The 144,179-nt window shown below is 42.5% G+C and overlaps 2 protein-coding genes across 2 annotated transcripts; both read right to left on the reverse strand.

Moving 5' to 3' along the window:
• Positions 1 to 35,609: 35,609 nt before the first annotated feature.
• Positions 35,610 to 37,147, reverse strand: LOC111977908 (homeobox protein vent1-like). Its single transcript, XM_024147632.2, has 3 exons — positions 36,850 to 37,147; positions 36,491 to 36,723; positions 35,610 to 36,361 (listed from the first exon to the last, which is right to left on the reverse strand). Exons 1-3 carry the CDS (start codon positions 37,145 to 37,147, stop codon positions 36,077 to 36,079), a joined length of 816 nt encoding a protein of 271 aa, XP_024003400.2. The 3' UTR covers positions 35,610 to 36,076.
• Positions 37,148 to 39,135: 1,988 nt separating this feature from the next.
• On the reverse strand, positions 39,136 to 116,997 carry LOC111977909 (kinase non-catalytic C-lobe domain-containing protein 1). The gene is made up of 31 exons (XM_070448418.1): positions 116,530 to 116,997; positions 112,275 to 112,473; positions 102,558 to 102,616; positions 100,757 to 100,903; positions 100,081 to 100,198; positions 99,193 to 99,968; positions 97,373 to 97,487; positions 97,035 to 97,106; positions 96,761 to 96,822; positions 96,502 to 96,660; positions 96,180 to 96,182; positions 95,959 to 96,033; positions 93,369 to 93,463; positions 93,052 to 93,249; positions 92,133 to 92,872; positions 91,699 to 91,837; positions 89,755 to 90,026; positions 83,208 to 83,560; positions 73,319 to 73,412; positions 73,122 to 73,219; positions 71,935 to 72,134; positions 71,454 to 71,570; positions 69,314 to 69,461; positions 68,908 to 69,078; positions 68,084 to 68,299; positions 62,201 to 62,283; positions 61,818 to 61,971; positions 58,305 to 58,427; positions 47,809 to 47,868; positions 45,612 to 45,769; positions 39,136 to 42,889 (listed from the first exon to the last, which is right to left on the reverse strand). The coding sequence occupies exons 1-31, from the start codon at positions 116,632 to 116,634 to the stop codon at positions 42,658 to 42,660; spliced, it is 5,541 nt and encodes a 1,846-aa protein (XP_070304519.1). The 5' UTR covers positions 116,635 to 116,997; the 3' UTR covers positions 39,136 to 42,657.
• Between the last annotated feature and the right edge of the window lie 27,182 nt (positions 116,998 to 144,179).

A 144,179-nucleotide genomic window follows, 5' to 3' on the forward strand; every position in this document is an offset into this window, starting at 1 on the left:
CCTGGCCACATCTGCAGTCCTCATGCCTCCTTGCAGCATGCCTAAGGCACGTTCACGCAGATGAGCAGGGACCCTGGGCATCTTTCTTTTGGTGTTTTTCAGTCAGTAGAAAGGCCTCTTTAGTGTCCTAAGTTTTCATAACTGTGACCTTAATTGCCTACCGTCTGTAAGCTGTTAGTGTCTTATTAACGACTGTTCCACATTCATTAATTGTTTATGGGTCATTGAACAAGCATGGCAAACAGTGTTTAAACCCTTTACAGTAAAGATCTGTGACGTTATTTGGATTTTACGAATTATCTTTGAAACAGGGTCCTGAAAAACAGACGGTTCTTTTTTTGCTGAGTTTATTTTCCTCATATTACACAGATCCACAAAGAATTCGAAAAAAACCTCATATTTTTATAAACTCCCATATCTATTGTGTGAAATACCACAGTGTGCTATCGCAGCAGCAATATTTGTGACCTGCTGCCACAAGAAAAGGGCAACCAGTGAAGCACTGTCTTTATTTGACCTAAACACTAAACTAACACTAAACACAAAGTGATCTATCCAAAACGGAGATGTAATGATAAACCACTTCTCCAATCTTTTTGGCCCTATAACAAAGAATAAACAGCAAACACATATGCATGATCAAATACAATTCTTATAATTAAATATTAAAAACTACCAGAACCCACTGGATTCTCCAATTACATTGAATGAACTACAGGACAAAATACTAACCTTCCAACCCAAGAAGGCCTGTGGTGTTGATGGTATCCTAAATGAAATGATAAAATATCCAGACCATAAATTCCAATAGGCTATACTTAAACTCTTTAACATCGTCCTTAGCTCTGGCATTTCCCAATATTTGTAATCGAGGACTTTTTTCACCCCAATAACTACCGTGGGATATGGGTCAACGGCAACCTCGGGAAGATCGTCTGCATTATCATTAAAAGCAGACTCGTACATTTCCTCAGTGAAAACAATGTACTGAGCAAATGTCAATTGGGCTTTGTACCAAATTACCGTGCGACAGACCACGTACTGTATTCACCCTGCACACCCTAATTGACAAACAAACAAACAAAAGCAAAGTCTTCTCATGCTTTGTTGATTTAAAAAAAAAGCTTTGGACTCAATTTGGCATGAGGGTCTGCTGTACTTATTGATCGAAAGTGGTGTTGGGGGGGGGGGGGGAAACATACAACATAAAATCCATGTACACAAACAAGTGTGCGGTTAAAATTGGCAAAAAAACACATTTCTTTCCACTTGGCTGTGGTGTGAGACAGGAACAGAGTTTAAGCCCCACCCTCTTCAACATATACAGTACCAGTCAAAGAAAAACCCTGGAATGAGTAGGTGTGTCCAAACTTTCGACAGGTACAGTATATCAACGACTTGTCAAAGGCACTAGAACGGTCTACAGCACCCAGCCTCACCCTACTAGAATCTGAAGTCAAATGTCTACTGTTTGCTGATGATCTGGTGCTTCTGTCCCCAGCCAAAGAGGGCCTACAGCAGCACCTAGATCTTCTGCACAGATTCTGTCAGACCTGGGCCCTGATTAGTAAATCTCAGTTAGACAAAAAATAATGGTGTTTCAAAAAAGGTCCAGTTGCCAGGACCACAAATACAAATTTAATCTAGACACTGTTGCCCTAGAACACACAACAAATTATACATAAACATCAGCACCACAGGTTCCACAAAGCTGAACGATCTGAGAGACAAGCTAAGAAGGGCCTTATATGCCATAGAAAGGAACATAACATTCAACATACCAATTAGGATCTGGCTAAAAATACTTGAATCTGTTATAGAACCCAAGGCCCTAAATGGTTGTGAGGTCTGGGGTTCGCTCACCAACCAGGAATACACAAAATGGGACAAACCCCAAATTGAGACTCTGCACGCCGATCTCTGCAAATATATCCTCTGTGTACAACGAAAAACACCAAATAATGCATGCAGAGCAGAATTAGGCGATACCCGCTAATTATCCAAATCCAGAAAAGAGACGTTAATTTCTACAACCACCTAAAAGGAAGCGAGTCCCAAACCTTCCATAACAAAGCCATCACCTACAGAGAGATGAACTTGGAGAAGACTCCCCTAAGCAAGCTCGTCCTGGTGCTCTGTTCACAAACACAAAGAGACCCCACAGAGCCCCAGGACAGCAACACAATTAGACCCAACCAAATCATGAGAAAACCAAAAGATAATTACTTGACACATTGGAAGGAATTAACAAAAAAACTAAGCATACTAGAATGCTATTTGGCCCTAAACACTATGACTGACCGAAAATTAAGGAAAGCTTTGACTATGTACAGACTCCGTGAGCATAGCCTTGCTATTGAGAAAGGCTGCTGTAGGCAGACCTGGCTCTAAAGAGAAGACAGACTCCTACCAAATGTATGACCATATTAGACAAAATATTTCCCTCAGATTACACAGACCCACAAAGAATTCAGGAAAACAATTCCAATTTTGACAAACTCCCATATCATTTGGGTGAAATATCAGTGTGCAATCACAGCAGCAAGATTTGTGACCTGTTGCCACAAGAAAAGGGCAAACAGTGAAGAACAAACACCATTGTAAATACAACCCATATTCATGTTTATTTATTTTCCCTTTTCCGCGTTAACAAGAGAGAGCGAGAATACGATACCCGCTAATTATCAAAATRTAGAAAAGAGAGCTCAGACAGAAAAACAACTCACTGCCTGACTTTACTGTTTATTGCTGAGCTGTGGTTAAGCAGGCTGTTCCCCTTCTTTATGAGCTGAGAGGAGAAGAGGAGAGCATTTTGTTTATCACACCACTGATCCAGGGCCCTATCCCATCTGACAGCCAGGGAGTTCGAAGTTAGCCTCTGTTTTACTCTCCTCTGATTTAATAGATACGCTTGGCAGGCTGCTGACTTCTCAACCTGATCCAGCCACACACACACACGTATGTGCACGTCTGCATGTGCACATGCATGCACGCTCACAAAAACACGCACATGCATGCACACACAGAGAAATAGTATTTATCTGTGGTCCTATTTTAGGATGTGCTGGTTGAAGACTGCATTTTTTCCCAACCAAGATCTTGCAATTCAACCTTTTAGGTAAAGGAACTGATGGAATAAGTAAGATATGGCAGCTGTCCTTACCAGCACCTCATGCTATTACTGTGTGTGTGTGTGCACGTGTGTGTGATAAGGGTACCTCTGTTTGATGTGTCTCTGTGACAGCGCCAGTAACACCTGGCCTCCCCAGCAGGAGGCCTTGTATGTAATAATGAGAGGATGTTTCAGAGAGAGGGAGCCTCCAACAGAGGGTGTTAATTCCACCAAGCCTTTCACCAACACTGTGAATGCCTCCCACCTACACTGTGAATGCCTCCCACCTACAGTACACTGTGAATATGATATACGAGATCAACTAAACAGACAGACACACATTTGTTGGTTTTCGTGAACAAAGCCAGAAGTCATTCCAGTTGCAGGTTTTGGTAGACATATGTGACCATATACAAATGTAAGCAAGGTTTGAAATCATTATGTTTTAGTCGGATATTAAATCGTTTTGGTCTTCTTGTGATGAATTTGCAGTCAACTAATTATTTGTAATTATGTTTCGCCCCCCTGACAATCCGCTGAAGACAAAATCAGCACCCGGCTCAATTTACTAGATTATCCCTGTAGTAGAGCAATAACACACACATCCCTGAAACTGTAGCCTGTGGATCAAACTTGGTAATTTGACTGCTCATTAATAACAACATTGGAAAGGGAGAAAGCATCTGAAATCAAAGTAATGTTTTTTGACAGGTTTTCAGATGCCTTACAGGTGGTGGACACAGGGAAGGACTAAACATGCATCCTTTGTCCTGGTTTTGTCCACAATCTAATTGTGCCCAAATATTTAGACAGGTGTAGACAATTAAATTCAGATCTTTTTCCGTCAATAGTTTTTTTTACCAATCAGATCAGCTCTTTTGCCAATGATTGGGCAAAAAAKCTGAATTGGGCTGCCTGTGTAAATGCAGCCATTGTGTCTGGATATCTMACGTGTAGATGGATTTGGACAGTGAAACCATTTTATCCCGTCCTACAAAATCATTGACAGGTAGCACTACTGACTTATGACATCAATATGTGTCTTAGAATCAATAAATATTATTTTGAAAGAATATCTGTCAAATCATTTGCAAAATCAGAATGTGGACAAGATCAAGACACAGTACACATGTTAGTGCCAGGTATAAACGAGGCTATTGGGAAAGACGAAAAGAGAACATCACACTGAGGCCYACCTCGAGAGGTTGCTCTGTGCAGGGTCATCCTGACCTATGCTTTGACTAGCCTTGATTGGTTATGTAAGTTCACAAGTTGTTGCCAGTTGTGTATTTTCAAGGATATGGGACTGCGTTTCTCAATCCAAAAGCAGATTTGATGGGCAATGTCAAGACTGTGCAGCTCCGAAGAAAGCGGAGGGAACGATGATATGAGCTGAACTGCAAGAGTGATCTCTTTTATTTTGTGAAACAGCCCTGATAATGTTATGTACCCACACGCATAGACACCGACATACACACACACACACACACGTGGGAATGGTGTCACCACCCATCCGGGCCTGCCTACCTCTAAGCACCACCAGTATCAGAGTCCCAGGATGCCCTGTTCCCTGGAGACCACCCACCCGCACCACCTTATCTCTGCCACCTCCAGGTTCCCACCAATGGAAGCATTTTCATTTCTACAGTCCTCGCCATATGTATTTGGACAATGAAGTTAACATTACAATTTGACTCTATACTCCAGCATTTTGAGAGAGAGAGAGAGAGGTCAAAACAGCCAGCGACCTTCACATCTCCCCTCTTCAACCCCAGCACACGAGGGAAGAGAGAGGGATACATGCAGAGAGAGAAATATTTCCAACAACCACTTGATTGTTCTGTTGATGTCTTCATTCACATATCTTTAGTGCACTGAACACATCTGAAACGGAATACATTTAAATAATGTACTATTAAAATGACGTTGCATAGGGAGAGGGAAATGAGCGATCAAAGGAGAGGGGTGTTTGCAATATAATGTCACTTAGTCAAAGGCTTACAGGCAGAAAGAGCAAGCTAGACTGTAGGATTTGTGAACACTTCATATTTCATTAATCAGTGTTTTATCTTTAATTGTAGCGTTACAGTGCTATTAGGCAAAGATCAAACCATTTCATCTAGTTGAACAGGAACGGAACACAGGCAGCACAGGTGTCATGGTGAATCTGATGTAATAGGAAACCTTCACAAACTATCTATGGTTCAGTTACATAGCCAATGTAGCATGTTGAACCATGAGAGGTCTACCAGCGGTGGCACTGTTTCAGGTATTGGCCTTTATAAGGGAAGTGGACATAGCCTCCTGTGGTGCCATGTGCCAGAATTGTTTGTTGAATGAATGTGTCTTCTTGAAGGTAGGCTTACAATTTTCCACAGATGAATTTATATTATAGAGAGGGTAAAGGAAATGCATTTAATTTGTCCTTTCCTAGGTGTTATTAAGACATATCTTGGACTGGTGTAACTGTAAAAAAAAAAAAAATGTATTTTGTAACTATCAAATAGTTCTTTCAAAACATTTGCGAGCTTGAATGGTGTCAATGGTCAAATGTCTTTGATGTTTGTTTTGTTTTGTTGTCATGTCATTTATTTTAGAAGTAAAATGCCATCCACTGTTTTGCCATCCACTGAAACATAAAGTTGTCATTTTAAAAAGATGAACTAATCAAATATAATCAGCTTACTATTGCTCATCAGTTACATCCCAAATAAAAGCTTTTTGTGTTGTTGTATTTTTGTGTTCTCATTCATTTGGTAGGCCTGTGTTGGGAACCTTATGGWTTAGCATTAGCATCAAGGCTGTATCACATCCGGCTGTGATTGGGAGTTCCATAGGGCGGCGCACAATTGGCCCAGCGTCGTCCAGGTTTGGCCGGGGTAGACCGTCATTATAAATAGGAATTTGTTTTTAACTGACTTGCCTAGTTAAATAAAAATGTATAAGCATTTTGGAGCTTCCCTTTGCTCTTGTGTAAACCAAGGGATGGTGTAGAACGGCTACCATCTATCATTTTACACCAAGTACTTCACTCCACTCATGGCAAGGTTGTTCCCATCTCTCACACTATAGCATAGGAGGCTCTTGTTCAATCGCAAAAAGGCATGTTGGAATTTATCTCCTCAAAAATACGTCTACTGTGTGAAGCAAAGACTGTCATGTAATTTAAAAAATATTCTTTCTCACTGCACAGGAAGGACGATGCTATTTCTTCCAGAAATCTGGTTACAGGTTTTGATTGAATAATACATTAGATAAGAGACTAAAACCTCACATGTACTTCATGGTCAACATGTGACTTTTATACAGCAATCACCGCTATCAATCACATAATAAAGATGTTGACTATTCATATTGTCTCCACATGTATATTTCTTGCTGTAAAACGTCAGAAGTATTCCATGCGGTACAGTACAATTGAGATGTTATTCAATTCATACAGAATAATTCGGTGTGCTCCTGTTTCCATCTGAGAGTCTTTTGTTTTGGATGGGGACCGACAGATGTGCCACAGGGGTGCCAAGGCACTCCTCAGCATTGTTGAACAGTAGGAGGAGATAGACAGTGTACCGAGCATTGTGCTCCAGGTGACACCTGGGGACACACTGCCTTTTGAAGAAATAATTTGCCCGGGAGGGAGGAGGCTAAATTTAAATGTCTGACTGGTGACTGACAAGTGTTGTCTGTCTGAACCACCTTTGGGCAGGAAGTATGAGAAAGGCAAGCCGCCGAGCTGCTTTCACAAATCACAACATCCTCCACCAAATTGAACACAGTTGGACCGGTAGGCTACAGACAGGGAATTGGTTTAGTCTGGTAGTGGTGGTGAGGACCAAGGTCAAGTGAATGAGCCAGAAACCAAACTTGACCATGACCTATCTATATGAAGGCCTGCAAATATTTTGCCCTCAGGCAAGGCCTTTGGTTAAATTAATATTGCATGTAATGTGTCTTACAGCCTTGGGTAACAATGTTTTGTTAACTAAGGAAAGAGAGGACCGGAGGAGGAGAAGTAAAAGAGGAATAGGGGTATTGTGGGCGAGAAGTAGTAACAATAACTCAGCCAGGGAGAAAGATAGTCTTGTCTGCAATGTTAGCAAGGGGAGTATACAGTATCACAGTGTTGCTGATATCATGAACACAGCCAGGGGTTAGACATTGTCTTATTTCGACATCAACATGAAGTGAACTAATGTGGCTCAGTTGGTAAGAGCATGGCCTAGCAAGGTTGCCGGTTCAATTCCCACAGGGATCACAAAACAAAATAAAAATGTACTTTCCTGGGAAGTAGCTTTGGATAAAAGCTTCTGCTTGCAGCATAAATTCAATGAACTACAATGAGGCCAACGGAGGAGGGACATGAAAAAGGACAAGTATTTATAAGAAAGCAGCTACATTAACATATTAAGTCAGTGACCCATTCATCAGACTCTATAATGAGTTTAAGAACGGTTCACTCGAAAGGCCGAGCTATGAGAACACTGTACTATAACCCATTACCACCCCTAATTTACTTAATTCCATGAGGTCATGAGTTTCAGCTTAATCACTGAAGCTTAGGCTAAAGTTAGAGGTTGACAAGTTCTCCTATTGATCTTTCACCTAAGTACAATTTCTCTCTCTCTGAACAAGACTTCAAGAATAACAATGTTTTACCAGGTTTGACTCAGGCACCCTCGGCTCTGTCCACTCAACTTTTCCCTCTAAGCATTACTGCAGGTGGCTCCTTTGCTGTTAGGAATTAAAGGAGAAATAGTTCACATTGGAATTGGAAAAGGTAAACGGTGTAAAAACCCAATGCAACCAAGAAAACATGTGTCAAAGTGTCAGCCATAAACCAAATTATTTGTAAAGCCCAAAGTCAACATAAGTTGAAGAAATGGCAGATATATTGTCTGTGCTCCAGTCAAAAGACGTGTACCAGGCAGAAAAACACTTTTCTAATCATCGTTCATTTGAGCACAGCYAACACTTCGAAAGGGCTATACAAATGCAGAGAAACTTGTTTACGCTGTGTAGCAAGTAAGGTAATGTCTCCAACCTAATGATCTCAAACTGTTACTTCCTTCAAAATATGCCTCTGAATTGCCGCAAATAGTTAATGATACATGGCAGGTCTATTTCGATGAACAAGTAGCTTTTGTTGCACGCTTCTGAGATGGGAGACAGTTTCTATTACAATATTTTACAATCGCTAGGACCCATTTCTCAATACTTAGGTCACTTTTTCAAAACTCTTCACACTGTTCTCCTAACCAACTTTCAGCCTGGCACAGCAGTTAATTTCACATCCAAAATGCACTAAAACTACCAAAACACTTCATACATGTCTCAAATCAACACATTCTTCCATAACACTGGCAAAGGTTGTCACCCAARAGGCACACTTTGTCACTCATAAAACAATGACCTAAAAAACACTAACAACCAGGTAGCATTACACAATGTTTTCTTTTGTCAAATTTCTTTACAAATCAAGAATGGCACCTCTCTACTGTTTAGAATTCACTGTACTATATGTTACAGGAATGAATCAGACATGATGCAATATGCTTCAATATGTTTTATGTCATTTTTTGGCATTGAGTGATTCCAAAATACAAGAATTTGTATATACACCATCTACCGATACAGATACAGTAGCAATGCTAGTCAACCCTGTCTTCTGCTTTTGGCCACAAGTTCTCATCCACATCACATGCCATCTTGGGCAACACACCTAGGAAATAATKTTTTGGCATGCCTGGTCCTTCCCTGGCAATCTTCTGCAGATATGTCCAGGCATCCAGCATTCACTGCATCCAGGAGGGACATTTGATCATGTGGATGGTGGTCATACACTTTCCACCTCCATGAGGATATGTGACACCATTCTGGGATGGGCTGCATACCGCCCTGTGACTGTACGGAAGTGGTGAAATACCACATTGTCCCATAAAATTACAAATGTTGGCCGATTTCGCCTCAGAGCAACCCTTTCCTCACCTGGCACAACCCTTCCATAGAGGTCATCCAGGAATGAAATGAGACYCTCYGTGTTGWATGGCCCAATTAGCAGTTTGTGTAACAGCAATCCATCAGAGGATATTGCTGCACACATTGTGATGTTGGCACCCTTCTGGCCCGGGACATCCACTGTGGCTCTTTTCCCAATCACATTCATTCCTCGCCACCATTTTGAAACCAGCCTCATCCACAAAGATGAATATGTGGGGTGTTTGCCTGGCTTCAATCTCCATGACTCTCTAAAATAAAATCCACAAGGCAACATAAGAGTTAGGCTATTATAGTAGTTTACATTATACCTAAAAACATGCCATTGTGTGRCTCTGRRCTGTTTGGTTTTGTTCAAAACCAGTTCTGTATTTTATAGTCATCTTACCTGGACATATTGGTTCCTGAGTTGCTTGACTCGTAAAGAGTTCCTGTCAAATGGGACAGTGTACAACTGCTTCATCCTGACCTGATGTTGTTTCAGGACTCTAGAAATAGTTGTTATGCTTACATTGTGAATATTTCCAAATGTAATGTTGTCTGTCATCACTCTGTCCCGAATCTCTGAGTTTTATGCCACTGTTTCTGATGACCATATCAACGATTGCAGTTRCCTGCACAGCAGTGAAAATCCTACCTCTCCCGCCTYTGGGAGGTAACCGTTGGGTCCTAAGCCGAAATGCAAAAACAATTACACACAAGTGGGTTTGGTGGCTTTGGTCAATTTACTGCTGTAATGTGCAGTTCAGTCAGATGCCCTTGCAAAATGCACATCTTACCTGTTGTTTTGCTGGAAATGTCTCACAATAGATGCCACTGTTGAGCGTTACAGATTTGGATTGCACTCTCAGACCAGCCTCTCTCTCATTGATAGAACATGATTTATTACATGATCAATTATAGTAGCCCTAATCTCACCTGAGACTACAGCTCTTGATCTTCCTCCCAGTCTTCTTCCACCACGGATACGTACTCCTCTCCCTCTCTCAGSCACTCTTCTTCCTCTGTCAGCCACTTCTCTATCTCTGGCTGGGTCCATMTTTACATTACAGTACAGCATTATTCCTAAYATGTCCCCTTTTGTATAGATGGTAATGAAATTGAAAGACTAACACCTGGGTAGGTGTTCAGCTACAATGGGAATCAGCCGTGGTTGGTCMAATTGTTTTYAWYGTATTTCATTTTTTAGATTTGGAATATATTTCAAAACYGGTTTACTGTAGAAATGTAGCAGATTGTTYTCTTATTCAATTTTGTGTTATGTTAGGTTTTAAACTTAAGTCTAACAGTTTTGAAAAGAGTATGTAAACATGTGCAAATTGGCATGTTGGTACATAGAGTTTTGGTGGTGGTTGTGTCTGAGTGAGAGAAGAATTCATGAAATRTGAAAGATGTAGTCATTGAATGCATTTTGTGCAAAGCAATGAAAAGGTATCCACAGTTTAGCCCAGATAGACTGCTGTGGTGCTCGCTGTGTGAAGAATTTTGAAAAAGTGACCTAAGTATKGAGAAATGGGTCCTAGCGATTCWWWWWWWAAAAATGTAACGCTGCAATTTTTCCAGAGAATTTAACACTCTGCATAAGAGCAATGCTGTTATCCAGGGCTTGAAACTGCTGCCCCCCAGTGGTGATCGTGGAAAGCTGTGTCAAAGGTTGAACATTGTGGATAGTGGAGATTGAGTTCAGCCCAGTGGTTTTCACAACATGGTATATGTGTCTCATCAAGGGTCTTATTAAGAGCCTGAGTACACTGACACATTCATATCTGAAAAAGGTATTCAGTTACAATGTAGGTGTATTATTCTATATGGGGATATTTTCCCAGCTTGTCATGATACACACAAATGTCCACCGTGAAATCGAATAAATCTACACATCACTACAATAGGCCTTAATATATTGACTCCAAGTCATGGTATGCCCATAACTGTTTAAACCCTGTTCTTAGTCTGACAGAGTTAATTCTAAAGAGTTCCCCACACTGCGATTCAGAAGCTAAGCTTGCACATACTTTACTGGACTGGTTAGGCAAGGGTATGGTCATTTAAGGATATAGTCATGTATGACAGGACTTCCTTTACTAACTCCTATGATACATGACCACCTCCCTTAGTGCAAAATCAGAAGAGGAGTGTGGTTTCACACACTTTCATTTCTAGCTGGTAAGAGGGTTTGTACTGGCCTCTGGCCTTGACGTGCCAGAACATCCCACTTTTGCAGTGTGTGTGCGTGAGAAGCCTCAGCGCGCGTGCAATGCATGTGTGTCTGTGTGTGCTTGAGTGTACATTTGTCTGTGTGTGTCTGTGTATGCTTGTGTGTACTAAGTTGGTGCGTGAACACACACTCGCGTGTGTGAATGTCTGACTTCAGCACACCCTGAGAGTCCTTGTCTGAAGACCTTGAGGAGGCTAAAGCATGGGGCCCCTCCTGGGAGAGGGAGAGAAAGAGACCCTGAACTGATAAGAAACTTGTCAGCGGTAGGAACTAGGTGTTCTAACTTTTTCCCTCTTTCCTCGCTGTGCTGCTGACATCTGAGAAGAAGATAGCAGCTTATTATGTAGCAAGTTCACCCTACGCAACAGTGGTGAGCAAAGACAGCCAATCAACCTTAGCCCGAGACACTGAGGCTTTGTCATGCTTGTTGCTTGTTACTTTATAATGTTTGTTTTTTTTGTTTTTTTAAAGAGGGTTGCGCTGGCCCCTGCAAGTGCATGTTATGCCATGGCCTGAAACCAAGGATGTGGGCTGGGTGCTGACAGAGAACAAAAAACAGCTACTCTATCTTTCTCAAACATCTTCAAGGTCTCTGGGGAGGAATAAATGCCCCTGAGGAGGTGTTTGCTTTAGGGAGACAGCTCTGGAGCTGTACAGGGTAAGTCCGCTTTTTTTTATAGGATCTTCACCTGATACATTTTATAGAACTAAAACCTCAAACAGGCTCACGCAGAATGTAAAGTCTCTTTAACGTTTTTCACATTTGCTGTCCAGCAAATTATTTTTTAAGTAAGAATTTGTCAATTGCCGTTATCGTCTTATCCAAATGATTGAAGTCCTGAAAATATTGTTTTGCGTATTCTAAAGTACTTGTGCAAAATCTGCTGTACATGATAAAATAGGAATTGCTTGTTTTTATGTTTTTCTTTAAATACCTTTGTGTAAGGTTTAATATTCAAAGTGTTCATTCTGTGAGGTTGTCTGTGRCTCTCCCGTCCAGGTCCACACAGCAGTGGATTCGAGAGGGGTATCTGGACTCGCTGTTCCTTTTTCCTATGCATATACCGCTTTGAGATCTAGCTTTAAAGAGGCATAGGGCATGGGAAAATGGGGCTGCAGAGGTATTTCACCGACCAAACTACCCCTGGTTGTTCAACTACCACAGCCCTGAGTTCTCCCTGTTTCCCCATTTTGGACCTGATCTAGAGGACTCCAGAATAAAAAAGACCGCAACAGGACCACACCCTGAAGTCAGTGGAGAGACCATACCTCGTAAGGAGAGACTGTTTTTTTTACAATGTCCTGAAACATTCTGTTGTCATRGGATGGCTCCTTTATTTATGATGATAATGCTGTGGTACATTTCGTAGCTGACCAAGCTGTTGCTGTATTGCTGATTTTTTTTACATTGGTTCATGTTTTGCAATGTTTGTTGTCCACCTAGTGGGTGGAATTGTCTGCCTGTTGTTGTTCAGTAACAAAGTGAGTAAAAATATTTTTTTTAAACATTCATGATCTTCAAATGTTTGTCTTATTTTCTATTATAGGACAAATGTATCCCTTAAACTGAATGACCATGAATAGTTAGTGATAATAAAATCTTTAAAATCTTTACATTGTAGTTATTCTAGGACTTAAAAATAAATACCACCATACGACCTTGTATTTAAAGCATGCAGGAATTACGATGTAAGGTTTTTAACAGAACATTTTACCAAACAACATTTCAAAGAATGGCAACCCTTTTAAGGTCAAGGGCTTTGCAAAAGATGGTTTAGATCCCAGTAAAGTCCTCCATTAGCTTAGCTATGGAAAAGTTACACTTGAATAATTAGACAGTCATTTTTCCTCAATCCTATGAGATTTTAGGAGGCATATCCACATAAAGAGGTCATGGTAAAGAGAAACGTTTGAAATCGTGTGGTTCTGATCTTATCAGTCACATTTCCCACAAAACAGGAACTTCAGTGATTTGCCAAAATGATGTGAAGTTCTAAGAACTATGCGAGGTTCTAAGAACTATGCGAGGTTCTAAGAATCTTGCCTTTTGATGACACTAGTTGATTGTACTTGAAGAATGTCTCCTGTATCAGAGCATCTATAGCCTAGGATAAGATGGAAGAGTGAATGATGGGAAAAGGACAAAAGTGCACATTATGCAGCAAACAGCCATTGGGCCTATTATCCCCCTCCACCCGCCCCCCCCCCCCACCCCTCTCAGTCCTGTCAGCTCCACTCTGTCTGCAGCCAACTGCAGCCACAGAGCTCTTAGCAGGGCAGTTAGCACATCCTCACCTGATTGCCACTCACATGCCGTTCACTGAATAAAAATGTACAGTAATCCCTATTTCCCGTCCACATGTATGAAGGCGTGCATCAGGCATGTTTGAATAACAACTGGGGGACTTTACTGGGATCTAAACCATTTCTTTGCAAAGCCCTTGACCTTAAAAAGGCTTGCCATTCCTCAAAATCTTAAATAATGTTAAAAACCTTAAGGTCATTTCTGCATGCTTTAAGTACAAGGTGGTATGGTGGTATTTTACCTGCAATGTATCGTCTGATTACTCCCTAACTATGGATCACTGAAACAGTTGTTATTCAAACATGCCCAATGTATGCCTTCATACATGTGGATGGGAAGTACGGACTACCATATATTTTATACAGTGTATGGCTGTGCGCTAATCTGTCAATTAGTTATGTAAAATTGTGGTCATGTCCCTGCTTGGGAGGGTGGAGGGCAGTTTGTAGTGTCTGTAATTTACTTCACTATATTGTAACGTGTGCAGGGTTGGGGAGTAACGGATTACGTGTAAGGGATTATTTATGCTGCAATAGTTTGTGTCGGGGGGCTAGAGTCATTCTGTTATATCTGGAGTATTTCTCCAGTCTTATCCGGTGTCCTGTGTGGAATTTAAGTATGCTCCCTCTAATTTTCTCTTTCTCTCTTTCTCATTCGCATTCTCTCTCTCTCTTTCTCTCGGAGGACCTGGGCCCTAGGACCATGCCTCAGGACTACCTGGCCTGATGACTCCTTGCTGTCCCCAGTCCACCTGGTCATGCTGCTGCTGCTCCAGTTTCAACTGATCTGCCTGCGACTGTGGAACCCTGACCTGTTCACTGGATGTGCTACCTTGTCCCGGACCTGCTGTTTTAGACTCTCTCTCTCTCTCTACCGCACCTGCTGTCTGTAAACTCTGAATGATCGGCTATGAAAAGCCAACTGACATTTACTCCTGAGGTGCTGACCTGTTGCACCCCCTACAACCACTGTGATTATTATTATTTGACCCTGCTGGTCATCTATGAACGTTTGAACATCTTGGCCATGTTCTGTTATAATCTCTACCCGGCACAGCCAGAAGAGGACTGGCCACCCCTCATAGCCTGGTTCCTCTCTAGGTTTCTTCCTAGGTTCTAGCCTTTCTASGGAGTTTTTCCTAGCCAATGTGCTTCTACATCTGCATTGCTTGCTGTTTTAGGTTGGGTTTCTGTACAGCACTTTGTGACATTGGCTGATGTAAAAAGGGCTTTATGAATAAATTTGATTGATAGAAAAAAACGGTAACTGTATCCATTAAATTACCATCATAATGTTYTAATCAGATTACAGATACTTTAGAAAAACTTGATTATTTCGAGGATTACTTTTAAATTCAGAAAGGATGTTTGGGGGAAAACATCTTTGACACTTCTCTGTCTTCTCAGTGACATTCAAATCAGCATTGAAAAAAAGCCAGAAGTTTACATTAGTTCCACCTGAGCGAGTCTTACCACAAGTCAGAGACCACTATGATGACACACCAAATGTGTTTGATGGATCACGGGAAAAGAGCAGGAATAGGCTTTTATAGGGTACAGTCCAAGCTATGTCTTCCAATGGTGCGACTGCTGTCGGCCTTCAAATATTATCCACCTTGAATTAACGCTGGGAGGTAAGGATGACAGCAGTGGTGTGGTCTACAGCGATACGGCTTTAACTWATTATTAATGTCTACATAGCGCATTGATGTGAATCACACTGCTGCTCTCTCATMTAGCTATTTGCGCTTTAAGGATTGTGGTTGTTGTGGATGGCTATTCACAACTCATAATGTGTATTTGAACCCAATGATGGTTGAATTCAAGTAGTTTAAGCTGCCTATCAATCATTGTTTTTGAAACCAGTGGACAGCCAGTGAAAAATGCGCTCTTGCAACAGCTGCATAGTGCGGATCCCAGCATATGGAATAAAAGTGGAGATTTTATTGCTCAATCTAATTAATGCTGATAAAAAAAATAATCCATAGGCCTAATGGACAGATGCTCAAACTCGCACACTTTTGATAGACTTAAAAGGGGCAATCTGCAATTATAAGTCCATTATTGGATTTATACATTATATATTTAGAGTTTAAGTCGGAGGTTTACATACACCTTAGCTGAATACATTTAAACAAAGTTTTTCACAATTCCTGACATTTAATCCTAGTAAAAATTCCCTGTTTAWGGTCAGTTAGGATCCCCACTTTATTTTAAGAATGTGAAATGTCAGAATAACAGTAGAGAGTGTGATTTATTTCAGCTTTTATTTCTTTCATCACATTCCCAGTGGGTCAGAAGTTTACATACACTCAATTCGTATTTGGTAGCATTGCCTTTAAATTGTTTAACGTGGGTCAAATGTTTCGGGTAGCATTCCACAAGCTTCCCACAATAAGTTGGGTGAATTTTGGCCCATTCCTCCTGACAGAGCTGGTGTAACTGAGTCAGGTTTTATAGGCCTCCTTGCTCGCACACGCTTTTTCAGTAATACCCACACATTTTCTATAGGATTGAGGTTAGGGCTTTGTGATGCCACTCCAATACCTTGACTTTGTTGTCCTTAACCCATTTTGCCACAACTTTGTAAGTATGCTTGGGGTCATTGTCCATTTGGAAGACCTATTTGAGACCAAGCTTTAACTTCCTGACTGATGTCTTGAGATATTGCTTCAATATATCCACATGGTTTTCCTACCTCATGATGCCATCTATTTTGTGAAGTGCACCAGTCCCAACCGCAGCAAAGCACACCCACAACATGATGCTGCCACCCCCGTGCTTCACGGTTGGGATGGTGTTCTTTGGCTTGCAAGCCTCCCCCTTTTTCCTCCAAACATAACGATGGTCATTATGGCCAAACAGTTCTATTTTTGTTTCATCAGACCAGAGGACATTTCTCCAAAAAGTATGATCTTTGTCCCCATGTGCAGTTGCAAACCGTAGGCTGGCCTTTCAGGTTATGTTGATATAGGACTCGTTTTACTGTGGATATAGATACTTTTGTACCTGTTTCCTCCAGCATCTTCACAGGGTCATTTGCTGTTGTTGTGGGATTGATTTGCACTTTCCGCAACAAAGTCCATTCATKTCTAGGAGACAGAATGCATCTCCTTCCTGAACGGTATGACGACTGCGTGGTCCCGTGGTGTTTATACTTGCATACTATTGTTTGTACAAATGAACATGGTACCTTCAGGCGTTTGGAAATTGCTCCCAATGATGAACCAGAACTGTGGAGCTGATTTCTTTTGATTTTCCCATGATGTCAACCAAAGAGGCACTGAGTTTGAAGGTAGGCCTTGAAATACATCCACAGGTAAACCTCCAATTGACTCAAAAGATGTCAATTAGCCTATCAGAAGTTTCTAAAGCCATGACATAATTTTCTCGAATTTTCCAAGCTGTTTAAAGGCACAGTCAACTTAGTGTATGTAAACTTCTGACCCACTGGAATTGTGATACAGTGAATCATAAGTGAAATAATCTGTCTGTAAACAATTGTTGGAAAGATTACTTGTGTCATGTACAAAGTAAATGTCCTAACCGACTCGCCAAGTTTGTGAACAAGAAATGTGTGGAGTGGTTGAAAAACAAGTTTTAATGACTCCAACCTAAGTGTATGTAAACTTCTGACTTCAACTATATATATATATATATATATATATATATATATCCATTTATTCTTGAAGAATATAACTTATAAATGCCTCATGAGCTTAGTTCAACTGTCACACTCCATGAGAACCCCAAAAATACGTTTGTTTTTCTTCAACGTTTGTAAACGTTGTAAATGTAAAGAACACTGTATAGCCTCATAACATGATTAAAACAATAATTTTGATATCATGGATGGTCAGTCCTTGCATCCATAGCTATTTTTTTATTTTACCTTTCTTTAACTAAACAAGTCAGTTAAGAACAAATTCTTATTTTCTATGACGGCCTAGGAACAGTGGGTTAACTGCCTTGTTCAGGGGCAGAACGGCAGATTTGAACCTTGTCAGCTCGGGGATTCGATCTTGCAACCTTTCGGTTTCTTGTTCAACGCTCTAACCACTWGGCTACCTGCCGCTCTGACCACTCTATTAATCTGAGAGTGGTTACATTTTGGGGCGGGAGGTAGCATAGTGGTTAGTGTGTTGGGGCAATAACCGAAAAATTGCTGGATCGAATCCCTAATTTCCATGTCCTATTCTTGAAGATCAAGGGGTACATTGATTTATCCTGCAATAGATGTTGGTCAATTGGTAACATACATTTTTGTCTTCTAATGCCTCTTAAGGGTGAAGTAATCTAAAAGTAACTGAATAATCAGATTACGTTACTGAGTTTGGGTAATCCGAAAGTTATATTACTGATTACAATTTTGGACAGGTAACTAGTAACTGTAACGAATTACATTTAGAAAGTAACCTACCCAACCCTGCGTGTGTGCGTAACACAATTTTATCAAAACTAACAATACAAATACAGTCACTTTTATTTTAACATAAAGGCCTACGCTTTACATTTAGCCTATACAATACTATCATATTTTATGGCTGAGAATGAATGTCAATCAAAGTTACTTTCAGTAGCTAGCCAGTTTTCCTTGAGTGCCGCAACACCACTCTCATCTGCAGATCACAATTGCCATTTTAGTCATGTACAAAAATAGTTACTCTCAGTCTACAGACAAGAGGGGAAAGGAACAAAAGATTGACTCATTGGTTGTTATCTGTGCCAATCCAAACGAATGCAAGAAGCTGAACTATAGAAAACTGTTTATGAGATTTTTTTGCAGAGCCCAATACCAGACTTGTCTTTAATGGCCCAATATCCAACAGCAATAGGTGTCAGTATCCCTCAGATCCATCCATCAATGGTTTATGCAAAAAAAGATCATTTAGGCCTATTGTTTGGAAACATGAAACTCAACATGTCTTTGTTCAACTGAGTGCACAGTCAGGGACTCAATACCAGAGCTGTGATTTTGCAGGACTGCCCACTTGTCCATACCATTATATGTAGGCTACAATATGTACAGTGCATTCGGAAAGTATTCTACCCCTTCCTTTTTTCCACATTTCGCTACATTACAGCCTTATTCTAAAATATATATATTTTTAAATCGTCATCAATCTACACAATCTACACATCGTCATCAATCCCATAACGTCAAAGCGAAAACAGATTTTTAGAAATGTTTGCACATTTATTAAAAATTAATTTTCAGAAATATATTATTTACATAAACTTTGTTGTGAGACTCGAAATTGAGCTCAGGTGCATCCCATTTCCATTGATCATCCTTAAGATGTTTCTACAACTTGATTGGAGTCCACCTGTGGTAAATTAAATTGATGGGACATGATTTTGAAAGGCACACACCTGTCTAATGTCTGCAGCATTGAAGGTCTCCAAGAGCGCTGTGGCCTCCATCATTCTTAAATGGAAGAAGTTTGGAACCACCAAGACTCTTCCTAGATTTAGCAATCAGGGGAGAAGGCCTTGGTCAGGCAGGTGACCAAGAACCCAGTGGTCACTCTGACAGAGCACCAGAGTTCATCTGGGGAGATGGGAGAACCTTCCAGAAGGACAACCATCTATGCAGCACTCCACCAATCAGACCTTTATGGTAGAGTGGCCAGACGGAAGCCACTGCTAGTAAAAGGCACATAACAGCTCGCTTGGAGTTTGCCAAAGGGCACCTAAATGACTCTCAGACCATGAGAAACAAGATTCTTTGGTCTGATGAAACCAAGATTGAACTCCTTGGCCTGAATGCCAACCGTCACGTCTGAAGGAAACCTGGCACCATCCCTACAGTGAGGCATGGTGGTGGCAGCATAATGCTGTGGGGATGTTTTTCAGCGCCAGGTACTGGGAGACTAGTAAGCATCGAGTGAACGATGAACGGAGCAAAGTGAGATAGATCCTTGCTGAAAACCTGCTACAGAACGCTCTGGACCTCAGACCGGGGCAAAAGTTCACCTCCCAACAGGACAACGACCCTAACCACACAGCCAAGACAATGCATGAGTGGCTTCAGGACAAGTATCATTGTCCTTGAGTGGCCCAGCCATAGTCGGACTTGAATCCAATCGAACATCTCTGGAGAGACCTGAAAATAGCTGTGCAGCTACGCTCCCCATCCAACCTGACAAAGCTTGAGTGGATCTGCAGAGAATAATGGGAGAAACTCCCCAAATACAGGTGTGCCAAGCTTGTAGCGTCATACCCAATAAAACTCGAAGCTGTAATCGCTGCCAAAGGTGCTTCAAAGTACTGAGTAAAGGGTATGAATACTTATACTCTACGGGATTGGTGTACCTAACCCGGGACAGTTCTTGCTCAATATGTGATAATGAGACTAGAATGACATTGTAAACAACAGCCAACTTTCCGGGAAATAAACATGTATTTCATAGGCAAAAAGCATAAATCCTTGTTAATCTAACTGCAGTGTCTAATTTACAATAGCTATTACAGCCAAAAAAATATCAAGCTATTGTATGAGGATGGTGCACAACAACAAATCACTTTTATCATGGCAACTGGTTTGATACATTCACCTCTGAAGGTAAATAATCTACTTACATTCAGTAATCTTGCTCTGAGGGTATCAAGGCACAAGGCGAGACCCAAATGCAGACACAGGAGGCAGATGGTTGGAGTCTTACAATGTTTATTAATCCAAAGGGGTAGGCAAGAGAATGGTCATGAACAGGCAAAAAAGGTCAAAACCAGATAAGAGTCCAGGAGATACAGAGTGGCAGACAGGCTCGTGGTCAAGGCGGGCAGAATGGTCAGGCAACGGGTACAAAGTCCAGAAACAGGCAAGGGTCAAAACCGGGAGGACWAGAAAAAGGAGAATGCAAAAATTAGGAGAAAGGGAAAAACGCTGGTTGACGGAAACATACAAGACGAACTGGCACAGAGAGACAGGAAACACAGGGATAAAAAACACTGGGGAAAATAAGTGACACCTGGAGGTGGTGGAGACAATCACAAGGACAGSTGAAACAGATCAGGTCATGACAGATGGCCCCAGAGATAAAATGTAGTGTAGTTTTGTTTGAAAAAATCCATTTGTATATTCAAATGTAGGAACTGGGTTCTACAGTTTGACCCCACTGCTGTCTCTGGCTCCACACCCATCCCGCACGGCCATCTAGATGTGTGAAGGTTAGTGTCTTTTCTGTGGGGAAGCTAAATGAAGCTATCTCTTCAAGACAGCCCAGATGTATGCAAGATGGCATTGGAGAACAAGGTTGACATTTTGCGTATTCCTAACCAATTGTGTTTTTTTTMGTGCATTTCTTTGCGTTGTTTGTAACTTTTTAAAACTTATTTTGAACATAATGTTGCTGCTACCGTCTCTTATGACTATAAATCACTTCTGGACATCAGAACTGTGATTACTCACCACGGACAGGAAGAATCCTTTTTTTCCTTTAACAAGTCCGACGAGCCCGACTTGAATGATTTACTGCTCTCTCGGGAACAGGACCAGATCCCCGTCATTTGCGTGAAGAGAAGGCAGAGAAAAAGGGGCCAGAAGGCGGGCTGCCTTCTGAGAATTCGTAGGCGATCGAATAAACCCCCACTTCCTTCCATTCTGCTAGCAAACGTGCAATCTTTGGAAAATAAAATCGATGACCTACACAGAAGATTAAACTACCAACGGGACAATCAACTGTATTATATTATGCTTCACAGAGTCATGGCTGAACGACGACACTATCAACATACAGCTGGCTGGTTATACGCTGTATCGGCAGGATAGAACAGCGGCATCTGGTAAGACACGGGGCGGGGAACTATGTATTTTTGTAATTAACAGCTGGTGCACAATATCTAAGGAAGTCTCAAGGTTTTGCTCGACCTGAGGTAGAATATCTCATGATAAGCTGTAGACCACACTATCTACCTAGAGAGTTTTCATCTGTATATTTCGTAGCTGTCTACATACCACCACAGACTGATGCTGGCACTAAGACCACACTGAATGAYCTGTATTATGCTATAAGCAAACAAGAAAACGCTCACGCAGAGGCAGCGCTTCTAGTAATCGGGGAATTAAATGCATGGAAACTTAGATCTGTTTTACCAAATTTCTATCAACATGTTAAATGTCAAATAAAATAAAATGTTATTGGTCACATACACGTGGTTAGCAGAAGTTAATGCGAGTGTAGCGAAATGCTTGTGCTTCTAAGACTGTGTGATCACGCTCTCCGCAGCCCATGTGAGTAAGACTGTCACGCTGGTATAAAGGATTTTGGAGACAGGCGCAGGAATACACAATAGGAGTTTTTAATACACCCAAAACAAAAATTTCTCCTGTTTAACATATAGATCATGCTCCAACAGTATTCTCAGCACAGACCTGACTAACGAGACATGCTTGATGCGGTCAGCAGAATATACCAAAATGTTGTCTATATAGATCACTACGCCCAGTCCCAGCATGTCCRGAAACACTTCGTTGATGAAGGCCTCGAAGACTGAKAGAGCATTAGACAGACCAAAGGGCATTATGAGATACTCGTAATGACCCGTGGTCGTGGAAAAAGCAGTCTTCCATTCATCACCTGTACGAATGTGCACCAGATTGTAGGCGCTCCTCAAGTCCAGCTTCGTGAAGTACTGCGCCCGTGCATTTCTTCGATGAGGGGTAAAGGATAGCTGAAGTTGACGATGGCCTTGTTCAGTGTTCGATAATCAATGCAGGGGCGCAGTCCCCCATCTTTCTTCTTGACAAAAAATAAGCTTGAGGAGGCTGGTGATAGTTCTCCATGGCTCGGTCTCKGKATAGGAGAGGGMATAMACATGTCCTCTCGGGAGGGCTGCGTCAGACAACAGGTCAATGGCACAGTCCCAGGAGCAATGGGGAGGCATTCGTGTAGTCTGGGTCTTTGAGAAAACCCGGTGCAGATCCTGGTACTCCTCCGGTAAATCCACTTGAGGAGCACAGTCTGGACTTTCCACCATAGTGGTGTTGACAGACTCTGCGAGACACCTCCCCTGACACTCCTGCGACCAACCCAGCAGTCTCCTCTCGGAGCAGGAAATAACCGGGTTATGCAAACTCAACCAGGGGAGACCTAAAACAATGGGGTGCGTGGGGGTGTTTATAATCAAGAAAGTGATCTGTTCTGAAGGATAGTCATGGGTCAGCAAAGAAACAGGAACAGTAATGTGATGTACGAGCCCTGTCCCTATTGGATGATTATCCAGGGCTCGAACTGGAATGGGTGACTGTAGGGGAACCAAAGGAATGCATAATGCAGTGGCCAGTGCGCTATCTAAGAGATTCCCGGTAGCTCCGGAATCAATCAGAGCTAACGGGAGTGAAGGGCTAGGGTACTCAGGGAATTTAACAGGAAAACACACTGGTCAATTTGACAGACAAGGAGAGGAAACCTTACCTTCTACCTGGGTTGGTGCAGGAAAATTCCCTGGCTTGTCACCTCCTCGCCTCCTAGTGGATAGAGAGCAGGTCGGGGAGAAATGACCCCTTTTCTCCACAATAGAAGCATTAGCCCAGATTCCTTCTTCTCCTATGCTCTGTCTCGGGCAAATGTGCCAAGCCCTTCTCCATCAGCTATGGCCACGGAGCAGGGGTAGCCATGGGTTCTGAATTCCACACAGGTCTTCTTCGGGACCGCAGGAGGTTGTCCAACCGGATCGCCATGCTGATGAGCTGGTCAAATGAGAGGTTGTCATTATGGCAGGCTAACTCCAGCTGTACCTCCTCCCTCAGTCCGTTGCGGATAACGGTAACCAGAGCCAACTCGTTCCATCCGGTGGAGGCCGCGATGGTCCGGAACTCCAGGGTGAACACCGAGGCGGTCCTAGATCCCTGGCGTAGTCGGAGTAGACGCTCACCCTCCTCTCGGATCTCCACATTAGTACCGGGGAGATCCGTGACAAAGACCTTTAAACAGGTCAACATTCACAAGGCCGCAGGGCCAGACGGATTACTAGGAAGTGTACTGCGAGCATGCGCTGACCAACTGGCAAGTGTCTTCACTGAAATGTTCAACCTCTCCCTGTCCMTGTCTGTAATACCAACAAGTTTTAAGCAGACCACCATAGTCCCTGTGCCCAAGAACTCTAAGGTAACTTGCCTAAATGACCGCCGTCCCGTAGCACTCACGTCTGTAGCCATGAAGTGCTTTGAAAGGCTGGCCATGGATCACATCAACACCATTATCCCAGAAACCCTAGACCCACTCCCATTTGCATACCGCCCTAACACTTCCCTTTCCCGTATGGACAAAAGGAACACCTATGAACACGAGAATGCTATTCATTGACTACAGCTCAGCGTTCAACATCATAGGGTCCTCAAAGCTCATCAATATGCTAAGGACCTTGGGACTAAACACCTCCCTCTGCAACTGGATCCTGGACTGGACGGGCCGCCCCCAGGTGGTAAGGGTAGGTTACAACACATCCYCCACGCCAGTCCTCAACACAGGGGCCCCTCAGGGGTGCGTGCTCAGTCCCCTCTTGTACTCCCTGTTCACTCATTACTGCATGGCCAGGCACGACTCCAACACCATCATTAAGTTTGCCGATGACACAGCAGTTGTAGGCCTGATCACCGACAATGATGAGACAGCCTATAGGGAGGAGGTCAGAGACCTGGACGTGTGGTGCCAGGACAACAACCTCTCTCTCAACGTGATCAAGACAAAGGGGATGATTGTGGACTACAGGAAAAAGAGGACCGAGCACGCCCCCATTATCATCGATTGTAGTGGAGCAGGTTGAGAGCTTCAAGTTCCTTGGTGTCCACAGCACCAACAAACTAACATGGTCCAAGACAGTCACCATGAAGAGTCATGAAGAGGGCACGACAAAACCTCTTCCCCCTCAGGAGACTGAAAAAATATGGCATGGGTCCTCAGATCCTCAAAAGGTTCTARAGCTGCACCATCGAGAGCATCCTGACTGGTTGCATCACTGCCTGGTATGGCAACTGCTCGGCACTACAGAGGGTGGTGCGTACGGCCCAGTACATGACTAAGGCCAAGCTTCCTGCCATCTAGGACCTCTATACCAGGCGATGTCAGAGGAAGGCCCTAAAAATTGTCAAAGACTCTAGCCACCCTAGTCATAGACTGTTCTCTCTGGTACCGCACGGCAAGCGGTACCGGAGCGCCAAATCTATATCCAAGAGGCTTCAAAACAGCTTCTACACCAAAGCCATCAGACTCCTGTACATCTAATCAAACAGCCACCCAGACTATTTGCATTGCCCCCCCCCCCCCCCCTTTACACCGCTGCTACTCTCTGTTGTAATCATCTATGCACAGTCACTTTAATAACTCTACCTACATGTACATATTACCTCAACAAACTGGTGCCCCCGCACATTGACTCTGTACCGGTACCCCCCTGTATATAGTCTTGCTATTGTTATTTAACTGCTGCTCTTTAAAAACGTGTTACTTTTATTTCTTATTCAGATTTTTTAAAATGTTTATCTGCATTGTTGGTTAGGGGCTCGTAAGTAAGCATTTCACTGTAAGTTGACCTGTTGTGTTTGCGAATGTGACTAATAAAATMTTATTTGATCCATCATGTATGATATTCCTGGGAGTGTGTAAACTTCCTTTTTTTATTACCATAGCATTGTTGTATGTTCTCTATAGTTATGTACTTGAAAATGTATAAATTGACCAATTTGGCACATTTGGGCAAACTCCTGGCAGACTTGATACAAAATATTGTGTAGTGATGTTATTCTTCCCTGGATCAGTCTGAAACTTTGCACACACACATTAACTGCCATCTTGTGGACAACATCTAAATTACACCTATAATCCTATCTCAATGTATGACCTTTCTCTTGCATTTCAAAGATGATGGAACCCCCCCAAAAATTGAAACCGCATGTTTTTTTGTTTGTATTATCTTTTACCAGATCTAATGTGTTATATTCTCCTACATTTTAGGCGGAAATTGTAAATGTAAATTTGTCGTTGAGGTATTGTGTGTAGATTGATGAGGGGGGAAACAATTTAATTAATTTTAGAATAAGGCTGTAACCTAACAAAATGTGGAAAATGTCAAGGGGTCTGAGTCCTTTCCAAAACCAATGTAAAGTMTTCAGGCCCCTTGACTTTTTCCACATTGTAAATAAGGTATTTCTGTTTTTTGTTTTTAATACATTTGTAAAAATTTCTAGCCTGTTTTCGCGTTGTCATTATGTGGTTTTGTGTGTACATTTGCTGAGGAAATGGTTTTATTTAATCCATTTTAGAATAAGGCTGTAAAAAGACAAGGGGTCTGAACACCTTCCGAATGGACTGTACCTAGGCATGCCTTAAACATAGCCCCTGMCCCTGATTCCTATCTGGGTAGGCCCTGATTCCTATCTGGTCATGTTTGGCATCAGATGCACTGCGCGCCTTGAGTGTAGTGTAAGATTTTTGGGTGTTTTAAAACAACTCCACTCAGAACTGGTTGAGATACATTAAGCATCATCCGATAAGAGGTCACTTAATGAGACCTGTTTCAACATGCATTTTCCCATTGGTAAATGGTTTGGACAATCAAATAACTCCAGAATTGTTTATGACTGAATGACACAATCAGCCACCTATTTAGCTGGTATCAACTAATGACATTGGGGTGAGGCAATATAGGCCTATACCTCTTACAGACTTTAGGGCGTTGTTCCCTGGCGCCTCTCGAGTAAGTGCGAATCTTCCGATTGTGAGACAATAGAGCTCAATGATCTTGTGACCTCCTCTTTGATGTCTCTTTCAGCCTCTCTGAAMATGCAGTCAAGGTTCGGAGCCACAACACCCGACGCCGTTGGGAAATATTTGCCTACATCATTAGGCAAACAGACGCATCCAAATGCCGTTACATGCTGCTCTAGACAGACGGAATGAACTATACCGCCTACTGCCATATATCAAACGTTGAAGACCACCCTTAATGTCGGCATTAGATTATGTAACAAATTGCTATTTTCTTGAGCAGTGAAATTGCAATTATTTWGTGTTTTTGTTTGTGTTCCTAAAATACATCACATAATTTGTTACGAAAACAATACATCAAAAAAGATATCCATCAATATAATCCGTTATTGATAGGTCCTCTCTTACCATTGAGGATAATTATGCTCGTGATGTGTCTGTAAAGAGATGGGTTGAAGAAAGAAACCACTTACACCCGCCACCCCCTTCATTCTTCCCTTTGACGAGGCACCTCATGCCAGCTGGACATTATATTTGCTAAACCTATAGATGCCAGGGGCGATACAAAATCAGCATATAATATGTAACTGCCATAAGTAAAGTTTGCTGAAATTATACGGTTTGTTGCTTGACCTTATTCATGGCGGTAATGACAGCTTTTTTTTTTAACACTAATGCATTGTGTTCTTTCATACACGACCAATCCAGGATGCAGGCAAGCTTCTTTTTTTTCGTTTAAGGAAATCATTGAAAAGTATCTGCTTGGTAAAAATACAATTAGGCTATTTCAAGGACTGAACCGATGCTAATGTGGAAWAGTACATGCATAATGGCGAAAACAAGCAAAAAACAGCAAGCTAGTAAAAATGCGCATTTTTATTTGTGAAAAACGACATTTCCAAATGTTTACATATATTGATAATTATATTATATTATTATAACTTAGTTCTTTGCAATTAATAACAATGCCTAAAATCCTCTCAAAAAGGACAAGGATTCTAGATACGAATTCCCCCAATGGGAATCAACCAGATGTGACTCAAATAATGAAACAGAAGTTCAATAATAAAACAGAAGTTCAATTATAAGAATCATTCTTTAGGATTGCAGTCCAATCAGTAGTAAAAGGGCGCCAGCATCATGGGGTGGATTGGTTGCATGGGAACTCGCTCAATGTGATGCGGGTACAGCACTTGTGTGCTCTGGGCGAGGGTTGGGAGCTGTCCACCAAGCGCAATGTGCTGTAATGACGGAGCGGCTGCGTTGACCAGTGGTGGAAGCAGAGATGCTGGAGGAGCGAAGAATTCTGGGCCCATGTCTGGACTTCACGCTTCAGCTTCATCCTTCTGTTTTGAAACCATGMCTTCACCTGAAAGGAAGGCATACCAATATGAATCATTGGTGAATGCTAACTTTGTAATGTTGTTCTTGATCATATCATACATCCAAGTCTTYAAGACATTACATAGTTTTTCATGCTATAGCTTCTGTCTTTACCTGAGTTTCAGAGAGATTCAGTTTATCAGCATTCTTTCTCCTCTGAGTTGCACCGAGGTACTTGTGTTTGTTTTAATCTAGCCTGCAGATCTGATCAGAGGTGAACTTGGTTCTCATCCTGTGGTGTAGTGCAGACTCGCCCTCACTATCYTCCCCCACCTCGCTCTCAGAACCTGTCGTGGAGCCACAGCTATCTGGAATGTTTTTTTAAAAAACATTGTCAATAAACCAAAAATCACAAGTGCCTAATGGAACACARTCCAACATGAAATGCTCAAATGGATTGTTTTGACAAACACTTACTGTTTGGAGATGATGGAGTGTTGTCTTTAGTCGGCTCTTTAGCAAGTTCTTCCATGTTGACATGAAGTATCACTTCAGTAGGTACTTGCGGCTCAACTGAAACCTCTTATTAGGTTGATGGAGGCCGAGGAACAACTACACAAGGCATGCGAGACCTTGTTATGCCATGTCTGCCATATTGTGTGCCTTCTTCGACGTCCACTCGTTCCGTTGAAGTGTTGTAAAAACTGTGAGATAGCCATTCTACTGAGAATTTCGCCATGGTGTGCGGCGTGCGCTCCAGTTAGCTCGCAGGTGGTCTGTTGTAGGCCTCTAGACTCGGGACTTCGCTCTATATAGGAGACACCCCACTGTATTTGCACATGTAAAGGGCTCTCAACGGAACGATACAAACTTAGTCGGTGTAATTGAAATGTATAGATGTTGCAGTTGTGGTTTTTCACATGTTCAATAGCCTCGTTGATATGTCCCGGCGCCACCATTAAGAGTATGAAATCATTATAGGCCTATACGAGATTAGAGTAGACTGGGGTGAATAAAGCTATATATGATTATAATKCATTGTTTCATTTGGAAAAGTAAATAAAATATGTCAATATCATTTTTTGCGATTTATTGATAGGCTACATTCATCTTATTTTTATAGGGAAGGTATGCCCATGCAATGCAAATATCACCTAAAAATGCATTGATTCATGTGACATACCCTTATGCTGGCATTAGGCCTTTTTTCTATACGTTAAATTCTCTGTTGAGACTGATATTCTATGGGACCAGGCTACTGTAACTATAATTTGTGAGACCATTGTTCCAGATGTAGACAGAAGCGCCCAGCGGTATGCTCGCCAACGTGAAGCTGATTGCCGACGAAGACCAATTGGCTGTCTGACAAAGTGGGTGTGATTGCAAGCAGCACGCCTAAACGGAAAGTGAGAGAACCACATTTGATCTCTGTTTACTTGTGAATTTGAATAGGCATTTGCTATAAGCCCCTGGCGCATTGTGAAACTGGTGACCATGCTCCATAGCAGGTTTTAATGCAGTTCCTAAATTTAATTCATCGCCGGTCTCATCAGGAGACCAAAATCACTGTAATGTCTCATAATTGCATGATATAGCCTACTGTATTTGCCCTCCACATTTTAGCTATGTGTCAGTGTTTATCTGTATGGTTGGTTTTGTGATCCTAGCCTACTTCCTTAAAATGAACGCACTTTAATTGATCCATTCATGGTCAACTAGACAATGACTGGTTTTCACATTTATTTACATAGACAAAGGTGTCCTATCAATTCCCCATTTCAAGGCACAGGGGCTCAGCAATCATATCACATAATCAAAGTGTGTCCTCAGGCTGAACATCAAACCTGAGATCTGGCTCTCCAGCACACAAAACCCCAGACTCTATGGACAATTACAACAAATTGTTGAGCATGATCTTCCCATTAGCTAACCTTTGAAGTATCGCATWGGAGACAAACAGACATGCACATTAAAGCACAGTATGGTGCCACTGCTGTGGTGGACAAGAGGYAGGTGACGTGCACGCACCCACATCCAGTAGATTTTCTGGGGGTCTGTCCGTGCGTGTGTCAGGAAGGGACACATGTCGCATATATAATTGGGTGCTTACATCCCTGGGCTATTGCATTGGATTGTGAATGATTGCTCACGATATAGGTATAGAATAAATGTATGTAAACCATATTGTAACGATCCTCGCTATATTTGTCACTTTAATAATGTTTACATATCTCGKATTACTCATCTCATATGTATATACTGTATTCTATGCTACTCTACGGTATCCTAGTCACTTAATATTTACATATCTGYCAMTACTCATCTCATAAACTCAGCAAAACTCTTCACACAAACCTCTCACTGTCAACTGCGTTTATTTTCAGCWAACTTAACATGTGTAAATATMTGTATGACCATAACAAGATTCAACAACTGAGACATAAACTGAACAAGTWCCACAGATATGTGACWAACAGAAATGGAATAATYTGTCCCTGAACAAAGAGAGAGGGATGGGTCAAAATCAGAAGTAACAGTCAGTATCTGGTGTGGCCACCATCTYCATTAAGTACTGCAGTGCATCTCCTCCTCATGGACTGCACCAGATTTGCCAGTTCTTGCCGTGAGATGCTACCCCACTCTTCCACCAAGGCARCTGCAAGTTCCCGGACATCTCTGGGGGAATGGCCCTAGCCCTCACCCTCCMATCCAACGGGTCCTAGACGTGCTRAATGGGATTGAGKTCTGGGCTCTTTGCTGGCCATGGCAGAACACTGACATTCCTGTCTTGCAGGAAATCATGCATAGAACGAGCAGTATGGCTGGTGGCATTGTCATGCTTGAGGTTCATGTCAGGATGAGCCTGCAGGAAGGGTACCACATGAGGGAGGAGTATGTCTTCCCTGTAACGCACAGTGTTGAGATTGCCTGCAATGACAACAAGCTCAGTCCGATGATGCTGTGACACACCGCCCCAGACCATTTATTTCCCTGGCTARATCTGCAGTCCTCATGCCTCCTTGCAGCATGCCTAAGSCACGTTCACGCCAATGAGCAGGGACCCTGGGCATCTTTCTTTTGGTGTTTTTCAGAGTCAGTAGAAAGGCCTCTTTAGTGTCCTAAGTTTTCATAACTGTGACCATATTTGCCTACCTAAGCTGTTAGTGTGTTAACAACCGTTCCACAGGTGCATGTGCATTAGTTGTTTATGGCTCATTGAAGCATGGGAAACAGTGTTTAAACCATTTACAATGAAGATATGTGAAGTTATTTGGATTTTTACGAGTTATCTTTGAACGATAGGGTCCTGAAAAAAGGATGTTTCTTTTTTTTTCCGGGTTTATGTTTTATACTGTTTTCTATACTATTCTACGGTATCTCATTCACTTAATAATGTTGACATATCTTGCATTACTATTCTACTGTATCTTAGTCTTATGTGTATTGGGTATATGTTGTGTAATTTGCTAGATATTACTTCTAGATATTACTGCACTGTCGGAGCTAGAAGCACAAGCATTTCGCTACACCCGCAATAACATCTGCTAATSACGTGTATGTGATTTATAAAATTTMATTTMATTTGATGAGCCACGTTACAATGTCACAAGTGGGATTTTTTTATTTCACTTTTATTAATTCAGGGAAACCTATTGAGACCAGGGTCTCATTTAAAATGGTGCCATGAGGACAACAATGCAAACAAAATCTAAATGATCAATACAAATKAAATAAACTACAAATGACAGATTCAACCATACAGCTTCAAACACCACAAATACAATTATTTACATTCAATCCAAACATTTGCGATTCTCATTCAATGAATTCAACATTTGAGTACTAAACTGCCCTAAAGGCACCAGCGAGTCAAGATGTAGGGAGTTTTGTAGGCTATTCCAAAAATGGGGGGCACTAAAATTGAAGGCCGATTACCTAGATTGCTATGTACTGTACTAGTGGAACCTRGAGTTAACCGTCCCAGTGAACGCGTTTGGTGTCTCATGTTTTAAAAAACGAACAGTGAATTGAGGTTGGTCGGAAGCTTGCAAAGCTCTGCTTTGGTGCGTAATAGGGCTTTGCAGGCGCTTTGCAGGCACGGTTTCCTTGAGCGCACTTAATACATTTAATTAATTCAACAGCTGAAAACCCTCCCACTTGTTGGCCAACAGATTATCTCGTGGAGTTTTCATTCAGTAGGGTTTTCAGTACATTTATCTTAAGCCATCCTTTTAAATATGGTCCACCTTTTAATTAGAATTTTGTCAACAGACTCACTAGAATACATTGAGAGAAGGGGTTCAGAATGTAGGGATCAATGATATAAAGCTATCTAAATATATGCATATTCGTCTCCGTTTCWGCASCAACTGGTAGATTTAAAAAGACTTGGATCTTGTATATTATTATTTAGGCACCTTTTTGGGTTAGGAAAGTATGTATGAATCATAAGGAAAAAATGGTTTGAAGAGTCTTTACACAATAAATATATTGAGGAATCAAAACTACAGTGGTTTGATTTATCCTGAAAGTTGTCACATTCAAGTTCCATGCATGAACATGGAAATATTGGAACATGGAAGAAAGTGTACAATAAAGTTTGAACAATTGTCCTAATCCCTAATCCTTTCTAATCATCAGTTGTATGACAAAGGTCCAGTCATCACGAAACGTGCTACATACGGTCTGAGTTCCATGATTCAAATAGGCCACAAATTATTGCGCAACATTAGCCTAATATGAMCCACTAATGCTAGCAACCCTCAGGAACAACTACACAGACTTGACAGAGGAAAGAAAGCTTAACGGAATGGAAGGATGCCGAACGTAAGCTACAAATGGAAGAATACTAGCACTAAAGTGACAGCTATAAATGTATGTGGGTACTACTGACGGTGGTTCCCGATAGTGGCTAATACTGAACATGATACAAATGGCAAAAAGCCCCGGCGTATAATTAAAACGTTCTGAAGCACAAACATCAATTTGGCAGGTTCAGCTCTAAAGAAGCCTACAGCTTGGGTCTCCAATTTTCATCAACGCAAATGATCAGGGTACACAATTAATATTCTGAATAATGGCATGACTATTTATAGCCTACTTCACTGTGTAAAATGGGCAGCATTTACATATCACGTTGATATATGATTTTCAGTTTGCGTCCATATYGCTGGTTTCACGTTCCTCACCAGGGATCATAAGGAAAAAGTATCTAAAACAATTGCTATGTGTAGTTATAAACGCCTTCTCCAAATGGATTACTCATTTACCTTGGTCTTATCAATAGTTCTTATCAACATATCATTTACAGTTCATGAAGAATGCTATTATTTCTATCAGAAAAAATCAAGTAGATGCTTTTCCCACTTAGAACAGGCATGTCTGCTCGACCTTATTCATGGATCCTCCATGTCTAAAGGTGGTGGAGTRATGAGGGAATTAAGTCAAGGTCACATGACTGGGAGTACAGATATGCAACTGATACCTTAAAACAAAGGTAGGGGCGTGGATCAGAAAACCAGTCGGTATCTGGTGTGACCACCATTTGTCTCATGCAGCGCGACACATCTCCTTCCATAGAATTCGTCAGGCTGTTAAATGTGGCTTGTGGAATGTTGTCCCACTCCTCTTCAATGGCTGTGGAGCAAATTGCTGGATATTTGCGGGATCTGGAACACGCTGTCATACACATCGATCCAGAGCATCCCAAACATGCTCAATGGGTGACATGTCTGGTGAGTATGCAGGCCATGGAAGAACTGGGACATTTTCAGGAATTGTGAACAGATCCTTGTGACATGGGGCCGTACATTATCATAAAGTGATGATGGCGGATGAATGGCATGACAATGGACCTCAGGATCTCGTCACGGTATCTCTGTGCATTCAAATTGCCATCAATAAAATGCAATTGTGTTCGTTGTCCATAGCTTATGTCTGCCCATACCATAACCCCACCGCCACCAAAATCAAATCATATCAAATGTATTTATATATATTACATCAGCTGATATCTCAAAGTGCTGTACAGAAACCCAGCCTAAAACCCAAAACAGCAAGCAATGCAGGTGTAGAAGCACGGTGGCTAGGAAAAACTCCCTAGAAAGGCCAAAACCTAGGAAGAAACCTAGAGAGGAACCAGGCTYTGAGGGATGGCCAGTCCTCTTCTGGCTGTGCCGGGTGGAGATTATAACAGAACATGGCCAAGATGTTCAAATGTTCATAAATGACCAGCATGGTCAAATAATAATAATCACAGTAGTTGTCGAGGGTGCAACAGGTCAGCACCTCAGGAGTAAATATCAGTTGGCTTTTCATAGCCGATCATTGAGAGTATCTCTACCGCTCCTGCTGTCTCTAGAGAGTTGAAAACAGCAGGTCTGGGACAGGTAGCACGTCCGGTGAACAGGTCAGGGTTCCATAGCCGCAGGCAGAACAGTTGAAACTGGAGCAGCAGCACAGCCAGGGGGTAGTCCATTCACAACATTGACATCAGCAAACCGCTCTCCCACACGACGCCATACACGCTGTCTGCCACCTGCCCGGTACAGTTGAAACCGGGATACATCTGTGAAGAGCACACTTCTATAGCGTGCTAGTGGCCATCGAAGGTGCGCATTTGCCCACTGAAGTCGGTTACAACGCCAAACTGCATTTAGGTTAAGAACCTGTTGAGCATGCAGCTTTCCCTGAAACGGTTTCTGCGGAAATGTTTCAGTTGTGCAAACCCAGTTTCATCAACTGTCCAGGTGGCTGGTCTTACACGATCCCGTAGGTGAAGAAGCCGGATGTGGTGTGGTTACACATGGTCTGCGGTTGTGAGGCCGCTTGGATGTACTGCCAAATTCTCTAAAACGACGGCGGCTTATGGTAGACAAATTAACATTAAATTGTCTGGAAACAGCTCTGGTAGACATTCCTGCAGTCAGCATGCCAATTGCACACTCCTTCAAAATTTGAAGGATTTGGCATTGTGTTGTGTGACAAAACTGCACATTTTAGAGGGGCCTTTTATTATCCCCAACACAAGGTGCACCTGTGTAATGATCATGACTMTTTAATCAGCTTCTTTATATGCCACACCTGTCWGGTGGCTGGATTATCTTGGCAAATGATCACTAACAGAGATGTAAACAAATTTGTGCACAAAATTTMAGAGAAATTATATTRTTCTGTGTATGGAACATTTCTGGGATCTTTTATTTCAGCTCATGAAACATGGGACCAACACTTTACATGTTGCATTGATATATTTGTTCAGTGTATTTCTACTACTTTACATTGTATTTTAGTTCAACTGTTTTGTACACACAGCATATGTATTTATATACGGGATTGTTGACATAGCTCACTCTAATCGCTCTTGCACTGGCTCTATGCACACTCACTAGACTCTACCCACACACTCACACATACTACACTGGCACTCCAACATACACTACATACGCTCAAACACACAATACACACTCACACATGCATATTGATGCCACACACACACACACTCTAAACATATGCTACGGCTACTTGTTTATTATTATATCCTGATTGCCTAGTAATTTTTACCCCTACCAACATGTACATACAATATTACCTCAATTACCTGAACTACCTCCTACCCCTGCAATGTCGACTTGGCACTGGTACTCATTGTATATAGCCTCGTTACTGTTATTTTCTTGTGTTACTATTTCCTTTTTTATTTCGCTTTTTTTTGTTACTTTTTAACTCTGCATTGTTGGAAATGGGCTCATAAGTAAGCATTTCACTTTTGTATTGGGCGGCATGTGACCAATACATTTGGATTTGGTTTGAATTCATATATCTACTGCTGTACATATCATTCTTAGTATATCATGTGTAAGTTCATCCGGTGTAGCTACGCATAGATTGCATTTGGATTACTGTTATAGTGCTATTTGTGTTGTTAATTGGATTGCTTCTGAAATGTCTTCATTTCTTTCTTTTTACTTTTTGGATTATACGTGTATTATTTTGTACTGCTGTGTAGCCTATTACTGCACTGTTGGAGCTGCACCTGAGTTAACATCTGCAAACCTGTGTATGGGAACAATAAACGTTGATTTGGGTTTGATTTATCTTACACTTATCAGAATTAAATGACGCTATGCACATGCCCTTACAGAGAAGATTGCCGATGTACATACTGACAAACAATAGGTTACATCTAAACCACAACATTTGTGTGCAWAAGCTAATTGTTCAGCTGGAAGTTGTTATGCAGTTTTGTAACATTACATACGAATGATACTAAATAGAAAAGAAAGGTTGTGATATAAGATATACTTGAATGATAAAATAGACTTTAATCTCAGCACATCTTTAAACAAATTATTTACAAACATCCCACCCAAGATAAAAACTGTATTGCACTTTGGATTTGTAAGTGTTTGAGTCGAAAGTTCAGTCTGTAGTATATAGTCTATAGTAGAAATGTGTGTTGGACATCATTGGGTGGGGGTGCTGATAAGAAACCATCTGTTGCTGGGGGAACTGTTGCACCATGTGCAGGTACATCCCGTGGTTGGCAGCGGTGTATGATAGGTGCTGRCCCCCGAAGCCGTGGTACTGAAATGGGCTTATGGGCTGGAATATCCTCAGAGACTGGGCGGGAGCYAGGTACTCAGCGCGCAAGTCTTGGACTTCCCGTTTCTGTTTCATCCTCCTGTTCTGAAACGAAGTTCTCACCTGAAACACAAAACACATAACATAAAAACCCTTAGAACCAAACCAGCACTAGTATAATCAAATTAAATAGTCCTACAGCACAATGTATAATGTYCATAAATTACATTGAGTTTTGTATTCTAGTCTTACCTGAGTTTCAGAGAGGTTTAACATCAGTGCCATTTTGACTCTATTTCCAGCATCTGGATATTTGTGCTTGTTGAATATCTTCTCCATCTTTTCAATCTGCGACGGTGTGAACCTAGTACGTACACGTCGTTGGGCTCCGTCTCTATCTTCCTCGCTCCCCTCTTCCACCGAGGGGCATTCCGAGGAGGCAGCCTCACTATCATACCCCGAGTAGTACTCACTGTTTTCTGAAACTGTGAAAAAATATCAGTCAATAAAATGRTCTTCAATAAAAAACACGATTTAAATGTGTTGCAACACCACGTTTTTACATGTAATATTAATATAAATGTTAAAGTATAGTAGCCTACATTTAACACGATTTGGGGAAGAGCAGCTCGACGGATGCAGAGGTGAGCTCAATCTGGATTCCAGATTTGTGGGTTTTTCAGTGGAATTCGTGAATTCAAACCTTGTGATCTTTGGCTTTGGCTGGAGGTAGACCTTGTTATAAGAGGTTGGCGGTCGAGGCTGGACCATGCAAGGGACATGGGGTTTGAAGTGGGTTAGCATAGTATCCACAGGTCCAGTGTCCACAGGTCCTTCTTTCTTGATGGTGTCGTGATGGCTCTTCGCCAACCAGTCTACAGTGAAGTTATTGAATATGTTTGCTTCCATGAGCTCAGCAAACTATCCGAGGATGGTCAGAGAATATTGTGAGATGGCCATATATAGACCTGGCCCTCTCCAAGATTTGCATTTGCAAAAGCGCATTAACACCTGATCGATTCCCAATGATTAGGTCCTAATGGGTRCTTATTGAAGTCTTCACATACTGTGAGTGTGTGAAAGTCTGGCGCCACCAAGTCTGTGAGAACCAGTAGAGCTCATCTCACTGGGCGAAGACGTCAGTTCAACGACTAGTTTTGATTTACGTTTGGTTGAGTAGTCAACTACTGTGAAATCAACTAGTAAAACAARGTTGATTCAACCAGTTTTTGCCCAGATGGGTTACATTTGTTCACCCCAGCTGAAAATATACAGAAACGTCACATTGAGAGTCCACCTCTGCTTCAGAGTTCTTAGGTTATGATATGTAGAGGCATATAGGCCTACAACGACTTGACGTTTAAATTGTAGCCTATTCCATAGCGAAGAAGATCACACTGAAAACAGCAGACCAATTAAAACCACGTTCTAATCAAGATAACAGGCGTTTGCCACAGACCTACTAAAACAGAAACCTAAATATGACTAAACTTGCAACATCATGCTGCAACATGTCAGTGTCTAGATCTGTACACTCTTAGGAAAAAAAGGTGCCACCTAGAACCTAAAACGGTTCTTAGGCTGTGCCAATAGGAGAACCCTTTGAAGAAACCTTTTGGTTCAAGGTAGAACCATTTTGTTTCCAGGAAAAAAAACTTTGTGTACCATGTAGAACCCCTTTCACAGGGGGTTCTACCTGGAAACAAAAAGGGTTCTACTTTGAACCAAATAGGGTTCTCCTATGGGGACAGCCAAATAACCCTTTTGGAACCATTTTTTCCAAGAGTGTTCCTTGTGAAAATTGGCCTAAACTTAATTTCCAGGCAATGACTGTCTGTAGCCTCTATTTACCTCTGATTTAGGATTGGAAGGGAATACTATTTTATTATAGTTGACCGTTCGGATATAATAATCAACATTGCCAAACTTGTATAACCTTATTGTATGGGAGTCTGATCATCTGCATAATGCCTTCCTAAATGTCAGCCCTTTCCCCGACACTAAAATCAAATGTAAAATAAAGGCAAGTACAGCACTGCTCTTATGGTTTAAGACTTACTTGCTGGTTGTTGGCGACACTGGCCCAACAACCAGCATTTGGCGCAGTCAGTTGAAACATTACAGATCAAAGGTATTACAGCAGCAACACCATTGTCTGCCAGTTGAAATGTAAATCGTGGAGCGCAAGCTGTAAATAAGTCTGAAAAACGGCTATAATTGCTACATTTTTGGTGATGCATACTACTGAGTAAAGCATCCCCAAATAGGCCTATCCAAAATGGCATGTTCTGGAAAAAGAATGTGCCCAAGAAATCAGGAAATGGGACGTTGAAGAAAGTTGGTCAACCCAAATGATCCAACCAGGCCAATGTTGCCGGGTGTCCTTTCTCCTTTCTCTGAAACCTTTCAAGTGTTTCAGCCTCCTCAGATGGAATTCCCCCAGCAGCTGTCGGACAATAACCCTAAAAGGATCACTTAGCTATGACAATGCAGATAAGGATATGTTGAATGTCTCCTTTGTCGATGATCTGACTGTTCGTGTGAAGGCTTGGCCTCCCAATTACGACCCTTTATCTCGTGTGCTTTGAAGATGCGCCCTGGTCCCGTCAGATAACAATGGAAGCCGTCTGGTCCTCACGGGATGCCGCCGGGGGAAGTCCCCTCCATACAGAGCATTTCCTCGCCTCTATGGCAAGGCCCTATTTATAGTCCGAGACAATTCGGAACCCCAACTTTCACACACCAACACACGCGCACAGTGAGTCTGCCACTGTGTTAAGCTCTCCTCTCTGATCTTCAGTGATCAGGTATATTTATAATGCTGTATTTCTATAAATGCATACAACAATATAAGTACAACACTTCTACAATACATAATTTTAATAGATTGAGTTTGCTACACATTTTGAGCATGGTAGGCCACATCCTTGTCCTTGGTTGATTATTGATATAACATCGTGAAAAAAATGTTTACGTCAGAAAATATATGAACATATGTGGAAAAATACAACAAATAGGCATAATCATACGAACATATTTAACACATTGACATCTTATTAAGTTATATTAATTGCCATTTAAAATGATGTATTTAACCTATATGGTAATTAAGTAAGTGCAGTAGTTACAAATGCATGCCTCCTTGCACAATGTCAAGGATTTTAAAAATTCAACGTAAGCTACCTTGTAATCTTTGATGTTTCAGACAATTCATTTCAATTTGTTTACAAATCACACAAATGTCATCTTTGCAAGCGTGCCTATGCAGCAGTTTGTAGCTTATACTGTAGTTTCATTCCAACATGAACACAGTTCGTTTTAGAAAAACTACAGCAACTATTCAGGCATTTGTATTGATTTAGTCCAGGGATGGGCAACTTTGATGGGGGTGGGGGCCACAAATAATCTGAACTCATGAGGGGCCTCAGTGGCTTGAGCACCCACATCCATACCCACACAAGTAGTCGGAGCTGTCTTTAGCTGTCTTCTACACGTTTTGCTATAGGGTGGAGAGAAATGTTTGCAGTTTTTAATATATTTGAGTTAGAGTGAATTCAAAAATCAATAGCTGGCCACTCGACTAATTTACCAATAAAATATTTTGGCGGCTGACATGGGTTAATTGAGTGACTGTCAGTGACTGAGAAAAACTGCTGATGCACAACCAATTTTTGAAATTGAACTTATCTATTCTACTATCCTACCTCGCAACAGTAAGCAGAGACCCCGATTGAGTTCCAACATATACAGTATTCCAGGGTTTTTCTTTATTTTTACTATTTTCTACATTGTAGAATAATAGTGAAGACATCAAACTATGAAAGAACACATATGGAATCATGTAGTAACCAAAAAAGTAGTAAACAAATCAAAATATACTTTATATTTAAGACTCTTCAAAGTAGCCAACCTTTGCCTTGATAACAGCTTTGCACATTCTTGGCATTCTCTCAAGAAGCTTCATGAGGTGTCACCTGGAATGTATTCCAATTAACAAGGTGTGCCTTGTTAAAAGGTCATTTGTGGAATTTCTTTCCTTCTTAATAAGTTTGAGCCAATCAGTTGTGTTGTGACAAGGTACGGGTGGTATATAGAAGAGAGCCCTATTTGGTAAAATACCAAGTCCATATTATGGAAAGAACAGCTCAAATAAGCAAAGAGAAACGGCAGTCCATCATTACTTAAAACTTCTCTAGGATAGGGGGCAGAAAATTCACTATTGGATAAATAGCGTGCCCAATTTCAACTTCCTTCTACTCATACCCAGAATATAAGATATGCATATTATTAGTATATTTGGATAGAAAACACTCTGAAGTTTCTAAAACTGTTTGAATCATGTCTGTAAGTATAACAGAACTTATGTAGCAGGCAAAACCCCGAGGACTAACCATTAATTTCTTTTTTTTTTAAGTCACTGTCTGTTCAATGAGGTTTCATTGGAATACTGGATTTCTAATCACCCTGTTTTCAGTTCCTACCGCTTCCACTGGATGTCACCACTCTTTGGAAATAGGTTGAGGTTATTCCTTTGTGCAATGAAGAAGTAAGGCCACCTGGAAACAGTGTAACGTCATGTGTACTGTTTGAGAGTTGCGCAAGACTAGAAAAGTAGCGTTAGTTTGTTGATCTCCTGTATTGAAAACAGATAGACCCGTCTTCAATTTGATCGATTATTAACGTTTACAAATACCTTAAGTTGTATTACAAAAGTAGTTTGAAATGTTTTGGCAAAGTTTAGAGGTAATTTTTGAGATATTTTGTAGTGACTTTGCGCAAATTACAAGCTGTTTTTTTCTGGATCAACCGCGCCAAATAAATGGACAATTTGGATATATATGGACGGAATTAATCGAACAAAAGGACCATTTGTGATGTTTATGGGACATATTGGAGGGCCAACAAAAGAATCTTGTCAAAGGTAAGGCATGATTTATATTTTATTTCTGTGTTTTGTGTCGTGCCTGCAGTGTTGAAATATGCTACACTCTCTTTGTTTACTGTTGTGCTATCATCAGATAATAGCAACTTGTGCTTTTAACCTGGCCTCCACAATCACCCAACCTCAACCCAATTGAGATGGTTTGGGTTGAGTTGGACTGCAGAGTGAAGGAAAAGCAGCCAACAAGAGCTCAGCATATGTGGGAACTCCTTCAAGACTGTTGGAAAAGAGTTCCAGGTGAAGCTGGTTGAGAGAATGCCAAGTGTGTGCAATGCTGTCATCAAGGTAAAGGGTGGCTTCTTTGAAGAATCTAAAATCTAAAATATATTTTGATTTGTTTAACACTTTTTTGGTTACTGCTTGATTCTATATGTGTTATTTCATAGTTTTGATGTCTTCACTGTTATTCTACAATGTAGAAAATAGTAAAATAAAGAAAAACCCTTGAATGAGTTGGTGTGTCCAAATGTTTGACTGGTACTGTATATATATTTAGAAATTGATCCCCGGGACTACAAAAGGGGTGCAGCACGCGACCCTCCAGTTTGCCCATCCCTGATTTAGCCGTAATAGCAAATTACATCATGAGTTTAATCCAATTTTAGTATCTTGAAATACTGTAATTATCATGTCAAGTAGCTATTGGCAATGCATTCAGATGGTGCTCTGGAGAATTGAAAATGGTAATATCTCACTTTTCAAATCTAATTGAGCTATAATACATAACGCTCAGTGAATTAAAGACATGATGTCATCTCTTTATGAAACATTATCATTATTATGTTGTCTTAGAGACTAGCAATCAAAATGGTGTACATGAGAGAGAAATGTGATCCATATGCCTCCACCAGTGCTAGATAAAGATGTTGTGAAATGTTGTTGTGAAATATTCAAAATCATTCTGTTTGTTGTTGAACATTTTCACAGGTAAAAAAGCATATCTGTCAGACCAACAGAACCAACAAACAGAACCAATCGTTCTTCCCCTTAAAAAGTCCAATACTGTTTTCTCCTCTTCTCACTCTAATATCAAAAGAAACAATTATATTTTTCAGATGACTTTGTACTCTACTTTGGAGATAATCAAGGAGTTAGAGGTGTGCAGTGGGTTGTCATGCCATGGGGTGCAATGTGGGGGATTGAGCTGGACTGCTCACTGTATAAAATCAGAGTGAAGTCAAAATGAACCACCTTGAATGCCTTCATGTGGCTCTGTCATTGTGTTCAAATAAGACCGTCCTCATAATGTCTAATCAAAGTTATTACCAATAAATAGAGACACCCACCCAGTCTCTGCTACCAAAGTAACTCAGTGGGGCATGGGGGGTTTGGGGTCTGTTGAGTAGTTGTCTGACCAGGGCCCAATTTCATAAAGCATTATGAGTACTGATCTAGGACCAGGTCCCCTCTGTCCATATCCTCATATTCATTATGATCCAAAAGGCAAATCTGATCCTAGATCAGGCAAGGCTGTAGTTCATTGGAAGGTGGCCTTCACCCTCTTTAGTGTGTCCTGGATCCTGCGGGTGTGTCGTTCAGTGGGGGTGTGGTGGAAGTTGGCCTCGTTGTCTGCAGCCAGCAAGGGGATGTCACAGCCGCTGAGGTGGGCGATGCGTAGTCTTACGTAGGCCTGCAGCTCCAGGTCAGGAGTGAAGGAGTACACTGTCTCCTGGAACGCATGCACCTGACTCACCACCTTCGCTATGGTCCTGGAGAGTGAGGAAGGAGAGAGCAGGAGAGAGATAAAGATATAGGGGGGAGAGCAGATAGAGCGGTAAAGAAGGGAGACAAGAAAGTACATKAAATTAGGACAAAAGCAGAGATTGAAGTTGCCGCCACCATGGAGTTGGAGGACAAGACAGAGAGAGTGAAAAGGAGAAATAGGAGTTTGCTATTGTTAATCTGCGGCAGGAACATACTCATAATTTGGCACCACGTTACTAAACACTTGCATCATATACAGTACAATAAGTGACCTGATTTCCACAATAGTGGGGGAACCTAGGGTCTGTCATAACCAGCTGTGACGCTGCCTCTCACCATGACCCTTTATGACCCCAGCATCTGTCAACATCAATGCATCTCAGAACACCTGGCGTGCCACATCTCCCAAAATCACACACCATCCCGATACACCATCTGGCTGTGTGCTAGCTTTAGTAGAGGAACCCAAATCCTACACGACTGCCATGGAATGAGCAGCTGTGTCATTACCGTCTGCCACAACTTTCGGTGAACCCAGCATCTGTCCGCCATATTTGAGTGGGTAGAAGGACACAGGGAATCTCGTTTGGTGGCAACTTGGCCCACTTCATTACATCAAGGGAGAAAGTTAATATCAAGTTTACAACATTAACGAATGAGTGTCAGGATGATATCCATGTCATTGCAAAAGGCGACCAGAATAGATTCATTAATCTCACTTGCAGATAAGTGCAAATGAATGCTATAGGCCAGTAGTTGGATGAGTGTATAGGCCTAGTATAGGCTATACGATTTTCCAGACCCAGATCACAACGCATCTCAGAGTAGGAGTGCTGATCTAGGATCAGGTTCTCTCTGTCCATATAATTGACTTTGGTTCATTGAAAAGAGCTATATACACTACATGACCAAKAGTATGTGGACACTTGCTCGTTCAACATCTCATTCCAAAATCATGGGCATTAATATGGAGTTGGTCCCCCCTTTGCTGCTATAACAGCKTCCACTCTTCTGGCTGCTATAACAGCCTCCACTCTTCTGGGAAGGCTTTCCACTAGATGTTGGAGCATTTCTATGGGGACTTGCTTCCATTCAGCCACAAGAGCATTAAGGCTCCCGAGTGGCGCAGCGGTCTAAGGCAATGCATCTCAGTGCTAGAGGCGTCACTACAGACCCTGGTTTGATTCCAGGCTGGATCACAACCAGCCGCAAAATTGGCACAGTGTCATTGTAAAAAAGTGGCGGCAGGTGGCCTAGTGGTTAGAGCGTTGGACTAGTAAKCGAAAGGTTGCAAGATCAAATCCCTGAGCTGACATGGTAAAAATCTGTTGTTCTGCCCCTGAACAAGGCACTGTTCCTAGGCCGTCATAAAAAATAATAAAAAATATCTTAACTGACTTGCCTAGTTAAATAAATGTAAAAAATAAGAATTTGTTCTTAACTGACTTACCTAGATAAATAAATACAAAATAAATAAAAGTGAGGTCGGGCACTGATTGGGTGAATAGGGCTGGCTCGCAGTCGGTGTTCTAATTCATCCCAACAGTGTTCAATGGGGTTGAGGTCAGGGCTCTGTGCAGGTCAGTTAAGTTCTTCCACACTGATCTTGACAAACCATTTCTGTATGGATCTTGCTTTGTGCACTGGGGCATAGCATTGCTGAAACAGGAAAGGGCTAAGGCCCTTTCCTGTTGTCTGTTGTCACAAAGTTGGAAGCTCAGAATTGTCTAGAATGTATGCTGTAGAGTTAAGAACTAAGGGGGCTAGCCCGAACAATGAAAAACACCCCCAGACCAATTTTTCCTCCTCCACCATAGTGCTATGCATTGGGGCAGCTAACATTCTCCAGGCATCCGTCAAACCCAGATTTGTACGGTGGACTGCCAGACGGTGAAGCGTGATTCACCACTCCAGAGAACGTGTTCCCACCGCTCCAGAGTCCAATGGCGGCAAGCTTTACACCACTCCAACCGAAGTCTTGTGTGCGGCTGCTCGGCCACGGAAACCCATTTCATGAAGCACCCGACGAACAATTATTGTGCTGACGTTGCTTCCAGAGGCAGTTTGGAACTCGGTAGTGAGTGTTGRAACCAAGGACAGACAATTTTTACGCTCTACGTGCTTCAGCACTCGGTGGTCCCGTTCTGTAAGCGTGTGTAGCCTACCACTTCGCGGCTGAGCCATTGTTGCTCCTATACGTTTCCACTTACAGTTGACCGYGACAGCTCTAGCAGTGCAGAAATTTTACGAACTGACTGACTTGTTGGAAAGGTGGCATCCTATGACYGTGCCACATTGAAAYTCACTGAGCTCACCAGTAAGACCATTCTACTGCCAATGTTTGTCAATGGAGATTGCATGGCGGTGTGCTCGATTTTATACACCTGTCAGCAARGGGTGTGGCTGAAATAGCCAAATCCACTCATTTGAAAGGGTGTCCACATACTTTTGAATATATAGTGTAAGTCAATTTTTTTGATATTATTCATTATGATCTAAAAGACTAAATTTATACTAGAATACCACTCCTACTCTGAGATGGTTTGTGAATACAGGCCCAGGACTTTATGTGCTGGTTTCCGCGAACTCTGAATAAGCCTAGTCCTGGACTTAAACCACGTACAATTCTCCATTCAGATTCTCCATAGAATATCCTTTTGACTCTAGGACTAGACCTAATCTCTTTACAGAAAACTGGCCCTGAGATGTTGCATTACGCTCATTCACCTAAGTTTTGGCCACTTATAGGCACCGCTGGTCAGAGTGAAGGCTCCTATCTCCAGCTGCTGGATGTGCATGGCCAGGATGTGGGCAGCAGGGAGGGTGGGTCTCCTCCTCACATGATCCCCTCCCATCAGACACAGGTTATCACTCTTCAGAAAGACCTGACAAAGAGGGAGGGAGAGGTGAGAGATTAAAAAAAAGAGGGATAGAAAGAGAAAGTGGGGGAGAGATAGAGAGATGTCTTACTCTTCCCTTGATTTATAACATCTTGAACTTTTCATGAAAAAACAAGCTATGAAGGTTGGCAAATTACTTTTCCTCATCTTTGCAAAGTCGGCATGTGTGTTCTTTGAGAATATATTGCATCAAGTTTGGTTCTACAGTTGAAGTCGGAAGTTTACATACACCAGAATTCCTGACATTTAATCCGAGTAAAAATTCCCTGTTTTAGGTCAGTTAGGATCACCACTTTATTTTAAGAATGTGAAATGTCAGAATAATAGTTGAGAGAATTATTTATTTCAGCTTTTATTTCTTTCAACACATTCCCAGTGGGTCAGAAGTTTACATACACTCAATTCGTATTTGGTAGCATTGCCTTTAAATTGTTTAACTTGGGTCAAACGTTTCGGGTAGCCTTCCTTCCACAAGCTTCCCACAATGAGTTGGGTGAATTTTGGCCCATTCCTCCTGACAGAGCTGGTGTAACTGAGTCAGGTTTGTATGCCTCCTTGCTCGCTTTTTCAGTTCTGCCCACACATTTTCTATAGGATTGAGGTCCAGGACTTTGTGATGGCCACTCCAATACCTTGACTTTGTTGTCCTTAAGCATTTTGCCACAACTTTGGAAGTATGCTTGGGGTCATTGTCCATTTGGAAGACCCATTTGCGACCAAGCTTTAACTTCCTGACTGATGTTGAGATGTTTTCTTCAATATATCCACATAATTGATCATCCACATAATTGATCTCCCTCATGGTGCCATCTATTTTGTGAAGTGCACCAGTCCCTCCTGCAACAAAGCACCCCCACAACATGATGCTGCCACCCCCGTGCTTCACGGTTGGGATGGTGTTCTTCGGCTTGCAAGCGTCCCTCTTTTTCCTCCAAACATAACGATGGTCATTATGGCCAAACAGCTCTATTTTTGTTTCATCAAGACCAGAGGACATTTCTCCAAAAAGTACAATCTTTGTCCCCATGTGCAGTTGCAAACCGTTCTCTGGCTTTTTTATGGCGGTGTTGGAGCAGTGGCTTCTTCCTTGCTGAGCGGCCTTTCAGGTTATGTTGATATAGGACTCGTTTTACTGTGGATATAGATACTTTTGTACCTGTTTCCTCCAGCATCTTCACAAGGTCCTTTGCTGTTGTTCTGGGATTGATTTGCACTTTTCACACCAAAGTATGTTCATCTCTAGGAGACCGAACGCATCTCCTTTCTGAGCGTTATGACGGCTGCGTGGTCCCATGGTATTTATACTTGCGTACTATTGTTTGTACAGATGAATGTGGTACCTTCAGGCGTTTGGAAATTGCTCCCAATGATGAACCAGACTTGTGGAGGTCTACAATTTAAGTTTCTGAGGTCTTGGCTGATTTCTTTAGATTTTCCCATGATGTCAAGCAAAGAGGCACAGTTTGAAGGTAGGCCTTGAAATACATCCACAGGTACACCTCCAACTGACTGAAATGATGTCAATTAGCCTCTCAGAGTCTTCTAAAGCAATGACATCATTTTCTGGAATTTTCCAAGCTGTTTAAAGGCACAGTCAACTTAGTGTATGTAAACTTATAAGTGAATTATAAGTGAAATAATCTGTCTGTAAACAATTGTTGGAAAAATGACTTGAGTCATGCACAAAGTAGATGTCCTAACCGACTTGCCAAAACTATAGTTTGTGAACAAGAAATTTATGGAGTGGTTGAAAAACGAGTTTTAATGACTCCAACCTAAGTGTATGTTAACTTCCGACTTCAACTGTATATAGCCTCCAGCCGTTCTCAAAAGAGAATACGGTGTGATGCCTGGTAGCATAATAAAAAAAAGCATATAACAAAATGCTGGACAGATGTGAGTGTGTCACAGAATTTCACACACAGATGTGCTGCTTGAAGGTGTTTTTCTTTTGGCATATTTGCCTGAAGCCCCACACATGTCTCTGGTACAGCAGAAGGCACTCACACACACACACACCTTACCTGCACGGCTCGCAGCTCCTCTAGGACCTCACACACCTTGGTAGACAGATGTTTCCAAGCCTATCGGCAAGAGAGGAGGTGTTTAATTTAGCAAGAACCAATACATCTGTCTCACGCTTACGGAAGCTTTACTCCCGTTAAGAGTTTTTTTGTATCACTTTGGTGCAGCTTTCACAAGCACGCYGTACATTTTCACAGCTCTTAGTACACAACTCAAAACAGATCAAAAATGCAGTTGTTTCTAAACTCTAAGCACATTTTTAACCCTTGTGTGGTGTTCATGTTTTTGTTATGATGGACCCACAACATTATTGGGTTTTTAACATCAATACAGGCATAACAATTTATGTAAAAATACCAAACGTATTTTTGCGTGGATCCCGCGAGTGCTAGCTGGCTGTACTACAGACACCTGTCGTCGTCCTGGAAAAGACTCATTGTTATCTTTTCGTAAAACAACTGGTTGCAGTAAAGAGCCAAACTGGATACTAAGGAGATCCTGAGGGAAATCGACGAGTACCAATAGCTTTACGCTATGGAGGAACAACATATTCCATCATGGAAAGATCCGACTACCTCACAAAATAACTTTAACCCCCCCAAAAAAGAAAAACAYATTCATCTACAGACACGGACGATTTACTTACCGTTGAAGTAGAGGCTAGTGCTCTGGCTGGAATACATGCAACACTGGAAAAGTTGTGTGAGGAGGTAGCAGGGCTGAGGGGGAGTTTGGAGTTTAGCCAGAGTGAAATTCTCACGCTCCAAGGAGAGAACAAAAAAAATAACATTCCAACATGGATTCCAACATGGATTGTCTACTCAGGGAAAGCAGGTTGATGAAGGAGTTGCTACTAGACATACAAAGTCGTAGCATGGGTGAAAATCTATTTTTTTCTAAGATTCCTGAGGACGCATCCAATAATCCAGAGGGCGTGATCAGAGAATTCATGCAATCTGCCTTGAAACTTCCTATAGAGACTGTAAACAAGGTGGCTTTCCACTGAGTACACAGACTTGGAGCTCAGAGCGACAAGACCAAGGGTCCCCAACTGATCATGGCAAAATTTGAACACTATCAACAAAAGTAGCTGATCAAAAGCAGGGGAACGGAACTAAAAGGGACCAAATTCGGTCTCAATGACCAATTTCCAAGGGAGATAAACAAATGTCGTAAGAGACTGTATCCGGTACAGAGGCAACAGAGGGAGAAGGGTAAGCGTGTCTTTCACATTGTGGACAAACCCTTTATAGATGGACAGCTACTGTATTCCGAGACAGCTCCATAACACCATGGCTGTACTAAATTCTACAAGGACTTCAGGTTAAGAAAGTATGGGAACTGTAAAAATATCTGAACACTATGAAGTGGATATGAACACACACGTACTCAATTACATGCTCGCTTACACATATGGATTTATACATACACACACACACCTAATCTCGCTATATTCTCTCACTCTCTCTCTTCTCTCCCTCTATTGTCGAGAAATGTTTTCTAATTTAATGTTTCTTGTTTGTCTATCTTTTTTATGCATTTGTCTACACGTTTATATATGTTTACAACAAGCAAGGGGAAGATATCAGAATAGGGGCATTGGGGAATAATAACATATTGTACGGAATGCATTTGTACTGTAGTGAAGCCGTCTCTAAAGTAATGCAAGGCCTCTTTCATGATCATGTGAAACGTCAATTGCTATGGAAATGCTGGGATGTGTTTTTTCAATAATGTAATTATGATGCAACTTTGACGGTGATACGATATGGATACAATTATCATCATGAATATTAAGCCTATACGCACTACATATTACACACAAAGACACTCAACCACGCAAATTGGCAGAGTTATTATTTATTTGGACTAGAGGTCGACCGATTCATCGGTATGGCCGATTAATTAGGGCCGATTTCAAGTTTTCATAACAATCGGAAATTGGTAATTTTGGACGCCGATTTTTTWTTTTTTTTACACCTTTATTTAATTAGGCAAGTCAGTTAAGAACACATTCTTATTTTCAATGACGGCCTAGGAACGGTGGGTTAACTGCCTTGTTCAGGGGCAGAACGACAGATTTCTACCTTGTCAGCTCAGGGATTCAATCTTGCAACCTTACGGTTAACTAGTACAACGCTCTAACCGCCTGCCTCACGAGGAGCCCGCCTGTTACGCGAATGCAGTAGAAGGTAAGTTGCTAGCTAGCATTAAACTTATCTATAAAAAACAATCAATCAATCGTTATAACTACATATGGTTGAAGATATTACTAGTTTATCTAGCGTGTCCTGCGTTGCATATAATCGATGCAGTGCGCATTCGCGAAAAAGGACTGTCGTTGCTCCAACGTGTACCTAACCATAAACATCAATGCCTTTCTTAAAATCAATACACAGAAGTATATATTTTTAAACCTATTTAGCTAAAAGAAATCCAGGTTAGCAGGCAATATTAACCAGGTGAAATTGTGTCACTTCTCTTGCGTTCATTGCACGCAGAGTCAGGATATATGCAACAGTTTGGGCCGCCTGGCTCATTGCGAACTAATTTGCCAGAATTTTAAGTAATTATGACATAACATTGAAGGTTGTGCAATGTAACAGGAATATTTAGACTGATGGATGCCACCCGTTAGATAAAATACGGAACGGTTCCGTATTTCACTGAAATAATAAATGTTTTGTTTTCGAGATGATAGTTTCCGGATTAGACCATATTAATGACCTAAGGRTCGTATTTCTGTGTGTTATTATGTTATAATTAAGTCTATGATTTGATAGAGCAGTCTGACTGAGTGATGGTGGGCACCAGCAGGCTCGTAAGCATTCATTCAAACAGCACTTTDGTGCGTTTTGCCAGCAACTCTGCTGTTTATGAATTCAAGCCTATCAACTCCCGAGATTAGYCTGGTGTAACCGATGTGAAATGGCTAGCTAGTTAGCGGGGTGCGCGCTAATAGCGTTTCAAACGTCACTCGCTCTGAGACTTGGAGTAGTTGTTCCCCTTGCTCTGCATGGGTAACGTTGCTTCGAGGGTGGCTGTTGTAGATGTGTTCCTGGTTCGAGCCCAGGTAGGAGCGAGGAGAGGGACGGAAGCTATACTGTTACACTGGCAATACTAAAGTGCCTATYAGAACATCCAATAGTCAAAGGTATATGAAATACAAATCGTATAGAGAGAAATAGTCCTATAATTCCTYTAATAACTACAACCTAAAACTTCTTACCTGGGAATATTGAAGACTCATGTTAAAAGGAATCACCAGCTTTCATATGTTCTCATGTTCTGAGCAAGGAACTTAAACGTTAGCTTTCTTACATGGCACATATTGCACTTTTACTTTCTTCTCCAACACTTTGTTTTTGCATTATTTAAACCAAATTGAACATGTTTCGTTATTTATTTGAGGCTAAATTGATTTTATTGATGTATTATATTATATTATATATATATTATATATTATTATATTATATAAGTTTAAATTAGTGTTCATTGAGTATTGTTATAATTGTCATTATAAGAAATACATTTTAAAAATCGGCCGATTAATCAGTATCGGCTTTTTTTGTTCCTCCAATAATCGGTATCGGCGTTGAAAAATCATAATCGGTCGACCTCTAATTTGGACAGCACACATTATAGTCTTACTCTTATACAGACATCGTACAAACTCTCACTAAATCACATCCAGTATCATACACATCAACCTACTACACACATAATACCTTGTCTCAATTTGCTAACATCTGTGGCACTGGCTCACAGGCAAACAGGCAAGGGAATAAAACAATTATTGCTAGAACCTATTTGTTGAATTCTAAATATCAGACATTTGAAAGCTCAAATTTTGACCGTCATAATACCTCTGATGGCAGTATACCTATACCTACAGGCACTATTTATGGTCAATTTAGACTGAGAATAGTATCTAGTAATGGTAAGGGGTGAAATAAGTATAGCCAGTTATAATTGTAACGGTTTAGAAGGTAAAAAAAAAAGAAGATCAGTCTTTACGTGGCTAAAAGAAAAGGAATATAACATATACTGTATACAGGAAACTCACTCTACATCCTTAGATGAAGTTGCGTGGAAAAAGGAATGGGGTGGTGAAATCATTTTCTGTCATGGACAAAGGAACTCAAAAGGTATAATGATATTAATTAACAAAAATGTTGATCTGAATGTGCAAATAGTCAGGAATGATTCGCAAGGAAGGTGGATCTTTTTGAATATGAAAGTGGACGAAAAAGAGATTAGGCTCATTAATCTATATGGTCCAAATCAGGATGATCCATACTTCTTCAAAAATATTTACACCAATTTATTAAACTTACAGGCAACAAATTATCAAATCATTATGGTAGGAGACTATAACACAGTGTTAAGTACCTTAATGGACCGTAAAGATAATCACTCTACAAACTATCATCACCGTGCCCTTAAGGAAATCACAAATATTATTGACACATTACAAATAGTGGATATTTGGAGACTAAAAAGCCCCGACCTAGTGAGATATACATGGAGGAGACTTACTCAAGCTAGTCGTCTTGACTACATTCTTGTCCCTTTCATCAAAGGTTAAAAAAGTTTTAATGGGAGACAGAATGTGTCACGATCGTCATAAGGAGTGGACCAAAATGCAGCGTGGTATGTTTCCATCCTTTATATTAGGAAGAGAAAACTCAAATAACAAAAACAATAAAGCGAACAAACGAAACGTGAAGCTCAGAGTAGTGCTCAAAGGCAACTATAACTAGACAAGATCCCACAAAGCACAAATGGCTGTCAAAATATGATCCCCAATCAGAGACAATGATAAACAGCTGCCTCTGATTGGGATTCATACCAGGCCAACATAGATACAGTGGGGAGAACAAGTATTTGATACACTGCCGATTTTGCAGGTTTTCCTACTTACAAAGCTTGTCGAGGTCTGTAATTTTTTATCATAGGTACACTTCAACTGTGAGAGACTGAATCTAAAACAAAAACCCAGAAAATCACATTGTATGATGTTTAAGTAATTAATTTGCATTTTATTGCATGACATAAGTATTTGATCACCTACCAACCAGTAAGATTTCCGGCTCTCACAGACCTGTTAGTTTTTCTTTAAGAAGCCCTCCTGTTCTCCCCTCATTACCTGTGTTAACTGCACCTGTTTGAACTCGTTACCTGTATAAAAGACACCTGTCCACACACTCAATCAAACAGACTCCAACCTCTCCACAATGGCCAAGACCAGAGAGCTGTGTAAGGACATCTAGGATAAAATTGTAGACGCACAAGGCTGGATGGGCTACAGGACAATAGGCAAGCAGCTTGGTGAGAAGGCAACAACGTTTGGCGCAATTATTAGAAAATGGAGAAGTTCAAGATGACGGTCAATCACCCTCGTCTGGGGCTCCATGCAAGATCTCACCTCGTGGGGCATCAATGATCATGAGGAAGGTGAGGGATCAGCCCAGAACTACACGCGAGGACCTGGTCAATGACCTGAAGAGAGCTGGGACCACAGTCCAAGAAAAACCATTAGTAACACACTACGCCGTCATGGATTAAAATCCTGCAGCACACGCAAGGTCCCCCTGCTCAAGCCAGCGCATGTCCAGGCCCGTCTGAAGTTTTGGTCACGTGTGGGCTCAGTTGTAGAGCATGGCGCTTGCAACGCCAGGTTGTGGGTTCATTCCCCACGGGGGACCAGGATGAAATGTATTGAACTTTCCAATTTGTAAATCGCTCTGGATAAGAGCGTCTGCTAAATGACTTAAATGTAAATGTTAAATGTAAGTTTGCCAAATGACCATCTGGATGATCCAGAGGAGGAATGGGAGAAGTCATGTGGTCGATGAGACAAAAATAGAGCTTTTTGGTCAAAACTCCACTCGCCGTGTTTGGAGGAAGAGAAAGGATGAGTACAACCCCAAGAACATCACCCAACCGTGAAGCATGGAGGTGGAGAACACGTTCTTTGGGATGCTTTTCTGCAAAGGGGACAGGACGACTGCACCGTATTGGGAGGAATGGATGGGGCCATATGTATCGCGAGATCTTGGCCAACAACCTCCTTCCCTCAGTAAGAGCATTGAAGATGGGTTGTGGCTGGTCTTCCAGCATGGACAACGACCCCGAAACACACAGCTAGGGCAACTAAGGAGTGGCTCCGTAAGAAGCATCTACAGAGTCCTGGAGTGGCCTAGCCAGTCTCCAGACCTGAACCCAATAGAAAATCTTTGGAGGGAGCTGAAAGTCCGTATTGCCCAGCGACACCCCGAAGCTGAAGGATCTGGAGAAGGTCTGTATGGAGGAGTGGGCCCAAAATCCCAACTGCAGTGTGCAAACCTGGTCAAGAACTACAGGAAACGTATGATCTCTGTAATTGCAAACAAAGGTTTCTGTACCAAATATTAAGTTCTGCTTTTCTGATGTATCAAATACTTATGTCATGCAATAAAAATGCAATTAATTACTAAAAAACTCATACAATGTGACTTTCTGGTTTTTGATTCCGCCTCTCACAGATTGAAGTGTACCTATGATAAAAAAATTACAACCCTACATGCTTTGTAAGTAGGAAAACCTGCAAAATCGGCAGTGTGTCAAATACTGTTCTCCCCACTGTATATAATTACCTAGATGACCCACCCTAGTCAACACCCCGACCTAACCAACATAGAGAATAAACAGGCTCTCTATGGTCAGGGTGTGACAAGTACCCCAAAGGTGCGGAGTCCGACCGCAAAACCTGACTCAATAGGGACGGGTCGGGTGGGCACTTACCATCGGGGGCGGTCCGGTGGCGGGACGCGTCGCCGGATGCTCCGGACCGTGGATCGTTGCCAAGAGGAAACGGATCGTGGATCGTCGCCGGAGGAACCGGACCGTAGACGTCGCGGGGACTCCAGACCGGGATTGTCGCCGGAGGCACCGGACCGTGGATCGTCGCCGGAGGAACCAGACTGGGAACCCTCGCAGGAGCTCTGACCTGAGAATCCGCGCTGGAGGCTCCGGAATGCAGACCATCGCTGGAGCTCCGGGACCGTCACCGTCTAGGAGGTTCCGGACCGTGACCGTTTCAGGAGGTTCCGGACAGTGGACCGTCTCGAGAGGTTCCGGAACCGGTGACCGTCTCAATGTTCATGGACCCGTGGCAGTCTCCGGAGGGTTCCGGACGGTGGACCGTTATCTCAGGAGTTCCGGAGCTGTGGACCGTCTCAGGAGGTTCCGGACCGTGGACCGTCGTTGGAGGTTCCGGACGCGACCGTCGTTAGGTTCCGGACCGTGGACCGTCGTTGGAGTTCCGGACTGTGGACCGCGTTGGAGGTTCCGGACTGGCACTGTCGCCGGAAGCTCTGAGACTGGGACTGTCGCCGGGAAGCTCTGGACTGGGAACTGTCGCCGGAAGCTCTGGACTGGGAACTGTCGCCGGAAGCTCTGGACTGGGAACTGTCACCGGAAGCTCTGTGCGTGGGGCCGGCACTGGTGGTACCGGGCTGGTGATACGCACCTCAGGACGAGTGCGAGGAGCAGGCACCAGACGTACTGGACTGTGGAGGGGCACTGGAGGCCTGATGCGTGGGACCGGTACTGGTGGCACCGGGCTGATGACATGCACCCCAGGACGAGTGCAGGGTGGAGGCACAGGACGTACTGGACTGTGGAGGCGCACTGGAGTCCTGATGCGTGGGACCGGTACAGGTGGCACCGGGCTGATGACACGCACCTCAGGGCGAGTGCGGGGAGGAGGCACAGGACGTACTGGACTGTGGAGGCGCACAGGAGGCCTGATGCGTGGGACCGGTACAGGTGGCACCGGGCTGGAGACACGCACCACAGGGCGAGTGCGGGGAGGAGGCACAGGACGTACTGGACTGTGGAGGTGCACTGGAGACCTGATGCGTGGGACCGGTACAGGTGGCACCGGGATGATGACACGCACCTCAGGGCGAGTGCGGGGAGGAGGTACAGGACGTACCTGACTGGGGACATGCACTTCAGGGAGAGTGCGAGGAGCAGGCACAGGACGTACCTGACTGGGAAGGCGCACTTGAGGGAGAGGCTCAGTCCCGTCCTGTACTCCCTGTTCACTCATTACTGCACGGCCAGGCATGATTCCAACACCATCATTAAGTTTGCCAATGACAAAACAGTGGAAGACCTGATCACCGACAACGACGAGACTTCCTATAGGGAGGAGGTCAGAGACCTGGCCGTGTGGTGCCAGGACAACAACCTCTCTGTAACGTCCGTCGTTAAATGAAGACCAAGGTGCAGCGTGGTAGGCGTACATTTTCTTTAATAAAATGTTTCACCAAAAAAACAATAAACAACTCAACGAACGAAAAGCTTAGGAGTGCAGCCCATGCAACAAACAAAGACAAGATCCCACGACAGAAAGTGGGAAAAAGGACTGCCTAAGTATGATCCCCAATCAGAGACAACGATAGACAGCTGCCTCTGATTGGGAACCATACTCGGACAAAAACAAAGAAATAGACAACATAGAATGCCCACCCCAAATCACACCCTGACCTAACCAAATAGAGAAATAAAAACGTCTCTCTAAGGTCAGGGCGTGACACTCTCCCTCAACGTGARCAAGTCAAAGGAGATGATTGTGGACTACAGGAAAAAGAGGACCGAGCACGCCCCCATTCTCATCAACGGGGCTGCAGAGGAGCAGGTTGAGAGCTTCAAGTTCCTTGGTGTCCACAGCACCAACAAACTAACATGGTCCAAGCACACCAAGACAGTCGTGAAGTGGGCACGACAAAACCTACTCAGTAGACTGAAAAGATTTGGCATGGGTCCTCAGATCCTCAAAAGGTTCTACAGTTGCACCATCGAGAGCATCCTGACTGGTTGCATCACTGTCTGGTATGGCAACTGCTCAGCCTCCGACCGCAAGGCACTACAGAGGGTAGTGCGACCGGCCCAGTACATCACTGGGGCCAAGCTTCCTGCCATCCAGGACTTCTATGCCAGGCGGTATCAGAGGAAGGCCCTAAAAATTGTCAAAGACTGCAGCCACCCTAGTCATAGACTGTTCTCTCTGCTATCGCACGGCAAGCGGTACCAGAGCGCCAAGTCTATGTCCAAGAGGCTTCTAAACAGCTTCTACCCCAAAGCCATAAGACTCCTGAACAGCTAATCAAAGTAGTCATATTCACTTTAATAACTCTACCTACATGTACATATTACCTCAACTAACCAGTGCCCCCACACATTGATTCTGTACCGGTACCCCGCTGTATATAGTCTCGCTATTGTTATTTTACTATTGCTCTTTTATTTCTTTTTCTTATCCGTATTTTTTTTTAACTGCATTGTTGTTTAGGGGCTAATAAGTAAACATTTCACTGTAAGGTCTATGTGAATAATAAAATTTGATTTAATATTGCCTCATGTGAAAACAGTGTAATATACTGTAATTTACAGTACGGTAGCATACTACATTCAAGGGGCAATTTTGAAACATGTATCTTACATTTTTTGCTATTGAATTAACTGGTTTTAAAATTACTAAATTGAGAAGATATCATTTAAGTTGTGTTTTGGTGATTAAACCAATCTACTCATTATATTTCACAATGAACGCACAATGAATAGTTTTTAATGTAAGACTGGCATATTCCTTTAAAAGACCTTTGCATGAAAAACGACAAAATAGCAGCAATATTACTGTTTGTCCATTTTGAGACGCCGTAGCCAGTATATACTAATCTCAAGAAATAGATGACTCAATATATCTGTCATTAATTTTGACGGTTTTGCAGAAGAGATCTTCGTCTCACAATTTTACTAAGATGTTTGGTGCAGTCTCTCGTTGAATTAAAACAAATAATTTATTGAAGAATCCCTACTGTTGACCAATCACTGACAAAGGGGCATAGACTTCGGCTCCGAACTTCTTGTGCCCGAACAGCCCAAAAACCCCTCACCGAAGTCCAAAAAGAACAAAAATATCACAATGTCACATAACATCACATAACATGTCACATAACGAGCTATACCAAACTGTTTTGACTGAGAAGCATGCAAACGCCTTAACAAGTGTTACCAGTTTGGAGTTTTGTACTAATAGTTTAGAAAATTCACCACATACTTGTTAAAATAGTACCAAAGCGATATAAATATATAAATGACAAGAACAGGAAGAGTATTATTAGAACATGGACAAACAACAAGAATACATCATTTCAGTTGTTACATTTTATGACACTTCATAAGGTAAGCACCCATTTTAGGTGCTGTTACGTCCTCCTAAATTTGATTTGAACACAAATTCTGATGTTCATCTAACTCAGAAAGGAATAAAATATCCACTGGTTCCCATAACAGCAGCATAAAAAATACATTTCACTTAAGGGCCTAACTAAGAGTATGTTATRTATTTCATGGGTGCTCCCTACATTACTCTGGTCAAAGGTAGTGCACTACAGTATATAGGGAATAGGGTGCCATTTCAGATGCAGGCATGCAGACTTACGGGTAATTGCCTGACAAAAACATTCTCCAGACCTCCAAGGACCTGCATGGCTGTGGCGAAGTCTCTCGATTCATAGCAGTGTTTGGCAATTAACAGAAACTTGGTGAGCAAAGCCGCTTGGATCTGCAGCAAGAAAAGAAGACGAGAGATTGTATGGTCAAGCATTCACACAAATCATTGTAGAAATCAATTAAAACATCATAGAAGTGCATCTGATGGCTATCATGTAATTAGATTTAATGGACAATGACTGACTTTGAAAATAAATTAATATTAGTGTTTTCTAATCTAATTTTATTAGTCACATGTGCCGAATACAACAGGTGTAGACTTAATAGTGAAATGCTTACTTACGAGCCCCAAACCAACAATGCAGTTTAAAAAAAATACAGACAAGAATAAAAGATAAAAAGTAGCAAGTAACTAAAAAGCAGCAGTAAAAAAACAATAGCGAGACTATATACAGGGAAGTACTGGTTAGTTGAGGTAGTATGTAAATGTAGGTAGAGTTATTGAAGTGACTCTGCATAGATGGCAAAAACAGAGAGTAGCAGCGGTGTAAACAGGGGTGGGGAAATGCAAATAGTCTGGGTAGCCATTTGATTAGACGTTCAGGAGTCTTATAGCTTGGGGGTAGAAGCTGTTTAGAAGCCTTTTTACCGCTTGCAGTGCAATAGCAGAGAGAAAAGTATATGACAAGGGTGGCTGAAGTCTTTGACAATTTTTAGGGCCTTCCTCTGACACCGCCTGGTATAGAGGTCCTGGATGGCAGGAAGCTTGGCGCCAGTGATGTACTGGGTCGTTCGCACTACCTACTGTAGCACCTTGCGGTCGGAGGCCAAGCAGTTGCCATTCCAGGCAGCGATGCAACCAGTCAGGATGCTCTCGATGGTGCAGCTGTAGAACCTTTTGACGATCTGAGGGCCCATGGCAAATCTTTTTAGTCTCCTGAGGGGGAATAGGTTTTGTCGTGCCCTCTTCACGACTGTCTTGGTGTGCTTGGACCATGTTAGTTTGTTGGTGATGTGGACACCAAAGAACTTGAAGCTCCCAACTTGCTCCACTGCAGCCCCGTTGATGAGAATGGGGGCGTGCTCGGTCCTCTTTTTCCTGTAGTACACAATCATCTCTTTTGACCTCCTCCCTATAGGCTGTCTCGTCGTTGTCGTTGATCAGGCCTACCACTGTTGTGTCATTTGCAAACTTAATGATGGTGTTGGAGCTGTGCCTGGCCATGCAGTAATGACTGAACAGGGAGTACAGGACGGGACTGAACATGCATCCCTGAGGGGGCCCTGTGTTGAGGATCAGCGTGGTGGATGTGTTGTTACCTACCCTTTCCACCTGGGGGCGGCCCGTCAGGAAATCCAGGATCCAGTTGCAGAGGGAGGTGTTTAGTCCCAGGGTCCTTAGCTTATTGATGAACTTTGAGGGCACTATGGTGTTGAACGCTGAGCTGTAGTCAATGAATAGCATTCTCACATAGGTGTTCGCTTAGTCCAGGTGGGTAAGGGCAGTGTGGAGTGCAATAGAGATTGCATCATCTGTGGATCTGTTGGGGCGGTATGCAAATTGGAGTGGGTCTAGGGTTTCTGGGATAATGGTGTTGATGTGAGCCATGACCAGTCTTTCAAAGCACTTCATGGCTACAGACGTGAGTGCTATGGGACGGTACTCATTTATGCAAGATTTATTTCTGTTCTTGGGCACAGGCACTATGGGGGTGTGCTTAAAACATGTTGGTATTACAGACTCGGACATGGAGAGGTTGAAAATGTCAGTGAAGACACTTGCCAGTTGGTCAACGCATGCTCGCAGTATATGTCCTGGTAATCCGTCTGGCCCTGCGGCCTTGTGAATGTTGACCTATTTAAAGGTTTTACTCACATCGGCTGCGGTGAGCGTGATCACACAGTCTTCTGGAACAGCTGGTGCTCTCATGCATGTTTCAGTGTTATTTGCCTCGAAGCGAGCATAGAAGTAGTTTAGCTCGTCTGGTAGGCTCGTGTCACTGGGCAGCTCTCGGCTGTGCTTCCCTTTGTAGTCTGTAATGGTTTGCAAGCCCTGCCACATCCGACGAGCACCAGAGCCGGTGTATTAGAATTCGATCTTAGACCTGTATTGATGCTTTGCCTGTTTGATGGTTCAAAAACAAGGCCATTTCTAAGTGAACCCAAACTTATGAACGGTAGTTTACATACGATCACTGTGGGGACGACATCATCGATGCACTTATTGATTGAGCCAATGAATGATGTGGTGTACTCCTTAATGCTGTCGGAGGAATCCCAGAACATATTCCATGTCTGTGCTAGCAAAACAGTCCTGTAGCTTAGCATCTGCTTCATCTGACCACTTTTTTATTGATCTAGTCACGGTTGCTTCCTGCTTTAATTTTTGCTTGTAAGCAGGAATCAGGAGGATAGAATTATGGTCAGATTTGCCAAATGGAGGGCGAGGGAGAGCTTTGTATGCGTCTCTGTGTGTGGAGTAAAGGTGGTCCAGAGTTTTTCCCCTCTGGTTGCACATTTAACATGCTGATAGAAATGTGGTACAACGGATTTAAGTTTCCCTGCATTAAAATCACCGGCTAGTTGGAGCGCCACCTCTGGGTGAGCGTTTTCTTGTTTGCTTATGGCGGAATACAGCTCATTAAATGCTGTCTTAGTGCCAGCCTCTGACTGTGGTGGTATGTAAACAGCTACGAAAAATACAGATGAAAACTCTCTAGGTAGATAGTGTGGTCTACAGCTTATCATGAGATATTCTACCTCAGGCGAGCAATAGCTCGAGACTTCCTTAGATATTGTGCACCAGCTGTTATTTACAGAAATACACAGTCCGCCGCCTCCTTGTCTTACCAGACGCCGCTGTTCTATCCTGCCGGTATAGCGTGTAACCAGCCAGGTGAATGTTAATAGTGTCGTCGTTCAGCCACCACTCCGTGAAGCATAAGATGATACCGTTTTGAATGTCCCGTTGGTAGTTTAATCTTTTGCGTAGCCAGTTGATTTTATTCTCCAAAGATTGCACGTTTGCTAGCAAAATGGAGGGAAGTGGGGGTTTATTTGATCACCTATGAATTCTCAGAAGGCAGCCCGCCCTTTGGCCCCTTTTTCTCTGCCTCCTCTTCACGCAGATCATGGGGATCTGGGCCTGTTTCTGAGAAAGCAGTATATCCTTCGCGTCGGGCGCGTCAGAGTCGTGAAAGGAAAAAAAGGATTCTGCTAGTCCGTGGTGAGTAATTGCAGTCCTGATGTCTAGAAGTTATTTTCGGTCATAAGAGACGGTAGCGGCCAAATTATAAGTTACAAACAACGCAAAGAAACGAACAAAAACACAATAGGTTGGGGACACGTAAAACGTCTGCCTTCCTCTCTGGGGCCGTCTTGTGTGTGTGTGTGTGTGTGTGTGTGTGTGTGTGTGTGTGTTGAATAAATGACATACATATAGATATAGAGATCAAACAGTAATGTCCAACAGAGTTGTATCCCCATTACTAGCAGATCTCACCTTTATCGAATCACAGATGACAATTTCAGCAGAGACCCAGTTGGAGACGCTGTCAGCATATCTCAGTAGCTGTTGGAGGTGGCTGTCCTGTGGCATCTCCTCATTAACAAATAAACTGCTGCCCTCTACTGGAGGTATAGAGTGTAACACATGTCTGTGGGATAAGAGAGAGGCAATCAGACTGGAGATTGAGCTGTGAATGAACGGTTGATTTTATGTCAGAGATTGTCAAGGATGCAATGGCTGACTGTCACATAAGTCTCATAATCTAGCAAGTGATGTTTGTTTCAGATTATGCATTCTGGTATACTCATTTGGTACTTTAAAACACATTTGACGAGAATGCCACTGAAATATTTGAACCAAAGGGAATATTTACTCACTTGGTGACACCAAAAGCTTTGTCCCCGACTCCTTGAGCTCTAGAGTTGAGGAAATTATTGGGGTGACAGCCTTGAAACATTTCCTGCATTTAAAAAAAACCAAGAGCTTATATTTCACATTTATATATACAGTTGAAGTCGGAAGTTTACATACACTTASGTTGGAGTCATTAAAACTCATTTTTCAACCACTCCACAAATTTCTTGTTAACAAACTATAGTTTTGGGGGCCTCCCGGGTGGCGCAGTGGTCTAGGGCACTGCATCGCAGAGCTAGCTGTGCCACCAGAGACTCTGGGTTCGCGCCCAGGCTCTGTCGCAGCCGGCTGCGACCGGTAGGTCCATGGGGCGACGCACAATTGGCCTAGCGTCGTCCGGGTTAGGGAGGGTTTGGCCGGTAGGGATATCCTTGTCTCATCACGCACCAGCGACTCCTGTGGCTCCTACGCCGGGCGCAGTGCAGCTTGGAAAATTCCAGAAAATGATGTCATGGCTTTAGAAGCTTCTGATAGGCTAATTGACATCAATTGGAGGTGTACCTGTGATGTATTTCAAGGCCTACCTTCAAACTCAGTGCCTCTTTGCTTGACATCATGGGGAAATCAAAAGAAATCAGCCAAGGCATCAGAATATTATTTTTTTAGACCTCCACAAGTCTGGTTCATCCTTGGAAGCAATTTCCAAACACCTGCATGTACCACGTTCATCCGTACAAACAATAGTACACAAGTATAAACACCAAGTATAAACACCTAAACACACAGCCACTCAGGAAGGAGTTCTGTCTCCTAAACTGCCCTCCCAAGCAAAAAAGCAGTAACTGCTCATAGAGTGGAACTGAGAAAAATGGCTTCAAAGGTTTTTAATTGTCCAGCCAAATGAATTCTAGGGAGATCATTGGTGATGTAATGATCTGTTGCCTTACTATAAGTACTTTTTTWAAATTCATGTTGACCCTGACCTCTGACATGACCTTTGACCCTTAAACAGCAGTTACTGCCTTCTTCCTTGGCATGATATGTTATAAATTGCAGGGTAATACCAAAGCAAAGAGCAGTATCTGTCATTTTCCTTTGTTAGTTTACTATACTTGTCATTTATGCTATTAATACAAGAGCAGAGTTGAAACTGCATCCTTTGTGTGTCTTCCACTAAGATACCAGTTGCATTTACATAGAGATGTAGGTTCTGCGTCAGTCACATTACATACTGTGTGTGACAAGTAGCCCATGTCTTGTTATAAGAATAAATGTGAAAAGCAGCACTGGAATTGTTTGAATTACATGAAATGATTACCTGTCTTGTAATATATAATGATGGAACATGATAGAAGTATGACGTAGGGTAATACAAATTATAAAAAATGACCATGAGATTGCTAATAGAAATTGTTTTTGTATTTTTTCAAATGACACTTTTGAATGAATGAATAAATAACAGCATTAAGAATACATTTTAAACATATTTACATGTTCATATTCATAAGAGTACCCAAATGACATTTAGCTAAAATTGATAAAATGCTGAATAGTTGCATTTCATTTAAGTAACATTTAATTTTTAAGTAAAACTTCTTCAGTGCTCTTCCATATCAGTCCTCATCCTCAGCAAAGCTGTTCACAGCCAAGGCATTCCAGAACTGCCTTCGATTTGCAGGCATCAGAGGACAGCTTGGTGATTATGTCCATCTTCTTGGACTCTTCTATCCCTCTATCATGTGTACGTAGTGTCGAGGGTGTCTCTAGAGTGACTTTCTTCATGATAAAGTCAAGCTCTGAAGTCCTTTTCTTCATGGAAGACTTTGTAGAAGAGGCTCCTGGAGCCACACCTCAACTAGATCTCAGCCATCTCTGCCAGTTTTCGTGCTGCTGCCTCCTTCAGCTTGACGATGGAATGGCCAGCTTTCCATGCCAGGATGTTTTCCTTTTTCATTTCCACCACCTCCACCTTGCCTGCATTGGAAGTGGCGACCACATGGAGGAAGTCCCCGAAGTCGTACACCACACCTCCAGGTCAAGCTTTCATTTCCTGTTCCACGCAACGGTGGAAACTGTCTGCACTCATGAAGGTGTGTCCTGGCTCGAAGAACTTGAGGGTGATGTCCTCCATCAAAGCTGAGTCAGCATTGACAACACTCACCAGTGATGTTAGGAGGCACCAGTTTRTGTTTTGAGAAGTGCAGTTACCCACCCAATACACTGCATGCTTGATATCTCTCTCCCTCTCCAGTGCTGTTACGTAAGATGAAGTAATCTCCTCTGCCCTCCGACCAGCTGTTCCTTCATGCCATACCACTGAGATTGTTTTCTTCGTCTTTTGAGACTTCTTTCCAATGGTGGCGAATGTCTCGCGATAGGCAACAATTGTTCTTGTGAACAATGCTGTTTTCACACCTGGCATGCGAGGGAGCATGATGTCTTTTTGCATATCAACGCTCCTCACAGACCAGTCTTCAGGCCAATCTTTCTGTGCATCAGCCTGGTAATGGCTTCTGCTCTGCCCTGCAGACTTCTTATGTTCCTCATATTTCCTACATTGCATGCAGTCGGGGTTGGMYATGMTGAATTCAGGTGCTGCATGGCTGTTGTCTTGGCAGGCTTGGGTTTCCATGGCCTCATTCTCCCTGTGCTCCATCTTCAGATGATGACRCTGCACCAAACAGAGCTCSCYCTCCTCCTCTCCAAGCTTCACAAAGCTGATGTTRCTTCCCTTTACCGCCTTGCGATAGGTTTCATAACCGCAGCTGGCATCTTTGTTCTTCTCCTTGTAGTCATTATGCATGAACCGAATATTGACGTCACTAGGGAGGTAGAGCCGATATGGGGCATGCTCTCGTCTGTAGTGGCTGATTTGGGGATGGAAGGACTCAATGTGTTGTAGGATTGGATTCATGTTCAATTTGCTCGCTGAAGCTTTCTTTCCCCTCTGATCCATTGGTGGAATCAGTTTGTTGGTGATTGACTTGCCCATCAAGTCGTGACAATCAGCCTGTCTAAGGAGTCYGAGACCACCCACTGGTTCTCTATTTCTTCAAATCTATTCAAATCAATCTTTGTTGGAATGTGGCCCTCAAACTCAACTGAAATAAATATAGCAAATAATCAGGGACATGCATCCTAATGATTCATTTCTGTCATGGATGATAATAATTAATACTGACATTTTGGTGGTGTGCAAACATGTGATCATAATCCTTTTCAGTTATTCTATAATATAGTAATCAATGTTGATTCTATAATAATCAATGTTGATTTTATCTTGTGCAAACATTATCATAATAATTTTCACTGTCATAACTCAGTTCATCTATTAATTTCATACCTGCTCCCAAAAAGGGTCTTCAATTTTCATCTTTATTTACAAAGACAAAGAAAATGCATGGATGGACATTGACAGGAATAAAAGCTAGTATTGACGTGGTTGTACTGTCCTAATACACCCTCACATGACAATTTTTATCCGCATAGATACTAATCATCTAGACCACAGGGATTGGTGGAAGTCATGCAAAACTGTTTTTTTCTTCATTCATGTAATGATGGCACTGAAGCAGACACATTGAGCACACATTTGGCATGTCAAAGCTTGTTGTACTAATTACATATGCCACCAACAAAGGTGGTGGATAAAATTTGGGATTTTAACTTCCTGACCGGGACAGTCACGCAATACTGGAATATAAAAGAAAACCAGAAACCTTGAACATGTGAGTAGATATATTATTAATGAGCTAGCAATACTGTGTGTGTGTGTGCTCATCCGGAAAACGAGTGTGCGTGGCTTTTGACAATTCAGTATGGGGTGCACGTCCAACTGACCATRAGCTGGCTAGAGATCSTGTGTGTGGTGTAACGTTACGGATTCAAATAACCCATGGAATGTCAGAATACAACTAGGGATTATATTAATTCTAGGTATAATAGATTGAAGCTAGTATAAACTGCTGGTCGTCTCTTATGGGACCATGTAGCACAAATCTATTGCTTCATGCTAATGCTAGTTAGGTAGATTTTTACGTTTTGGTAGGGGCACGTCAGTTTTAGCTAGGTGGCTGTCACTGGCTAGAAATTGTGTGTATGGTGTACTGATTCAAATAAACCATCAGATGAAATTTCAGAAAATAATTCATTATATGGCTAATAGATTGAAGTTAGTATCAATTGCAGATCTCCTCCTATGAGAGCAGGTAGCATTGTTAGTCTATGCTCGCTAGCTAGCTAATTTTGATCTCAGATCTACTTAGCTAGCTAGTTCTAACCCGTGTCTAGATGTCGGRGTTTCAGAGCAAGTTCAACCATCATTTCCCCCCGGGAATGCTGTGCCATGGTGTTGTATCCCTAGATTAGCAATGTATGTGTGTGTAGCTGTCAGTCAGTGTCATGCAGGTTCGATTGCATCACTATTAGAATAAAATGATATGAAACCAAGGTAAAATGCAGTAACTGCAGCCAAGGGCAGGTTGAAACCAAGCTAAAAGGCAGTAAGTTCAGTTACTGCCATTTACCTTGGTTTCACAGTAACTTTTTGCAGTTACTGCTAATACGACCCCATTTTCTCCAAAACACAATACAATAGAGGCAGGATACTTGGCCACATGATTAAGCATGCATTTAATGTAACAAAAATTATCAAATGAGCAGTTACTGCCTTTTTTTGCTTGGAAGGGCAGTAAAGATGACATACTTTGGTGCGAAAAGTGCAAATCAATCTCAGAACAACAGCAAAGGACCTTGTGACGATGCTGGAGGAAACAGGTACAAAAGTATCTATATCCACAGTAAAATTAGTCCTATATCGACATAACCTGAAAGGCCGCTCAGCAAGGAAGAAGCCACTGCTCCAAAACCGCCATAAAAAAGCCAGACTACGGTTTGCAACTGCACATGGGGACAAAGATCGTACTTTTTGGAGAAATGTCCTCTGGTCTGATGAAACAAAAATAGAACTGTTTGGCCATAATGACCATCGTTATGTTAGGAGGAAAAAGGGGGAGGCTTGCAAGCCGAAGAACACCATCCCAAACATGAAGCACGGGGGTGGCAACATCATGTTGTGGTGGTGCTTTGCTGCAGGAGGGACTGGTGCACTTCACAAAATAGATGGCATCATGAGGTAGGAAAACCATGTGGATATATTGACGCAACATCTCAAGACATCAGTCAGGAAGTTAAGGCTTTGTCGCAAATGGGTCTTCCAAAATGGACAATGACCCCAAGCATACTTCCAAAGTTGTGGCAAAGTCAAGGTATTGGAGTGGCCATCACAAAGCCTCGACCTCAATCCTATAGAACATTTGTGGGCAGAACTGAAAAAGCGTGTGCGAGCAAGGAGGCATACAAACCTGACTCAGGTACACCAGCTCTGTCAGGAGGAATGGGCCAAAATTCACCCAACTTGGGAAGCTTGTGGAAGGCTCCCCGAAACTTTTGACCCAAGTTAAACAATTTAAAGGCAATYCTACCAAATACGAATTGAGTGTATGTAAACTTCTGACCCACTGGGAATGTGATGAAATAAATTAAAGCTGAAATAAATCATTCTCTCTACTATTATTCTGACATTTCACATTCTTAAAATAAAGTGGTGATCCTAACTGACCTATGACAGGGAATTTTTACTAGGATTAAATGTCAGGAATTGTGGAAAAACTGAGTTTAAATGGATTTGGCTAAGGTGTATGTAAACTTCCGACTTCAACTGTAGGTCTGTGCATTTGTTTTCAGTTCATAAAGTAGTGATTTGTCTCCCCCCAGTGTTAATAAATAACAATGTGTTTGTGAGTGAGTGTGAATGCATGAGAGAGGGAGAAATTGTGCACGTCTGTGTGCATGTCAATGTGCATGTCAGTGTGTGTATGCACATTCGTGCGTGCACATGTGTTTACCTGCTGCAGTAGAGTGAGTTGCTGTGCCGTGTGTTGGGCGCTGTGTTCACTCTGACTAAAAGGGTGTCTTTCCTRGCTTCTGAGGCAGGCACTGGAGATGTCATCCATAAGGGAGGTGTAGCAGGGCCGCGGCAGGGCTGCTGCTAATGAGTAGGCCTGGTCTTTGGTCTGGGTCGCCTGGGGCTCCACCACCCTGGATATTCTCCACTGGAAACTCTACAGAGATAAATCAACTTAGAAAGGTTCCGTCTATGAATACGTATACTGAACTAAAATATGAACGCAATATGCAAGAATTTAAACGATTTCACTGAGTTACAGTTCATATAAGGAAATCAGTCAATTGAAATAAATTCATTAGGCCCTAATCTATGGATGTCACATAACTGGGCAAGGGTGCAGCCATGGGCCCACTCAATCAGAATGTGTTCCCCCCCCCACAAAAGGGCTTTATTACAGACAGAAAAACTCTTCAACCCCCCGCCACTGTATACACCATTGTCGTACTCATTAGGTCCGACTATACTAAAAATGATAACAAAAAGTGGTTCTTATTGGACAAGGCAGGTAGTCTCTCCTGGATTCAAGTCTGTTTTCTTCCGTTTGGTGCTAATGTTTGGTGTTAATGTAACGTATTCATTCATGTAACGCATACGACACAGCTCTTATGGTCTCCACCAGTTGAAATATATATCAGTGTAAATGGGTTCCTTTTGAGCCAGACAAACGTCCAGTACTTTGGACCAATCAGATGCTTTTGGGTTCAGGTAAGACAAACAACATCACCAACATAATAGTACACGTATAATAATCCTTATATGGACCTTCTTTCCAGAGTCCTCAACATGTGATTTTCTGCATCTGGTATGAGAACACAATGCATCATCTTCTTCCTGCATGCTGATTGGGCTCCCACAGCTTTGGCTCCGCCTCCTCCTGGGAGAGCTCTGAAGAGTGGTCAGAAGCCTCTCTCCTCTGCTGTCTACTGGAGACACCTAAATAAGAACCAGGTCATTACAAAAACATTGTTTAAGAGTATTGTATTTATAAATACACTGAAAAATCGACAACAAAAGCAACCACAATAACGTCAACAAAAACAACAACTATACTGCTACAGATTTAGCTGATTAGTTGAGACATTAATTTCATGATGAATTGACTTGCTTGAGTGATTGGTTTTATCATTCGATTGCTTTGTCATTTAATTGATGATCGATCTTTAATTACTTCATTGGTGAGGAAGTTTTCCAGTGTGATCAGCAGGATGGACTTGGGGCTGAAGTCCACCAGTCTGCAGTCAGTCAGCCAGGTTTGCAGCACATCCAGACTCCGATGGTACACCTTAGCACGGTCCCCTGACACATTTGGACCACCTCTGGTAGAAAAAGGATAACCACAAATAACCACAGAAATATAATTACTAGACCTGACATTCTAATTACACAGGTTATGAGGTGAAATATGAAAATGAGCTATATTCGAGCCTAATATATTTAAATCTTTGGCATACTTTTACTCTGTCGGACATAGCTCAGTTGTGGTTTTTGAGAGATTAAAAAAGCTGTCATTATTACAAAAGAGTCAAATGAATTCAGGACAGCTATTTTTCAGAACTCCCCTGGAAGTTTTGATTTTTGATTTCCAGCCCGAGTCAGGCCTGATATTCTGAGAACTGATTTGGGCCTGGGCTTGGATTATTCGACATCATTGCATGTTTGGAGACCAACGCTACTGTAGTAAGAAATATGTGTGTGCCTGTAGCCTATCTCTCTCCCCCTCTGTGCTAGACATGAGCCTGCAACTCTCTCTCCAGCTATCCATCCAGCCCAGAACCCAACTTCCTGTCGAGCAGCGTTTCTCAATCCATTCCAAGGGGTGCACATTTTTTGTTCTTATCTATTCCAGACCAGAACCCCATCTAGCTGGCGTCGCTATTGTCCGTTTCCGGAGTTAAAACTATGTAGAATAGACTTCCTCCATGTATGGTTCCCACTAAGCACAAACCAGATGGGATGGCGTATCGCTGCAGAATGTGTGGTAGCCATGCTGGTTAAGTGTGCCTTGAATTCTAAATAAATCACTGAGTGTCACCAGCAAAGCACCACCACACCTCCTCCTCCATGCTTCACAGTGGGAACCACACATGCGGAGATCATCTGTTCACCTGCTCTGCTTCTCACAAAGACACAGCGGATGGAACCAAAAATCTCAAATTTGGACTCATCAAACCAAAGGACAGATTTCCACCGGTCTAATGTCCATTGCTCATGTTTCTTGGCCCAATCAAGTCTCTTCTTATTATTGGTGTCCTTTAGTATTGTTTTTTTTGCAGCAATTTGACAATGAAGACCTGATTCATGCAGTCTCCACTGAACAGTTGATGTTGAGATGTGTCTTACTTGAACTCTGAAGCATTAATTTGGGCTGCAATTTGTGAGGCTGGTAACTCTAATGAACTTATCCTCTGCCTGCAGAGGTAACTCTGGGTCTTCCTTTCCTGTGGCGGTCCTCATGAGAGCCAGTTTCATCATAGTGCTTGATGGTMTTTGCGACTGCACTTGAAGAAACTTTCAAAGTTTTGACATTTTCCGGATTGTCTGTCTTAAAGTAATGATGGAGTGATGTTTCTCTTTGCTTATTTGAGCTGTTCTTGCCATAATATGGACGTGGTCTTTTACCAAATATGGCTATCTTCTGTATACCACCACTACCTTAACACAACACAACTGATCGGCAAAAAACGTATTAAGGAAAGAAATTCAACAAATCTACTGTATGTTTAAACACCATTTATAGAGTATGACATACACTTATAGATGATTTGTGAAGCATTTATGTAGTGCTTATACTGTAAGTTGTACTTCATTCAAAATGGGACCTATCCTATATAAATACAGTTTTATTTTATTGGATTTTAATGATGATGTAATCATCAAACAGTATAGAGTTTTGTTGAAATACTGGATCCAGCTGAATGGCTAGTTTAATTGTATGGCCCAATCCATGCCAATATAATTTTATGTGAACAAAAATGTGATCCTCATTTATACAGGCCCATGTTTATAGTTTTCTTACTTGACAGTCATAGTAGTACTGTTATTTTGGCTTTTTTTCCTTCTTTTTTTCTTCTTTTTATACAAGTAGCCATTCATTTTTCTTATTGTTTCTGACAAATGCCAATTTATATTATCTCAATTAACATTTGACCATAGAACCAGAATTACTTGACCAGACATTCTAATTCCACAGAATCAAATAACCATAGAAACAGAATGACTAGAACGGACACCATCCAAAGAGCATGAAATTAATTTGTGTTTTATGTCTGTCTGTCTGTCTTTTACTTCTGCTACAGTAGCCTACATACCCTGCTGCTACAGCACTGGTGAATTTTTCCATCAGGAACTGAAGGAGTTCTTGAGGGGTGCAGAAATAGCGGTATGTGTACAGGAACTGTTGAATGTAGCCCTCCAATGGAGCATTTCTGTCAGAGGAGATAGAACACAGAGTTTAGTTTGGTAGCTGTTGAATGTCATCTCACTACACAACATGTCTAGAAGAATTAGGACAAATCACAATGAAACACGTTTGGGCACAAATCTAAATAAACAGAAATGTCTATTTGGGCCATATGTAGGATATAATGTAAAATGTTCTCAGCAATCATAGGCATGATGGTGGACAGTAAAATGTGGTGCTCAGTTTAATAACACATTGTCCACTAGAGGGACACTATTTAAACCATACGTGCTGATACACTGTTAATCACACTCATGGGTTTAATAGTTCATGTTTTACTGTGACCTAAACATGTTACTGTAAGCTAATATATAGTGTATTAATGTTACCTGGCATAGAGGTACGACATGAGACCCAGGGGTGTGGCGGCCTGCAGGCTGCTCTTCCCTCTCTCTGCCCCAGATAAAGACACCAATCCCAGCACGGCAGGCTCCTCTGAGGGCTGGAGGTCCAGAGGGCTCCCTGGACCAGATGCTGCCAGGGAGGGGAGGAGGGACATATCCATACCCCACTGATCCACACTCAGAACCTGACCAAAACAACCAGGCAGAGATGCACACTAAAAACAAATGGTTCCATATAGTGCCAAATAAGGGTTATTTGGCTTGCAACCATAGCGGAAAACCTTTTAGTGCTATATGGAACTTTTTTAAACGTTCTATAAAGAACCATGCTCATAAGGTTCTAAATGGAACCTGTATGTTGCTATAAAGAACACTTTCCTAAGGTTCTATAAAGAACCATAAAAAAGGTTCTATACTCCGCTATGGTCACAACCCTTTTTGGGGCTATATAGAATCCTTTTATATGCTACTTTATAAACATTTAAGGGAGAATGGTTCTATAAAGAACCTCTCTCAATCTCAAAGGTTCTTTGTAGAACCATACATGTTTTTCTATTCTTGTTTAATAGCCATATTATATTGTTAAAATTCCATAGGTTTTATTATTGTGTTTATTAACAAGTTGAATCTAATGATGGGTCATTCGCTCCCTGATTTGTATACTGCTACTACCGTTTTTATAGCTTAAAACAACGTTTTTCTCCAGATAAGTTACAAAGTAATTCTCTAAAGAGAGTGAATCCTCACTGCAAAACAATAAATAGTGGGGAGAGCAGATCAATCTGGTCCACGTAGATTGTTTTAGTGCGTTTTTTTTTTTTTGCAGGCCATCTAATAATTTGGCCAGGTAAAAAAAAAACATTTAGGCTTCACATTGGAGATTTGCTATTTTTTCATGGTTGTAGGTTGATTTTTAAACATATTTATTTTTAATTAAGAGTTGTTTGGGAGCCAAATGAGCCGGCTCATTTACGTGAAGCCGACTCAACGAAAAGACTCGGAATGTCCATCACTAGTTGAATCAGGTGTGCTAGCTATGGAACGGTTGGGGGTCTCTGAAGTAAGAATTGAGAACTAGTAACTTAGTCAACCATTCTCTATTGACACAAGGCCATACATAAGTCTTTCACAAGACACAGGGCCGGATTAAGAAATCATCTGTTCAACCGCACCTCAAGATATTTCTTTACACAGTCTAGGAACTCCACTTTGGACCTCAACTCCTCAAGCTGGACCTTGAGTTTGGACAGCATCAATCTAGCCTCCGAACCTTCAGAAGAAAAACACAGAAATAATGCATTTCTTTCTCTATTTATCAACCAATAGTAGACATTGGAAATTATAAAAGTGATGAGGGATTGATTGGTACCTTTATTTCTTCTCTCTTGGTGGAGCAGCTTTTGGTAGAAATTCCGGGTCTTTTTCAGATTCTTCATCTCGATCATGCGCTGCTGTTGAAGCTCCTACAAGGAGAAAATGCAATACATGAAATATAAAGTAGACACCAAGCCATTCAGATCACACACTCTATAAGGCGCCACTCGCCCGCCCACTAGTCATTCACAAAACATGTCTCTCGTCCTTGCGCACTGCGAGAAGGGAAATGTGGTGATACATCTCACTCATATATGACCCGATTAAGGAAACTAGGTGTATGTCGCAAGTCACGACTTCACAGGAGAGCCGTTTGAATGTAAAAAAGATTTTTGTTTATCAAAATGCGTTTTTGGGCAGAAATACCTTCTCGAACATGTGAACTTTCATGTGCCTTAATAACAAACATGTATGCCATCTGTAAATATGAATAAAATCATTCAATTACGAGCCTTGTTGGTTTAGCCACAGAAAAAGTCAGCAACCTTCCCACTAGCCAAGTACGGAAGGCTTCTGTCTATTTGAGCTGGTCAGTCTGTGTTGGTAATCTGTCGAATGTATTGTGTAGTGGAGCTGCATAAGTGATGCTCTCCACTTTCTGGAGGATCAAGTTTTGAAATCAGTGGAATTAGAGTATGATAGCTAAAGAGATGGAGAAAACACCTGTCTCCAGATTTCATCTTCAAACTATGGGCAACCGTGGCATGGCATTCGTGGCAAGGAGACGCGTCCATCATGCATGATGATGTATACAGGTAAGATKGTCTATTGTTAGCTAGCTACATTTTTAGATATTACACATTTCTAATTTTGACAGAAAGTGGTTTCATTTGTAGCTAAAGTGTACTGTTAGCTAGCTAGCTAACGTTAGCTGGCTGGGTTCCTAGCTGACGCTATTATTTGTATCCTAGAGCCATTTGCTTTTCTAACATTGAACCTGGTTGGTTAGCTCCCACCATATTCATGCAGGGTAGTAACGACATGATTTGGCACCGTATTCATTGTTGTTTAACTAGCTAATGTTAGCTGGATGGCTCGTTAGCGAACGTTACGCAACGTGTGTGATCTTACACAATGTTTACCTAGCTAGGTTCATTGTTTAGCTAGCTAGCTACATGTRTTAAGCTAAAGTGTACAACACCAATTGAATATGGCCGGTGTCAGTAAACGTCTGCAAAAAAAGCCAACAGAGCTGGTTAGGCTGTTTTCAGGTTGTCCATAGGTAAACAAATCATCGGCCAGAGCGTCAAGTGTGCGCTCTGAACGCTCTGAGAGCAAAACGAGATGGGTGGGGCTAAAGAGGTAGCCATGCCTCTGGTGGAATGAGCACTCAGGCCCTCCAGGGACTGTAAACCTTTGCTATTATAAGCCAATATAATAGCCTCCACTATCCAATGGGATAGTCATTGACCCTTGAGGGGGGCTCCCAGGAAACAAAGAGCTGGTCGCTCTTGAGTAGTGCTCTAAATCTATCCAAGTAAATGCACAACGCGCGTACTGGACACAAACGGTGTGAAGGATGACGGGTGGAAAACCACAAGCACTAAGGCGAGACAATTRCACTTTGCAACGTCAGAGGCAATCAGTAAAGCAGTTTATACAAAATATATTTCATCTCCACGCTTTCCAGCGGTTGCTGGGAATATGGCAGAATACAAAGAGAGTAGTCATTCCCTCCACAAGGCAATCAAACAGGCAAAACGTCAGTATAGAGACAAAGTGGAGTTGCAATTCAATGGCTCAGACACAAGACGTAAGTGGCAGGTTCTACAGAAAATCCACGACTACAAAATGAAAAACCAGCCATGTCGTGGACACTGTCGTCGTGCTTCCAGACAAGCTAAAACAAGTTATTTTCCCGCTTTGAGGATAACGTTTACATATCTTACAACAAAACAAAGGAGCTGATTGTGGACTACAGGAAACAGCAGAGGGAGCACCCCCCCATCCACATCGACGGGACAGCACTGGAGAAGGTGTAAGGTTTTAAGTTCCTTGGCGTACATATCACTGACAAACTGAAATGGTCCACCCACACGCAACAGCGCCTCTTCAACCTCAGGAGGCTGAATAAATTTGTCTTGTCACCTAAAACCCTCACAAACTTTTACAGATGCACAATTGACCGCATCCTGTCGGGCTGTATCACCGCCTGGTACAGCAACTGCACTGTCCACAACCGCCGAGCTCTCCAGAGGGTGGTGCACAACACATCACCGGGGGCTAACTACCTGCCCTCAAGACACCTACAGCACCCGATGTCACAGGAAGGCCAAAAAGATCATCAAGYACAACAACCACCCGAGCCACTGCCTGTTCACCCCACTATCATCCAGAAGGAAAGGTCAGTACAGTTGCATCAAAGCTGGGACTGAAAGACTGAAAAACAGTTTCTATCTTAAGGCCATCAGACTGTTAAACAGCCATCACTAGCACAGAGAGGCTGCTGCCATAAATATAGACTTGAAATCATTGGCCACTTTAATAAATGGATCACTAGTCACTTTAATAATGTCACTTTAATAATGTTTACATATCTTGCATTACTCATCTCATATGTAAACTACCGTTCAAATGTTTGGGGTCACTTATACATTTCCTTGTTTTTGAAAAAATAGCAATTTTTTTGTAGATTAAAATAACATCAAATTGATCAGAAATACAGTGTAGACATTGTTAATGTTGTAAATGACTATTGTAGCTGGAAACTACAGATTTTTTAATGGAATATCTACATTGGCGTACAGAGGCCCATTATCAGCAACCATCACTCCTGTGTTGCAATGGCACGTTGTGTTAGCTAATCCAAGTTGGCCCAGCGTCGTCCGGGTTACATTTTTTTAACATTTTTAAGTCATTTAGCAGACGCTCTTATCCAGAGCGACTTACAAATTGGAAAGTTCATACATATTCATCCTGGTCCCCCCGTGGGGAATGAACCCACAACCCTGGCGTTGCAAGCGCCATGCTCTACCAACTGAGCCACACGGGACCGTGTGGGTTAAGGGAGGGTTTGGTCAGCAGGGATGTTCTTGTCCCATTGCGCACTAGCGACTCCTGTGGCGGGCCGGGCGCCATGCACGCTGACATGGTCGCCAGGTGTATAGTGTTTCCTCTGACACATTGGTGCGGCTGGCTTCCAAGTTAAGCGGGTATTGTGTCAAGAAGCAGTGCGGCTTGGCTGGGTTGTGTTTTGGAGAACGCGTGGCTCTCGACCTTCGCCTCTCCCAAGTCCGTACGGGAGTTGCAGCGATGGGACAAGACTCTAACTACAAATTGAATACCACGAAAATTGGGGAGAAAAAGGGGTAAACATTTTTTTTTATGGATGGGTTCATGGCCAGCTGCAATCGTCTGTACCCCTTTATAACTGTGGTCAATGCTCAGGGCTGGACTGCGCATGCGTGTCAGTGCCCTGCTCTTGCGGAAAGTTGCACACAAGTTAAATGACTCTCACTCACTAGTGCTGCCCTTTTGTTACATTTTTTTTCTCCCTTGGCTAGACGCTGGGATTGGAGACACTGCTTGGTGGCGACTGACAAATTGTCTTCCTGCCTCAGCTACTTAGAGAAGAGCCAAAGGGAGAGCTGTGACACGGAGGGCACTTGGAAGAAAAGTGAGCCCTCTCCGTACGCATTGGAATGAGTCGCTGCACAAGGGGTCGGATTTTAGGAGCACATATGTGCCTCTCGCTCTCCACCAGAGAGAGGACAGGCCAGGACATCGTGTGAGCTGTGCACTGTCCATCTCTGCTGCTGGGGACTTACTCCTATGTCGGGCGACCGTTGTTCCCTCCAGGGGAAGGACTTGGCAGGAATTGCAGGAAGTCTGTTTTCTCCTTGTCTGACAAGCTGGACAAGTTGCGCCAAAGGGCTCTCTATCCTACCACACCAAGGCTCCTGGAGTGCACACAGCCTTGAATGGCATTTCTGGAGGTTGAGATCTGTAACCACACAGATCTCATGGCCGGCTGTGTTTTTGACCAAGAGTTTGCCCATCTCTTGTAGCAAATCAGCCTGGTAAGCCAGCAGTAGGGATGTTACATTTAAAGGCCTTTACTGAATGTGCCGCAGACACTAAGACCTTCTGGAATAAGGAGGAGGTGAAGCGCTCCATCTTCCCAGGGAGAGTAGTGCCGTGCTCACAAAGTGTCAGGTTAGGACTTTACTGGACAGGGGCTTGTCCAAGCTGGGACCGCTGGGAGTAGTTGCTTCCCCAGGATGGTGCGAGAGGGGAGCTTCCTCCCGTCGATCCAATCCCTCTACGTGCTACCACCCCCCACGGTTGTGGGCCAGTCAATACCGAGCCTGGACGCTGCCCGTTTGCAAACATCGACAATCCCAAATATTTTCATCGAATGCAGATGCTGCGCTGGGTGAGGAAGAGGGCCTCGTGCTATGGGGTTGGGATTCCTCTTCTTCCTCGCTAGCTTTGAGGAGTTCGTATTCCTCCTCCATTGCGAATATCCAAGACCCCGCCTACGCTGCTTCTGTCTGAAACAGAGGACAGAGATAGTCCAAAACCTCGTCCCAGGAGGGCTGGGTAGCATCCAAGCCCGGAGGCTGTACTGGCGACGAGTCTGGTTTAGGGGCTGCTCTGCGCACTCGCCATTTGAGGACCCTCGCAGGCTGTGCCCTAAAATGCACACATGACTCTGGGATAGCGAGAGATGCTTCTGCGTCCTCAAGCCCCATGCAGGCGACACACAAAGAGTGTGTATCCTTGCCGGAAATAGTAGCCTTGCATGGACACAGGCGTGCCGGTGCTGGGGCAGGAGTCCTGCTCGTAGTAGAAGGCTCCATGGCTACGAGATTAACTTTTGCCATAGTTCTCYTGCAAAGCTAGCTAGCGTTCACCTCATGAGCTAATATTCTAGCTAGTTAGCACAATGCTAGCCGGAGAAAGCTCATGCTCTCTTTGTCTCTCGATGAACAAAGCGTTTCTCTCGTTTGTCAAGCTGTGAAGTTAAGGACGGACAGTCTAGTCAACACGACACAAGGGGACATGGGTCGAACTAAACGAGAGAGAGGAGAGCTAGCGATTCTACCTCGCCAGGAGAAAAGCCAGTTGTAGAGGTATAGCAAGCTTTCCAGCAAGCTAGCTAGGTTAGCCAAGCCTTCTGGTTTCAGCAACTAGCCGTGTGACGATAGCTACCACTGGAGACATAGTGAGTAGAAAAATCTGAGAATTATACATGAAGCAAAATAACTTTCCTTACAGTCAGTCTTTCAACACAAAATAACAGGGCTGAGGTCGAACGTTCAACAGTGTTAATCTCACGGTTCGACTAGGAACTGTTTAGCAGGAAGACAGGTTCAGGTCGTGCTGAGGAGAGCTTCAGGAGCATAGTGACTCTTTGCAAGGAAGAGAGCGCGAATGACTAGTCGATGGGCAAGTGACGCCCTATTCACCACTCGACCTGTCTCCGACAGACACTGTGTGATTGGTTTCTAACATTGTGGATCGCTGCTCTTAATCCCATAAGTGATACATCAACAAAAAAATGTTTTGGTTCCAGGTAGAACCTTTTCACCAAAGGGTTCTTTAAGCGTTTTTTGTTGGGTGAAATGTTGTCCTAGTAGGGATAGCCGAAGAACCCATTAGGGTGTAGATGCAGTACACAAAGAGCCTATTAGTGTCTCCAATGTATGTACAGGGCTGGCTCTCTGCTTGCATCCCTCACTATGGTAACAGAAATCAATAGATCTTTTGAAGTGAGAAACGGGTCACATCTAATACCGATATGGAGCCATGGCTCTTAATGTGTGAGAGTGGGGCGGTCAGACTGTTCCAGTGAAGGAGCAGATAAAAGCCCACATCATTACCATCAAAGCATACACAGACAAAGACAGCTCATTGTTATTCTATTACACATGATAATGACCTTTCTGTCAAAGTTCGGAAATATATCACATTAATATTCAATAACAGTTTGGAGAACATAATGTGTCAATTACCCTAAAACCCCCAACTCCTTTCTTCCTATCCACCTCAAATRATGATCATACCATTGATTTGCTACAGCTATTAATGTCGTTTTGCTTGGTTTTAAACAAATCATCCCGTAGACTTTTCATGAAATCCATGCACTTATCCAGTTTGACTGAAAGTGTAATAACTATATAATCATGAATGRATAGTAATTTATTAAAACAATGTTATTTGGTGCATGCTGACAAAGAGTTGCAAGGCAGTGGTACATTCTCTATTATAGGCCATTATTCAATCCAATCATTTTAAATTAAGGCCGAGGCTGCGGATCTGAAGGCAACCGCCCCATTCCGCCCGTCCCACCCCCCCCTGGAAGCCTCTTACCCAGAGTCGAGGATCCGAAATCACGTTCCGCGCATGTGTTTCTTTACCTCTACTTTACGCACTAAACATTGAAGTACAATATTGTTTTGAATTATGTACAGTGAGCGAATTTTAGAGCAGATGTAGTATACCTGTGTTTTGTTTCAAACAAAGCACATATTTTGACTAGTGGCTCGTGTGATGTTGAGTTTTGGCTGCTTTGAGAGAAAATTGCGACCATTCGCACAATGATCCCAAATTCTCATAAGAAATTAAGTGGCGTTTTTGTCTTACATTAATGTTATACTATGCTATTACAATTGATTCTGTTATGGATAATATTATCATTATGTGATCTTGCAGACATTGARTCAGCTTTAATATAACTTTTCTAAACAAAAAACTAACTTTATTTGAATTAACTTTATTGGGTGTCTTGAAAAGTGCATAAATTAAAATGTATTATTATTAAAAAAGCCCCATTCTCCATTCATTACTGAAATTCGACAGAGTAGCCTGTTTTCCGGGTAGCCGAAACGWGCAGAGCAGAGACTGTGKGTAAAGTAGAGAATCACGAACATGTGCACAAACTTCGGACCTTTAGCTGTCGGGAAGAGGGTTGCAGAGAATTCGGATCCACAGCCACTCTGTTATATCAAAAGTGGCACTCCTATGTAACTGACATTACACAAGTCTGTATCGTCATAAGAAATGAATACAGCTTGATCATTGGCTGCAATGCAACAAACAATGCCAGGATAAAATTGTGTTCAAAGAGAAAGGAGGCCTTTTAATATAGTGAGTTGAACAGTAGAATTAGAACAGCCTTAGACAATGACACTGTGTTAAAGTTTTTTACAATCGCTAGGACCCATTTCTCAATACTTAGGTCACTTTTTCAAAACTCTTCACACAGTGAGCACCACAGCAGTCTATCTGGGCAAAACTGTGGATAATTTTTCATTGCTTTGGCACAAAATGCATTCAATGGCTACATCTTTCAAATGTCATGAATTCTTTCCTCACTCAGACACAACCACCAACAAAACTATATGTACCAACATGCCAATTTGCACATGTTTACATACTCTTTTCAAAACTGTTAGACTTAAGTTTAAAACCTAACATAACACAAAATTGAATAAGACAACAATCTGCTACATTTCTACAGTAAACCCGTTTTGAAATATATTCCAAATCTAAAAAATGAAATACTATCAAAACAATTCGACCAACCACGGCTGATTCCCATTGTAGCTGAACACCTACCCAGGTGTTAGTCTTTCAATTTCATTACCATCTATACAAAAGGGGACATCTTAGGAATAATGCTGTACTGTAATGTAAAAATGGACCCAGCCAGAGATAGAGAAGTGGCTGACAGAGGAAGAAGAGTGCCTGAGAGAGGGAGAGGAGTACGTATCCGTGGTGGAAGAAGACTGGGAGGAAGATCAAGAGCTGTAGTCTCAGGTGAGATTAGGGCTACTATAATTGATCATGTAATAAATCATGGTCTATCAATGAGAGAGGCTGGTCTGAGAGTGCAATCCAAATCTGTAACGCTCAACAGTGGCATCTATTGTGAGAAATTTCTGGCAAAACAACAGGTAAGATGTGCATTTTGCAAGGGCATCTGACTGAACTGCACATTACCAGAAGTAAATTGACCAAAGCCACCAAACCCACTTGCGTGTAATTGTTTTTGCATTTCGGCTTAGGACCCAACGGTTACCTCCCATAGGCGGGAGAGGTAGGATTTTCACTGCTGTGCAGGAAACTGCAATCGTTGYTATGGTCATCAGAAACAYTGGCATAAAACTCAGAGATTCGGGACAGAGTGATGACAGACAACATTACATTTGGAAATATTCACAATGTAAGCATAACAACTATTTCTGGAGTCCTGAAACAACATCAGGTCAGGATGAAGCAGTTGTACACTGTCCCATTTGACAGGAACTCTTTACGAGTCAAGCAACTCAGGAACCAATATGTCCAGGTAAGATGACTATAAAATACAGAACTGGTTTTGAACAAAACCAAACAGGACAGAGGCACACAATGGCATGTTTTTAGGTATAATGTAAACTACTATAATAGCCTAACTCTTATGTTGCCTTGTGGATTTTATTTTAGAGAGTCATGGAGATTGAAGCCAGGCAAACACCCCACATATTCATCTTTGTGGATGAGGCTGGTTTCAAAATGGTGGCGAGGAATGAATGTGATTGGGAAAAGAGCCACAGTGGATGTCCCGGGCCAGAAGGGTGCCAACATCACAATGTGTGCAGCAATATCCTCTGATGGATTGCTGTTACACAAACCGCTAATTGGGCCATACAACACTGAGTGTCTCATTTCATTCCTGGATGACCTCTATGGAAGGGTTGTGCCAGGTGAGGAYAGGGTTGCTGTGAGGCGAAATCGGCCAACGTTTGTAATTGTATGGGACAATGTGGCATTTCACCACTCCCGTGCAGTCACAGAACGGTATGCAGCACATCCCAGGATGGTGTCACTTTTCCTCATGGAGGTGGAAAGTGTATGACCACCATCCACATGATCAAATGTCCCTCCTGGATGCAGTGAATGCTGGATGCCTGGACATATCTGCAGAAGATTGCCAGGGAAGGACCAGGCATGCCAAAAGATTATTTCCTAGGTGTATTGCCCAAGATGACATAAGATGTGATGTGGATGAGAACCTGTGGCCAACTACAGAAGACAGGGTTGACTAGCATTGCTACTGTATCTGTATTGGTAGATGGTGTATATACAAATTCCTGTATTTTGGAATCACTCAATGCCAAAAAATGACATAAAACATATTGAAGCATATTGCATCATGTCTGATTCATTCCTGTAACATATAGTACAGTGAATTCTAAACAGTAGAGAGGTGCCATTCTTGATTTGTAAAGAAATTTGACAAAAGAAAACATTGTGTAATGCTACCTGGTTGTTAGTGTTTTTTAGGTCATTGTTTTATGAGTGACAAAGTGTGCCTGTTGGGTGACAACCTTTGCCAGTGTTATGGAAGAATGTGTTGATTTGAGACATGTATGAAGTGTTTTGGTAGTTTTAGTGCATTTTGGATGTGAAATTAACTGCTGTGCCAGGCTGAAAGTTGGTTAGGAGAACAATGTGAAGAGTTTTGAAAAAGTGACCTAAATATTGAAAAATGGGACCAAGCGATTGTAAAAAAAAAAAACTAAGACAAACATGATTATGCTTTACTTTAGTCTGCTTGTTTTCTTGTATGTATATAGACTTACAAGGTAATTACATAATAAGTACTTCTCATTTATGTCAAATGAATGTAATCAAACATCATTATGTACCTCTTTCATTACATACCATTTGGTAGAAAGTAGTAACGAATTATGTTGTAATCTTTGAAGCATCAGAWAGTATTCAGTGTTGCCATATAATGTCTTCTAAAATGAGCTAAAATGAGAGTATAATATAAACACATTTACAATAAAGCACTATTCCAAACATTGAGACCATGGTATACTATATGGTCAGTCATGACTCACAGCTGGTCTATTCTATTTCATCTCAATAGCWTTTCCTCCCAGTTTACCCACCTGTGTTTTCAGCTCCAGGCACGGTGACTCACTGTGCTGCCCCAGGGTTATAGCATATTCCACCACATCATGACTAAAACAGTCTTCTCCATAGAAGGCCAGGCCCCAGGCTGGGCTGAGGCTGTGGCTAGACACCTCTGCTCCAGAGCAGGGGGAGAGGAGACGCTCAAACACCAGCGATTCTGTGTCCTCCATGTCCTTGGAGCAGCTCATCTGGCCTAGGTGGCCCACCCTCAGTGGCTCGTCCATCCCACACAGAGAGTCAGCTTCAGGGGGGCTTTCATCACTGACCCCCACTGGATGCGCGGCACTCTCCATGGCCCCCTTACCCAAACACTCAGCAGCTCTCAATCCTGGACCAGGAAACAGGCAGATCAGGAAGAGAGAGAGAAAAAGGGATGGGTCAGGCAGTGTGCGTGTGCGTGTGTGTGTGTGTGTGTGTGTGTGTGTGTGTGTGTGTGCAGAGATTTTGAGGGGTGAAATTCTCTCAAGGCTGAAGTTTTCTTTCATTAAAAGGCTCTTTTAAATTTGTTTGTTGGCAAGCAGTTAAATGTTAATCTTGCTAATTTGTTAGATTCTGCATCACAGGCGTACTCCACCTACCAATGTGAGCAGCCTATTTTTGGTCTGACTAATCATCTAAAACATAACGTCTTTTGTGTGAAACTGAAGAGGTATGTTTGTGTGTATGTGAGTGTGCAGTGTTTGTTACCAATGTGTCGTTGGTGTGAGTGTGTATTATGCTAAGTGAATGTATTGGTGTGTGTAGATGGAGAGGAAGTAACTGTTTCCACAACAACCCTTTCCAGCTGAGGAGATCATTGTGACATCGCAACACGATTTGGGCTGTCTTGAATAAACGGTGCTCTTAACAATTTAATCCAACAGCCAGTCATTTCTCTAACAACTTGATCCAACTGCCATTCAAAGCTGGATTTGTCATAACATCTCGCTACAGTAGGCCTATACAACTTCATCTAACTCTGTCATCTCGCAGACGTTTATCATGATAACGGTAAAAGTGATGACAGTTGTGAAGTAATGCTAACAGCCCAGCTAGCACATAACGTTCTGACAACAATATGTTTCTTAGAGCTTGGTAAGAGCATGATTGTCCTATGGTTATTTTGCATGCAACCTTCGAACAATATTCTGGGAATGCTGCAGGATACCCAGCTAGCACATAACGTTTCTGAGAACCATATGTTTCTTCTGTGGGAATTTCAGTACTTCAGCATAATGTTTCCTACAGGTTTCTCATCGTTCTATTTAAAGTAATGATCTCAAATTCTTCTGAAAACATTAAGAAACAACGTTCTTCAGTGGGAATTTCAGTACTTCGGCATAACGTTTTCTACAGGTTTTCTCATGGTTCTATTTAGTCATGTTCTCAGAACTTTCAGAGTACGTTAAGAAACAACGCTCTTCTGTGGGAATTTCAGTACTTCAGCATAACGTTTTCTGCAGGTTTCGTCATGGTTCTATTTAAAGTCATGTTCTCTGAACATTAAGAAAACCTTCCATAAAAACCACAAGAAAACATTAGTAACGTTCAAATAACGTTCTAAGAATGTTATTTAAAAACATACATTCCGTTCTCAGCGTCAACAAAACTCTCTCTATTGTTAAAGGAAAAATCCKCCTAAAACCAATCATTCCTATAATTTACAGTATTGCATAACACTAACATGTGGGAAAAATGTTTTTTTTAACACATTTTTCCTTTTTGCGTTATAATAAGGTTGGTGGTAAAATGTGAAAATCATTGTTGAAATCTGTTGCAGCTCAAGTTGACTACAAAAGGAAGCTAGCTACCAAACATAGCTACACACAATAATACCAAAGTCAATATCAGTATGTGAAGTAGCTAGTTAGCTGTAAAATCGCCTAAACAAACTGCACAATAAATTTAGCAGTCTACAATTTCACCATGTTCAACCTGCAGATCGATGTGCCTCACAGTGTGTGACATTCGCAAAGGCACCATGTAATGCACCCTGMACTGAAGAGGCAGACAAATAGGAGAAATGTGTTAGACCCTCCGTTAAATTAGACATTTCTCYAAGTATGAATATCGCAAAAAAATATTATTAATGGCTCATTCGAGAGAGAAGGCAACCTCTCGCGTTATGACGTTATCAGCCAGTACTGAAATCTGACATGTATGACAGARGTTTTCYCGATCTAAAAGTCATATTCTTATTAACTTCCAGTAGTGAGAGCAGCTTTATCGCAAATCTACGTCATCTCGGCCAAATTTCTACCTGCTCGAATGGCAAAAGCTCAGATATACAGTACCAGTCAAAGGTTTGGACACAAATACTCTTTCCGGGGTTTTTATTTATTTTTACTATTTTCTACATTGTAGAATAATAGTGAAGACATCAAAACTATGAAATAACACATATGGAATCATGTAGTACCATGAGGTCGTCACCTGGAATGCATTATAATTAACAGGTCTGCCTTGTTAAAAGTTAATTGTGGAATTCCTTTCCTTCTTAATACGTTTGAGCCAATCTGTTGTGTAGTGTCACGCCCTGACCTTAGAGAGCCTTTTTATTTCTCCATTTGGTTAGGTCAGGGTGTGATTAGGGTGGGCATTCTAGTTTTTCTATTTCTTTGTTGGCCGGGTCTCTGATTGGGGATCATACTTAGGCAGCCTTTTTCCACCTTAGTTTGTGGGATCTTGTTTTTGTACTGTTGCTTTCCAGCCCTACAGAACTGTGCATTTCATTTTGTATTTGTTGTTTTTTCGGTGTCATCAAATAAAAGAAAGATGTACGCCTACCACGCTGCACCTTGGTCCGATCCTTCTATCAACGGGCATAACATGTAGGGGTGGTATACAGAAGATAGCCCTATTTGGTAAAAGACCACGTCCATATCATGGCAAGAACAGCTCAAATAAGAAAAGAGAAATGACAGTCCATCATTACTTTAAGACATGAAGGTCAGTCAATGTGGAAAATGTCAAGAAGTTAGACATTTTCTTCATGTGCAGTCGCAAAAACCATCAAACGCTATGATGAAACTGGCTCTCACGAGGACCGCCACAGGAAAAGAAGACCCAGAGTTACCTCTGCTGCAGAGGATAAGTTCATTAGAGTTACCAGCCTCAGATTGCAGCTTCAGAGTTCAAGTAACAGACACATCTCAACATCAACTGTTGTGGAGACTGCGTGAACCAGGCCTTCATGGTCGAATTGCTGCAAAGAAACCAATACTAAAGGACACCAATAAGAAGAGACTTGCTTGGTCCAAGAGACACGAGCAATGGACATTAGACCGGTGGAAATCTGTAGTTTGGTCTGATGAGTCCAAAAGGTGAGATTTTTGGTTCCAACCGCCATGTCTTTGTGAGACGCAAAGTAGGTGAATGGATGATCTCCCCATGTGTGGTTCCCACCATGAAGCATGGAGGAGGTGTGATGGTGTGGGGGTGCTTTGCTAGTGACACTGTTTGTGATTTACTTAGAATTCAAGGCACACTTAACCAGCATGGCTACCACAGCATTCTGCAGTGATACACCATCCTATCTGGTTTGCACTTAGTGGGATTATCATTTTTTCCCCCAACAGGACAATGAAACATAACACCTCCAGGCTGTGTAAGGGCTATTTGACCAAGAAGGAGAGTGGTGGAATGCTGCATCAGATGACCTGGCCTCCACAATCACCCGACCTCAACCCAATTGGTTTGGGATGAGTTGGACCGCAGAATGAAGGAAAAGCAGCCAACAAGTGCTCAGCATATGTGGGAACTCCTTCAAGACTGTTATTCCATGATTCCATATGTTCAATTTCATAGTTTTGATGTCTTCACTATTATTCTATAATGTAGATAATAGTCAAAAATAAAGAAYAATCCATGAATGAGTAGGTGTATCCAAACRTTTGACTGGTATTGTACATTAAAAAACATTAAATGAACCAGGGAATCAATAGAACATCACTCAGAGATGCAAAAAAACAATAACATTCAAAATAGGTGAATCTTTTCTTTAAATTTGTTCAGGTGTGTTGGCCGTCCCTACTAATTGGTCACACTTGATCTTGTTTCCACACTTGAGCTTGTTTCCTCTGTTTGAATAGACTAAAATTAACAGCTTTTTATTAGTTAAAAAAACACGGCAAGSTAGCGCCATCCTGGTGGCACAGTGGACTAATTCCATGGATGGAAAACAGAAGATCCTAGGTTTGAATCTCACTGATGCCGTGCCACAAAAAAAATTACTGTGTTTGCATGATTAATGCCTAAGCAAATGACAGTAAACACAAATTAAGCTATCAGTGTTATTAAAAGCCTTATTGAAAAATTGTTTCAGAACGTTATTTAATTACCTTCAAGTAACCTATCATTTCTGTTCTCAGAAGGTTAATAAAACATCCCGGGAAAACTTTCAGGGAACCATAATAAAATGTTCTCAGAACCCCCCTGCAACCTAAATATTAACGTTCACAGAACAGGCAAAATGTTCTACTTTTAAACTCGGACAAAACAGAGATGCTAGTTCTAGGTCCTAAGAAACAAAGAGATCTTCCGTTGAATCTGACAATTAATCCTGATGGTTGTACAGTCGTCTCAAATAAAACTGTGAAGGACCTCGGCGTTACTCTGGACCCTGATCTCTCTTTTGACGAACAAATCAAGACTGCTTCAAGGACAGCTTTATTCCATTTATGTATAATTGCAAAAATCTGAAACTTTGTCCAAAAATAATGCTGAAAAATTAATCCATGCTTTTGTKACTTCTAGGTTAGACTACTGCAATGCTCTACTTTTTAATAAACTTCAGTTAGTGCTAAACACGGCTGCTAGAATCTTGACTAGAACCAAAACATTTGATCATATTACTCCAGTGCTAGCCTCGCTACACTGGCTTCCTGTTAAGGCTACGGCTGATTTCAAGGTTTTACTGCTAACCTACAAAGCATTACATGGGCTTGCTCCTACCTATCTTTCCGATTTGGTCCTGCCACACATACCTACACGTACGCTATCACAAGACGCAGGCCTCCTAACTGTCCCTAGAATTTCTAAGCAAACAGCTGGAGGCAGGGCTTTCTCCTATAGAGCTCAATTTTTATGGAATGGTCTGCCTATCCATGTGAGAGACGTCTTGTGAGAAGTCTTTATTGAAGAGACATCTCTTCAGTAGGTCATATGATTGAGTGTAGTCTGGCCCAGGAGTGTGAAGGTGAACGGAAAGGCACTGGAGCAATGAACCGCCCTTGCTGTCTCTGCCTGGCCGGTTCCCCTCTCTCCACTGGGATTCTCTGCCTCAAACCCTATTACAGGGGCTGAGTCACTGGCTTACTGGTGCTCTTCCATGCCATCCCTAGGTGGGGTGCGTCACTTGAGTGGGTTGAGTCCCTGACGTGATCTTCCTGTCCGGGTTGGCGCCCTCCCCTTGGGTTCGTGCCGTGGGGAGATCTTTGTGGGCTATACTCGGCCATGTCTCAGGATATTAAGTTGGTGGTTGAAGATATCCCTCTAGTGGTGTGGGGGCTGTGCTTTGGCAAAGTGGGTGGGGTTATATCCTGCCTGTTTGGCCCTGTCCAGGGGTATCGTCCTACGGGGCCACAGTGTCTCCCGACCCCTCCTGTCTCAGCCTCCAGTATTTATGCTGCAATAGTTTATGTGTCGAGGGGCTAGGGTAGGTCTGTTATATCTGGAGTATTTCTCCTGTCTTATTCGGTGTCATGTGTGAATTTAAGTATGATCTCTAAAATTCTCTCTCTACTTTTCTCTATCTTTCTCTCTCTTTCTTTCTTTCTCTCGGAGGACCTGAGCCTTAGGACCATGCCTCAGGACTACCTGGCTGATGACTCCTTGCTGTCCCCAGTCTACCTGCTCGTGCTGCTGCTCCAGTTTCAACTGTTCTGCCTGCGGCTATGGAACCCTGACCTGTTCACRGGACATGCTACCTGTCCCAGACCTGCTGTTTTCAACTCTCTAGAGACAGCAGGAGCGGTAGAGATACTCTGAATGATCGGCTATGAAAAGCCAACTGATATTTACTCCTGAGGTGCTGACATGTTGCACCCTCTACAACCACTGTGATTATTATTTTTTGACCCTGCTGGTCAAATATATGAATATTTGAARATCTTGGCCATGTTTTGTTATAATCTCCACCCGGCACAGCCAGAAGAGGACTGGCCACCCCTCATAGCCTGGTTCCTCTCTAAGTTTCTTCCTAGGTGACGGCCTTTCTAGGGAGTTTTTCCTAGCCACCATACTTCTACACCTGCATTGCTTGCTGTTTGAAGTTTAAAGGCTGGGTTTCTCTACAGCACTTTGTGACATCAGCTGACATAAGAAGGGCTTTATAAATACATTTGATTGATTGATGTTCTCGTCCGTCCTTAAAAAACATMATGTTTTACCAGTCAAGAAACGTATGGCTTTGTTCCCAGAACCAATGGGAAACCAAAAAGGTACGTTGCCACAACTTCCAAGGAACCAAATGTGCTTGCTGGGAGTGATGACAGTAAGGTAACAGTGATGCCAGTTGTGAAGTTAATGTATTTTCTTTCCTACCTGGGCAGCCATTATGTTGCCCTTCCTCTGATACGGCATCTCTATGTTCAGGTCTAGTCTTTGTTACTCTGTATGTAGACAGGGGCCTCTGGTCTCTCTGACATTTCTCCCATGCATCTGAAGCTACAGGTCCACTGTGGTGCAGGTTGCCATTCAGGTCGACATGACCATGTCGGGGTGCGTCCCTCTCCTCCCCTCTACAGCCAGCAGCGCTCAGGGGTGAGGTGGATGCCCTTTGCCAAGGCTTTGATGGTGACTCTTCGTTAGAGCCTCTGCATGTGGCACATCAGCAGCCAGAGAGAGAGAAAGAGAGGGAGACAGAGATCACAACACAACAGTCAGCCAGTCACAGCTAGCCACAACCATCACAGCCACACACAGACAACTAGACAGACACATAACAAACACAGACAAAAGCACAAAGGACTCAGACAACTCAGACAAGCACGGACAACTTTCTTAGACAAAACACAAAACACACGAATTGAATAAAACAGAACGCAGACTACAAGAGCTCAGACGGAAAAGCTATTGAAACATCACAGACAGTAATTAGACACAACATAAACAATGCAGACAAAATAGTGAGAATAACAACACAGACAAATAATCATATTATCAGAAATCTAGACATACAATTGAGACTAGCACACTCCTCACAGGCATAATCAAAATAGTTAATTCGGCCAACACATATGAATGAATCAAAACAAACCAATCAATAATTAGCTATCAAAACAAACAAATCAATCCTTAGTGTCTCCTTTAGCAGCTTCCTGACAACTGAGGTTGAGTTGTCCAAAACTGTTTGTATCCAAAGCAGAGTGTTCCAGCAGCATCAGGACTTCTCCAATGAGCTACCCTAGTGGTGCAGTCTTCTCCAGCTTACAGTCTAGAAGTCCCACTCAGAGGAGAGTATCTGTCTATTCGTCTGTCTGTCCAAGGCTGTGATGCCTGTCTGTCTGTCTGTCTCATTACCACAGAAGATTAAAGGTTCTCTCAACACACTGCCCCATGTGTTAAGAGCATGGCAACCATGGGACAAGCTGCACATCTCCTCAACACACTCTCATGTGCCCCTCCATCTGTCTTTGTCTACAGATTAATTAACAAAAAAGGGGCAAGTCCTTATTTCCCCTTTTCCTTCATTTAGGTACACTCCTCCAGGATCTTTAAGATTGTTTCAAAGACAAGGCAGGGAGAACCATAAGTAGCTCATCAATGGTGCCAAGCCAATATTCTTGAGACAAACAAAAAACACGGGATGAGCTATTACCATAGGGACCCTTCTTGCTGGAAAAAAAAAGGAGCGACCGGAAGTGTGTCTGAAGTGAATCTTCTGTGAATGCTGATTATGAGTGGAGTGTCTGAGTGTGTGTGTGTGTGTGTGTGTGTGTGTGTGTGTGTGTGTGTGTGTGTGTGGTTGTGTGTGTGTGTGTGTGTGTGTGTGTGTGGTGTGTGTGTGTGTGTGTGTGTGTGTGTGTGTGTGTGTGTGTGTGAGGGGAGGAGGGGTGGTAGAATCTAAATGGTTTACTGTTGTTGAGGACTCACATGAGAGCAATTAAAATTCTAAACACCGCCAATTTTGGGCTTCTCCCCTGCTCATAGAGACAAACTAAGCTTGTTGACTGGATAAGCTTGTTGACAGAGAATACTTTTGAGGAGAGCAACATCCTTCTGATACTATTGACAGTCAGCTAAAGACAGTTTTATAACACAGGCATTATTGTTTGTTTAACCAAGAGTGTAACGTTAAAGTGTTACTGGAGATAAAGTGTTGTCCAAAAGAACAGGATCAGTTGGTTGCTAATGCTTTCTGTCTATATAAATGAAAAAGTGTGACTTTCTTTTTCACTTGTATCGTTTATCTTGTTAGGCTTCTGTTATTGAGAGAAGACCTGTGTTTGCATCACCAATAAAAAAGGCAATCGTCGACATACTCACAGCGAGAGTTGGCTGTAGTTGACCACACAGTGTAGCACTCCCAATAAGTCCTCATCCCAGTAAAGGTCACAGAACTTCTCTTTCACAACATTGCAGAACGTCTGGTACTGTAGGTCCTTCAGAGACAGGATATACTCCCCTTTGAACACATAAACATGAGAGACAGAAAGCGTGCCATACACGTTTCACAGCAGTGATCATACATTTCATGACACAACTGTAGTATCTCTCTACGAACCAATTAACCGAACCAAATCCACCAGGGGGAAATACAGAGATAGTAGGCTACTAGCCTGATGCCATATCTGTTTGTTCCGTCTTACCAACTGGCGTGACAAGAACCGTAGGAATTGGCAAAACAGCCTAAGCAGATCTGGGACCATAGGCTAAATGTGATGTTAGAGAGAGTGAATATTCATCTCTATGTTACTTACCCATTGCTAGATCCTCCAAACCATTCTCCAGATAGCCATCAAAGGCAAACTCTGCCCTGAGCAGGCCAATAACTTCCTGTAGGGAAGGGTGATTCAGATGGGAGTCTCCCTGAGGAGGTCCATGGGACTCTGATAGGGGTTCATCCTCACGTTCTCCTGTCCTTGGACCTTCCTCTCCATTATGGGGCTGGGACATTGACACTAAGGAGTCCAAGGCTCTGCTGCAAGCGCTTCCATTAAGGCAAGACAGCAGGGGTTCAGCTCCCTGACCAGGGGTCAGATGGTCTCTATGGCCCCCTGGATGTGTAGGTTGACCCTGGAAGAAGCTGGAGCTTGAGGTCAGGGGCAGATTGAGCTCCAGTCCATGGAGGGACTCAGCGACTGTTATCTGCACCGGCACCAGGGTTAGGTCCCCTGTTAGTGGGTCATGTCGCAAGAGGAAGTTGTTGAAAACACCACCACCAGTCAGATGAGAGCAGGATGACAATTGGCAAGAGGAAGACACAGACAATTGGGTGGTCAGTTCGGGGTAGGTGGGAGGTGGAGAGTTGACCAATGTCCTGCTGCTGGAGGCAGTGGAGGAGGAGTGACGTGTGACCACATTCTTTTGATTGACAGGGCTGTCCTGTCCGTTGTCCTGTAGGTCTCTATCTGACTGAGGTAGGGGTAGGTCTTCAAGGTGTAAGGGTGTTTCTGGGTGCTTGGCCTCTTGCACAGGCTGGATCTCACTGCCTCTAGTCCTGCAACACAACATGTGATAATTAAAAATGCATTCRTGAAATCAGTGAACAAATGGAATGACATTTCAATAATCAATAAATAAACTATGGTTGGATCCACCTTTCAAAGACATCAGTGGTGCTTGAAATAATGCCATGACTGGTACCTTATCTCCATAGAAAGGAAGCAAACTGCTTACCCCTCAATGTCTGAAGCAGACAGGGGAGTTTCTTCCTCAGTGTCCCCCTCCCTGGTCAGGACGATGGGGGTGAAGTGTGTGGCAGGGGAGGTGAAGGCCTCTGGAAGCTGGGGGGCTCCACTGATTGGATAGCAATGGGGAACAGGGCCAGGAACAGGAGCCAATCGGCTCTCAGTAGCCATGGGCACAAACCCTACACACAGTTACAACAACCACAGTTAAAACATCAATACAATTTGATCACAAATCTGTATGTAGATGTACTGATAGTAAGGTCAGCAAAATCGCTTGAGCATAATGTCTGAAAAGATGAATGAATCATACCACTCATGATGTGTGTTGATTCCTGACTTGAGCTTCCTCTACTGTCCAATCCATTCTGATCCTCTGCATCAATGTCCTTTGTGAGTGGCTGAAAGGTAAGGAAGGGAGTTATCCTCGACAGACAAGAATGGAATAGCAATGTGTCCTCCCTTTCACTTTCAATGGGCAGTATGTGTCTCACTACCCCTTTCAAGCAGTAGCTACAGTCCCAGGTAGCACATTGTATTCCTTGGAAGTTGTGGGAACGTYCATTTTTGGTTCTGGGAACGAAGCCATAAGTTTCCTGACAGGTAAAACGTTTCCTGGTCAGTCTCAACGTGAACAGTGAAGACGCGACTCCGGGATGCTGGCCTTCTAGGCAAACTTCCTCTGTCCAGTGTCTGTGTTCTTTTGCCCATCTTAATCTTTTCTTTTTATTGGCCAGTCTGAGATATGGCTTTTTCTTTGCAACTCTGCCTAGAAGGCCAGCATCCCGGAGTCGCCTCTTCACTGTTGACGTTGAGACCGGTGTTTTGCAGGTATTATTTAATGAAGCTACTAGTTGAGGACTTGTGAGGCGTCTGTTTCTCAAACTAGACACTAATGTACTTGTCCTCTTGCTCAGTTGTGCACCGGAGCCTCCCACTCCTCTTTCTATTTCTATTCTATTCTCTTTCTATTAGAGACAGTTTGCACTGTTCTGTGAAGGGAGTAGTACACAGCATTGTATGAGATCTTCAGTTTCTTGGCAATTTCTCACATGGAATAGCCTTCATTTCTCAGAACAAGAATAGACTGACGAGTTTCAGAAGAAAGTTCTTTGTTTCTGGCCATTTTGAGCCTGTAATCGAACCCACAAATACTGATGCTCCAGATAATTAATAAGTCTAAAGAAGGCCAGTTTTATTGCGTCTTTCATCAGAATAACAGTTTTCAGCTGTGTTAACATAATTGAAAAAGGGTTTTCTAACGATCAACTAGCCTTTCAAAATGATAAACTTGGATTAGCTAACAGAACGTGCCATTGGAACACAGGAGTGATGGTTGCTGATAATGGGCCTCTGTATGCCTACGTAGATATTCCATAAAAAATCTGCCGTTTCCAGCTACAATAGTCATTTACAACATTAACAATGTCTACGCTGTATTTCTGATCAATTTGGTGTTATTTTAACCGGCAAAATTGACCACAAACTTTTGAACAGTAGTGTACATACAGTCACTGTGTGGACGACATCATCGACGCCCTTATTGATTAAGCCAATGAATGATGTGGTGTACTCCTCAATGCCGTCGGAGGAATCCCAGAACATATTCCATGTCTGTGCTAGCAAAACAGTCCTGTAGCTTAGCATCTGCTTCATCTGACCACTTTTTAATGATCTAGTCACTGGTGCTTCCATCTTTCATGGAATCAGGACGATAGAGTTATGGTCAGATTTGCCAAATGGAGGGCGAGGGACAGGTTTGTACCCATCTCTGTGTGTGGAGTAAAGGTGGTCTAGAGTATTTTTTCCCTCWGGTTGCACATTTAACATGCTGATTAGAAATGAGGTAAAACAGATTTAAGTTTCCCTGCATTAAATTCCCCGGCCACTAGGAGCGCCACCTCTGGATGAGCATTTTCCTGTTTGCGGAATACAGCTCATTGAGTGCGGTCTTAGTGCCAGCATCGGTCTGTGGTGGTATGTAGACAGCCATGAAAAATACAGATGGAAAGTCCTTTAGTTAGATAGTGTGGTCTACAGCTTATCATAAGATACCTACTAGAACTCGAGCTTCCTTAGATCATGCACCAGCTGTTGTTTACAAATATACTTAGTCCCCCCTTGTCTTACCAGACGTCGCTGTTCTATCCAGCCAGCTGTATGTTGATAATGTCGTCGTTCAGCTATGACTCCGTGAACCATAAGGTATTACAGTTTTTAATGTCCCGTTGGTAGTTTAATCTTCTCGTATGTCATCGACTTTATTTTCAATGATTGCATGTTAGCTCGTAGAATGGAAGGCAGTGGGGGTTTATTCAATCGCCTAAGAATTCTCAGAAGGCAGCCTGACACAGTCCTCTTTTTCTCTTCTTCTCTCACACTAATGAAGGGATTTGGCCGTTCCGGAAAGGAGTATGTCCTTTGAATTTAGTAATGTTTTCTTGTGGTTTTTATGGAAGTTTTCTTAATGTTCGAGAACATGATTTAAATAGAACCATGAGGAAACATGTAGGAAACATTATTCTGAAGTACTGAAATTCCCACAGAAGAATGTTGTTTGTTAACGTTCTCTAAACTATTTGAGACTTTCCCAGTGTCAAACCAGTTGGAGAACATTCCTAGAACATTACAAAAATGTTTTATTAAATGTAACCAGGTTTAACTTTTAGGAAAGTTCTGTTAAAGTAACGAAATAATTTTGTCAATTTAAGTTTGTCAAGTTCCTTAAATGTGCTGAGAATGTTCCAAATCCAAGCAACTATCCTGCAACATTCCTGAACGTTGTGGGAAGGTTGTATGCAAAATAACCATATACAACCACACTCTCACCATGCTCAAAGAAAAATGTGGTTCTCAGAACATTATGTGCTATCTGGGTAGTACAATGGAATGGTACCGGGTGGACTCTGTTGATCAGCTTCGTCCACACTGTCTCAGCGTTCGTTCCTTGGCATGATAGATAATCACGCAGCTCTGTAACAGCAGAAACATAATGAAACACATGAACATCTGTTCCCTCAGCACCTAAGCTACTTCATTCATTCGCTTATTTATTAATTCATGAATACCTTTGTTCATCAAATCAAACTTTATTTAAAGTGCATTTAAAATCGCAACACACTTTACATTGAAGACATTATGCTAATTTGTTCATTCATTCACTTTATTTCATACACCAGGATAGTCCATTCAGTAACAATTGCCACTGCTTTCCTACAAATACTTTCATTTCAAAGTGAGATAAATGAATTATTAGTAGTTTCAATACAATCACTTATACAAATTAAAAGGTGAACAGTACAATATTTTTGTCAGGATTGCTGTCTATTAAAATGCAAAGATGTTACATACGTAAATAGTGTTACTAACACATTGATCAAAAGAAGAATAGATAGATGTGCTTTTCAATAGAGTGGTTGACAGCTGAAACTATTAATACCTTTTTCGCTATGACAATGGATGGTCTCTCGAAGGGCGTCTTCTTGGCCATCTCCAGCAGCAGCCTCTTCAACTTCCTGGGCATAGCCAGTTTTTGGTTGGCTGACAGATTGAACTTGGCAGTGGCCCATAGGATGGCAGCCACCCCATAGACACAGGCCTGAACATACAGACAGATGAAACCCACTTAATCAGTATTCAGAAACATCTACTTGATGGAACATTTATTTAAAAAATGAAAGTCAGAAGTTGAGGCAAACCTTTTCAGTTACGATTCCATGCTCCTGGAATTCAGGGGCCAGATAAAATGCATCACAGGATCCTACAACAACATTCATGTTGAATTATTGAATGTGATAACATTTCAAAMAAATATTGCCTCAGACACTTTGCTCAAGAGCACTTTTGAATATTTTAAGTCAAAACAGTTGCAAATAAACAGAGACAAAGAACGTATGGAAAGTGCTGAAGTAACTTTATCATTCCAGACAAAGACAATTGCTGACTACTGTGGATAAGCAAAAAGAGCCATACCTGTGTTTTTAGGTTTCAAGAAGAGAACTTCTCCCTCACAACCCACGTACATTGTGTCCAAGCATAAGTATGCTTTCAGAGAGGAAATAAAAGGAAGAAGAAAGAACAGTAGGCCTTAGAGGTTAATACATTTGTAAAATGTATGTCAAACTAAACAAAGTTCTGAATGATTTATTGCCACTGCCATATTGACGCTTCTCATAATAATTTTATCAACAGAAAAGTGGTTCACAGAGACCAGAGAAGGTGAGGAATTGGATGCTTACGGCTTAGTAAATAATGTAATTGGTTTACACAGAGCAGAGTATCAGTGGTGGGTAGACAGATGTGTCACTAACCTGGGTAGTCTATGTACGTCTGCAGTGTGGAGAGGCAGGTATGACACAGGGCCCATAGCTCATTCACAGACAATCTCTGCCCACTCCGTGTGAGTAGATCCCTCAGAGAGATCCACTATGTCACAATCAATCACAAACACTGTTAACATCTCCCTCCCTCCCAAAGGGCACACTACAGTAGAAAAACAAGTGCCAGTTTCCATGACCCAGATTAAGCCTATTCCTGGACTAAAAAGCATGCTCAATGGAAAATCACCACTGAAAGTGCTTTTTAGTCCAGAAATAGGCTTAATCTGAACTGGGAAAATCAGCCTGAAGAGTTGAAACAAGGCATTTTCTGAAACTAAGGCATGTAAATCTATGTACAGTGTATTCAGACTTTATTCAGACCCCTTTACTTTTTCCACATTTTGTTACCTTACAGCCTTATTCTAAAATATCCCTCATCAATATACACACAATACCCCATAATGACAAAGCAAAAACAGGTTTTTAGAAATTTCTGCAAATGTATTATTTAAAAAAAACTTAAATACTACATTTACATAAGTATTCAGACTCTTTACTCAGTACTTTGTTGAAGCACCTTTGGCAGCGATTACAGCCTCGATCCTTCTTGGGTATGACACTAGAAGCTTGTCAAAACTGTATTTGGGGAATTTCTCTAATTCTTCTCTGTAGATCCTCTCAAACTGTCAGGTCAGATGGGGAGTATCGCTGTACAGCTATTTTCAGGTCTCTCCAGAGATGTTTGATCGGGTTCAAGTTTGGGCTCTGGCTGGGCCACTCAAGGACATTCAGAAACTTGTCCCGAAGCCACTCCTGCGTTGTCTTGGTTATGTGCTTAGGGCCGTTGTCCTGTTGGAAGGTGAACCTTCACCCCAGTCTGAGGTCCTGAGTGCTCTAGAGCAGGTTTTCAACAAGGATCTCTCTGTACTTTGCTCAGTTAATCTTTGCCTAGATCCTGACTAGTCTCTCAGTCCCTGCTGCTGAAAAACATCCCCACAGCATGATGCTGCCACCACCATACTTCCCCGTAGGGATGGTGCCAGGTTTCCTCTTTTGGCAAACTCCAAGCGGTCTGTCATGTGCCTTTTACTGAGGAGTGGCTTCCGTCTGGCCACACTACCATAAAGGCCTGAATGGTGGAGTACTGCAGAGATGGTTGTCCTTCTAGAAGGTTCTCCCATCTCCACAYAGGAACTCTGGTGCTCTATCAGAGTGACCATCGGGATCTTGTTCACCTGACTGACCAAGCCCCTTCTCCCCTGATTGCTCAGTTTCCCCAGATCTGTGCCTCGCCACAATCCTGTCTCGGAGCTCTACGGACAATTCCTTCAACCTCATGGCTTGGTTTTTGCACTGACATGCACTGTCAACTGTGGGACCTTATATAGACAGGTGTGTGCCTTTCCAAATCATGTCCAATTAATTGAATTTGCCACAGGTGGACTCCAATCAAGTTGTCGAAACATCTCAAGGATGATCAATGGAAACAGGGTGCACCTGAGCTCAATTTCGAGTCTCGTAGCGAAGGGTCTGAATACCTATGTAAATAAGGTATTCAGGTATTTTATAAGGTATTTTACATTTACATACATTTTTTTTTTTAAATTATACATTTTTAATACATTTACAAAAAACATCTAAAAATCTGTTTAGATTGATGAAGATTTTTAAAAATTAAATACATTTTAGAATAAGGCAGTAACATAACAAAATGTGGAAATAGTCAAGGGGTCTGAATACTTTCCGAATGCACTGTAGATGTTCAAAGCAGATCAATTAAATAATTGTGTGTAATTTAGACTTGAACTCACCTCATCTTGTGATTCTTCATTGAGGCACAGCATGCTTTTAGTCATGTGATTATTTGGAGTGTAAAGGTTTGAGTTTAAAGTCACGTTGCAGGCAGAGTCAACCGACACTTCTGGGTCTTGAGCTGGGCGGGCCAAAGTGGGATCATCACGTGTTTGACCGTCTGAATCTGTTTTACCACCACATATGGGCATGTGAGAAGGTCTGTCCCCTTCTGACATCTCATTGTCTCTTACTGAGCCCCATTGCTTAGAGTCACTGCACTCATAAGGGGCTGTCTCTCTATCCCCTCTCTTGCTCCAAACAGACCCGTGCCCCATGCATTCCTCAGCTCCTATCTCCGTGAGGTCCGATACATTGACACTGATATCCTCGTGGGGCGTTGGCGGGAGTGTGGGGGGATTATTGGAGTCTGGGACAGAGCAGGAACGATTCAGAACCCCCCTTACCCTCCCAGCCCTCTCCTGAGCCCTCCTGCGTACAGGGGAACTGTTCTGAGATCTGCTATCCAACTGCGAACCAAACATGTCCTCCTCTATGACACATCCATCCTCTTCCACATCCCCCATACCATCAGCCCACAGGGTGGAGTCCCAGGCCCCACATACGTGATGCCGGAGAGTTACATTGGGATCGTTTGGGTCTGGATTCTCAGCCGTGGTGTCTGAGACAATGCACTGGTCTTTGAAGCTACTGTCCTCAGAGCTGATGCTCTTGTGGAGCTGCCAGTTGGGTTTGGGCTGCTGCCATCGAGCCTCCCAAGAGCCATCCCACCCATCTGTGGATGGTGGATGGATACACAGTTAGTATGGTTATGGCCACAGCGGACTAAAATAGAAATTGATGTTTGAATAGAAATACACAAAGATATCTCACGCCTAAAGGCAAACCTTGAAATGTTGCAACGGACTCGATTGACAGGACTCTTCTTCCTATAGAAGAGAGTTTCCGGCACAGGACTGTGGAAGAGGTATGTTCTAGCTTTTCCTCTGCAAGGGATAGGACGTCCTGAGGGCGAGATACATATAATATTGTAGCTATATTAGCTAACACAAACATACGTATTCTATGACGCAACGTGTCTTTATTACGTTTCATTTCATCGTTGACGCTTCAATGTTGAGGACTCAGTGTTGAAACAGTTTAATTTGTTTCCCAAAAGAAAATGCATCCTCTGACTGGTGTACACTTAATGTTCAAGTTGTATCCCCTGTGTAGAATTCTGGTTTCATGCATGACTGTGACATCATCCATTTTTTATGCTTTTCCCTATCTGCATTGCACTGTCATTGCTCTTCCACATGGTGGTGCTCATGTTCACTGTCTGTGCACATCTACAGTATTACAGCTGCATACCAGTTTGTCATGTCTCTTGTATCTGTTTGCCAAAGGGTCTATAGTAGGCCTATTACTATTCATACTGCTACTACTATTGATAGTGCTATCATTACTACTTGAGAGAAAATCCATTCTGATATTTCTTACACCATATTACCTGTAATCATTTGTATAATAAGAGTGTAAAGACAGCACTCCATTAAAGGTCATCCATGATGGTGACCTTACCTGGGGGTGTGGCCTGTCCTCTGGCCCCTCCTCCTGCATCTGCTCCAGCAGTCTCTGAATCTCCTCCCCCAGCTCTGCCTCCAGTTCTGGCTCAATGACAAAGTCTAGCGCAGCAGAGAGGGTGGAACCTAGAGAGTACATGTGTCCCTGGAGGAGACACAGAGAGTCATTGACCTTAAACTGACCCCTAGAACCAGACACATGCAATTGTTTATCATAAAATATATCGACTAGACACTGCTTGGACATGTTAGCCTTCAACCATATGGGATATAGAACATAAAATATGTGTCATTTATGATCTCATGTCAGCACATTGTGTAACAAACAAACAGCCATAAAGCACTACTGTATCCCGTGATCACTGTAACCTCAAATTATTAGTATATGTAGCACAAGTCCTTTGGGCAACTCTGTGTGGTCTTACTGGAAACCGAGCCTAGTTGGCATGCTGTTGGTTGAGGAAGTAATTCATCAGGCCATTAATAAGTAGTAAATAAAGCTGCAGCAGGCCAGGCCAAGACCAGGGCCAAGTTGCTCCCTCATTTGACCACCCTCAGATGAATCATGTCCGGCAGGCAATGTATTCTGGGGCCTTATCTAACAAACACATAATCATCCCTCTATATTGCCTTGGATCTCATCTCATTGGATGAGAGGCCGCAATACCAGGAGTCAGTGGAGATGGAATTACAGCACGTAAATGGGAATTTCACCAGAGCCTGTCTCTTTGTACGCCGTGAGAGTTCCCTCTTCTTGTGCTTTACTTGGGGGAATGGAGCTCTTTGTTGCAATTATGGCTTACTTGTTGGCTCCTGAAAGAATCTGAACTAGGTGTTTTTTAGGCCAAACCTCAGACAAGACACAAGATTCCAAACAATTAAAAGGAATGCGACCCGTACTCATGTGTTGGATATGGGAAAGGCAGAAGATCCAGATCTCAAAGTGTGAGACATAACAAAAATAGTTCGCTGAAGGCTCTCTAAGTCAAAATGTCTGTCTCACATAAACAGAGCCAACATGTTAAATCCACCAGCTGCGGTAAGGACATGTTTAGTTCCTGTTGTGTGTACAAGCAGGTCCCAGCGATAGAAATAGAATTACTATAATTAATGACATATCTATGGCCTCAGCTGCTCCACTTGGAGCACATACATTGGAAGACCAGATAAATTAGACAAACATAGACACACAATGGTTTATTTAGTACTCAATGACACACACATTAAAGCTGCAATTGATCAACTGATTAATGTAGTCTAGGCAGGAAATCAATTTATAGGGCTACATGGTTACAATGAGTGACAACGCAGAGGGAGAAATTACAGAGAGGGAGTGAGGGAGATCTGAATTAGAATAAGTGAACGCGAGACGAGAGAGAGAGAGAAGAGAAAGAGATATTTATTTATTTATTTTTCCCCTTATTAGCTCTGACTTTGCTTATAGCTACAGTACTTTATTGCGGGAAAAAATGTACTTACTATGACTGCGATATGTGGTTGTCCCACCTAGCTATCTTAAGATGAATACACAAACTGTAAGTCGCTCTGGATAAGAGCGTCTGCGAAATGACTCAAATGTAAAAGTAAATGTAACGAGTTAATGAGACAGAATGAGAGCGATAATAAAAGAGAGTGAAATCCTTTCTTAGTGAGACATATTGTTATCTTCTGTATTTGCTGCTAAACATAGAGAGGATTTAGATTTCTTTGATTTCTCCCATGTTTGTTTTGAGCATCTGCTATAGTGAGAGGCAATACAGACTGCGAAGTAGCCATTCATAGTGAAATAATCCACTTACCTCAAAGGTACTGCCAGTCTTGTCAAACTCTGGAGGTATAAACGATCCCTCAGGATCATCTACAAGACAAACATACAAAAGTATATCTCATTTTTCTTTATAATTAGGCAAGTCTTTAAAGAACAAATTCTTATTTACAATGATGGCCTACCGGGGAACAGTGGGTTAACTGCCTTGTTCAGGGGCAGAAGGACAGATTTTTACCTTGTCAGCTCGGGGATTCGATCAAGCATCCTTTCGGTTACTGTCACAACGCTCTAACCACTAGCTACCTGCCTGATTGTGTAATATATTTTTTTTTATATGTGGTGTTGGTAGGCCTACTGTCCCTAAAAAATATGATGAAGATGCTAAGCCAATGAAACCACTTGTAACCAGTCATCATAGCACACAACAATACAGCTCGTAAAAATTTGTAATAAATGTGTTATTACATGTGGTGTTGGTATCGGTCTAAATTGACAATATGGGGCCTATTATAAAACCATGTGCTAAGCCACAAAACATTAAGAACACCTGCTCTTTCCATGACATAGGAACACCTGCTCTTTCCATGACATACGCTCAACAGTTGCCTGTGTGTATCAAGAATGGTCCACCACCCAAAGGTCATCCAGCCAACATGACACAACTGTGGGAAGCAACATGGGCCAGCATCCCTGTCAAACTATTAATAAACAACTCAATATTAGGAAAGGTGTTCCTAATGTTTGTAAACTCAGCAAAAAAAGAAACGTCCTCTCACCGTCAACTGTGTTTATTTTCAGCAAACTTAACATGTGTAAATATTTGTATGAACATAACAAGATTCAACAACTGAGACATAAACTTAACAAGTTCCACAGACATGTGACTAACAGAAATTGAATAATGTGCCCCTGAACAAAGGGGGGGTCAAAATCAAAAGTAACAGTCAGTATCTGGTGAGGCCACCAGCTGCATTAAGTACTGCAGTGAATCTCCTCCACATGGACTGCACCAGATTTACCATTTCTGCAATGAGATGTTACCCCACTCTTCCACCAAGGCACCTGCAAGTTCTGGGGGGAATTTCTGGGGGGAATGGCCCTAGCCCTCACCCGCCGATCCAACAGGTCCCAGACGTGCTCAATGGGATTGAGATCCGAGCTCTTCGCTGGCAATGGCAGAACACTGACATTCCTGTCTTGCAGGAAATCACGCACAGAATGAGAAGTATGGCTGGTGGCATTATCATGCTGGAGGGTCATGTCAGGATGAGCCTGCAAGAAGGGTACCACATGAGGGAGGATGTTTTCCCTGTAACGCACAGCGTTGAGATTGCCTGCAATGACAACAAGCTCAGTCCGATGATCCTGTGACACACCGCCCCAGACCATGACGGACCCTCCACCTCCAAATCGATCCCGCTCCAGAGTACAGACCTCGGTGTAACGCTCATTCCTTCTACGATAAACGCGAATCCAACCATCACCCCTGGAGAGACAAAACCGCGACTCGTCAGTGAAGAGCACTTTTTGCCAGTCCTGTCTGGTCCAGCGACGGTGGGTTTGTGCCCATAAGCGACGTTGTTGCCGGTGATGTCTGGTGAGGACCTGCCTTACAACAGGCCTACAAGCCCTCAGTCCAGCCTCTCTCAGCCTATTGTGGACAGTCTGAGCTCTGATGGAGGGATTGTGCATTCCTGGTGTAACTCGGGCAGTTGTTGTTGTCATCCTTAACCTGTCCCGCAGGTGTGATGTTCGGATGTACCGATCCTGTGCAGGTGTTGTTACACGTCATCTGCCACTGCGAGGACGATCAGCTGTCCGTCCTGTCTCCCTGTAGCGCTGTCTTAGACGTCTCACAGTACGGACATTGCAATTTATTGCCATGGCCACATCTGCAGTCCTCATGCCTCCTTGCAGCATGCCTAAGGCACGTTCACGCAGATGAGCAGGGACCCTGGGCATCTTTATTTTGGTGTTTTTCAGAGTCAGTAGAAAGGCCTCTTTCGTGTCCTAAGTTTTCATAACTGTGACCTTAATTGACTACAGTCTGTAAGCTGTTAGTGTCTTAACGACCGTTACACATGTGCAAGGTTCATTAATTGTTTATGGTTCATCGAACAAGCTTGGGAAACAGTGTTTGAACCCTTTACAATGAAGATCTGTGAAGTTATTTGGATTTTTACAAATTCTCTTCGAAAGACAGGGTCTTGAAGAATGGACGTTTCTTTTATTGCTGAGCTTATATTATTCAATAGCTCAGAGACAAACCCAGACTAATGAGACTGCAGCTATCTCCTGATCAGAGCCTTGGTGTCACGATGCAGAGCCTTTTCAGTCTTAAGTAGGCCATTGTTTGTGCTGGGTTGACAGTAGGGATAATGCCTCTTCCCACAGCTAGAGACTGTTTAGTAGGTCAGGTCTAGATTTGGGGCTTGTGAAGTTGACCATGCAGTTGGATTTTAACAGTGAGGAGGCAACAATGCAGATCTGGTTCTTCATGCCCAGAGTGAGACTTTCTATTAGCAAAGTGAGGATTAGACTTAGCATAGCTGACAATACTGTACAAGTACAGTGGCAAGAAAAAGTATGTGAACCCTTTGGAAATACCTGGATTTCTGCCAAAAATTGGTCGTAAAATTTGATCTGATCTTCATCTACGTCACAACAATAGGCAAACACAGTCTGCTTAAACTAATAACACACAAACAATTCCACGTTTTCATGTCTTTATTGAACACACCGTGTAAACATTCACAGTGCAGGGGGGGGAAAAGTATGTGAACCCTTGGATTTAATAACCGGTTGATGTTCCTTTGGCAGCAATAACCTCAACCAAACGTTTTCTGTAGTTGCGGATCAGACTGGCACAACGGTCAGGAGGAATTTTGGACCATTCCTCCTTACAAAACTGTTTCAGTTCAGCAATATTCTTGGGATTTCTGGTGTAAACTGCTCTCTTGAGGTCATGCCACAGCATCTCAATCGTGTTGAGGTCAGGACTCTGACTGGGCCACTCCAGAAGGCACATTTTCTTCTGTTGAAGCCATTCTGTTGTTGATTTACTTCTGTGTTTTGGGTCATTGACATATTGCATCACCCAACTTCTGTTGAGCTTCAATTGGCAGACAGATAGCCTAACATTCTCCTGCAAAATGTCTTGAATTTTTTCCCCCGTTGATGATAGCAAGCTGTCCAGGCCCTGAGGCAGAAAAGCAGCCCCATACCACGATTCTCCTGACACCATACTTTACAGTTGGGATGAGGTTTTGATGTTGGTGTGCTGTGCCTTTTTTTCTCCACACATAGTGTTGTGTGTTCCTTCCAAACAACTCAGCTGTAGTTTCATCTGTCCACAGAATATTTTGCCAGTAGCGCTGTGGAACATCCAGGTGCACTTTTTCAAACTTCAGACGTGCAGCAATGTTTTTTTGGAGAGCAGTGGCATCTTCCGTGGTGTCCTCCATGAACACCATTCGTGTTTAGTGTTTTACGCATCGTAGACTCGTCAACAGAGATGTTAGTATGTTCCAGAGATTTCTGTAAGTCTTTAGCTGACACTCTAGGATTCTTCGTAACCTCATTGAGCATTATGCACTGTGCTCTTGCAGTCATCTTTGCAGGATGGCCACCCCTGTGGAGAGTAGCAACAGTGCTGAACTGTTCTCCATTTACAGACAATTTGTCTTACCATGGACTGATGAACATCGAGGCTTTTAGAGATACTTTTGTAACCCTTTCCAGCTTTATGCAAGTCAACAATTCTTAATCTTAGGTCTTCTGAGATCTCTTTTGTTGGAGGCATGGTTCACATCAGGAAATTATTCTTGTGAATAGCAAACTCAAATTTGGTGAGTGTTTTTTATAGGGCAGGGCAGCTCTAACCAACATCTCCAATCTCGTCTCATTGATTGGACACCAGGTTAGCTGACTCCTGACTCCAATTAGCTTTTGGAGAAGTCATTAGCCTAGGGGTTCTCATACTTTTTACAACCTACACTGTGAATGTTTAAATTCTGATTCAATATAGACAATGAAAATACAATAATTTGTATGTTATTAGTTTAAGCACACTACGTTTGTCTCTTGTTGTGACTTAGACGAAGATCCAATCAAATTTTATGACCGATTTATGCAGAAATCTAGGTCATTCCAAAGGGTTCACATACTTTTTCTTGCCACTGTATTTACAAACAAAAATGACAAACTGGTGGTTGATCAAAGCCAAACTGAACAGAATCAGTATATCAAAGAAAACCCGGGCTCAATGACGCCTGTCAACGGCAACATGCCGACCTTACCCCGTCTCTCTCTCTCAAACAATGAAAGGACAGGGTTTAAATATGACTACCCATCATGCCTCTGACCAATGAGAACAAGACGTCATTTCACATCATGAAAACTAGCATTCATAAGGAATGAAATACAAAAGACATGTTCAGATCATACATATCATAAGCAGAGAACTCAATCAAAGTGCTAAACCAGGCTTAATGCATAAATATAACATAGGGCTTCAAAGATGACCTCCCCCCCCCCCGGGAATTAGCAACCTCTGCATTACCCATACTCCTGAATAAATGATGCACTCTTGAACAGAAAGAGTTTGGCTATATTCACTGGAGACGGAACAGCAAAAGATTTTCGACCACCAACTCTAAACATGTTCCTATCCTTTCACAGGTGATCAATAATCAAGACATCGGATTACATGACTACCCCACATGATTACAATAAATAAATGTACTTCTCATAATAGCTTGATTTCTATCATGTGTGTATACAGTACATGATCAGGCAAGACTTTAGGCTATGTGATGGAGGACATAGGCCAATCGTCACAGTGCCATCTCTGACCACTGGAGTTATGACTGAGGTGCTCCCAAGCCAGGTGGAGGGCAAACCAGAGACACTACAGAGGGTAAGAACGAACGGCCAAGGAGAAGTGAACACTACTGGGTAGAGACAAAGACAGAGGGAAGAGAAGAGAGGAGAGGTCGGGATGGAATTGTGTAGAGAAAGAAAGAGGGGAAAAGGATGAGAAAGGGAAATGGTGAGTGAGGAAGGAAGGAAGGAAGGAAGGAAGGAAGGAAGGAAGGAAGGAAGGAAGGAAGGAAGGAAGGAAGGAAGGAAGGAAGAAAATGAGTGAGGAAGGAAGGAAGGAAGGAAGGAAGGAAGGAAGGAAGGAAGGAATGGAAATATGAGTGGATTGTACTACTGCAAAACGAGCAATCCATAAGAAAAGAGGGAAATACCTGTATAAAGTGCTGTTAATTATTTGGTTATACAAAATGTTTTATTGAATAATGTCAATTGCAAATTCACTCAATCTGAATATAGCACTTTACTCTATTCCAGGTGCATCAACAGCTACAAGGTAAGGCCAGATCACAAGTTAGCTCGGTCTATAATATAACAAGAGAGGCAAACACATACATATTGTAGGAAGGAGACTACAGTGAACTCAATGAGTGAAGGAATGTACTCCCTGCTAACAATATGATTGCAAAAAACAACCTACTTTAAGGCTCTCATATTCTCTCAGATGGGACTGGAGAGAGCTAATATTAAAATGTATTACATTGTGTAATGCCATTTTCTACCAAATCTGACAATAATTCTATCCTCCTGATTACTGCTTAATAGCAAAACCTAAAGCAGGAAGTACCAGTGACTCACTCAATACGGAAGTGGTCAGATGACGCGGATGCTACGCTACAGGACTGTTTTGCTAACACAGACTGGAATATGTTCCCGGGATTCATCCAATGGCATTGAGGAGTATACCACCTCAGTCACCGGCTTCATCAATAAGTGAATGGACAACATCTCCCCCACAGTGACCGTAAGTACATATCCCAACCAGAAGCCATGGATTACAGGCAACATCTGCACCGAGCTAAAGGCTACAGCTTCCGCTTCCGCTTTCAAYGAGCGGGACACTAATCCAGAAGCTTATAAGAAATCCCGCTATGCCCTCAGTGTCACGCCCTGACCTTAGAGAGCCTTTTTATTTCTCTATTTGGTTAGGTCGGGGTGTGATTAGGGTGGGCATTCTAGTTTTTCTATTTCTTTGTTGGTCGGATATGGTTCCCAATCAGAAGCAGCTGTCTATCGTTGTCTCTGATTGGGGATCATACTTAGGTAGCCTTTTTTCCACCTTTAGTTCGTGGGATCTTGTTTGTGTGTAGTTGCTTTCTGCACTGCATGTAGCTTCACATTCGGTTGTAGTTTATTGTTTTTTCGTGTTCATCAAAATAAATGATGTACGCTTAGGACGCTACACCTTGGTCTGATTCTTCCATCAACGATCGTGACACTCAGACGAACCATCAAACAGGCAAAGCATCAATACAGGACTAAGATTGAATCCTACTACACCAGCTCTGACGCTCGTCGGATGTGGCAGGGCTTGCAAACTATTATGGACTACAAAGGGAAACCCAGCCGCGAGCCTACCAGACAACCAAATGCATTTTATGCTCACTTTGAGGCAAGCAACACTGAAGCATGCATGAGAGCACCAGCAGTGTACTCAGAGCATGTACGGACCAACTGGCAAGTGTCTTCACTGACATTTTCAACCTCTCCCTGACAGAGTCTATAATACCTACATGTTTCAAGCAGACCACCATAGTCCCTGTGCCCAGGAATGGGAAAGGTAACCTGCCTAAATTACTCCCGCCCCATAGCACTCACATCGGTAGCCATGAAGTGCTTTGAAAGGCTGGTCATGGCTCACATCAACACCATCATTCCGGAAACCCTAGACCCACTCCAATTCGCATACCGGCCCAACAGATCCACAGATGATGCAATCTCAATCGCACTCCAAACCGCCCTTTCCCACCTCGACAAAAGGCACACCTACGTATGTGAGAATGCTGTTCATTAACTATAGCTCAGCGTTCAACACCATAGTGCACACAAAGCTCATCACTAAGCTAAGGACCCTGGGACTAAACACCTCCCTCTGCAACTGCATCCTGGACTTCCTGATGGGCCGCCCCCAGGTGGTAAGGGTAGGCAACAACACATCTGCCTCACTGATCCTCAACACCGGGGCCCCTCAGGGGTGCGTGCTTAGTTCTCTCCTGTACTCCCTGTTCACCCATGACTGCGTGTTCAAGCACGACTCCAACACCATCATTAAGTTTGCTGAAGACACAACAGTGGTAGGCCTGATCACCGACAACGATGCGACAGCGTATAGGGAGGTCAGAGACCTGGCGGTGTGGTGCCAGGACAACAACCTCTCCCTCAATGTGAGCAAGAAAAAGGAGATGATCATGGACTACAGGAAACGGAGGGCCGAACAGGGCCCTATTAACATCGACGGGTCTGTAGTGGAGCAGGTCGAGAGATTCAAGTTCCTTGGTGTCTACATCACCAACAAACTATCATGGTCTAAACACACCAAGACAATCGTGAAGAGAGCACTACAACACATTTTTCCCCTCAGGAGAATGAGGAGACTGAAAAGATCATCCGACCGACGGGGGCCAAGCTTCCTGCCATCCAGGACCTATATACTAGGTGGTGTCAGAGGAAGGCCCAAAAAATTGTCAAAGACTCCAGTCACCAAAGTCATAGACTGTTCTCTCTGCTACCACACGGCAAGCGGTACCGGAGTGCCAAGTCTAGGTCCAAAAGGCTCCTTAACACTTTCTACCCCCAAGCCAGAAGACTGCTTAACAATTAATCAAATGGCCACCCGGACAATTTGAATTTCCCCCCCCCCCTCCTTTGTTTTTACACTGCTGCTATTCACTATTTATTATCTATGCATAGTCACTTTAACCCTACCTACATGTAGAAATTATCCTGACTAACCTGTACCCTCGCACATTGACTCTGTACCGGTATCCCCTGTATATAGCCTGGTTATTGTTATGTAATCTTATTGTGTTACTTTTTATAAAACATTTGACTAGTTTATTTAGCAAATATTTTCTTAACTCTATGTCTTTAACTGCATTGTTGGTTAAGGGCTTGTAAGTAAGCATTTCACGGTAAGGTCTACTACACCTGTTGTATTCGGCGCACGTGACAAATAAAATTTGATTTGAATGGATACTGCCACATGAGTAATAACACTGCTGCATACTGAGCATTAATTGGTCACGTAAGGTCACTCTGAATGCTCAATTCCTAAGGGCTGTCTCTTATACACATCTAGATGTGTATAAGAGACAGGTAATAACACTGCTGCATACTGAGCATTAATTGGTCACGTAAGGTCACTCTGAATGCTCAATTCCTAAGGGAACACGTGATGATGGCCCACACACATCAGTATTCAAAAAACAGCTCGATTAAACCTAATCAGTGCAGGGYGGAAAAGTAGTATTGGGGTATCAGTGCTGGATAGTATTCCAATATGTGCACAACAAAGGACATGTGACAGCACATCTTATTGTGTCTTAACCAAATTAACTCAATTAGCGATCAGCAATATATTCTAATGTGAATCCAGGGTGAGTCAAAGGCACTGATAGCCAGCTGACCGCCAGAATATCGGTTACCAGGGAAACAATCCCCTTGGCAACACAGACACTGTTGATCTCATCAATGCTTATCAATTACTGATGTTGCCAGGGAGAAAATGGGAGGCTATCCCTGAACTGTTGTGTCTGCGTGCGTATGTGTGTGAGCGTCCGGTGTACATGTACGTCTGTGGATCCATGCATACGTGTGTGTATGTGTTGGCGTGCCTGCCTACCTGCCTGTGTATGTTTGTGTGGAAGGGACAAAAGGGGTGAGTGTGACAGGCGGTGACGCAACCTTGTTTGGTAAAAGACAGATGATTGCAGTTCCCTGAGAGGAGAAMAAGCTAGCCTGTTGGCAGAGAGGATTTCTCAGTATGTCTGAGGGACAAGGTGAGACAGAGGCATAGTATCCTGAACATGAAGGATATGACTGTTTCACCAACCCTTTCCATCCAAATGAGATGAGGAGCTGCAGACGACTGCAAAATCACATCACACAGATGTAATCACACAATAGCTCAACATTTTAAGAGACATCCCTCTTTTGCAAAAGCAGCCGTTTTGCATTTTAATTATTTTGGGAACAGGTGGAACTTTCTAGTTTGAAACGTATACTGCTGACCAAAAGTGTCACGTTCCTGACCTTATTTCCTTTGTTTACCACGCTGCGATTTGGTCCTCCTCTCTTCCACCTAACGACGAGCGTTACAAAAAGAGAATATGATGAGGTTTGTAAACAAACTTTTCATGGGGAGAATCTGAAACCCTATTCATCAAGCATCTCAGAGTGGGAGTGCTGATCTAAGATCAGTTTGACCTTTGAAGTCATAATAGATTGAAGGGGGGACCTGAATACGGGTCCTGATCTTCATGAGCCTTTGACTTCCGATAGGGAGGACAGATTGACCTGTGACCTCAGGATGCCATGGTTTTTCAGATCAGACTGATTGATCAGTGGAGAGAGTGCTGCCTCAGTCTTTTACAATAGCAAACAGCACTGACTAACAGATGAACTGTAACTGAAACGAAACACCATAGAATCCACTGAATAACTGATAGACCTAGGTTGTGTTCAATATGCACTAAATGGAAGAAAATAAAGTGAAGCAGGGAGGGAGTACTTGGACTACTTGCAAAAAGGATAACTATTTTTTGTTTCATTAAAAAAAGTTTTTAAACATTTTTGTGTGCCCTTATGAACATGACCCTGAATGGACAGGGAGACTGGATCATCTCTGAGGTAGAGGGCTGTGTTGACTCACCACTGAGTTGCTCCATAAAGCACACATTGCCATGGGCGTTGAACGCCAGGGTGTCGGGTGTGATGCACAGGGTGTGGAAGAGGGGCGACGGGGCGATACTCTGCAAGGCCAGGACACACTCCACACACACCGCCCACACCTCCTGCTCCGTCAGACAGGTGTCCCGCAACGACAGGATATCTGCCAGGGACACGTTCTCCTGTGGGCACACGCATGCACGCACACACACACAGATATATGCACACACACACAAGAGTAAAACACATGCACACACAGGCACAATTAATACGGTATGTGTCATGCAGCAATACACACACTTACACCCACACCCTCGTATGTCATGCTGCAAACTGTGCAAAGCCAAGCGGGCACATTTTGTCTTATGAAGAAGCCTTATTACATCAATGAATACGAAATAACTCATGGCATGTTTGACATTTTCAGTGCTGGACTTCTGTGTGAAGAAGAGAGGATCTTTTGTTGGCTCTGCCCATGAGCACAAAAGCCAGTCTTTGATGGCACTGAGATAGAGGGACTCCATTGTGATGATGTGTCCAGTACTCTGCATTTCCATTACATGCATGTGACTGAACAGTGGAACAGTCTTTTCTCAAAAGTCTCATGGAAGTCTCATGGAACATGGGCATTCAATTGTTGTAATTTTAAACACTTAGGAAAAAAAGTGCTATCTAGAACCTAAAAGGGTTCTTCAGCTGTCCCCAGGTAGAACCCTTTTGGGTTCCATGTAGAACCCCTTCCACAGAGTGTTTTACACGGAACTCAAAAGGGTTCTACCTGGAACCAAAAAGGGTTCTCCTATGGTACAGCCGAAGAAGCCTTTTTTTGGAAGCCTTTTTTTCTAACATTTAAAAAGATGGAAGTGGGGTGAAGATAGAATATTCCTCTTTAAAGTACCTCTTCAATTGATCTGAGAGAGATCTAAAAGATGGTTGCCTGTCAGTTACAAAATATTTGTTTCGGWAGGTGAATAAAGCGCACCTACAATGCTGTAGAATATGGCACAATAATAGGGCAGAGAACTGTCACTTTAAGCAGCAGCAAAAGGCCATAAATAGACTGTTTCCCTTGAGAACAGCGCAGAGAAACATTGAGTCTCTCCCTCTCTCCTCGAGTTAAATGTGCAGGTCTACGTAACTTTCCCTCTCACTCCAAGAGCTCTAAATGAGACCAAATCCGCACTGGTGGAACTCCTCAAAGGTTTTAAAGAAGGAGAGAGCATAAGAGGGAAAGAAAAGAAGAGTGAAGTAGTGAGTGATTTGTTTTTCTGGTTGGGCTTCTAAGTGGGTGACTAAGTAATCGAGGGAAATCATGGTGAGTTGTTAGTGGTTTAATTCATCCCATAGTACTCAAAGGTCAAATGTGACTAAGTTTACACTTGTTCCCCTTGTGTGTAGGCTACAGCTGAATGCATCTGGCAGGCTGACCCCACACATACCGCCTTCCACTCAAGATTACTCTGCCGTTTCTCTGCGGAGTCGCCACACTTGCAAAAGCCCCTGCAGCTCAGAACTTCCAGAGCGAAAAACTGTGAATAACTGTTCTGCACAGAATCACACTGCACACTGTACATTGTTTAACATTGGAACTATAATTACTTACAATATGAGTGAAATAATTTTCCTTCCAAAAGATGCTGATTCAGTATGTTAAAAGGTGGCTTTTCTGTGTTGGAATGTGGTATGCGTACCCTGGGGCGGCAGGTAGCCAGTGGTTAGAGGGTTGGACTTGTAACCGAAAGGTTGCAAGATTGAATACCCAAGCTGACAAGGTAAAAATCTGTCGTTCTGCCCCTGAACAAGGCAGTTAACCCACTATTCCCCAGTAGGCCGTCATTGAAAATAAGAATTTGTTCTTAACGGAATTGCCTAGTTAAATAAAGGTTAAAAAATAAAATAAATAAAAAAATACAATAGAATGGTGTGGACATACAGTACCAGTCAAAAGCTTGGACACACCTACTCATTCAAGGGTTTTTCTTTATTTTTACTATTTTCAACATTGTAGAATAATAGTGAAGACATCAAAACCATAAAATAACACATATGGCATCATGTAGTTACCAAAAAAGCGTTAAACAAATCAAAATATATTTTACATTTTAGATTCTTCAAAGTAGCCAACATTTTCGTTGACGACAGTTTTACACACTCTTGGCATTTTCTCAAACAGCTACACCTGGAATGCTTTTCCAACAGTCTTGAAGGAGTTCCCACATATGCTGAGCACTTGTTGGCTGCTTTTCCTTCACTCTGCAGTCCAACTCATCCCAAATCATCTCAATTGGGTTGAGGTCGGGTGATTGTGGAGGCCAGGTCATCTGATGCAGCACTCCATCACTCTCCATCTTGGTCAAATAGCCCTTACACAGCCTGGAGGTGTGTTGGGTCATTGTCCTGTTGAAAAACAAATGATAGCTCCACTAAGCGCAAACCAGATGGGATGGCGTATCGCTGCAAAAAGCTGTGGTAGACATGCTGGTTAAGTGTGACTCTAATTCTAAATAAATCAGTGACAGTGTCACCAGCAAAGCACCCCCACACTATCACACCTCCTCCTCCATACTTCACGGTGGGAACCACACATGCGGAGATCATCTGTTCACCTACTCTGCATCTCACAGAGACACGGCGGTTGGAACCAAAAATCTTACATTTGGACCCCCTCAGACCAAAGGACATAATTCCACCGGTCTAATGTCCATTGCTCGTGTTTCTTGGCCCAAGCAAGTCTCTTATTATTATTAGTGTCCTTTAGTAGTGGTTTCTTTGCAGCAATTCGACCATCAAGGCCTGATTCATGCACTCTGTGAAGAACTTATTTGGGCTGCAGTTTCTGAGGCTGGTAACTCTAATGAACTTATCCTCTGCAGCAGAGGTAACTCTGGGTCTTCCTTTCCTGTGGCGGTCCTCATGAGAGCCAGTTTCATCATAGTGCTTGATGGTTTTTGCGACTGCACTTGAATAAACTTTCAAAGTTCTTGAAATTTTCCGCATTGACTGACCTTCATGTCTTAAAGTAATGATGGACTGTCATTTCTCTTTTCTTATTTGAGATGTTCTTGCCATAATATGGACTTGGTCTTTCACCAAATAGGGCTATCTTCTGTATACCTTCTGTATACCTTGTCACAACACAACTGATTGGCTCAAACGCATTAAGGAAAGAAATTCCACAAATTAACTTTTAACAAGTAACACCTGTTAATTGAAACGCATTCCAGGTGACTACCTCATGAAGCTGGTTGAGAAAACACCAAGAGTGTGCAAAGCTGTGATCAAGGCAAAGGGTGGCTACTTTGAAGAATCTAAAATATATTTTGATTTGTTTAACACTTTTTGTGTTACTACATGATTCTATGTGCGTTATTTCATAGTTTTGATGTCTTCACTATTATTCTACAATTTAGAAAATAGTAAAAATAAAGAAAAACCCTGGAATGAGTAGATGTGCCCAAACTTTTGACTGGTTGGTACTGTATATCAGTCATAAAAAATATTTGTGCGAGTAGACCGCTGATTGGCCAGCTCATCCTCCTCAGGGAGATGACATCATGTTCTATTAGGAAATAGCAAGCATTTTTTTTAAACGGTTGGTTTGAGATACAAGGTAAAGGTAGGGTTTTTGTGGGGGGGGTTCTCCAATTTATGCTTTGGCCACAAATATGAGTATAGGACGAGTCAACCACATTATTTGGATATGAGTTAACAGAATATTAACTTTTAAAAGTTAGATTTTCACTGGGCAGGTACTTTAAAACTCAAAGTGGGAGATGAAAACAGGACAGGGTAGTATTTTAATGTTGTAATGAATCTCCAGATGATCAACTTAAAGCCATGAGGGGACACAGCAGGGGTCATTACCTATGTCCTACAGTATAATTATGGTATTTGATCACCATGAGAGTTATAAGGAAAGATCACAGACATGAATCTGATCTTAGTGTCCTGAGACAGAGCGCATCTTGTTGATTTGATTAGACCTTATAAAACAACATGTCTTCTTCAATCATTAAATCACTTGGTGAAGAGCGTATAGGTTAGCCTATCTATTGGGACCGCACAAGTAACATAGCCCAGGTGCATATATTTCACAGACAATAAAGTCAGTCCCTTGGGGACCCTCAGTCCACAATATTGTTGGTAGCCTACATTATTCAAGCTTAGTTAATATATGCCAATGAGAGAACAATAATATTCATGATGATAATAATGTAAACATAAATATTCACTCTCACCTCATCTTCAAGGAGTGCAGGTAGATGCTCAAATTCATAGTATTCCTCCTCTTCTTCCTCCTCTTCCCCTGAGAATTCGACTGCATCAGTTCCAGATGTCCCCATTGTATTTAGTTTTGAACAAGACTGTGGATATTTGTAGAATTGGGTGTGTGCAGTTTCACACTCATAGCCCTTAGCCTACTGTAGCCTAAAGCTCTCCCTCCCTTGGTGTCCTGGCAACACTGTATTGAGTCAGGAAAGATTACATGCCTGAATACGTGGTCCAAACACGAAGAGTGCGGGCTACTTTTTAGAATGTTCCCCGTCCTTCCATTACCACCAGCAACATGATGCGTCATTCAACAAAACGGTCGGTGTCACTGCAGTTCTTTTCATTCCAAAACAAGCGAAAGACAGCGTTTGAATGTGTACTGCCAATAATCAATGGCAACAAGGGAGTTTGCCAACTATATGCTGTCATGGCAACGACTGCCACACCTCCACAAAAATAACCGACATTGCGATAGTGAACTGCAGTTCCCAAGTCCTCCTAGTAAATGCTACGAAGCTACACTATGTACCATCATTTGTTTTAAAGAAGGGTAGCCTATTTACAAGATTCCATTCACGTACGGCGCCGCAATCTGCATCAAAGCAATTCTGGAATAGCGTGCCATTGAGTGACTTAGAACGGTGTAGCTAGCCTTTGCTGCAAATTCTGTTCTACATTTTTTGCACTGAGTGACATTAATTGAAAACTGCGTTGTTTTAAGGTTTTACTCATGTATTACCAAGTGCAAAATCACACCTGCTTGCACTGGTTACTTATGCTGCACTAGTATTATTTAACATTTAATTGCCGAAATTATAGGCTAAGTCAATATAAATAAATATAATAGGCCTAAGTGGAATATTGGGATACATGCACCACTGTCAACCTCGGTGTACTGTAATTACTAAAAACTTTTGAAAAAAACAGTTGCACTTAATATATCTGAATAGAGTTACTTAAAGTGATAACGTATCATTACTCAAACAGATAGAGTCACTGCGGGGGTCCAGATTTGCGTTGAATAAGCGTAAACATTTTGAGTACTGTAATGCCCCCAGTAAACCACGGCTCCATTGTAATTGTGCTTGCTTTTTCCAGTGAATTGAAGAGTTCACACCTATGACTGTATTTGCTAGTGACAGAGACATGGTTGTTGGATTCATGAATTTTCAGTAGTGGCTTTAACCAAGTGAAGCCCTAGGCATATTTTATCATTATAATTAATCTATTTACATACATCATCAGGCCTTATTTTGAGGCCTAGCTTTAACCTAATATGGTGGCCTGAAACTCGTGGTTTACATGCCACATCAGGCCTGTAAGTAGGGTTGCAAAATTCCCAAATTTTCAGAAAATCCTGGTTCCAAATCAAATGTTCAAATCACATTTTATTGTTCACATACACATATTTAGCAGATGTTACTGCAGGTGTAGCGAAATGCTTGTGTTCCTAGCTCCAACAGTGCACTATATATATATATATATACAGTACCAGTCAAAAGTTTGGACACACCTACTCATTCCAGGGTTTTTATTTATCTTTACTATTTTCTACATTGTAGAATAATATTGAAGACATCAAAACAATGAAATAACACATATAGAACCAAAAAAGTGTTAAACAAATCAAAATATATTTTATATTTGAGATTCATCAAAATAGCCACCCTTTGCCTTGATGACATCTTTGAACACTCTTGGCATTTTCTCAACCAGTTTCACCTGGAATGCATTTCCAAAAGTCTTGAAGGAGTTCCCACATATGTTGAGCACTTGTTGGCTGCTTTTCCTTCACTCTGCGGTCCAACTCATCCCAAACCCTCTCAATTGGGTTGAGGTCGGCTGATTGTGGAGGCCAGGTCATCTGATGCAGCACTCCATCACTCTCCTTCTTGGTCAAATAGCCCTTTCACAGCCTGGAGGTGTGTTGGGTCATTGTCCTTTTGAAAAACAAATGATAGTCCCACTAAGCACAACCTGAATGGGATGGTGTATTGCTGAAGAATGCTGTGGTAGCCATGCTGGTTAAGTGTGCCTTGAATTCTAAATAAATCACCAAACAGTGTCACCAGCAAAGCACCTTCACACCATCACACCTCTTCCTCCATACTTCATGGTGGGAACCACACATGCGGAGATCAACCGTTCACATACTCTGCGTCTCACACGGCGGCTGTAACCAAAAATCTCAAATTTGGACGCATCAGACTAAAGGACAGATTTCCACCAGTCTAATGTCCATTGCCCGTGTTTCTTGGCCCAAGCAAGTCTCTTCTTAATATTGGCATCCTTATTAAGTAGCGGTTTCTTTGCAGCAATTCGCCCATGAAGGCCTGATTCAGGCAGTCTCCTCTGAACAGTTGATGTTAAGATGTGTCTGTCACTTGAACTCTGTGAAGGACTTATTTGGGCTGCAATCTGAGGTGCAGTTAATTCTAATGAATTTATCCTTTGCAGCAGAGGTAACTCTGGGTCTTCCTTTCCTTTGGCGGTCCTCATGAGAGCCAGTTTCATCATAGTGCTTGATGGTTTTTGCGACTGCACTTGAAGAAACTTTCAAAAGTTCTTGAAATGTTCTGCATTGACTGACCTTCATGCCTTAAAGTAATGATGAACTGTCGTTTCTCTTTGGTTATTTGAGCTGTTCTTGCCATAATATGGACTTGGTCTTTTACCAAATAGGATATCTTCTGTATACCACCCCTACCTTGACATAACATATCTGATTGGCTCAAACACATTATTAAGGAAAGAAATTCCACAAATTAACAAGGAACACCTGTTAATTGAAACACATTCCAGGTGGCTACCTCATGAAGCTGGTTGAGAGAATGCCAAGAGTGTGCAAAGCTGTCATCAAGACAAAGGGTGGCTACTTTGAAGAATCTAAAATGTAAAATACATTTTGGTTTGTTTAACACTTTTTTGGTTACTACATGATTCAATATGTGTTATTTCATAGTTTTGATGTCTTCACTATTATTTTACAATGTATAAAATAGTAAAAATAAAGAAAAACCCTTGAATGAGTACATGATTCCATATTTGTTATTTCATAGTTTTGATGTTTTCACTATTATTCTATAATGTAGAAAATAGTACAATTAAAGAAAAATCCTGGAATGAGTAGGTGTGTCCTAACTTTTGACTGGTACTGTATATATATATACACACTTAAGAAAAATATAAAACGCAACATGTAAAGTGTTGGTCTGTCACGACCGTCGAATGAAGAGGACCAAAGCGCAGCGTGGTGAGCGTACATATTCCTTTTATTAGGATGACGCAATCAAAAACAATAAACAATACAAAAAACAACCGTGAAGCTTAAGGCTATGTGCCACAAAACAAAGTTAACTTCCCACCAAAAAAGGAGATAAAAGGGCTACCTAAGTATGGTTCCCAATCAGAGACAACGATAGCCAGCTGTCCCTGATTGAGAACCACACCCGGCCAAACATAGAAATACAAAATCATAGAAAAACAAAACATACAATGCCCACCCCAAATCACACCCTGACCAAACCAAATAGAGACATAAAAAGGCTCTCTAAGGTCAGGGCGTGACAGTGTTTCATGGGCTGAAATAAAAGATCCCAGAAAAGTTCCACACGCACAAAAAACGTATTTCTCTCAAATTGTGTGCACAAATTTGTTTTCATTACTGTTAGTAAGCATTTCTCCTTTGCCAATATAATCCAGCCACCTGACAGGTGTGGCATATCAAGTTGCTGATTAAATAGCAGGATCATTACACAGGTGCACTTTGTGCTGGGGACAATAAAAGGCCACTATAAAATGTGCAGTTTTGTCACACAACACAATGCCACAGATGTCTCAAGTTTTGAGGGAGCATGCAATTGGCATGCTGACTGCAGGAATGTTCACCAGAGCTGCTGCCAGAGAATTGAATGTTCATTTCTCAATCATAAGACGCCTCCAACGTCATTTTAGAGAATTTGGCAGTACGAACAACCGGCCTCACAACCACAGACCACATGTATACCACATGTATTACACCAGATACTGACAGGTTTTCTGATCCACTCCCTTACATTTTTTTAAGGTATCTGTGACCAACAGATGCATGTCTACATTCCCAGCCGTGTGAAATCCATAGATTWGGGCCTACATTTCCGTATATGAACTGTAACTCAGTAAAATCTTTGAAATTGTTGCATAATGCGTTTATATTTTTGTTCACTACAGAAACTAGTGATGTTACGTTTGATACCGGGAGCTCCGAGGCATGTGTCGAAATCGCTAAGCAGTTTACTTCAAAGCAGTGTGCCAATGCCTGTATCACTTTATCAGAATCACGTGATCAATGATGTCCGAAGCTTCATTTCGTCAAACATCCACCTTACTGGTTTGGTATTGGTTCGTTAGAAGATAAGAAGGCAACAATGTTCACCTGCTACGGTGTCATCTATAATAATTTGGTTGCTCTAAATTCTTTTGACCAGCAGGTGCCACTAGTGTACATTATGTTGATCAACGCCTCGAGTAATGAACCTATTTTAGACACAATTGTCTGGAAAGCCTCAACGCTTCAGAAAGCTTCATTTCCCTGTTACTGTTTTCAACCCTCCCTGCAAGTCACATTATGATGACTTGCAAAATGTTGTGTAATTCCTATTGGTATCCAGACCGTTCCAACAGTGTAACAAAAATCACCCACAACCTGCGTTCTTAATTACTGCCAGAGTTAGGAAGAGTGTGAGGAGACGTCCTACGCCATTTAAACTGGAACAACCATTTCAGTAACAGGTGCAAAAAATCTAACAAAAATATTGGATTCGTTCAGAAAAAGATAAGTTATTTATCTTTGTGTAGCATAAGATTAATGAATCAATCACTCAATGTACATGCAAAAACACAGATATTAAAAACAATTCAAAAATGTTTCCCTGCAGTAGAACATGCTGGGAAAAGAGTTAATTTGTTATCATAAAAATAGAGTTGATGTGACTTCTCATTTAGTTTTGAGTTAGTACCACATTAACATTGAAGTAAAAAATGACTTTTCATTAACTTTGAGTTCAACTTACTAGAAGTATTTGAGTAAAACATGCATTGGGGTTTACAGTGTATATTGACTTGCACTTGTCTGCAAATGCATACCCTGTAGGATATGTGAATAGTACACTGCTATGTTTAGAAGATGCATTTCAGCATGACTCATAATGACATTTCCCCTCTCCAACTCAATTATTTTAATAATGAACTGGTAACACTTTCCTTGACACCCAGTGTCATAACACATGATGACACGGTCATAACCATGTCATAATATGTCATAACAGCTGACATAACTTGCCATAACCTGTCATAATATGGTCATAACACTGTCATGACCCATACATGTACACCTGTTGTGACATACACTACCGTTCAAAAYTTTGGGGTAGAAATGTCCTTGTTTTTGAAAGAAAAGCTCATTTTGTTCAGTAAAATGACATCAAATTGATCAGAAATACAGTGTAGACATTGTTAATGTTGTAAATGACTATTGTAGCTGGAAACGGCTGATTTTCTTAAGGAATATCTACATAGGCATGCAGAGGCCCATTATCAGCAACCATCACTCCTGTGTTCCAATGGCACATTGTGTTAGCTAATCCAAGTTTATCATTTTGAAAGGCTAATTAATCATTAGAAAACCCTTTAGCAATTATGTTAGCACAGCCGAAAACTGTTGTCCTGATTAAAGACGCAATAAAACTGTCCTTCTTTAGACTAATTGAGTATCTGGAGCATCAGCATTTGTGGGTTCGATTACAGGCTCAAAATGGACAGAAACAAAGAACTTTCTTCTGAAACTCGCCAGTCTATTCTTGTTCTGAGAAATGAAGGCTATTCCATGCGAGAAATTGCCAAGAAACTGAAGATCTTGTACAACGCTGTGTACTAATCCCTTCACAGTACAGCGGAAACTGGCTCGAAACAGAATAGAAAGAGGAGTGGGAGGCCCCGGTGCACAGCTGAGCAAGAGGACAAGTACATTAGAGTGTCTAGTTTGAGAAACAGACGCCTCACAAGTCCTCAACTGGCAGCTTCATTAAATAGTACCCACAAAACACCAGTCTCAACGTCAACAGTGAAGAGGCGACTCCGGGATGCTAGCCTTCTAGGCCAATAGACCTCCACAAGTCTGGTTCATCCTTGGGAGCAATTTCCAAACACCTGAAGGTACCACGTTCATCTGTACAAACAATAGTACGCAAGTATAAACACCATGGGTGTCACGACTTCTGCCGAAGTCGATGCCTCTCCTTGTTCGGGCGGTGCTCGGCGGTCGACGTCAACAGTCTTCTAGCCATCATTGATCCATTTTAAATTTTCCATTGGTTTTGTCTTGTCCTCCTACACACCTGGTTTCAATCCCATTCATTACCTGTTATGTATTTAACTCTCTGTTTCCCCTCATGTCTTTGTCAGAGATTGTTTGTTGTTCAGATTTCGTATTGGTGCGCGAGGGGTCCTCGTACCCCCTTTGTTTTTATAGTTTTGGAGTTATGTTTTGTTTTAAGTCATTAACTTCTTATGGCTGCAGGGGCAGTATTGAGTAGCTTGGATGAAAGGTGCACAGAAGTGCCCAGAGTAAACGGCCTGCTCCTCAGTCATAGTTGCTAATATATGCATATTATTATTATTGGATAGAAAACACTCTGAAGTTTCTAAAACTGTTTGAATTATGTCTGTGAGTATAACAGAACTCATGTGGCAGGCAAAAACCTGAGAAAAAATCCAAACAGGAAGTGGAAATTCTGAGGCTGGTCGATTTTCAACCAAGATCCTATTGAAATCACAGAGAGATATGGATGAGTTTGCACTTCCCACGGCTTCCACTAGATGTCAACAGTCTGTAGAACCTTGTCTGATGCCTCTACTGTGAAGGGGGGCCGAATGAGAGGGGAATTAGTCAGGTCTGCCATGACCTGACCATGCTTTCACCGTGCGCATTCACATGAGAGGGAGCTCTGTTCCATCGCTCATCTGAAGTTAATGTAATTCTCCGGTTGGAACATTATTCAAGATTTATGTTAAAGATTGATTCAATACATCGTTTGACATGTTTCTACGGACTGTTACGGAACTTTTGGACATTTCGTCAGCTTTTAGTGAACGCGCTTCCTGACGTTGGATTTGTTAACCAAACACGCTAACGAAAATAGCTATTTGGACATAAATGATGGACATTACCGAACCAAATGATCATTTCTTGTGGAAGTGGGAGTCCTGGGAATGCATTCCGACGAAGATCAGCAAAGGTAAGTGAAGATTTATAATGCTTTTTATGAGTTTTGTTGACTGCACAATTTGGAGGGTAACTGTATAGCTTGCTTTTGTGGCTGAACGCTGTTTTCAGATTATTGAATATTGTGTTTTGCCGTAAAGCTTTTTGAAATCTGACACAGTGGTTGCATTAAGAATAAGTGTATCTTTAATTCTATGTAAAACATGTGTCTTTCATCAAAGTTTATAATGAGTATTTCTGTTATTTGAAGTGGCTCTCTGCAATTTCTCCGGATATTTTGTAGGCATTTCTGAACATGGCGCCAATGTAAACTAAGGTTTTTGGATATAAATATGAACTTTATCGAACAAGACTTATATGTATTGTGTAACATGAAGTCCTATGAGTGTCATCTGATGAAGATCATCAAAGGTTAGTGATTCATTTTATCTCWWTTTGTGCTTTTTGTGACTCCTCTCTTTGGCTGGAAAAATGGCTGAATTTTTCTGTGAGTTGGTGGTGACCTAACATAATTGTTTGTGGTGCTTGCGCTGAAAAGCCTATTTGAAATCGGACACTTTGGTGGGATTAACAACAAGATTACCTTTAAAATGGTATAAYATACATGTATGTTTGAGGAATTTTAATTATGAGATTTCTGTTGTTTGAATTTGGCGCCCTGCACTTTCACTGGCTGTTGTCATATCGATCCCGTTAACGGGATTGCAGCCATAAGAAGTTTTAAACAACTCCATTCCACTAAGTTGATTCTCCTGCGCCTGACTTCCCTGCCACCTATACACACGACTCTGACAATGGGACCACGCAGCCTTTATACTGCTCAGGAAGGATACGCATTCTGTCTCCTAGAGATTAACGTATTTTGGTGCGAAAAGTGCAAACCAATCCCAGAACAACAGCAAAGGACCGTGTGAAGATGCTTTAGGAAACAGGTACAAAAGTATCTATATCCACAGTAAAACGAGTCCTATATCGACATAACCTGAAAGGCTGCTCAGCAAGGAAGAAGCCACTGCTCCAAAACCACCATAAAAAAGCCAGACTACGGTTTGCAACTGCACATGGGGACAAAGATTGTACTTTTTGGAGAAATGTCCTCTGGTCTGATGAAACAAAAATAGAACTGTTTGGCCATAATGACCATCGTTATGTTTGGAGGAAAAAGGGGGAGGCTTGCAAGCCGAAGAACACCATCCCAACCGTGAAGCACCGGGGTGGCAGCATCATGTTGTGGGGGTGCTTTGCTGCAGGAGGGACCGGTGCACTTCACAAAATAGATGGCATCATGAAGATGGAAAATTATGTCAGGAAGTTAAAGCTTGGTTGCAAATGGGTCTTCCAAATGGACAATGACCCCAAGCATACTTCTAAATTTGTGGCAAAATGGCTTAAGGACAACAAAGTCAAGGTATTGGAGTGGCCATCACAAAGCCCTGACCTCAATCCTATAGAACATTTGTGGGCAGAACTGAAAAAGCGTGTGAGAGCAAGGATACCTTACAAACCTGACTCAGTTACACCAGCTCTGTCAGGAGGAATGGGCCAAAATTCACCCAACTTATTGTGGGAAGCTTGTGGAAGGCTACCCGAAACGTTTGACCCAAGTTAAACAATTTAAAGGCCATGCTACCAAATACTAATTGAGTGTAGGTGAACTTCTGATCCACTAGGAATGCGATAATTAATAATTCTCTCAACTATCTCTACTATTATTCTGACATTTCACATTCTTAAAATAAAGTGGTGATCCTAACTGACCTAAGACAGTGAATTTTGACTTGGACTAAATGTCAGGAATTGTGAAAAACTGAGTTTAAATATATTTGGCTAAGGTGTATGTAAACTTCCGACTTCAACTGTAAGTGTCAAAACCCACATTTATTCAACAAAAATGTTTCCCTGCCAAGAAGTTTCCTTTGTTTGAACGCTTGTTTCTTAAATCCTTTGTTGTTTTAATGAATTGTTTACAGTCAGGTTTAAAAAAAAACATATTTCTAAAAGCTTGTAGAAAATACACTTTGGGTGTGTTCGTAAATTCACTCTGTAGTGCCAGAGTGTGCTCGGTGTGCGCCCTGGTCGTTGTAAATTCAGAGCTTTGTCAGATTGTCCGTTGGGAAATTCAGAGTGTTTCGCTCTGGGAGCGTTCAGAGCATCAACAGCAGTCAAGCACCCAAACTAACTGGCTAAAGTTGGCTAGCTTTCTAGCTACTTCCAGACACACATGCGAGAACACCTCACTCTGACCATTTTACTCGCCCTAGCAGAGCTAGTTAGGCTGTTTTCATGTTATCTAGAGTGTTGGTGATGGTAACTGTGCTGCTGGCCACAATTTAATTACGTTTTTTGCTGATGTTCACTGACACGGCCATATTCAATCGCTCTTGCGGGTTCGTAAATGCATCAGTTATTCTGCGCTCTAGCACACTCTGACAAGATTTCTCAGAAATCAGAGTAATTAGCCAGAGTGAATTTACGAACACACCCTTTATGACACTGTCATGAAGCATTATGACCATCCTGTGTCCCTTTACTCGGACTAAGAAAATAGCTTTTATGACACTTTCAAGAAGCATTATGACCATCATAATCATATAAGCCAGGTAGGCTTATCACAAACATGCCCTTATATCAGTTATCAGTCAAAAAGAGGGTGTCTTCTCCTGCTCCTGAAATCTGCTCCTGCGTTCATCCCAGTCATCAGCAACAGAGCATTGGGGTAGGTGCATGTCTGACATCAATGTGTGTGCAATTACAATGATAATTTAATATGGTAAATAAAAAATACAACATAAACATACTGTTGCCACGTAGGCTATGGTGTAATGGAATGTTTTGTCTTGTGTGGTAGGTAACATAACAGGTCTAAATACATGTGTCATGACAGTGTTATGACACATACTTTAACAGGTTATGACACGTTATGTTGGCTTCTATGACATATTATGACATGGTTATGACTGTGTCATAACGTGTTATGATGCTGGGTGTCAAGTAAAGTGTTACCAGTTCACTTGAGTAACTGCTGACACAACTGTCACCTCACTGATACAGTAGCCTACATCAAAAGTCTTCATTATGCCGTGATGACATATCATCAGACCCCGTGGTATGATAACTCCCTCCTCTCCCTCTCTCTCTCTTCCTCTTTATTGTCTCCATCTCTCTCTCTTCCTCTCTGTCTCCTTCTTTCTCTCTCACCCTCCTTCTCTCACACATCTTCCCCCTCTATCTAATCAGCTCTGCCAACTGCCTCCCTGAGTAACTCATCCTGTCAGTCACGGCTCACCCTCACGTTGCACTAAACAAACACACCAATCCCTCTTTAGAACACTGCCTTTTCAATATGGGTCATGGCTCTGAAGCAGATCTGAGCCTGGCTGGGTGGATTCATTACTCACTTATGTACTAGTCTTGCGGAACCAGACATCACACGAATTCTCGTTGAAGAAGCAGGGAATACCAATGCTGTAAGCACCTGACACCAGCCACCAGCTGATATGACAAAGCCTACTATGATTCGCCCTTCATATCTAACCAGTGGTACATTGTTTCCCAATCCATTGAGGTGCATGGCATACATTGTAGAGGTAAAATGCCTTTCGCAAGATCATGATAGCCAACATCATTACAAAATCCATTTGAGCATAATCCCGTGCCTGTTCTAGTGGATTGAAGTCGAGTCCGTGCCTTCCGAGATGGGGGTGGCAGGGCAGGTGGCAGGGAATGAAATTGCTATTATGTTGGCAGTGCCCTGTAGCTGCTCAGCAGTGATGTATAGGTCTGCCCTGGCTGGACCGGGGAAAACACTATTAGATTTGTTGACTGTTCAGCACTCTGGCATGTTGAGCTATTGGGGCAACACTTTTTATGAGGTTAGCTGCCAGACAATTAATGGGGAACACACACATCCGCACATTACATTAACTGGGTAATTCATATTTTATCATAGCTGGCACCCCTCCGGCAACAAACTCAAGTCTCATATTCACAGGATATTTCCTCATAGGGATAATGGCTGTGAAACCAGGAAATGCTTCAGCTGCTATTCTGCTCCCTTTGGGAGCCACAGTATACAAATGAGCCAATACTTGGCAGGCCTGAATTCAACAATGGCAGCTGGAGGCATCTGATAACACTGGGGCAGTCTATGGTGACCTTTCTGATATCCTAACCATGGATATATACACCACATCCAAACACAAAAGATGAGCCAGTGAAATTGTTGTGTTTTTGTGGTTATGCACGGGCACGCATGCATGCACCCTGCTCGTACGCGCACACACAAATCTATTGAACCAAAAGGAGAAGAGCAGATACATTTTAAGTAGGAAAGATGAGTGATTAGCTGAACAGAACTCCCAGGTTTAGTATTTGGAGGAAGAAAAAAAAGTCATGACWGCTCATGGCATCCAGACCAAAACTAACACTATTTCCTCTCCTTGAAAATATGTGCTATGAGTTAGGACAAGTAATCTAGTCCACAAATCAAACCATACAGAAACATCTGGTTTTCAAACATCTGGTTCATGTAAACAAGGGCAATGTGAATGAAAATCCATTCTGCGTTCTTTACTGCTAGCTCTGTGGCGGGATATTGCGTTACAGCCAGAGTCTTGAGGCTCCCTAATGTTTTACGCAGTATACTGAGCTGTGACTATAAACTTGTAGGGCTCCAACTTTCACTCACTGTGATGAGATAGCTCCCGGTAACATCTTGGGTATTACATAATTAAAACTGTTGAAACTAATTAAACAAATGACATCTGCCAGACTTGATCATTTCTGGGAGTTAGCTCTCAAATGTGAAATTCAGGTCAAATCATATCTTGCTTCAGGGTTTCTGGCTAACATAAGATGGTGAGGATCAATGAACACAGCCCCTCCATCTGTATATCCATCTCATCAGAGTGTAGTAATAACTGGTGATGGCATATTCCCAATAACTCTTGTGTACCCTATAATAAACCACACATAATGTTAAGCATGATAGCTTCTCTGTTTAACTGAGTACTACTGATGTTTTGCTCTGTTTAGATCAGGTGTGCTGGTGTTAGATGTGTGTAGTATATTTTGTGTCTGTGTGTGTGTTTTCCTCTGGGGTGTTTTTTACAGCTATAAAGTCCTGCTAGCATTCAGGCAGAAAAAAACAAAGAACAAGGCTACATATTCATCAGGCCTTCCAGAAAAATCTGTCGATGTGCCTTCAGCAAGGTACTTAACCTTAATTGCTCCTGTAAGTCACGCTGTATAAGAGCATCTGCTAAATGACTCCAATGAGAAGCAACAACCAACTGCAAAATGGCTTGGGGATATTTTACATGGGGACAAACATGTTGTTTTGTGGAAGGCCCTAGAATGCCCCAGACAATGTAACACTGGAGGAAGAGGGAGAGGAGGGAAGAGGAGAGGGAAAAGGAGGGAATGGAGAAGGAATAGGAGGGAAGAGGAGAGGGAGAAGGGGGAAGAGGAGAGGGAGAAGGGGGAAGAGGAAGGGAGAAGGAGGGAAGAGGAGAGGGAAAAGGAGGAAGGGGAGAGGGAGAAGGAGGGAAGAGGAGAGGGAAAGGAGGGAAGAGGAGAGGGAGAAGGAGGGAAGAGGAGAGGGAGAAGGAGGGAAGAGGAGAGGGAGAAGGAGGGAAGAGGAGAGGGAAAGGAGGGAAGGGAGAGGGAGCATGAGGGAAGAGGAGAGGGAAAAGGAGGAAAGATGAGAGGGAGAAGGAGGGAAGAGGAAAGGGAGGAGGGAAGAGGAGGGGAGAAGGAGGGAAGGGGAGAGGGAGAAGGAGGGAAGGGAAAGGGAAAAGGAGGGAAGGGGAGAGGGAGAAGGAGTGAAGAGGAGAGGGAGAAGGAGGGAAGAGGAGGGAAGGAGAGAGGGAAAGGAGAGGGAAAGGAGGGAAGAGGAGAGGGAAAAGGACGGAAAGGAAAGGGAAAAGGAGGGAAGGGAGAGGGAGAAGGAGTGAAGAGGAGAGGGAGAAGGAGGGAAGTGGAGGAAGGAGAGAGGAAGAGGAGAGGGAGAAGGAGGGAAGAGGAAAGGGAGAAGGAGGGAAGAGGAGGGGGAAGAGGAGGGAAGAGGAAAGGGAGAAGGAGGGAAGAGGAGGAGAAGGAGGGAAGAGGGAGGGAAGAAGGAAGGGAAGAGGAGAGGGAAAAGGAGGGAGAGGAGAGGGAGAAGGAGTGAAGAGGGAGGGAGAAGGAGGGAAGAGGAGGGAAGGAGAGAGGAGAGAGGAAGAGGAGAGGGAAAGGAGGGAAGAGGAGAGGGAGAAGGAGGGAAGAGGAGAGGGAGAAGGGGGAAGAGGAGAGGGAGAAGGAGGGAAGAGGAGGGGAGAAGGAGGGAAGAGGAGGGAAGGAGAGAGGGAAGAGGAGAGGGAAAAGGAGGGAAGAGGAGAGGGAAAAGGAGGGAAGAGGAAAGGGAAAAGGAGGGAAGGGGAGGGAGAAGGAGTGAAGAGGAGAGGGAGAAGGAGGGAAGTGGAGGGAAGGAGAGGGAAGAGGAGAGGGAGAAAGGAGGGAAGAGGAAGGGAGAAGGAGGGAAGAGGAGGGGGAGAGGAGGGAAGAGGAGAGGGAGAAGGAGGGAAGAGGAAAGGGAAAAGGAGGGAAGGGGAGAGGGAGAAGGAGTGAAGAGGAGAGGGAGAAGGAGGGAAGAGGAGGGAAAGGAGAGAGGAGAGGAGGGAAGAGGAGAGGGAGAAGGAGGGAGAGGAGAGGGAGAAGGAGGAAGAGGAGGGGTGAATGAGTCTCAGCGCGAGCCCTGGAGATGGTTCGGGTCCCAAATTGTTCGCATTCATCTGAACACCTAATTACTTAGCTAGCTAATCTTTCACTAAGAAGGAGAAGGAGGGAAGAGGAGAGGGAGAAGGAGGGAAAGGAGAGGGAGAAGGAGGGAAGAGGAGAGGGAGAAGGAAGGAAGAGGAGAGGGAGAAGGAGGGAGAGCAGGAGGAGAAGGGGAAGAGGAAGGGAAAAGGAGGAAGGGGAGAGGGAGCATGATGGAAGAGGAGAGGGAAAAGGAGGAAAGATGAGGGAGAAGGAGGGAGAGGAAAGGGAGAAGGAGGGAAGAGGAGGGGAGAAGAGGGAAGGGAAGAGGGAGAAGGAGGAAGAGGAAAGGGAAGGAGGGAAGGGGAGAGGGAGAAAAGGAGGGAAGAGGAGGGAAAGAGAGAGGGAAGAGGAGAGGGGAAAAGGAGGAAGAGGAGGGGGAAAAGGAGGGAAGAGGAGAGGGAGAAGGAGGGAAGGGAGAGGGAGAGAGGAGAGGAAGAGGGAAGAGGGAGAAGGGGGAAGAGGAAAGGGAAAGAGGGAGGGAGAGGGAGAAGGAGTGAAGAGGAGAGGGAGAAGGAGGAAGTGGAGGGAAGGAGAGAGGGAAGAGGAGAGGGGAAGGAGAGAGGGAAGAGGAAAGGGAGAAGGAGGGAAGAGGAGGGGGAGAAGGAGGGAAGAGGAGAGGGAGAGAGGAGAGGGAAAGGAGGGAAGAGAGAGGGAGAAGGAGGGAAGAGGAGAGGGAGAAGGAGGAAGAGGAGAGGGAGAAGGAAGGAAGAAGGAGAGGGATACGGAGGGAAGAGGAGAGGGATACGGAGGGAAGGAGAGGGAAAGGAGGGAAGAGGAAAGGAAAAGGAGGGAAGGGGAGAGGGAGAAGGAGTGAAGAGGAGAGGAGAAGGAGGGAAGTGGAGGGAAGGAGAGGGGAAGAGGAGAGGGAGAAGGAGGGAAGAGGAAAGGGAGAAGGAGGGAAGAGGAGGGGGAGAAGGAGGAAGAGGAGAGGGAGAAGGAGGGAAGAGGAAAGGGAAAGGAGGGAAGGGGAGAGGGAGAAGGAGTGAAAGAGGAGAGGGAGAAGGAGGGAAGAGGAGGGAAGGAGAGAGGGAAGAGGAGGGAAGAGGAGAGGGAAAAGGAGGGAAGAGGAGAGGGAGAAGGAGGGAAGAGGAGAGGGAGAAGGAGGGAAGAGGAGAGGGAGAAGGAGGGAAGAGGAGGGGGTGAATGAGTCTCAGCAGCAGCCCCTGGAGGTGGTTCGGGTCCCAAATTGTTCGCATTCATCTGAACACCTAATTACTTCAGCTAGCTAATCTTTCACTTAATAAAATCTATTAAATTAGGCTGTCAGCGTCGTTAGTGGGCAGTAATTTAGAGAACTGGAACACTGCCCTGGTTTTTTTCTGCCACACTTGGCCAAGACATATTTAATGTGTTCTAGTAGCTGCTGCATTTGCCACTGGAGTCATTTTACCTCAAAAAGCACAAGAGGATTTTGACAGCCACCATCTCAAATTGATCTGAAATTATTTCTGTAGTTAGAAACAGATGAGATTAGCATTCCTGAAACATTACTTTGTTGAAATGTTTTTTGATCTATTAGAAATTAAGCTAATTGTTTGCACCCAAATTGGCCTTTAATTTATAGGATTCATATCATATTCAATAAATATAGTACCTAACATCTGATTTGGACGATAATTCTTCCTAACAATGAGTAAGACACAATCAAAAGAATAAAATATCAAAAGCCACCCACGGACACCCCACGCCTTTCCCACCCTAACAACCAGTATACAGTATCTGTTCTCAATGTCTGACAAGTAGTATGGAGCTGCTGCTTGGAGTATTTTTTCTTATTTTTATTTTATTTWATTTAACCTTTATTTAACTAGGCAAGTCAGTTAAGAACAAATTCTCATTTACAATGACGGCCTACCAAAAGCCTCCTGCGGGGACGGGGGCCTGGGATTTAAAAAAATAAAGAAATAAATACAATATAAACATAGAACAAAACACATGTCACAACAAGAGAGACACAACACTACATAAAGAGAGACCTAAGACAACAACATAACAAGGCAGCAACACATGACCACACAGCATGGTAGCAACACAACATGACAACAACATGGTAGCAACACAACATGGTAGCAGCACAAAAACATGGTACAAACATTATTGGGCAAAGTCAACAGCACAAAGGTCAAGAAGGTAGAGACAACAATACATCATACAAAGCAGCCACAACTGTCAGTAAGAGTGTCCATGATTGAGTCTTTGAATGAAGAGATTGAGATAAAACTGTCCAGTTTGACAGTCTGGTGATGTTTTTTCCCCCTGTTCAGAGAAATTAGCCATTGAAGTAGCTTGCATTATTTACTGCACAGCACACAACCACAGGGCTCTCCAGAGGGTGGTGCGGTCTACACAACGCATCACCGGGTGCAAACTACCTGCCCACCAGGACACCTACAGCACCTGATGTCACAGGAAGGCCAAAAAGATCATCATGGACAACAACCACCCAAGCCACTGCCTGTTCACCCCGCTACCATCCAGAAGGCGAGGTCAGTACAGGTGCATCAAAGCTGGGACTGAGAGACTGAAAAATTGCTTCTATCTCAAGGCCATCAGACTGTTAAACCGCCATCACAAACACAGTGAGGCTGCTGCCTACATACAGACTTGAAATCATTGGCCACTCGAACAAATGGATCACTTTGTTAATGCCACTTTAATAATGATGTTTACATATCTTGCACTACTCATCCCAAATGTATATACTGTATTTTATACCATCTACCTCATTTCGTCTATGCATGTCGGTCATGGCCCATCCATATATTTATATGTACATATTATTTTTCCATCCCTTTACTTAGATTTGTGTGTATTGGGTAGTTGTTTTGTGGAATTGTTAGATTACTTATTAGATATTGCTGCACTCTCGGAGCTAGAAGCACAAGCATTTCATTTCGCTACACTCGCAATAACATCTGCTAACCATGTGCATGTGACCAATCAAATTTMATTTGATTCACCATAAATTAATGTGAAAGTACCACATTTTGCCKACTAGATGCCACTGTTCCTGCTACTACCACCACACCCTTTTATCCATGTTGCTGGTCTCTTGGCTGTAGCAGGAATAGCGGCGTCCAAATGGTGTGGTGGCAGTAGCAGGAACAGCGGCATCTAGTGGGCAAAACATGGTACTTTCACAGTAATGTATAGTAAATAAAGTCACTTAAATGGGTCATTTCTCTGAACAGTGGAAAAAAAAATCTCCAGATTCACAGGGAAGACATTACAAAGGGTGATGAAGCACTACTCCAACAGCAACATTACTACTTTCTTTTTGTTAGGGGTTAGCTCCATACTACTTGTCAAACAAAGAGAACTGATACTGTATACTGGTTGTTGGGGTGGGATAGGCATGTGGTGTGGTGTGGGGTGTCCGTTGGTGGCTTTTTACTATTTTATTGGAATCCTCATGTCTTACTCAATGATCGGAAGATTTTTTGGTGCAAATGGGATGTTTGGCACTATTTTGTTGAATATTATGTGAACCCTGTCAATTAAAAGGGACAATGTGGGTGCAAATCAATTAGCTTAAGTACTCAGAGATCAAATTACATTTCCACAAAATTATGCTCGAGGAATTGCTAATCTTACCTGTTTTGAACTACAGAAATGATTTCAGGACAATCTGAGATTGTGTGTGTCATGGGCTTGCTGAAATGACATGGAATGACCCATTGTGTTTTATGAACAGTGTGTCCACTTTTCACTGTTAATCAAAGCGCTTTGCAGTTACCGGCGCCAAATGTAAATGGAGATGTTTCTGATTTATATGACTATTGCATACACATACAAAACAAGAAATCAAATGTATTATTTTATTGATGTGGCTGGTCATATACTATTGTAAGCTGACCCGAGTCCAACCACAAGTTATACCCAACCCTGGTCTTGTGCCCTGCCTGTTAACCTCAAGTCAAACCCACTGCTGCTGATGTATAAGTGACGAAAGATACTGTAAAAAATTATTGACAATACTGTACTGTACCAGCATGTTATTGTGCCTCTTCACCGCCAGAGGGAAGCACATCACAGCTTTTACTTTAACATACGTGTTTTACCAAATATGCAGAGTTTTTATGCAATGTGTTTGATTTATTTGAACTATTCAAACCCATCTTTGCCTACTGACATCATTGGTAATTTCATCATTTTTAATGATAATATGAATCAAAGACTGTGCTTGTTCTATGATTCCTATGAAGGACCAAAAGGATATCAGTTTATTTAGCTATCCCTGTCTCCAAAAATGCACTTAATGAGTAAAATAATACTTCTGTACGAAACTCACTGAGACTGACTTATCTCCTTACAGCCGTGTTGACACGACCTCTGTACATCCTTTAAACCCACCAGTAGGAGCAAGAGTGAAGGAAAGACAGATGGAAAAAGAACAAGCGAGAGAGAGATTGACAGTCAGTCAGAGAGAAATGGGTAGAGAGAATGTGAGAGAGAGAGAGAGAGAGAGAGCGAGCAACAGCAGCACAATTAGACCCAAACAAATCATGAGAAAACTAAAAGATAATTACTTGACACATTGGAAAGAATGAACAAAAAACAGAGCAAACTAGAATTCTATTTGGCCCTAAACAGAGASTACACAGTGGCAGAATACCTAACCACTGTGACTGACCCAAATTTAAGGAAAGCTTTGACTATGTACAGACCCATATTTAGGTTTATTTATTTACCCTTTTGTACTTTAACCACTTGAACATCGTTACAACACTGTATATATACATAATAAACTCAGCAAAAAAAGAAACGTCCTCTCACTGTCAACTGCGTTTATTTTCAGCAAACTTAACATGTGTAAATATTTGTATGAACATAACAAGATTCAACAACTGAGACAAACTGAACAAGTTCCATAGACATGTGACTAAACAGAAATGGAATAATGTGTCCCTGAACAAAGGGGGAGTCAAAATCAAAAGTAATAGTCAGTATCTGGTGTGGCCACCAAATCAAATCAAATCAATTATTTTTGTCACATACACATGGTTAGCAGATGTTAATGCGAGTCTAGCGAAATGCTTGTGCTTCTAGTTCTGACAATGCAGTAATAACCAACAAGTAATCTAACCTAACAATTCCACAACTACTACCTTATACACACAGTGTAAAGGGATAAAGAATATGTACATAAAGATATATGAATGAGTGATGGTACAGAACGGCATAGGCAAGATGCAGTAGATGGTATAGAGTACAGTCTATACATATGAGATGAGTAATGTAGGGTATATAAACATAAAGTGGCATGTTTAAAGTGGCTAGTGATACATGTATTACATAAGATGGCAAGATGCAGTAGATGATATAGAGTACAGTAATATCATATACATATGAGATGAGTAATGTAGGGTATGTAAACATTATATTAGTGGCATTGTTTAAAGTGGCTAGTGATACATTTTTACATAATTTCCATCAATTCCCATTATTAAAGTGGCTGGAGTTGAGTCAGTATGTTGGCAGTGGCCACTAAATGTTAGTGGTGCTGTTTAACAGTCTGATGGCCTTGAGATAGAAGCTGTTTTTCAGTCTCTCGGCCCCTGCTTTGATGCACCTGTACTGACCTCGCCTTCTGGATGATAGCAGGGTGAACAGGCAGTGGCTCGGGTGGGTTGTGTCCTTGATGATCTTTATGGCCTTCCTGTGACATCGGGTGGTGTAGGTGTCCTGGAGGGCAGGTAGTTTGCCCCCGGTGATGCGTTGTGCAGACCTCACTACCCTCTGGAGAGCCTTACGTTTGTGGGCGGAGCAGTTGCCGTACCAGGCGGTGATACAGCCCGACAGGATGCTCTCGATTGTGCATCTGTAGAAGTTTGTGAGTGCTTTTGGTGACAAGCCGAATTTCTTCAGCCTCCTGAGGTTGAAGAGGCGCTGCTGCGCCTTCTTCACAAGGCTGTCTGTGTGGGTGGACCAATTCAGTTTGTCCGTGATGTGTACCTGAGGAACTTAAAACTTTCCACCTTCTCCACTACCGTCCCGTCGATGTGGAATGGAGGGGGTGCTCCCTCTGCTGTTTCCTGAAGTCCACAATCATCTCCTTTGTTTTGTTGACGTTGAGTGTGAGGTTATTTTCCTGACACCACACTCCGAGGGCCCTCACCTCCTCCCTGTAGGCCGTCTCGTCGTTGTTGGTAATCAAGCCTACCACTGTAGTGTCGTCCGCAAACTTGATGATTGAGTTGGAGGCGTGCTGGCCCACGCAGTCGTGGGTGAACGGGAGTACAGGAGAGGGCTCGAACGCACCCTTGTGGGGCCCCAGTGTTGAGGATCAGCGTGTGTGTAGATGTTGTTTACCTACCCTCACCACCTGGGGAGGCCCGTCAGGAAGTCCAGGACCCAGTTGCACAGGGCGGGGTCGAGACCCAGGGTCTCGAGCTTGATGACGAGTTTGAGGGTACTATGGTGTTAAATGCTGAGCTGTAGTCGATGAACAGCATTCTCACATAGGTATTCCTCTTGTCCAGATGGGTTAGGGCAGTGTGCAGTGTGGTTGCGATTGCGTCGTCTGTGGACCTATTGGGTCGGTAAGCAAATTGGAGTGGGTCTAGGGTGTGAGGTAGGTGGAGGTGATATGGTCCTTGACTAGTCTCTCAAAGCACTTCATGATGACGGAAGTGAGTGCTACGGGGCGGTAGTCTTTTAGCTCAGTTACCTTAGCTTTCTTGGGAACAGGAACAATGGTGGCCCTCTTGAAGCATGTGGGAACAACAGACTGGGATAAGGATTGATTGAATAATGTCCTTAAACACACCAGCCAGCTGGTCTGCGCATGCTCTGAGGCGCGGCTGGGAATGCCGTCTGGCGCTGCAGCCTTGCGAGGGTTAACACGTTTAAATGTTTTACTCACCTCGGCTGCAGTGAAGGAGAGCCGCAGGTTTTGGTAGCGGGCCGTGTCAGTGGCACTGTATTGTCCTCAAAGCGAGCAAAAAAGTTATTTAGTCTGTCTGGGAGCAAGACATCCTGGTCCGCGACGGGGCTGGTTTTCTTTTTGTAATCCGTGATTGACTGTAGACCCTGCCACATACTCTTGTGTCTGAGCTGTTGAATTGCGACTCTACTTTGTCTCTATACTGGCCAATAGCTTGTTTGATTGCCTTGCGGAGGGAATAGCTACACTGTTTTATATTCGGTTCATGTTTCCGGTCACTGCCCTGGTTAAAAGCAGTGGTTCGCGCTTTCAGTTTCACGAGAATGCTGCCATCAATCCACGGTTTCTGGTTTGGGAATGTTTTATCGTTACTGTGGGTACGACATCGTCAATGCACTTTCTAATGAACTCGCTCACCGAATCAGCGTATTCGTCAATGTTGTTGTTGGACGCAATGCGGAACATATCCCAATCCACATGATCGAAGCAGTCTTGAAGCGTGGATCAGATTGGTCGGACCAGCGTTGAACAGACCTGAGCGCGGGAGTTGCTGTTTTAGTTTCTGTTTGTAGGCTGGAAGCAACAAAATGGAGTCGTGGTCAGCTTTTCCGAGGAGGGCGGGGGAGGGCCTTATATGCGTCGCGGAAGTTAGTATAACAATGATCCAAGGTTTTACCAGCCGGTAGCACAATCGATATGCTGATAGAATTTAGGGAGTTTTGTTTTCAGATTAGCCTTGTTAAAATCCCCAGCTACGATGAATGCAGCCTCAGGGTGTGTGGTTTCCAGTTTACATAAAGTCAGATAAAGTTCGTTCAGGGCCATCGATGTGTCTGCTTGGGGGGGAATATATATGGCTGTGATATATACCAGCTGGATTACGTACTGCAGTGCATCTCCTCCTCATGGACTGCACCAGAATTCTGGGGGGAATGGCCCTAGCCCTCACCCTCCAATCCAACAGGTCCCAGACGTGCTCAATGGGATTGAGATCAGGGCTCTTCGCTGGCCATGGCAGAACACTGACATTCCTGTCTTGCAGGAAATCACGTACAGAACGAGCAGTATGGCTGGTGGCATTGTCATGCTGGCATCATCATGTCAGGTTGAGCCTGCAGGAAGGGTACCACATGAGGGAGGAGGATGTCTTCCCTGTAACGCACAGCGTTGAGATTGCCTGCAATGACAACAAACTCAGTCCGATGATGCTGTGACACACCGCCGCAGACCATGACGGACCCTCCACCTCCAAATCGATCCCACTCCAGAGTACAGTCCTCGGTGTAACACTCATTCCTGCTACGATAAACGCAAATCCGACCATCACCCCTGGTGACACAAAACCACGACTTGTCAGTGAATGGGGCACTTTTTGCAAGTCCTGTCTGTCCTGTACCTGTCCCGCAGGTGTGATGTTTGGATGTACCGATCCTGTGGAGGTGTTGTTACACATGGTCTACCACTGCGAGGATGATCAGCTGTCCGTCCTGTCTCCCTATAGCGCTGTCTTAGGCATCTCACAGTACGTACATTGCAATTTATTGCCCTGGCCACATCTGCAGTCCTCATGCCTCCTTGCAGCATGCCTAAGGCATGTTCACGCAGATGAGCAGGGACCCTGGGCATCTTTCTTTTGGTGTTTTTCAGCGTCAGTAGAAAGGCCTCTTTAGTGTCCTAAGTTTTCATAACTGTGAACTTAATTGCCTACCGTCTATAAGCTGTTAGTGTCTTAATGACCGTTCCACAGGTGCATGTTCATTAATTGTTTATGGTTCATTGAACAAGCATGGGAAACCGTGTTTAAACCCTTTACAATGAAGATCTGTGAAGTCATTTGGATTTTTACGAATTATCTTTGAAAGACAGGGTCTTGAAAAAGGGACATTTCTTTTTTTGCTGAGTTTATGACATTTGTAATGTCTTTATCCTTTTGGAACTTTTGTGAGTGTAATGTTTACTGTTCATTTTATTGTTTATTTCACTTTTATTATATTATCTACTTCACTTGCTTTGGCAATGTTAACATATGTTTCCCATGCCAATAAAGCCCCTTGAACTGAATTGAATTGGGAGAGAGGGCGAGGGAGAGAGAGAGAGACAGAGATTGACAGTTTGAGAGAAATTAATAGAGAGTCAGGGAGAAATGGATAGAGAGAGACAGAGGGGATGGACACCCGTGCATGGCAATGCTGTCAGATTGTCTCAGCACTGCTAACACACTAGAGTAGTAATCTCCTGTGCATTCCCCCCACCACCCCACCCAACCACATGGTTCCCAGCTGCCCAGGGTCCCCTCAATGACGTGGCCCTGGCTGGCCCTGCTGCTCACTGGATATTATTGTGTATTAAAACACACTGCATGATTAATACGTTTAAATTATATATTTACATTAAAAACCAAAGACTATCAGAATTCCAGTTGTACCATGTGTTGCATCACCACATAGTTATAAATAACATGGGTAGGGATGAGGGAGGGAGGAAGGAAGGGAGGGAGGGAGGGAAGGAAGGAAGGAAGGAAGGAAGGGTGGGGTAAGGAAGGAAGAGGCTAAGGCTCAGACAGTGCAGCAGAGACTGAGACTGGCATACGATTGGTTCAGCGGTAACCCTGCTCACAGGCTTTAGGTTAGATAGCAGTATTCACATGTGCATGCATTTGCATAGGCTTACATAGCAGTATTCAAACGTGCATATAGGTTTTGGCTTACATAGCAGTTATATAGCAGTATTCACAGTGGATTTGATATACTAACTGTCTGTATAAGGTAGTACAATAGCACAGTAAGAGGCACCAAGTGCTCTGTCAGGACTACAATGATGAGAGAACGTTTGAACTTGTTAGCTATTGAGACGCCCTTCATCCGAAGTGAAGTTAGTCACCTTGTTACGTCACATAATAGAAAAGTAAGGTAATGCATTGCGAAACAGACACCGTTAAGAAGTCAAAATCTGACACAACAGTGAAGGGTAAGTGAGCAATGTAAAATAGGTTGGGTAGAATTATGAATTTGGTTCATTCCTTGTGTTTACTGAGGGAGTATCTCTCTACTGAGGTCTCCTCAGGGTAAGTGGGGAGAGAGACTAACTGGGAGGCAAAGGCTGCCAAATAAGAAATACTGGGGAAGAAACCTAACAGAAACCACATTTTTCATCACAGTTTTTATGCGAGTACAGTAATACTGTATATAAAAAAAAGCATAACGGCTGTGGTGGAAACAAACAGAAGCCCTGAAGCCCATGCCCCCCCCCCCCAAAACKACACACTTAAACTCCTGGCATTATCTCGTTTGAACGATTAAGTATCTTGTTTGAATGACTCAGTATAGCTCAAACGAGACACTAAGTCGTTCAAACGAGATACTAAGTCGTTTGAACGACTAATCATCTTGTTTGAACAACGTAATTGTTATTTTGTCTAATTTAGCCTCATTTGTTATGCAGCTTGTCAGACTGTGTAATGGTTGCTGAAGCCATTAATTCACCGATTCCATCTATTTGTATGATTATTCACTGACGTTCTTTGATAGCTTAAAGCAGGGCTGCTTCTGAATGCCAGAGCATGTAAGTGAGTGTGGGGCGAGGAGCAGAGTGTAATTCAAGRAGATTTTTTTTTTAAATGTGTTGGCCTCCAACTTCACTCTGGTACTGCTAAGCCACAAGCTCTAGTTACGCCCTGCCTAGTGTTTTTGTTTCCTTTATCACAATTKTTTTAATTAGGCCTATTTGGTTGTCATTATTTAGCCTACCCCATCCACAGCAGCCTATATCTAGTTTATATTCTACTTTCTAACATTAGGATATTTCGTTTCTATTTACTTTTGTTTTTCTTGGAATAGAAGCACCATGATATAAATCAATTTAATTAACATAAAAAAAGCGGTGAAATGCAGCGGTCAAATTATTTGCTCACAGAAGCAAGCATCAACAAGCTTCACATGTGCATTGTGTGGGAAATGCACTCTACAAATTAAATAGTATTATTATTATTAGAAAGACCAAAAAAATACACATGTAAAATCTTAATTACCGATACATAAAGGAATATTAGTGGGAATATAGCCATAAAATAAACAATAGAAAAGAGAATGGAATATATTTGAAAATCCTTGATTTAGATTTGAATCAGCTTTAAGATGGCTCAAACAGATATGGCAGCTCTGCTTCTAGCTCCTAGGAAACTTTGCAGTATTTTGTTTTTTTGTGTATTTCTTACATTATTAGCCCAGAATTTTTGGGGGGCTATTACATACATCCAGAAATATCTTTTGGATATCAGAGCGGCTAGCATTACGACCAGGAATACGACTTTCCATAATTGGATCCTTTGTTCGTACCCCCCAGGGCAATTTAACTTATTCCAGAGGCTGCTCCAAAACACCGCCGGCGAAGAAAGGGTATTCGGAGTGGACTTCTAGTCTGACTCAGGTGGCGTGCACACCATCCACCGCTTCCGAGTAAATTACTTTCTAATGTTCAGTCTCTGGATAATAAAGTAGACAAACTCAGGGCGAGGATCTCCTTCCAGAGAAATATCAGGGATTGTAACATACTCTGTTTCACGGAAGCATGGCTCTCTCGGGATATACTGTCCTCGTCCATTCAGCCATCTGGGTTCTCAGTACATTGCGCAGACAGGAATAAAGAACTCTCCGGGAAGAAGAAAGGCGGGGGTGTATGTTTCATGATTAACCACTCATGGAGTGATTGTGATAACCAGGGTTGGGTAGGTTACTTTATAAATGTAATCTGTTACAGTTATTAGTTACCTGTCCAAATTGTAATCAGTAACGTAATCTYATTACATCCAGTTACTTTTAGATTACTTTCCCCTTCAGACGCATTAGAATAAGACAAAAATGTATGTTACCAATTGAACAACATCTATTGCTGTCACGTTCTGACCATAGTTCTTTTGTGTTTTCTTTGTTTTAGTGTTGGTCAGGACGTGAGCTGGGTGGGCATTCTATGTTGTGTGTCTAGTTTGTCCGTTTCTATGTATGGCCTGATATGGTTCTCAATCAGAGGCAGGTGTTAGTCATTGTCTCTGATTGGGAACCATATTTAGGTAGCTTGATTTGTGTTGGGGTTTGTGGGTGGTTGTCTTCTGTCTTTGTGTTCATTGCACCAGATAGGACTGTTTCGGTTTTGCCACATTTGTTATTTTGTATTGTGTTCATGTTCAGTTGATTATTATTAAAACATGAACACTAACTACGCTGCGTCTTGGTCCGATCCCTGCTACACCTCAGACGAAGAGGAGGAAGGCTGCCGTTACAATTGCAGGATAAATCAATGTTAAAGTGTTAAAGTTAAATTTAAAGTTAAAGTTAAAATGTTAAAGTTTACATACCTGGCCATACATGGATGTTACATTTTACTTTATGGATTGGTTATGTAGGCTTCTTCTAACCCATCGCTTTCTACTATATATAATAATACGTTTAAATTATATATGTACATTAAAAACCAAAGTCTATCAGAATTTCAGTCATTCCAATAAATGTTATACCCCTGGATCTTCAAGAATAGGACTTGGAAGTATAGATTAGCCAAATTAGAAATATGGAAGTACAGCCAAATTGTTTTACCTGAGCATAACCCCAAAACGAAGGATTTATTAGCCAGCCCTACTCTGTTGTTTATGATTTTGTTGTTATGGAGGACTGATTGGGCTCATTGATTRGAGTTGAAAAATAAAAGCTGCACTCATGGAATGGTATGCTTTGAGCATGACTGAAAAGGGCTATTTACATGTGAAAATGAATGCAATATGCAGCATTTGCTAAAGGCCTATTGTTCACCTTTTGGAATGTGACACTGTGTTTTCTTGATTATATGCAGCTGTTTAAAGGGCAAATCCACAGATGAAACAATAACAAAATGGCTGCCCCGCCTCTGTTTTGGTAAAAAGCTGAGGGATGGGCATGGAGAAATATAACCACTCAGATTAATAGACAGAGCTATGGATGCAAGGACTGACGCTTGTTTTAACCATGCTATGAGGCTATACAGTGTTAGTTTACATTTGCAATGTTTACAAACATTGGAGAAACACAAGTTTATATTTTGGGTTCTCATTGAGTCTGACAGTTGAACTAAGCTAATGAGGCATTTATAAGTTATATTCTTCAAGAATCAATGGATATACAGTACCAGTTAAAAGTTTGGACACACTTACTCCAGGGTTTTTCTTTATTGTTGCTAATTTCTATATTGTTGAATAATAGAGAATGCCAATAGTGTGCAAAACTGTCATCAAGGCAAAGGGTGGCTACTTTGAAGAATCTCAAATATAAAATAAATTTTGATTCGCTTAACCATTTTTTGGTTACTACATGATTCCTTATGTGTTATTTCATAGTTTTGATGTCTTCACTATTATTCTACAATGTAGAAAACAGTAAAAATAAAGAACAACCTTGGAATGATTAGGTGTGGTACTATATATATATATATATACTGTATGTGTGTATATACATATAAAGTCACAAAAATCCATTGCTCCCCAACCCTGGTGATAACATACAGAATCTCAAGTCCTTTTGTTCACCGAACCTAAAATACCTCACAATCAAATGCCGACCGTATTACCTCCCAAGAGAATTCTCTTCGGTTATAGTCACATCTGTGTATATACCCCCTCAAGCCGATACCAAGACAGCCCTCAAAGA

The sequence above is a fragment of the Salvelinus sp. IW2-2015 genome, linkage group LG18, assembly GCF_002910315.2.
Source record: "Salvelinus sp. IW2-2015 linkage group LG18, ASM291031v2, whole genome shotgun sequence".
In the NCBI taxonomy this organism is placed as follows: domain Eukaryota; kingdom Metazoa; phylum Chordata; class Actinopteri; order Salmoniformes; family Salmonidae; genus Salvelinus; species Salvelinus sp. IW2-2015.